This window comes from Morus notabilis, unplaced genomic scaffold (genome assembly GCF_000414095.1).
Source record: "Morus notabilis unplaced genomic scaffold, ASM41409v2 Scaffold897, whole genome shotgun sequence".
Classification (NCBI taxonomy): domain Eukaryota; kingdom Viridiplantae; phylum Streptophyta; class Magnoliopsida; order Rosales; family Moraceae; genus Morus; species Morus notabilis.
The window spans coordinates 157560-300113 of NW_010357386.1; the positions used below are offsets into that span (position 1 = coordinate 157560).

Here is a 142554-nt window from a genome sequence, read left to right on the forward strand (position 1 = left end):
TTTGTACATGATTATTGACAAGTGTACTTGATGCAATATTTATTAGAAACCGTGACAATAAAAAAATAAAAAAACGTAATCCTAATTTCTAGCTACATAAATTACATATATGTAATCAAACATACATTTTATCAAGATACTGTCATACTTGCACTATTTATCAACAAAAAGTTTCAATTTTCAGCAAGATGTACAAGCTATGAAATTTTTTTCTTATTAATAAAAAAAAAAAAAAAAGATGTATAATTTTTTTTTTTTTTTTTTTTTTTTTGTAATGTATATATAGTGAAACCAGCTAGCTAGCTTGCAAAGTTTGGACATGCCCTAAACCCCCAATATCTCAGAAATAATTATACATACATGAATAAATAGAATATATATATATATATATAGACATGTCTACGTTTTATTTTTCCTCTGATCCAATGGATTTTAGGTATCGAATACCGTAATACGTACAAGTCCTAATAATCTATACTGTCTACGCAATTAATATGGCTACTTGCCGACGGAAATTCTTGCCAAAAAAAAAAAGGCTCTAGTCTTAATAGAGGACTTACATAACCAGGCCCACCAAGGGTACAGTTCAGTGTGCAAGTTTCCTTGTCCTCATGAGAAAAGATGTATTTCGTGTTATCACAGTTCCGAGAGTGAATTCCATCCCCCCCAAAAAAAAAAACAAACGAACAAACAAATAAATTTAATTATAAATAATAAACAACAAAAGAGTACTACGTTGCCTTGTCCCTTTCTCCATCCAATTAGTAGCATATTGGAACAGTACGATTTCATCATATGCTTTTTATGCAAAAGAAGGAAAAAAAAAAAAGAAAAAAAAAGGAAACGTTTTAGGCCAAACAAAAGAGAGAGGAAAAGAGAGAGAGAAGAAAAAAGGGAAAACTTCTAGCTCGTGTACAAAAGTAGAGGGAGAAAATTTATTTGGATTTTAATAGTTGAGTTATATTATTATGTTTTGAAGTCACATTTTGCAAAGCATTTCAACAGCACCGACAGAAATGGCATTAATTCGTGTCAGGCCTCGTGTGGACAAAATACTACCAGAGAGACAGATATTCTGGTCCGCTTTTGAATGACTCATATTACCGTTTTGCGCTTTTTTTTTTTTTTTTAAATCATCCGTTAAAAAACGAAAACAGAAATTCGAAACTATTGTCAGTTTAGAATTTCAAAAATAGTATGTAATTAGTAGAGAGTTACGAGTTTAGAATTTAAATTTTTTTATAGTAAAAAATTCTCATAAATAATCATATTTAATTTTTTTTATTACAGTAAAAAACTCTCACATAAAGTCACATCTCAACTTAAATTTTAAACTCGAATAAGCGAAGTGAACGGGGTCTTAGTGAACATTTGATTCACGAATTTAAAATTATAATTCAGAATTATTTTTAATTTATGTGTATTTTTATAAAAAAAATATTATAATGAGTCACGAATTATAATTTAAATCATGACACGAATTTTCATATTAAATACCTTTTAATTACTGAATTTGTTTTGTGAATTATGACTCAATTTACAATCATAGCGCAGGTCTCACTCATAGGGTAAGACCACCCTTGTATTAATTAGAGTCATGTACTTACGACCATGGGTGTACACTTTTCGTGTGAATGTAATTCAAACTCTAAAAAATAAAGATTTTTTTGGGTGCGTTAATATTACGGCCTCTTAATGGTAATAAGACTTCATTTATTTTATCGATTTGAGTTTTTAATTTTAAATTTTTACAGTTAAAAATTCTTAAAAAATATCACATCTAACTTTTTCAGTTACAGTGAAAAATTCTCAAAAAATATCACATTTTAACTCGAATTGAAAACTCGAATCTGCAAAATAAATGAGAGCTAAAACTATATGCTTTGCATTTGCCAAGAGGGGTTGCTATATTACCTGTTCTCTTAAGCCAATCTCACGAGTGCTTCTCACATTATTATGCTAATTGAATTGAGTGAATCCGACCTCGTTGATCACTGTATATATATATATATTTGAACTCGTGCTAGCAGCACTCTTGATCTTTTCTTTTATTTTTATTTTCTAGCACTCTTTGGTACTTTTGCTCAAACAACTTGGGAGAATTATGTGTTATATACCATTTAAGAAAAAAAATCATTAGCAATAGATATATATATATATATATATATGTGTGGTTCTTAACGTAGTATTTAAAAGTGAAAAACGCGATGTGACACTAAAAATTTTTATTCATTCAGAATCAATATTGTGTTTAACAACTGTCGTATCACGTTTTAGTAGGATAGAGAAAGCCCTACACTCTGCAAGATAGCCTGCATTTTGCATTGACGATCCATTTCACATCATGGAGTCGCCACCACCACATGCTAAGCATCTAGGCAAAGCTGTTATCCAACACCAGAGCTGTCCATTGCACCTTTGTCACAAAGATAGGGATACAGGGAAGCGTGGTTCCTGGACAGTTAAGCGCGTATATTGCATTGATTTTGGGCTTATAACATTGATGTGAAGATAAGGAAGAAGATATATATATATATATATATATGTATGTATATGTTGTTGGTGTGTTGATTTGAGTGACTCCGTACAGGAAGCAGTAGGTCCTATGAAGTTAATGTTAAATATTGACTCGTGAGAGAGGAAAAGAAGGCCAAACCCTGTTCCCCAATGGTGCTATACAGCTTGCTTAGCTGCAAAAGTGAAATGGAAATTTCTTGTCTTCATGGACCCTTGGTTGGGCCCATTGCTCCAGAGTGATTCGGTCAACTGGCGAAATATAACTCTGTTTATTTTACTATTTTATTTCAATTCAATTTAGTTTGAATAGTTAATACAGTTTAAACTGATAATTAGTAAGTATGTAGTTTAAATTATATTTTATGTTTGAATTAAGTTAAACAGTTAAATTTAGAGTTTAATTTTCTCTCAAGTTTAACCGTTTAAATAATTTTAAACAGTGAAAAGTGCTCATTCTCTCTGCTTTTCACACCTACTAAATAGAAATTCAAGAGACGTTTAGTTCATAGATTAGAATCATTTTTTATTTACGTGTATTTTTTGTGAGAAAAAATACTGTAGCGAACCATGAACAATGATTCGAATCAGGGTACGAATTCTCTTACTAAACGTCACAATTTTTCTGTTTAAATTAAAACTTTAACTACAATCAAAACGTCAATTCAAACTATAATTTAAATCATACAGTTTAAATTTTTCTGTTTAAATTAAAAAGTTTAAACTAATAAAATTTTAATTAGCAAACCAAACGAGTACATAATCTTAGAAAGCTAATAATCCAATATATCATTATTATTATTATTTAAAAAGTTGAGCTTGTTTATCCATAAAAATAAGTTCAGTAAATTAAACTAAAAGTGGTATTGACTCTGGTTTACACGATAATATCTTATCTAGTGTGGAATGTGGATTTTGTTTTGGTGTCGCAAACTTGAGATTTTGATTTGACAGCACATACAGGCCCATGCTAGGTATGGGGCCTACTGTAGCCGATAATTTACGGAGAGATGTATAAGTGTAAAATTTTACCTTTTTATTTTTTATTAATATTCTTTTAGTTTAATAATTATATTAGTAAAAACATATTAATTAAAAAATGGTAAAATTTAAGAAGACGTTTGGTTTATGGATTAGAATCGTGAGATTAAAATAATTTTTGATTTACGTGTATTTTTTATGAGAGAAAACACTATAGCGAACTATAAACCATAATTCAAATCAAGATACGAATCCCCAACCAAACAACCCCTAAGTCTCATACATCAATAATTCTCTCATAATCCAATGCTAGAAATTCACATGTTTGTGTTTTTGTTGTGCCTAGTCTTCGGCTTGGAGTTCATGTTTGGTCGACTATAAATGAACATCGTATTGTACGTTAACATACTATTAAAATCTTTAGTACATTGTGTTAGTATTTTAAAAATTTTACTGTATTTAAACTCTATTATTTAAATTTTACTATATATGTACAGAGTCCTAGAATATGTATCAGATCCAAGGTCAGGACGAATGTTTTGAGTCAGGGTCAGGACTTGGGCCTGTGTTGGATTAATCAGACCTGGGCCTGGATCGGGCCTTGTTGAGTCCGAACTTTTATTTATTCTCTGGATAAATATTTTTTATTAATGTAATTATTTAACTAAAAATGTTATGAATTAAAAATAAATGGTAAAAATTTTAACACATGTACTTTTAAAAAGTACTTATCAAGATTACCTTTTAAATTAAAAAAAATTTTTAAGAATGCCAACATTATTTTATCTAAAACAAAACTAACATTTGGTTCATGGATTCATAACTATTTTCATTTTACGTGTGTTTTTTATGAGAGAAAATACTGTAACAAGTCACGAACCATGATTCGAATCATGGCATAAATCCCTCTTCTAAACATCCCATAAGAATTCATCCAACGTTGACATACAAAGGTTGAATTTACAGCTAGGTTGGTTTTTTATGTTTTTATTTTTTTTATTTTTTAAATAACCTATCTGAGTTAGGACTCATTCTACACATGGGCAAGTGATAGTAAGACTTTTAAGAGCATTCCACCAATGCCTATTTCAAGAGCTCCCAAGGACAAACTCTTCTCTCTTGTGGAAGACCCAGTTAGGCTTTTGAAATTAGCAGCTGACAATAAAAACCTGAAAGTTGGGAAACAAATCCATGCCCATGTCGTAGTTACAGATAAAGTCTCCAGTCATAGCAATTTGGTCCAAACAAATTCCCTTATAAATCTCTACGAGAAATGTGGTCGACTTTCGGTTGCTCGCCAACTGTTTGATAGTATGCGCCTGAGAAATGTCGTTTCTTGGAGCTCCTTGATGGCCGGGTATTTGCATGAAGGGCTTGCCTTGGAAGTTCTTGGCTTGTTCAAGAGTATGGTTTCGGCGGACTATAATCGTCCGAATGAGTTTGTGTTGACCACTGTTCTTTCGTCATGTTCTGATAGTGTGAGAGTTGAGGAGGGCAAGCAGTGTCATGGCTATGTGTTGAAGTCTGGATTGGTGTTTCATCAGCATGTGAAGAATGCCCTTGTTCACATGTATTTGAGGTGTTCGGATGTGAAAGGCGCTATGCGGGTTTTTAGTACAGTTCCGGGTTATGATGTTTTCTCTTATAATTCTGTATTAGATGGGCTATTAGAAGAAGGGCATCTAAAGGAAGCAACAGAAGTTTTAAGGTTGATTATGAGGGAGGATGTGGTGTGGGATAGTGTTACTTATGTTACCGTTTTTGGCCTTAGTTCTAGTCTTAGAATTTTGAGATTAGGTTTGCAAGTTCACTGCCGGATGTTGAAGACCGACATTGAGTCTGATGCCTTTGTTAACAGTGCGATCATGGATATGTATGGGAAATGTGGAAAGCTTGTAAATGCGGTGAATATTTTTGAGCACTTGCGAAATCGTACTGTTGTCTCCTGGACGACAATCATGGCTGCCTATTTCCAAAACGGGTACTTTGAGGAAGCATTCAACCTTTTCGTGAAAATGAAACTTGAAGATGTTAGTCCAAATGAGTATACTTTTGCTGTGTTGTTGAACTCGAGCGCTTCTTTGTCCGCGCTGAGACGTGGAGCGCTGTTACATGCCTGTGCCGATAAGTCGGGTTTCAAGGATCATGTCATTGTTGGAAATGCACTGATCAATATGTATGCCAAGAGTGGCAACATTGAAGCAGCAAATGAAGTGTTCTCAGACATACAATATCGAAACGCCGTGACATGGAATGTGATGATCTCGGGGTATTCCCATCATGGGCTTGGAAAGAAAGCTCTACATGTGTTCCAAGACATGCTGACTGCTGGAGATCATCCTAACTACATAACTTTTGTAGCCGTTCTCTCTGCTTGTGCCCATCTGGGTCTTGTCCAACAAGGGTTCGATTATCTGAATCGAGTAATGAAACAATTTGGAATTGAACCTGGAGTGGAGCACTATACATGCATTGTTGGGCTTTTGAGCAGGGCTGGACTGCTTGATGAAGCCAAGAACTACATGAGCTCTGTATCGGTCAAGTGGGACGTTATTGCCTGGCGCACTTTACTCGATGCTTGTTTTCTGCATCGAAATTATGGTTTAGGCAAGCGAGTTGCCGAAATTGTTGTGCAGATGGACCCTAATGATGTGGGAACATATCTACTTTTGTCGAATATGTATGCTAAAGCGAGGAGATGGGACGGAGTTGTGAAGATTCGAAAACTTATGAGGGAAAGGAACATCGAGAAGGAGCCTGGAGTGAGCTGGGCTGGGTGGAGATAAAAGACACTGCCCATGTCTTTGTTTCAGAGGATAACTCCCACCCCGAGTCTAGACAAATTTACAAGAAAGTAGCGGAGCTGTTGGCCAAGATTAAACTATTGGGGTATGTACCAGATATTACTGCGGTATTGCATGATGTAGAGGATGAGCAGAAAGAAGATTTTCTCAGTTATCACAGTGAAAAGTTGGCCATAGCATATGGCCTAATGAAAACGCCTTCTGAAGCGCCCATCCGTGTTATTAAGAACCTTAGGATGTGTGATGACTGCCATACTGCAGTGAAACTGATTTCGAAACTCACTAATAGAGTAATTATTGTTAGAGATGCGAATCGTTTCCACCACTTCAAAGATGGGCACTGTTCTTGTGCAGATTACTGGTGATAATTTGAATTTTTAAGTTATAGCAGCAAAATTGCACATCATAGAGTTAGCCTTCATGTCAGAGTCACCAAGACTCTTGACTATCATGCAGTCTTTCTACAGTTTTTGAGTTTCTTACAACCCAACTGCATTTTCTTGTGGGTTAGAAAGATTGTCAAGTTTTTTGTCTTTCAGATTGTGGAACTATGGCACAGGGTTTACTTGAGTCACCACGGCGAGACTAGAGCTGAAGTTTTAGAAAACAAGTGCCCTGCTGGATTGCCCTTTTAAGCAGGCCAAAATTTCTTGATTCCAGCAGCTTGGACATGCGCGTTTAGAAATCGTTTCAAAATTATTTTGTTTTTTGTATAAAAATGAAAATGAAAACGTTTTCAATCTCAGATAGAAATCATTTTTAAAAATGTATTTGGTAGTTTTATCAAGAGATTATTTTCAATATAAAAAAACTCCTTAATGTCTTTCTCTCTCTCTCTCTCTCATCGAGAGAGGAGAAAACAAAAATGAAAAATGAAAAACGACTAAAAATCGTTTTTCATTTTCCCCCATTTTACACTAAACCAAAAAATCGTTTTCATTTTCGTTTTTTGTCTTTAATTGTGCCAAATGCCGTTTTAGAATCATTTTCATTTTTTTCTCGGAAAACATGAAAAATAAAAACAATAATAATTCCAAACATGGCAATTAGCTTCTTTTGCAGATTTTACTTTTAGTCCTATCAAAATTCTCCGAGTTTGTGAGAATTGCAAATTTTTTATTTTCCCTCTTTTGGTATTAATGATAAAGACCATAGCTAAGCGAAAAACTGTATAATCTTATTCGTTAATTAGTGTCAAAAGAAAAATAGGGATATTACTTGCTTTTGTATAGTAAATTCTTTGTTGCAATACATTATTTTGTATTTCTTGACCATGCTATTTTATTTTTATGCTGAAAAGTGAAACAGGCTCATCTGCGTTCTTAATGCCCTATATACAAAAGGTATGTTCCATGTGGAACCTTTTTAGGCAGTTACTGGAAAAGAATGAACAATTTCTGCAAGAATTATTGCAACAAACATCTCATAGTTTCAAATATAATATTTTTACTAGATATTGGGGAAAAAAAACAAAAAACAGAGTAAAAAAAGAATAAATTCAGCAAAAAGTGGTCTCCATAAATTTCACAAATTCATTGAAATCTATCTTTCCATCTCTGTTTATGTCAAAGTTCCTGATCATCTTCTTGCAGTCTTCAAGCTCTGATCCTTCCTTCAAGCCCAATATGCACAAAACTCCCTGCAACTCCTTTGCATCAATGAAACCGTCTCTATTCTTATCAAACACATCAAAAGCTTCCTTGACCTCCTCCAAACTCGGCTCACTCTCGTCAAACAGCGATGAAAGCTCATCGGAACCGAAAGACTCGCGCAGTTCCTCGCTATCCCGGCTGCAAAAAATTCCAAACTTCCCCATCACCATCTCCACATCTTCTCTTCTCATCCTCCCATCTTCATGATCATCACCATCTCTCTTGTTGACATGAGAAACTGCCTTGTGGATCAACTCGGTATCCAAGCCTTTCTTAACCCGAATATTCGAGTTGGCATAAACCAAGTCGGACTGGACATAAGACTTGAAGAAGCTTGGGAAAAACTTTTCTATGATGTGAACCAAGCTTGGAAATATCATGAAAAATAGTTGTAACAAAAGCAGCAATATTGCGATAAGTGGCGTGCTATTATCTGATTGAGTCTTCTCCATAGAAATAAAGTTGTACATGTTATTGAACATGGCTGTTTCTTTATACCTGTATCAAAACAAAAGTACTACCTGAGAAGTGGGAACTAAACACAATTCCTCTAGTGCCTGAAGCGTTTAAGGAAATAAAAAGTGTTTTTGGTTAGTAGTTGTAATAGAGGAAGGCTTACATTGATTGCTTGTGAGGAAAATGAAGAGGAGGGAAATGGGTTTTATAGACCAAAATATTTGGTCACATAATTGAAGTTTGCAGACATCAAATTTGGTCAGCCTTGAAGACTGGGGAAAAGGAAAGGAAGTTAAGGGAAGGTGCTTGTGTGTTGCCCAACAACGGGTCGTGAAGGAAGGTGGTAGAGAAAAAATAATAACAATAAAAAAAAAGGAGGATGAAAATATGGGTATTTTTTCAAATATTTTGTGGCTGCTTTTCCTTGTCTTATACTCTTGTCCATTTTGGATTTATAGTTTTTGAAAAATAAAATAAAATAAAATAAGAGGAAGAAATGGTCACCGCCAAAACAATATAAGGGAAATTTCTAGTTTTTTCAGGAAAAAGATTATATAATATATTTGAGGGCCTGCTTTTTCTTTAGATTTATGTTGGATTTTCCAGGAATATGCATGTTTTCCGATTTGACCACTTGAGCTATTTTAAAGAAAATATCATAATCAATTAAAAGAAAATATCATAATCCACATAGTGGGCGGCCCACTATTGCCCTGACTTTCCACGAACCTTATTTTTCATGCACTTGAAGTTTCCATGAAAGTGGGATTGTTGATTTTTTTTTTTTTTTTTTGAGTAAGTGGGATTGTTGATTTGTCTACTTGATTTATTATATTTTCATTTGTTTTCCTTTTGAGGTGGTCTATTTAAACAACCTTTTGATCCAGTGAAGGAACAACACCAAATATGTGAAAGTCAATTGGGGTCACCTTATGAGAAAATTCTTAGCAAATTGTGATTTGAGTCCAAAGGACATTGGGCTTTCTTTTTCGACTCTCTGATTTTTGTAGTTCCACTTCCACACACGTTTTTTCTAATTTTCTAACGTCTGAGAAGGGAAGGTCAAAGTTAACTTTTTTTTAACTAACTTTTTTTTTAAGTAACTATGATTATCAAGTTTTTTTTTTTTTTTTTTTTTTTTGTGAGAAGGAAATTCTTATCCAAATTACACTCTTCAACATTCATATGATAATAGTATATAAACCTCAGTTGATGCTAATTTTTATAACAACGCAGCCAAAAACAAATTGACCTTTAAAAATAAATAAATAAATACTTAAAGCAGTGAATACTGAATAGCCAATAGAATCACCTGGTGATGAGGAGCTCTTATTAGATTAAACTTCACACTGGTGGGTCCCTGCTAAAAGTACTCCTTAACTAAGAGAGAAAGAGAGTAGTCAAGAGTGATATTGATGATAAACATGTATAATTCTTGTAAACTCTACTTTCGATTTGGCCAAAGAATTAGGAAAGTTTAATTTGTTTCGTAATTCTCACATGGAAAGAACTCGTAAAAGAGTAGAATTACAATTTACAGCTCAACTATGACTCCTTTCAGTGCCTTCCTCTTCCAATTAGGCTTCCAATTGGCCAAAGCATCACATGAATTTTTTTTTTTAAGCAATCTTGAGAAATACCTCTTAAAGATGCATAAATCTTAATTTTTACTTCTTATTTTTTATTAATATTATTTTTAGTTAAATAACTATATTAATAAAAAGGTACAAATCAATAGTAAAAATCCAACTTACGTATTTAAGTAACAAAAGTGTATTGAATTGATTAGCAAAAAACAAAAAACAAAAAAGGAGAATGGAGCAAATAACAAAATTGATGAATCAGTACAAAATGAGCAATTTTAATAAATATCCCTTAAAATTATATAGGTCAAAATTTTTACTATTTACTCTTGATTCATAATTTTTATAGTCAAATAATTATACTAATAAAAAAATAAAATATAAAAATATAAACTCATACACTTAAATAAATTTTTTATTTTTTCAAAGTGCGTGTGGTGTATTGATGAATCAGTTTGGGCTTATTGGCCCTTCAACAAAAGAGATAAGCCTCACAAGATTTTTACAATTACCTCTCAAAATGGATCACTAAACAATTATTAACCCTCAAATGTTAATCTTTTTTTTTCTATTCCTTTAGACTAAGACTAATAAAAGACCTAATATATAGATTACTAAAATACCCTCAAAAGTATTTACAAGATGTTGGCTCTTTTCGATCGCCAACTAGCAGCGGAGCTCTGGCTGCCGGCGACGAAACTCCGACAGTCGTCCTGGGTGTCTTCGACAGCCGGTAGCGAGGTCTCTGGTGACTAGAGGCAGAACTCCAGTAGTCGTCCAGCGTGTCTCTGGCGGCTCACCGACCATAGTCTGCCAGACTATGACCCATAGTCTGATAGGTTATGTCTGTCATGCTATGACTCATAGTCAGTCAGGTTACGACTCATGCCAAGCTATGACCCAGTCTTATAGGTTACACCTGTCGGCGGGCTTCCAATAGCCGGCACTGGACATAATTTGTCAGATTATGATCCATAGTCTGTCAAACTATGATTCATAATATGATCTATAATCTGTCAAACTATTAAGTGCCTTTAGGACAACACTGCATCAGTATTTCATTAATATGAAGAATTCCATTTTGGTCTGGTTGCGCCAAACATACTGGTGTTTGTTTTTGTTTAACCATTAGTGTAAGCATCATAAATACACACACAGAAAAAGACAATGTCCCATGACTTACAAATCAAAGACTTGATCGGCAAGAGTTCATTAATAGAATTTATGATTCCCTTGATGTTACCTTTAGCACTATATGAACAATCTCTTTTCCATTCGCTAGAAAAACGGAAATTCTATCAAGATCTCTTTTCAGTCTCTTAAATGCATAGTGCTAATAGTCTAGAAGATGATTCAAAAAAGAAAGAAAGAAAGGAAAAAATACGTAGTAGTAATAGATCTTAACATCAAGGGCTTTCTCTCTCATTAACATCAACACATATGGTACTCCGAAAAGGGCTTTCTCATATATTAACATCAACACTTATATTACTAATAGTCCGAGCATGCAAATTCACTTACAGATGATTCAAAAAAGAAAGAAACAAAGAAACGAAAAAACCGATGCACGAAAATTGAAGAATAACATAAACTAAGAAACAAAATTTTTTAAAAAATGGCAAATCAAACTAGACTTAGTTTGAATATGAAAAAAGATTTGACAAACCTGTAAATCTCAACTGAAACAAAAAGTATTATCTCGTATCAGACGGAGAATCATTAGACCAGTTCATAACAAATAGAAAATCACTAAACATGATATTTTTCACAAAGCTCTATCCGACGAAGAAAAGTGCACAAATAAAAAACTGTGCATTTGAATGTTACTAATAAGTCATATCTATGGATTTGAATGTTAACAAGAGCACAAACAAATATCAAAAAACAGATCATCAACACCAACTTTTTGTATTTACACATAAATGTCATTTAGAAACTACAACAAATTACCAAAAAAAAAAAAAACACTAAAAACAACAAAACTCAAATATCAATAGTGAAAACGATATTACCCATTTGGTAGAGGTTCAGGCTCTCAGGTATGCAAATTTTCCGACGATGTAGCTTCTTGCTGATAGAAAATTATTTATATTTATATATATATATATATATATATATACAATCTAAATGTTGATGGCCCGGGAACACTTATTACAACCAAAATCAATTGTACAACCAACCCTTTGCAGGTTGTGCAGCAGTTTGGAATTCCTCATCTGTTTGATCTTCCCATTAGACCAACTGTAACTCCCATCCCATGACAGGTTTCTTACCGGTTACTCACATTCATGTCATGAGAAATCTCTTTAATAATTCCTTTACATTGTTTTTGGGCTCGTTAATTTTTTTACAATTCTATAGTGTTGAATAATATGACATGTTGCTAGCCAGATTAAACCTAATTTGATCAACTTCACATATACAATTTTTGTTTTCTTTTTTAGCTATCTGCTTCTGGAGATAGTGGAATGCCTGAAGTGGTGGCTGATCCTCAAGGTGAAGTTGCGACGACATTTCAAGACCTTGGTGTATGCATTGTGCAGTAGTGTGCCAAGATTCGCCAACAAGGTATTCTTATTGTGCTCTGTGTTCTTCAGAAAAAAAAAGTGTTCCTTTAGAAATAGAATTGAAGGGCTACATTTTAAACACACACGTCATTTTTTAACCAACTCAAGTATAACCGGTGTGCAAAATTTCAAAAGGGCCCAAAGATTTTTACTAGAAATTTTTGGGAAAATAAATGTTACATGTAATGCAAGATTTTCACACTAAAATGAAGCATTGGGAAGCTTGTAATTTTGCTAAGATTCAGAATGAAGCTTGCAAACTCTTTTAAGCAATTTTTAGTGCTTTCTTTACTTATTTGAGACCGAATTATTAGTACATCACTTTTGATGACTAATTGAGAAATTTAACTTTCATTAATAGCATTCATTTTTTTTCCCATCTAAAACCAGAAAATTACAGCTGAGTGCAAAATCAGAACGAAATCCAAGCTCAAGAAAAGAGAAAAAATAAAAAATAAAAAAGCTTGGGAGATTCGTCTCGATGGCGTGGAGAGAGAGAGAGGCGCGCGGGGTAGGAGAGAGAGAGCGGCGCCTGAGTAGGGGAGAGAGTGAATCGGAGCAGGTGAGAGAGAGCGGCGAAGAGAGAAGGAGGCGCAGAGAGGGGAGAGAGAGACGTGAGATGAGAAGAGCAGATAGAAGAGAGAGAGAAATCTGGGAAGAAAAAGATGCTCCGGCGAGATTCGGCTATGCCCGGGCGAGTTTGGGCTGGGGCCGCCAGTCGCGAACGCAGAGAGAGGGGAGAGAAGAGGAAGAGGCGACAAATAGAGAGAGAAACGAGGTTGAGGAGAGAGAGAGGGAGGAGAGAGAATGAGATAGAAATAAATACCGTGTATATTTTACTGATATAAGTTTTTAATTTTAATTTTATTATAGTTAAAAATTCTCATAAAAATTCACATTTTGTGGACGTTTGGTTCATATATTTAGAATTATAATTCTGAATTATTTTCATTTTACGTGTATTTTTTATGAGAGAAAAATACTATAAAAAATTATGAATCATGATTTAAAATCATAAACAAATATAAAAAATATACATTTCTTTAATTTTTTATTATAATAAAAAATTTTCACATAAAATTACATCTTAATTTAAATTAATAAACTGAATAAAACCTCAAATAAATTAAGCTTTGGGGGGGTGTTTTTATCATTTAAAATAGAGTCAAAATGTTTGACTGAAGTTAAAAAGAGATAAGAGTTTTTTTAAAGGATATATAATTAATAAGCCTGTGACTTACGGTGGTAAATTATATAATTTACACTTCCTTAATTTTCTCCAATTTTCTGATCTCCATGACCCTCAAAATTGCGTTGCTCACTTTAAAAATAAAAATAAAAAATAAAAAAAAAATAAAAAATAAAAAATTTGCTTTGCTCATTCCACTTATGAAATCTAATTATTACTCGAATGTAAATTAAGTTTAAATTTTTTTTTCTAAAAACGGTATATTTCACTATCAACTTTCTAAAGATAGTATTCTTCTCTTAAACATTAGTGAAAGTCTAATTATTCACTTGTATCACTCATGTATAAATTAATGTTCTGTTCATTTTACCGATTTAAATTTAAAATTTAAATTTTATTATAGTAAAAAATTCTCAGAAACAGTCACATTTAACTTTTTTCCTACAGTAAAAGGTTCTCATATAAAGTCACATCTCAACTCGAATTAAAAATTTGAATCAGCGAACTAAACGGACTCTAAGTTCAAATCTTTTTGTGGACTATATTCAAATATTAATTCTCTAAAATTAATATTCCTCTAATTCACCCATGTTTATTGGGAGAAGTGGGCACATATCCTACTTGTTGGAGGAATAAAAAGAAATGGTCGTAGAAGAAATTAATAATCTAATTCACACCCAAACTTCCATAAATAACACCAAACCTCCTCTTCCTCCTCTTATCCCTGCGCATCCCTATATATCTTTAGTCCTCGCCATCACTCAAAGGCCCTTTTTCGTCACTCGCGATCTTCATGCTGATTTTGATATTTATCTTCTTTAGGAGCTCAGGTGGTATGATCAATTATTCTATTAAAGGAAAAATGTTTCCTTTATCCCTTATATTTTACCAATCATTTCAAAATCATCCCATCTTATCAAAATCAGTTCACTAATACCTAAAAAATTTTCTAAATTGTGAAAACACCCCCTTTGTCATTGTCACAGCGTTAATATAAGGTGATTTAAGAGCATCTCTAAGGAAATTCTCTATTTTTTAGTTAAATTCAAGATAAAATAGTTAGAAAGTTATTTTAACTATAAACTTTTTAGTGAGTCACTCAAATCATATTATTTATTTTAACTAAGCATAAATTATTTTAGCATTTATTAAATTTAATTATAAATAACTTTATTTAATTTAAAAAAGAGCCTTTGTATTTATTAGGTATGAAACAATAAAATAATACAAAAAACTAAATTCTAACTAAATTATTAACTATTTTAATTAAAAACATAAAATAATTAACAAGATTGGAGTTGCTCTATCAATAAGATTAAAATACCATATTGCAAACTACTAACACACACATGCAGAATAACTGCGCTCTTGTTATAGCTCAATGGAAAAAAAATCATCTAGGAATTACATTTCCTCTTTCTCATATACTTTTTTCCAGGAGTTTGGTGAAGATTCATGAAAATTGAAAACGCCTTCACGTTCTACAAGGCGAATTGATTGCTTACGATGAAGTTATTTTCCCTTTTGGAACCAAAAGGAAGATAAAAAGTAAATGCAGTAGTAGTTGGGAAAATCTGTATCTGGTACAGAGCTTTCATACTTTGCGGTTGATAACCTCGAGAAATCCAGTGGAACACTAGAAGTTCTTGTGTAGTTAGTTAGATGGACCTCTTTTTTGGTTCTTGCCCATTATAAATCATTTATCTTCACGTTCTACAAGGCGAATTGATTGCTTACGATGAAGTTATTTTCCCTTTTGGAACCAAAAGAAAGATAAAAAGTAAATGCAGTAGTAGTTGGGAAAATCTGTATCTGGTACAGAGCTTTCAACTTTGCGGTTGATAACCTCGAGAAATCCAGTGGAACACTAGAAGTTCTTGTGGTGTTAGTTAGATGGACCTCTTTTTTGGTTCTTGCCCATTATAAATCATTTAAAACGCAACTACCTTATCCCAATACTAAAGAAGCCAAGGATTGTCACTGATCTCTTGTTCAGTCTTATCCATATATATTTTACAGCATCTAAGTAGACGTTTGATTGATGGATTTAGAATTATGATTTAGAATCATTCTCAATTTATGTGTGTTTTTTATGAGAAAAAATACTGTAACAAATCACGAACCATAATTTGAATCGTGGCATGAATCTCATAACCAAACACTCTCAAGTTTTCACGTTAAATGAAGTACATTCTATACCTACGATGAATACATAATATTGGTTTATAATTAGAAAAACTGGAATGGGCTAATCCCCTTTTAGCTCTTAAAATTGGGGAATCGTACAAGCGTCAATTAATGAGATAACTTACAAGTCTCATTAGTAAAAAAAAATCCAAGAATTCTAACTATCAAGAAGTTAGGATATTTATTTGTATAGCTTATTTAAAAATAATATTTTATCGTTGATAATTATGAGGTCAAATTACATGAAATAAAATCAAGAAGGGTGCGAATTCCATCTTATATTGTAACTGCAGCCTTAAATAGTCCTCTTTTGGTTATTTCTTATCCTTAAAACTGTTTTCAATCTTAGATAAAAATTATTTTTAAAAATATGTTTGGTAGTTTATTAAGAGATTATTTTTAGTATAAAAAAATCCATTGTCTTTCTCTCTCTCTACTCAAGAGAGGAGAAAACGAAAACAAAAAATGAAAAATAACTAAAATTTATTTTTCATATCTCTCTCATTTTACACTAAACTAAAAAATTATTTTCATTTCTATTTTTTATTTTTAATTGTGTCAAATGTCGTTTCTCTCCCGTTTTCATTTTTTTCCTTGAAAAATGTAAAAAAATAAAAACAAAAACAACTCCAAACACAGCCAAAATGTACATCCCAACAGAAGAGACAAAAACTTGTTTTTCATGCATATGGTCTCTTAATCATGAACCTGAAATTAAGTGCCTTTGAACGCACGTAAAAGCATGTTCAAACCTTCAAGGCGTCATTAAAGAGCTACATATCCTCGATAATGGCAGTAATCAAAATCTACACTAAGCCCCTAATATTTTTAGGTGCTACAAACTAAGCTGTGCAGTTTTAGAGGCACTGATAATTAATATTAGCTAAGTAAAATACTTTAAATTAATTTATACACAAGTCCCCAAATCTAAGAATATTAAGGCGCGTTTGAAACTCGTTCTAAAATGATTTTATTTTTATATGAAAATGAAAATGAAAATATTTTTAATGTCAGACATAAATTATTTTTAAAAATGCGTTTAGTAGTTTTATCAAAATATTATTTTTAGTGTAAAAAACTCATTAATGTCTCTTTTTTTCTCTCTCTGCTCGAGAGAAGAGAAAATAAAAATAAAAAATAAAAAATTACTAAAAGTCATTTTTCATTTCTCTATCATTTCACACTAAATTAAAAAATTATTTTTATTTTCATTTTTTGTCTTTATTGCGTTAAACCTCATTTTCAAAACGCTTTCATTTTTATATTTTTGAAAAACGTAGAAAATAAAAATAGGATCAATTCCAAACACAGCCTTAATATTTCATATCTTTCTACTATCCATTGATTAGTTCCCCAATAAAACATTAAGTATTTTAAACCATATTAATCAAGAAGACCATAAATTTCATAAGAAAGTTCAAGAGATCCTTTTCACCTGTATATCCAAACTGATATATATCTATATATTAGCAAAAACAACATATTTCACAAGATAGCCAACAGAGAAAATATTAAAGAAAATAAGCAAGGATAAAAACAACTTCAAGTACAGGATCATACTTATTTAATTACACTTAAAAAAAAGAGAGAGGAAATTAAGTTATAATGAAACAAACTCTTGAGCTTCTTTAACAAAATAAAACTACATGACCATGAACAGAAAGCAAAAGTAAGCCATTAATTTTCATGACTTGATTTTCTTTGCGGAGATTGTACGGTCTTGATCACGTTGGTGGAGGGCTGACGTTAATACCTCTCTCGTTTTTGTTTGGGTGTGGTCCTTCATAATCCATAACTTCAATAATCTCTCTAGAATTACCACCAACTTCCTGGGTAATAAAAAATAAAAAAATAGAAAAAAAAGAAGAAGAAGAAAAATGACAAATTAAAAGAAAATGTTGAAATTAATTTGAAAGAGTAAGAACGTAAGGATTAAGGAATTAATATGATTGAGAACCAAACAAACCTTTACTTCGACAGAAGAATCTTCGTCTTGGATGGTACTCTTCAGGGTTCTCCCGAATCCTTAAAATTAATCAACAAGAAAAGTGATTGATCGTCAGATAAAACTAATCGAATCATAGAAAAGTAGAACTAGTGAAAAAAAAGAAAGAAAGAAAGAACTGAGACAAAATTAGTAACATATATATATATATATGTATAGTTGAGTACCATGAGAGAAAAGGAGGAACATAAAGAAGGAAACAAGAAGAGCAGTAGTGAGAAAACAAGGCCGACCCATGATTTCTTCTAGGCTTCTGCGAAATGGGTTGCTCTCAGAAGTCAGAATTCTGAAATGAAATATCGTCTCTGGTTTTATAGGATCTGGGAAGTATGTCTAATAAAAAAAAGTAGATTTTTAATAATGCGTAGGAAACCGCTTTTGAGTTTTCAGATCCAATGAAGCGCTTTTATAGCGCAATTAATGCAATATGTGCCGCAGAAGAAAGGTTTTTTTTTTTTTTATTTTAAACAATTTATATACATATATAAGGTTTATGTACTTTTATTCTTCTCTTAATTTTGATGTTCTTCTAATAATATTATTTTATACTTTAAAACGTCATGTAACATATTTTATTCTAATTACATTTTAATTCACATTGCATGTTTTTATTTTTTATAGCATTTTAATTGACAAAACATAATATTTTGAAATGACTTAAAGAAAAAGGAACATAGAGAAGGAGATATAGGAGTCGAAACAGTATCTAATCCCGAAAATTGTTGTTGGGATTGAAGCACTTTTGTTTTTTACCCCAGCTATATTAAACCTCCTGATCTGTGATGTCAATGGGAGAATCTAATAAGGATCTAAAATTAATTGTTCTTAGGTCCAATTCTGGGTGCTAATCTTTTTCTATGTTATTCTTTGTTGACCTTAATTTTTTTCCCTTTTTTTTCACTTCTTTTATAGTGCATCCTAAAATTGTGACCCACTAATAGAGCAAGCATATTTACTGTTAAATTAATTTTGAGTTTTTAGCTCATTTGCCTCTTAAACTTGTTGTAGTTTAGTAAATAACCCTTAAATTTTTAATTTTGGTAAGTTACTCCCTCAACTTGTAAAGTTGTTACAATATGCCTCATTTTGACGATGATTGTGTTAAATTAATATAAAAAAAGCACGTTCAGTCAAAAATTTCAACATTCAAATTCAAATGTAAAATAAATCATTCAATATCTCAAATTTTAATCCCTTAAATCTAATAAAATGTTTGAGCAAATTTCGTTAAATGAGGTACATTGCAATAAATTTATAAATTCAACAAGAACTTGCTAAAATTAAAAGTTTAGAGAGCTATGTGCTAAACCACGACAAGTTCGGTGGGGGAGAGACCAAAAACTCATTAATTTTACAATGGTTAGATCTGCAAGAGGAGCGCGCTATAAATTTCAAATACGGACATGCACATATATGATCATTAAAAATTTAATCTAAAAGCAAAAACACTTACTCTACCGGTGGATCATAAATAGAAGATGCACCGTAAAGAGTGCAGAAAGAATGATAACGGACCGACATAATGTAGTATATTAATCTCTCATTTGTTATTATTAATGCCGGCGTTTATCTTTTCTGTACTGGTGTTTTGCTACTTGTGTTTTTAATATCGACACAATCTAGTTTTGATTTGATACAAATTAAAAACGTACACTTGAATTAGTGAATTGGTCCAAGTCTTGTTCCTTTCATATTACAGACATATATTTTACAGGAAAAAAGTATTGTAGACATTTCTACAACTCTTTTGATCCATTTGTAGAAAAATATTAGGATAATTGATGAGGTATGATTAAAATACCTTACAATAAAAAAATACCTCACTATAATACAATTCTAAACCATTACACTACACAAAAAATATATGTATGTGTGTGTGTATAGATATATGTATTATAGTTCTTATTTAATATTTGTTTAGGATTTATGTGTGAGTCAACTTTTGAGTTGTTCGTTTCAAAAATAAAAACTTGTAAGTTACTAAAAATCCCTAAATGTTTTGACAGTCAACTTAACCACAATTAATGGACGCACGAATGCAATTCTTTTCGTGTTTTTTTTTTCCTTTTTCCAAATAATAATTATTTTCTTTTTTCGATAACATTGCTTAATGTATTACAAAAATATATATAATACACTTGTCATGATTGGTGTAGTGCTCATCCATAGTTGTGCTATTTTAAAGTCAATGTTTAACGAGAGAAAATGTCTGGTCAACTTGAGTTTTTAAAACTTCAATCAGTTTGGTTCTGATGCTTCTGAAGACATTTTTTATATATCACTATTAAATTTGTTATCTTATATTATATATATATATATAGTAGTCATGGTCTTTTTATATGTGAATATGCAAGTATGAACAATTATTATGATTTCATGTAAAACTTTTGCAAAGCAGTTTCCTATGTATTGCTTCTAGGAGAAGAAAATGCTATTGCCACAAATTTAAACAATACAAAACCAGAAATTAATGCTCAACATATTACCATATTTCTCTGTAAAAGTAGAATTCTTTTTAAAAAAAAATAAAAATAAAAATAGAACAGTGGTTCGAACTCAGACTTCAATATTAGAGGCAGAAATGTAGATTTACCGCTGGATAACATCTGGAGCCATCATAAAAACAGAGTTAAAAGGGAACAGAAACATCCATTTCGGGTTGGCTTCCTATTACCTTTTTGTAGCCAACTAGTAGTTCTATGATCACATACTTGAACAGAGTAAGGACCATACTAGAAACCAAATAAAAAAAAAATGTGTATTTGTATTTCTTAAAGAAGGATCACTCTTAAGTCTTAACTCATTCTTCATTGACAATCATTGCATGAAAGGCATATCACTTTTTTTTTTTTTTTTTGACACTAATATATAGAGGTTTTTAATTAAATTTAATCGGGAAAGTATTGAAATTTGAATCATTGGACCAAACTTGGGGACGTTTAGAAAGAGAATTCGTGTTATGATTCGAATCATGATTCGTGGTTCGCTACAGTATTTTCTCTCACAAAAAATACACGTAAAATGAGAATGATTTTGAATCATGATTCTAAATCCATGAACCAAACATCCTTAATTTTATATTAGTTCATTCTTATCAGTAATGCAACGGTGTGATTGCATGTGGGTTATGGGCATAATACTCAGTTTAATATTCATACGCGTTGAAGAAAGCCTGAAACTTGGAAATGAAAACCCAAGAATCCTATCCACGTGCGCGTCCCTAAATCTTTAACACCAATAAATAAAAGTTTCTTGTTAATTCCTTTTACCCTTTACTTTTATTTATTTATTTATTTTTGTTTAATGGGATTTTCCGCTTGTTTGGATCTTAACTTTGCTTAAACAAATGGGGTTAAGGATTCAGGCTCTGAAATACAAGGATTAATCTTGCATTTTCGGGAATTACAAAATAACCTCTCGCAGTGTCTCTTAAAAATTTTATGATAATGTATTTACACAAAATTTGAAGGGCATGTTCTTTTTTTCAAAAAACTCAAAAAAATACAACTCAAGTTTCAACTTTATTCAAGTTCACGTTCTTTCAAGTTTCAACTTTATTCAATTTTACTCAACTTTATTCAAGTTCTAACTTCAACTCAAGTTATAATTCAAATTCAACTTAAAAACTACACTTAAATTATATTTCAAAAGAACAACCCCTAAATATAATACATGCTCTCTCTCTAGTTTCTTTTTTGCTCATCATTTGTCCTATTTCCTGTGATGGGGGAGCACTTATTAGAAAGGGAACATGCATGGACAATTTTTCCTTTTGGCCAAATGATGTGTTTTTTGTAGCCTTCGCCACTGGCAAGAAGTACTCATGATTTATCTCATTCTTGTGGTGATAAACAAAGTTTTATATGTGGGCCATCCAACCAAATGTATGAAGATAAGAGGAAACTTGAGGAATTTTCTCTTCTTAAGAATAATTAATGGCAGAGTCATCTGGCATTGCCAACAGTTGGACTTTGACTCTTACCTTAATGACTTGGAAAGAATCATAGTTATATGTTATGAGTGGATAAATTGACATTTAAGTCCCTAATTCTAATGGTTATGTGCAAATTGTAAAGAGGGTAAGGACGTGTTTAGTTCGCTGATTTGAGTTTTTAATTTGGGTTGAGATGTGATTTTATATGAGAACTTTTTACTATAGTAAAAAAATTAAATATGACTGTTTCTGAGAGTTTTTAACTGAGGTAAAATTTGAATTTTAAATTTGAATTGGTGAAACAAACAGGGCCTAATTTTCAAAATTGCGGCCAAAGCCACTGAATATATATATGTATTGTATGTATATATGTATATATGCATGCACTAAAGCATAGTAACATGTTTAGTATAATTCCAGATAACAAGCAGGCATGAACTTTTGAATTTTGTGGGTTTCTTCTTAGAATTGCTCTTTGCTTGATCTCTTTAACTAAATAGAAGTAATCACTACTTTTCAAACACTCAAATTTCAAATATGACCATGGATGGTATTGCTTCAAACTAAAAATATAATCATCCAAAAGAAAAGTGGCAAAGAAAAGAAGAAAAGAAAAGGAGGTCATAATCCTTACAGTCTAATGACATATTGGAGTCATCTTCAACTTTGGGAAAGGCATATTCTAGGCTAAGTTCTTCTAATCAAGGAACAAGAATATAATTATATGTGGTTTTGGTGTACATATCTAGCTGGGATCATATTGCAAGTTACATTATCAAGTCCTTTTTGGCAGTGGGAAAACAACAGAACAGATGCCGAGGAGATAAAAGATATGGGGTGTTGCTATACTTGCCAGTGTGTGTACATATATACATATGTATATATGTGTGTATATATGAATGTATATATGCATCAGATTAAGATGTGAGTATAAAAGAACCACCGGACTGGGAGGTGAAATCTTGGCTGGTATATGTCTACTACGGATTTTTCTAAATTTGGATGTGTACCCTAAACTTGCAGAGTTCAAAATCATGAGAGGCTAGTACTAAAAGTAACTTTTGAAAAACTCAAGCGGTTAAATTTGGAGAAAAATATAATATAGTAGGTACAGATTTTCCTTTTGTGCGTTGTGCAAAAAGAGAGAGAGAGAGTCAAAAGGAAGAAAGGGAGCAAAGAGGTTTAATGGTATCACATGAATGGGGTCCCAAAAACAGCTCATGGCACACAAAAAGGTCGGCAGAGGTTGTCAATTATAGCAGAAAATATCCTGTGTTTTTACTGCTATAACGGTTAAAAGGACAGATACCATAAAAATTATGATGGCAGGCAAAATTTTACACCTTTGGTCTAGTACTACACTTGTTTATGGGTTAAAATTCTCAAATATGTTCTACATTTCATGTCTTAATGTCATTTCTAAGATGTCATTTTTTAAGTTGAATCTTTTTATTTGTTCCATTCACAGAATTTGGCTCCACTATAAGGGAATATGGATTCATGAAAGGAGGAGAAGATAAAGAGGAAAGGGAAAGCAAGCAACTAGAAATGAAGACAGGAAAACTTTATAATCAGTTTTTGCCTCTTGTGGTTGTAGTTGTTTGGATTCTTTGTCATAGAAAGGGAAAGAAGATGGACCTTTTTTGTGAACCAGTTTTTGCCACTTGCACATTACTTCATGCTGATCTCTGTGTATGATGTCATCTAATTTGGCTTGATTCTATTGGATCTGATCTGTGTTTCTTGTACATATTTTCATAACTGGACAAAGAAAAGAACAGAACTTTGATTCAACTTCTAGTATTGTTACAAATTTAATTTCCAATTCTTAAAACTACAAGTTCAGAGAAATTTTTGTGTCAACTGTAAAGGGTCAGAACAAAAAAAATGAAATACAACTGCAACCAATAACACAAAAAGGCTTTGTTTGAATCCCTATTATTTGAGTACATCTGGGGTTTGAGTACGCAAAACTCAAATCTCTTCTAGCTCTCACTATTACATATAAAAATATATACATGAATTCAGCAAACCAATCTAAGAAAAAAAAAAGAAAAAAAAAAAAAAAAAGGCGTTCTCTTTTGCTAGCACTCAGGTAGACGAAGAAAAAATTTCAGTGGCAAGTGGCAACTTAAGTTTAAACTAAGATGAAGCCTTCTCCTAAGAGGAACGAGAGGATAATCTTCCAACGCATGTTTTCAACGAGGCTAGATTTAACAAATGATTCTTGCTTGTGGGACTGTTGAATCCATACAATTCAGTTGCAGAGATCGTTTCTTCAACTTCTGTCCTACCGGTTGAGCGTCAAAGTTCTGTCAGCACTGCTATGAACCAACTGCCTCATAAGCTACTAAATTATGAGCTCTCTTGAAAGCTTAGTGACCTAGATAATGCAGCCGGATTTGCTTGCAAGACTTTTGAGTTTTCTGCTACGTGATTCCTTTCATCATCCTTTGTTCGGAAGGCCTTAAAGAGTCCTCCCCCACTAATCGAATCAGCTTTATCGTTTTTGATCCCCAGTGTTGCCCATATAGAGCTCCTAGCCGCTTCACCTGGGTCATCGATCCTCAATGTCTTTGGAATCCAAAGGCATCTCTCCGAATTGCTTTCTTTTGGTGGCTCTTCTTCAACAGAGGAGTTGGGTTTTAGTGGATTTTCATCCCTCGAGTGTTTTCCCAATGTCGGAGAGTTTGGACCGGAACTTGGGGCAGTGACATTTGGAGATGATGGCTGGGGAATCCAAGGGATGTTCCAAGTGCCTGGTACACTACAACCCCAATAAGCCGCTGCAGGGTAGAATGGCATCGGAAATCCAGGAGGGCAGAAAGCAGGAAGTGGCACTGGAGGGCTCCACTGAGCAGAATTCCAGGGGTAAGGCCAAGGAGCGCCAGGAAAGCATGGCATTTGAGGTGGGAAGCTCTGGCAATTTTGTATGACTTGCTCTTGTGAGCCATATTTGCTGGTCTCATCCTTCGAATTTGATGTTGTAATTGAAGATCCATTGGCACTATTATCTCCATATTCTCCACCTCCATAAGAAACAGGAATCCTTAATTCTTCGGGTTTATGAAATCCATTTTGTGTGCAATTATGCATTGTTTTATCAGCAAGATTCAGCACAGAAGCCATTGATTCACAGAGGGGTGCGTCTGAGCCAAATGTTAGGACGGTGCCATTAGATTTTAGTGAAGGATGGTGAGCATGAACAGCAGTTGGAACATCACTTCGGGCATTCTGAAGAGCTTCTGAAACATTTATGTGACGGTAGTGAGAAGCTGAGTTCTTGTTCTTGCGACGTCCAGCTCCCACGGGGACATTCCTCATGGTTCCGCCAGCTGTCCAATATCTTTGGCAGTTCTTGCAGAAGTGTCGGGGTTGGTTAACATTGTAATTGTTGTAGTAACAGAACTTGGTGTCCATGCTATTACAGCGTGGGCATGGAAGTATCTTGTCTGGTTTCTTCAGGGTCTTTTCCTGCAAATTACTTGCCTCGCTGGTCTTCTCTTGCGAATTACTTGTCTCACTCTGTTCTTCTTCAGTCTTTGAAGCTTTCGGTGTACCACTCTCCTTCTCAACAGAAGGTGTTTTAGGGTTCTCGGAAACTCCAGAAGTTGCATCTGAATTCCTTTGCTCTTCTGAAGACACTGGTTGTGCTCCATCTACTTCTTTAGTATCAGAAGGCTTTTCTCCGGTGGTTTCCTGAATACACAGAAATATTCACTAAGAATGGTTTCAAGACTGTATCTTCAAAATAATCTCTCCAGAAAAATTTTAATAAGATGTCAAGAATAAAAAGCAAAGTGAAAATGACTTGGTTCATATTCAACTTCATGCTTTGATTTGCCGTAAACTAAATCCACAAATCACACCAGTTATCGTGACGAATCAACAAAAACCAGACTAGTAAGAAAATCAGATTACTTTCTTATGTAGAAAGAGCTAATGTTCATGCAAGTCAACGGCAAAGAAAAGGATGCTGCAGCGATAGCTCGCCTCCCCTTAGCACTTATTTTGCAATTGTTTATCTTTTATCTCATTTCTTTTTACTCTGTACTATTTGGAACAATCGATTTCACTGTGATCTATCCCCGAACAGCGCCATATCACTAAATTTGAGATAGATGACATTCAAAAAACGATAAAGATATCAAGTAGTCCTTAATCCTAAGTTTCTAACTCTGATTAATCATAAGTTCTTAACTCTCATCCTGGAACAGGTTAAGATTGTACTGCTTCTCAAAAAATCAGAAACATATATCATCGAATCACGTCTACAACCACATAACCCAATCAAAATAGTTGAAGACAAGTAGAATCACTGAACACTTCCACAGCCTAAAATACTACAGATGATTTTGATCCCACTATATCAACATCGGAGACAAGACCCAAGGATTTCAGTTTCGAACAACATTCCCTCAAAAGTTGACAAAATAACTCACAAGAATCTGTATATCATTAAAGCACTATCAACAAAACGAAGGTTTGTAGTTTCAGGAATAACATATGCCAAGAATGTGATGAGAAAAGAAATTCATGGGATTCAGGGAAACAAACTAAAAAAGAGTACTGAGAAACACAAAAGAAACCAATATCCCAAAACAGCAAAATTCCAAGTATTGTTAAGCAATAAATGGCAAAAATACTTGCTTTGATAAGAAATTTCAAGTATTGTCACATATGGATAGAACCCAGAAATCTCCAAATTAATCAAAAACTGTAACCAAACTAGCTCAGCCAAATTAACCCTTTTCAAGAAAAGCTCTTTCTCAAAAAGCGAAAAAAAAAAAAAAAAACCATCTAATAGCTCAGGAGAAATAAATCAAAAGCTGGCAAATATCCCACAAAAGGACATAAAAAACTAACTTTCCATCTTAAGATTACAACCAAAATCCCATAAAAGAAACTCGAAATTCAAAACCAAATCCCAACCTCCCAAAAAAAAGTCAACAAAAAAAATGATACCTTCTTATCATTATCGCCGTCTTGCTCTTCTTCTCCGTCCTTGACGGTATTGCCCTCCACAAAAGAAGAATTCGCGACAGAATTAGCTCGCTTCTGATCCATATCCATAATATTATCATCATTAATGTTAGTATTTTTAATAATGACATAATCCTCCTCCTCAACCTCATCAGCAGCAGTACTAGAAGAAGCTTCTGGAGAGCCGCCGCCGCAGCAGAGGACCGGAACTTCCGCCACCGGAATCGTCTTTCCGAAGAGCTTGATCGCCGGGTCTTTCGCGTCCGACATTTCCGCTCCGTTTTGCTTTCGCTTTTTTTTTTTCCCTTTGCAGACAAACACAGAATTTGAAAAGCGATAGAATTCCAGAGAAAAAAGTTAGAGAGAGAAAGAGAAGGAGAGAGAGAGAGATCTGACACGTTGTTGTTGTTGTGTGTGCTTCAGCACAAAAGTGAGTGTCGTCGTTCGTCGTTGGTTTGTTAATCCGTCTAAGCAGGTTGGGGGTGCCACGTCAGCACAGTGGGGAGAATTCTCAGCCACAAGTTCTCTTTGTGGCCTGGATCTCTCTATCCTTTTCCCTTTTTAATTCTCTCTTTTCTTTTGCCTTTTTATTTAGGTCCGTTAATTTTAAAAGATAATTTAAAATTATTTTTAATTTATATATGTTTTTTATGAGAAAAAATATTATAACGAGTCACGAATTATGTTTTAAATTATAGCACGGATCCTTATTTTAAAAGTACTCTTATTAATTTAAATTTTATTATAATAAAAAAATTTCAATATTTACATAAAATTACATCTAAATTCAAATTAAAAATTTAAATAACTAACGGCCTTTAAGGGCTGTTCTTTTACTGTTTTTGAGTTAGGTGACTTAGTATAGATTTTGCGTTGAGTTTGAGTTATAACTTGAATTGAAGTTGTAACTTAAGTTTGTGTTTGGTTGTGTATATTTGAGTTATGGTTTGAGATAAGAATTTTTTTGAGTTTGTGTTTGAGTGAGTCAAAACTTGAATTTGTATTTAGATAGTATTTTAATAAAAACTCAATGCTGATGAAAATTTTAATAAAGTATATGGGGGGGGTTTTATTCGTCTTTTCGTTGTTAACGCATAGAAAAAAAATCATCTCAATCAGAATTAAAACGAAAAAGTCATAGTATTTTTAAGAATAAAAAAATACTATTCATTAATTTGAGTTTAAGTTTATAAACTCGAGTTTAAGGAAAAATTTAAATTCGAGTTTTAATCTCAAACTTAAATTCAAACTTAAAAAAATATGAATTTAAATAAAATTATAATTAAAAAATTTTTTTTTTTAAATTTTTGACTAAAAAAAGCTGCCGAACACCTCATAGTTTCTCTTTAATTTTTTGGATCCCATCCTTCTCTCTGTCCTATACTCAGCTTTTTCTTTTCTATTTTTTTGCCTTTTTTTGCCTTTTTTGGCCTTTTTTTTTCTCAGACATCGTCAATTCCTCGGCTGCTTGCCTAACCTAATATTCCACTTTTGAAATTAAAAAAAGTAATAATTAATTTTTAGTTTTTGTGGATGAGAACGAAATGTGGCCCATTTGTTTTACTTTGTGACTTTTGTGTTGCTTTCAAATCTTTTTTTTTTTTGCACTGTAGATGTGGAATTGCCATTATCTGGTTCCCATTGACGATTGCCCAATTTTAAAGTTACCTTCTTTTTCAATAGTTGTTTGAGAGTTTTTTTTTTAAATTTATCTTTATCGATAGTTAAATTTAATTAAAATTATATTAAAGTAAAAAAATATTAAATTTTAATATAAATTTAATAACTAAAAAATAAGGTCTCATTTATTTTATCATTTTGAGTTTAAAATTCAAGTTTTGTTACAGTAAAAAGCTCTTAGAAACAGTCACATTTAATTTTTTTGTTACAGTAAAAAATTCTCACATAAAGTCACATCTTAATTCGAATTAGTAAACTAAATGAGTCCTAAGAGACTACATATAGTCATTTTTACATTGATTATGAGAGAAAGTCCCTATTATTTTCTAAATTATTTGTTGTAGAAAAATCTGTGTTTTGTTACCTTGTTAAATATTTTTCTTTTATGAAAGGGCTCTTTTTTTTTTCCTCTGTCTCATTTTGTGTAGCCTCACATTTAATACACCCCACATTTCTATTTTAATTTTAATATTAATTACTTGACGAGACTGCTATAAAAATTTATAAAAAAAGTTTACATTACTTATCTTGAATTTATGATGGTAGTTATATGATTGACAAGACAACTCGATTTATCATCTATACTTTTTATGATGAGGGGAAAAAACGTATCCTTTATAGTTTATCAAAGGAAAATAGTAGAAAATAGGTTAATATAAAAAAATTTAAAAAATATATAGATTAATTTTTAGTTATAGAAATTAATAAGTCATAATTTGTTAAGTTATGGTTCATAATCAGATAAATTATGAATAAAATTATTAAGTTATTATTCATAACCAGATAAGTTATGGACAATTATAGACAATAACTTATCAAGTTATGGTTCATAACCAGACAAATTATGAATAAAAATAGTAATTTAGCCTATTTATTAACTTATGTAAACTATTAATTTATTAATTTTAATTCATCTCAAATCTTAACATATTTCTCTCTTTCCCCCTTATCCAAAATCCAGGAAATGTCCTTAAAAAAATAAAATAAAATAGCCCATTTGCATTATCAAAACGGTCCCCATTTTTTTTCGAGTAATTCATCAATTTAGGCGGATAAACCCAAGGTCAGAATAGGTAATTAAGCCCTTAGAAATCTACGTCAGCATCTCGTCCAAAAAACATAGCACGTGGGATAGGGCCACCAAGATAGCACGTGTGCGACCTGGAATGAGTAGCCCAACATGTGCCATGTCAGCACCATATTTTAAGTTAAGTAGGCCCCGCCCACGAGAAAAAGTAAAGTGAAAAGGTTACCTTTTTTGAATATAGTGAAAAAGTCACCTTAAGCACATCAGCGCCACGATTTTTTCAATTTCTTTTATATTTAATGAGAATTGGGAGTAATTACGTAAATATGCTTTTTAGTTTCTTTTTTTTTTTAAATTCATCAAAACTCCTTAAACTTTCTTTTATTTTTATAATTAATTAGTCTCTGTATTAAAAATTATACCAACTTAAATCTTAAATTCTTTGAATGTCTCAAATTTAATTTCTCGAACTATATTCCATCAAATATTAGATGGAAAAAGCTAATATATTTGTAGTTTTTTTTTTAATGGTACATTGGTAATGTATTAATAGTTAAGTTATAATTAATTAGACCTCGTTCATTTCACATATTCATATTTTCAATTTGAGTTGAGATGTGATATTTTCTTAGAGCTTTTAACTGTAGCAGAAAGAGTTAGATGTGACATTTTTAAGTACTTTTAACTATAAAAACCTAAAATTAAAAACTCGAATCGATGCAATGAATGAAATCTTAGTAAATACCCTTTTCTCACCATTTATTCTAAAAAGGTACATTAAAAGTCCATCAATTCATAAATAAACTTCATACATCTGAATTCATTAATAATAAACAAAACTAAATGAATCTGTCCAATATTTTTTTTCCCTGAAAAACAAAAAGATTTATTTCTGGCAAAAAAAAATCCCAACTTTCCCCCAATATATTTCGTTTTAACTCATATGTATTATAAGTATATATATTTACAATATGTATAGATAATGCATGTATAAAGATATTATATGTTTATATGTACATGGTAAATTTTTGAACGTGTTAATGTGTATTGATTTAAGAAAATCATATTTGATATCTTAAAAACAATGGGATTTTAAGCAAATAAAATACTTCTATGGAACATAATTTTATCAAACTAAATTATTCACGTTATTCCTTTTCCAACACCAAACAAGGGAATAAGCAGGAAAGAGAGATCATAATTGAGAAGGAATTGAGGTGTAATTTAGACAGGTTGTTTTGTTTTTTGTTTTTTTAAATGAATTGGACTTTTATTGTACCTTTTTGCAATTAATGGTAGGAAATAGTATTTACTTATTTGTTTATGACTTAACTACCAATATATTAACTTTTCAATCCAAAATTTAACATAAAATATTAATTGAGGGATTAAATTTAAGACATTCAAAGAATTCAAGTTTAAGTTAATATAATTTTTAGTACAGAGACTAATTGTAGAAAGAGAAAAAAGTTTAGGGACTTATGATGAATTTAACTTTTTATTTTTATCAATTTATACTCTGGTCTTTAAAAATCATTTAAAATATAAAAAAAGTTATGAGAAAATTGTTGAACTTATCTTTAAAAGTGTACGGGCCTGAATTTTTTAACCCTTACTCTTAATTAGTACCATTTTGTAAATATAGTTATATAAAAATTAAAATTTATACACTTTTAATGAGTATTTGTCAAAATTTCTCATTATATTTTCATTCCATCACTCTGTACGAAATAAAAACTGAGAAAGTGATTAGAAGTAATTAGGAGTTGGCTGTGCATGACTATTGTGAAGATATTTACTGGTGATGAAAAACTGAAAGGTGTAATGCAATGGAAAAGTATATGAGAAAAATGAAATTCACAACGGAAACTTTCTAACCATGCATTTGTTATATAGGACATTATTTTCTCTCACAAAATTTAATTTTCTGCTTAAATTCATGAATCAAACGGGTCGAAAAACTGTTCTTGTGGAATACCGGAACTTAAAGACATCAATGTCTCGCTGATTCTATTAAGAGTGCCGAGAACAATTTGAATAAATTAAAATTGAATATATTATGACCTTGTTCATTTCACCGATTCGAGTTTTACTATAGTAAAAAGCTCTCAGAAACAGTCATATTTAATTTTTTTACTACAGTAAAAAGCTCTCACATAAAATCACATCTCAACTCGAATCAACGAAGTAAACGGACCCATATGAATAAACTATAACGTGTTCTTATATTGATATAAATTTACATATACATAAAACATATACTCAGCTCCACGCTTCAGAACCAATAAAAGAAGATTACTGCCTCGTTCATTTCACCAATTCGAGTTTTCAGTTTTAAGTTTCTACAGTTAAAAGCTCTCAGAAAATGTCACATCTAACTTTTTTTTGTTACAGTGAAAAACTCTCAGAAAATGTCACATCTTACCCCTAATATGCTTTGTTGGTGAATTCTTCATTTGCGTACATGCATTTGGAATTCCTCGTACTTCAGGCAAGAAGGCTTACGAATCTATCAACTCACATTTTCGGACATCTCTTTTAGTTTACATCAATATTTTATTTCGAAAAAAAGTAATAAACATTGGATTCTGTATGATACGTTAAAATCTTAATTTGTTTAAAAAAAGGTGGTACAAAAGAAACATATCCTGTAAATAAAATTTGGGAGATCTTTTTCCCTCATTTTATATCAACAGCATCAAAGGGGAAAGCCTCCTCACAATTAGGGTGACACTTCCTTATACCACACAACTTGAAAACGACACGTAAAAAGTAATTTTATATGATACGTTAACATATGAGCTTCAAGTCAACACGGTTAATTCAAAAGTGACGACACACTTAAATATATGTGTTTGTTATGGAATTTGAAAAATTAAATATTTTTGACTTAGCTCTAATTAGTTGTGAATTTATGTTAGCTTTAAAAAAAATGGATCAATCTTTACTAATTAGGTTAATTAGGTCTTAAATGGGTCATTTGTGTTAAAATGTCACGACTCATTTATTAAATGCGTTCACGTGTCATGCCATGTTACTCGTATAAAAAAAACATATCATGTTTGGTTTTAAGTTACATGTTTATTAATCGTGTCGTGTTCGTATCAAGGCCTGATCGCGTCCTGTCAAATTTGTGTTGATGCGAACACAACCCACAGACACCAGTTCCCCCCCCCTACGGCAGCTTCCACTCTCACATCTGCATACTACGGTCTACACGAATGTCGTCAGAGACAACAATCACTCAACGTCAAACCCCTTCTCTTGAAGCTCTGAAACTACCTCATTCCTCATTCTCAGCCAGAGTTTCAGAGCTTCCTGCTGCAACTTCTTGTCTTGCAGCTCCTGGTGATAGTTATAAGCATCTTTATCCAACTCAGGAATCCCTTTGGGGCCAATCGCTGTGCCGATCATGCCGCCCTTGCCAATGAACTCTTCCATGGCTTCTTTGTCTCCCGGGTATGGAAATTCTCTTCGCTCATACAAATGTGCCAACTCTTTCTCTTCCTTGGGCTTAGGCTTTAGTGTCCACCAACCGAGTGGCGATGTCTCGTTGTACCACCAACAAGCACCGATAAGCACGTAAGCAGATAGTAGACCCTTCCCAATTTGTTTCCAGAACGGGTAGTCTCTTTTGCCAAGTCCTACTCTTGACAAGTATTTGTCGTAATCCATGGACTTGAGCAATTCAAACCCTGAGATTGTATTTAATAACATTAAAAACAAAAGACTTGATGATGAATGAAACGTTCAGAAAAAGTCTTGGCGGGAAAGTCCCGCAAGTTTCAAGAGAAACATGAAACACAAGCATTTCATCGAACATATGGGATGCAATGCATTGAAATGAGGTTTTTTCAAAGACAGACATGGTTTTGTTTTACAGTAATTACTATTAAGAGATCATGGACTTTACCCGTTTTGGCTGGTTGGTAGCGCTTTCGGACCATCTTGATCTGATACGATCAGGTTGATTCGGTTCCACCAGAATAGGGGAATACGACCTAAAACTGGAAAATGACAATGGAAATGAAGCATTCATCTTTAATTTTAAAAAACAAAATTCTTTCAAAACATGTTTTTGTTTCGACACATCTGATATTTTGTTTCTCCACCCAAGAACTCTAACCAAACAACCAACACAACCAACTATTTCAATACAACTACAAACGCATGTCAGAAGAAATGAGCGAGTGCCCATGAGACATTTAACAGCTCATAATCGAAATTTATTTATCCTTAAGAAATCAAATATCAAAACTCGTTAAGTCATGAAATCAAAGTGTTAATGAGTTTGCTCAACCAGAATACAAAGTACAAATCTTGATTCTAGTTCTATCACTTTCCCACTTATTAAGGCTCTTCTCCTCCCCACTTGCAGCCTATCATTATATATCAAGATTCCAAATTCAGAATCAACAAGACAATTATATTAACATGAAATCAATACATAATTATAGTAATTTTCATTGAAAATAAAGAAAAAGCGAGAGGTAGAGCTTAAAAAAAAAAGAAAAAAAAAAGTATTATACCGATTTCAAACAGAACCCAAGGTTGGGGGTAAAGAATTGGAGAGAAAGCATGAGAATGAGCTTCTTAGCAACCGGAAGAATTGACCTCTCAGACCTGGGAATAAGGTTTTCTTAACAAGCGCAATTGCACCACACAGTATTGATAACAAATGCAATTAGGCAACGTAAAGAAACTATAAGCAATGTAAGAATGCAAAAAGAAAACATACATTTGCAGACATAAAAGCGTATTATTTTACTTATCTTTGAGGAAAATGCAAAGGTGGCTAGTAGGGCACATTGTTGTGCCTCATCAAATATCAATTAACACGTTTTATTAGCCGTTTGATTAAATTTTAATGGTGTGATATATGATGTCTAACTGTAAATAATACCCAGCACGATATAAAAGTACTCTTACTCATAAATCAGACCGTTAAAACTAATATAACCACTATAAAAACTTGTTCTATCATTAGGGCAATACAACGTGTCTTAGTTAACAATTTTCTATCTTAAAAGCATGTTTATGAAGACTTGCATGACCTATGAAGTTCTTAAATAAAGGAATACGATCATTACAATTACATTATACAATACTACTATAGGAGGTTGAAGATGTTGATGTTATTGGAGGCAAGTACAACAAAGGTTCATCATCGTTGAAAGTTCATAAAATGACCGTGTCGACAAAAGCACCTCGATTACGAAACTGTATAACAAATTTTTAGGTTTGTAATTTTTATGTTTTGCTAGAATGTGTACTTCATTCAAACATGACTACTTACCACCATAGCAAAGAATAGTGTCAATTTTTTCAAAAAGAAAAAAAAAATCCCAATTTATTTTCTCCTGTTTTCCTTCTGTCTTATCAAACACATATAAAAATTCAAAGTTTGGTGTGTGTCATTTTGGGCAACCAAATATGTGAGAGATGATTTCACTTAATACTATTGATAAATCTGACAGTAAAATAAGAAAGAATAAAAATAAAGATAAAATGGATATATATATATATATATATATTTTACATGAAAAATCCTTAAAAGAGAAGGGGTAAAATCACGGGATAAGAATATAAAAATTTCACTATGAAAAATATGGATTACAACATTCTCTCCACTCTCTCATGTAAATAGGAGAAATATCTCACAAAAAAAGAAAAAATTAAAAAAATTAAATTTGTCTCACACACTACGAGAATTCTCTTTGAAGAGTGAGAATGAGATGTTTAATCCCTTTCTCTAAATTCCCTTATATAACTTTTAAGAATGAACTGTGACCACGAAATACTTGTGGTTAAGAATTAGTTAGGTCCCGTTTATTTTACTCATTCAAGTTTAGAATATAAAACAGTTATATTTAATTTTTTTATTACAGTAAAAAATTCTCATATAAAATTATATTTTAATTCTAATTAATAAACTAAAGGAGCTCTTAATTTGTGGCCATTCATTTTACGTCACCGTTTAGTCACTTAACTAAATTTAATCCACACAATTTTGTGACTTGAATCATGGGTATTGAGTTTTGCTAATTTTGAGCTTTTTTAAGTCTAAACCTAATCCAATAAATACGAGACAAATCTACAAACCAGAACTACGATCCCATCACCATCAGAAAACAAACAGGAAAATGTGTGTGAGAGAGAGAGAGAAATTTAGGTGAGAGAGACACAAACCTGTTGCAAAGGAAGAAAAAAGAAAAGCACGCTGCACCGAGGAAATCAGTGCTGAAACCAGAGTCTGATGATGACTGGCCTCCCAAGATATTTGAGTTCTACAACTTGAAAGAAAAGCGTATTAGAGATGAGACAATGAGAGATAGAGAGAAGAGGGATGGTTTCTTTAAAAAAAACAAAAAAAAACAAAAAAAAAACAAAAAATCTATTTCTTTACGACAATGAAAGATCTTTTTATCTATATATATTTATGCACTTCAGTCTTGTGTACCTTTTACCACTCGTTATTTATTAGTTCTCTTTATTTACGTTAAAATAAAAACGGTTTAATTTGTATTTTTATATATTTTATAATTTGTATTTATTTGTTACCTACTCATTTTATTTGCTCAGAGTTTAAAAAAAAATTAGTTCAATCTTTACTTTCATTCATGTCCTTCATATTTTATACAATGTATGTCTTTTTGTTCTTTGCAGTTTTTTATGTGTTTACATTTATGTCCTTTATTTTTTGTACTTTTTACCTACATGTTATATATCGTTTTCTCTTATTAAAGGCTTTTTCAAATTAAATAACATTTGCATTACATTCTGAAGGTGGCTTCCAAACTCACATAAATCGTCCCAATAAAATAAGTGATACTATCTATATGTTAAAAAATATAATATTACGTGAGATATTGTCAATGTATTTACTGTTTTCTATTACTTAAAATTAAAAGAAAAAAGTGGTTTAAAATGTCATCTCTATCCGCATAAGGATGACATTTTCTTCCCATACGATGACTCGCTCCAAACAAGACGTAAACGGGATTGCTAATATGATTTGGTTGGGATGGGGATAGATAAAATATTTTGTCTTCCAGTCGGGTCGAGGTGGGGATGGGAGATTGATTGGTTTTTGACAACAATTTTAAAAAAGCAAGATTTTTTCGGTATGCCTGACGTATCGATAGGTCAAGTTTTTTTAATTGTTAAATTTACATTTTTTTTTATTTTTACGTGATTTTATACAGATTTAACGGTTATAAAAATATGATCTATCGGTACGCCAGACGTACCAGAGAGTCACTCTTAAAAAAATTATACTTCTTAAAAGCGTGTCTCCACTTTAATAATTCCGAGTGAAAAGGTTGAAAAAATTGACTCAAGACCTTCCCTCTCCCCATTTATTAATTAATTGGCCTACACACCCTAATAATTAGTTAGTCCAGTTTAATATTGTAGATGGTGAAATCTACAATTAAATTTGTTAGAGGCCAATGGTTGAATTCGGATGATTAAAGTGTTAGTATCGTGATGACATAAAAAATAAATTGACAGGAAAAACAAAGAGAGCATTGGACTATGAATATTGGTTCCCGTAATTATTTAGGGTATGTCTACTATGGAGTGTTTGGATATTTCACTATGAATATTGATGAAGAATACAATGGTGATCTTCATAAATGTTAGGAGAAAACTGTAGAGAATACTGAAAAGCACGTAAAAAGTGGTGGAAAAGCTACGAAGAATGCTTGAGAATGGTGTAGGCGTGCTCTAGGGTGTGACCATGTGTCTCTCTCATTCCTTGGACGTGTATTCCTCCATTTATAGGCCTTGATTGTTGAATTAATGATTTAAGGTAAGATTTTCATTTGACTTTTGATTGGAAATCTTTTCCTTATAGAGAAATTGCTTAGGGAGCAAGTTTAGGTGAAGATTGGCTTTTCCTTTTACTATTTGAGGCAAGATTTCATGGAATATGACTACTGTAATGGTGGAATTAATGTTAAAATTCAGATGCTGAGCTGGAAACCTTGCAGTTAGACTTGTCGTTCGGGTAGTGAACTATTGGACTGATCGTTCAGATAGTCGATCCTGCTGACGATTAACAAATTGTTTTCAACAGCCAATTTCATAATTCAATTGAGGAAGCTCCAAGGACTTTTCAAAGTGTTTGCAATTTACATCATATAATCATATAAAATTAAAGGGGGTTCCTTACGCAACGTGGAGGGTTGAGAAGTTTCATTGGAAAGAGCTTTTAGGTAAAATCAATACATAATGGGTTTAACCGCAAATAAAAAAAACTTGGAAAGATAAAAGAAAGTGACTTCCAAGTTCCACCCATAATCACTTTCCATTCTCAATTTCATTTTTCTTTTTGAACAAAAAGAACGGGAAAGAAAAAGAAAAGCAATTCTTACAGAGTGAATGAAATGAAGTGGTACGTAACCACTTTCCTTCCAAGTGTAATTTCATCCCCACTAGTCTAACTCAGAATGGATGTTGTCATGATTGAGCCATAGGAAACTTCTCTCATAATTGTGTTTGCGTGTGTATGTGGTTTTTTTATTTTTTTTATTTTTTTATTTTTTATTTTTATTTTTTAACTCTGTCCTTGATCACATTTTGACAAACGGCTACAATAAGCCAGATCATAGTCCCAAATCAATTTTCCAGATTGTAAGAAAAACAATTTATACGAAGTTATGAGAATTCTAGGCAAAGAACAAAAAAAAAAAAAAAAAAAAAAAAAAAAAACCATCAAGAGAAATTTTTTTTTAGAAAAAAGGTAATTACCAGCACCTTATTTATTTGCGACAAGACTAACAGGAAGAACTAAGTTGATGAAACTGAATAAAATATTCCACGTGCTAGAATACCAATTAGGCTAATTAATGAGTTCTTTTTTTTGTGTGTGTGAAAAAGAAAACCTAATTAATGAGTTTAATCTATATGAGAACTATTTGGTTCTTTCTATAGTGGTAATTTCAAGTCTACAATGATCCTGGCAAAGATGATGGAGTAGAAACTTTTTTTTCCATGTTGAGTGGTTGACTAATGTAATGACTTTTGAGAATGTGAAGCCTCAGCAAGAAGACTTCTGGTATGGTAGTATGGCCTTGCTTAATGTGTGATTGAATAATGTGCTACCACCTTTCTTTATGCTTATGATAGTTGAAGTTTTGGCATTTTCATTTGACCGATTTTCCTTTAGCCAAATCGGCCAAACCTGCCCATCAATTATGTTGGGATATTTTTTTTGGTCAAATTTTTGGCCGTTTGTTTTTCTTTTATTATAGACAAATTAGTTTGGCATAAAACAATGTTTGGTCCAAGCAAAATATCTTATATGAATTTAATTGTTGCATTTCATCCCTTAAAGAAATTGTTCATTTTGAGATGAATGAGGACGATATATATATATATATATATGTGTGTGTGTGTGTGTGTGTGTGTGTGTTAAAAAAAGAGATTTTTTAGTATGCCTAACATATTAGTAGATTATATTTTTTTAACTGTTAGATATGCGTACTTTTTTATTTTTATGTGATTTTATACAGAACTGACAGATAAAAAACTTGACCTACCATTATGTTGGCGTATCAGAGAAGATCCCTTAAAAAAAAACTTGAATTCAATCTATAAAAGAGGTGTTAACGTTTCAAATTGCATTTTTTAAGGAAAGTGTTACAAAGCATTAGACCGATCACATGCCGTTATAGTTACATAACAATAAACTATTTTTTACATATGATAACTCGTTCAAAATCATCCCACAACAATATTATTTTTATCATCCCTCCAAAAAAAAAAAATTTTTACCAAACTAACCATTATAAATGTAACATTCCCTAAAAAAAATATAACGAAGTAAAGTATCATAGCTTGCATGCGTTACCAACCACAGCATTTGATTAATGTCATAATTTCCTTTCCTCATACTATTGACAAATTAGTCTCATCTAAAATAATCTTCCCCTTTTACATGAAAAAAAGTAACTCGCTTGATAAAAAAAGCATCTCAAGTGGCGCTGCTATAATTCTCACAGGATTAGGGCTCAAAATTGTTAGTATACCTACACATCCAAGCTATAAAGCTATAGTATATTTGTACAAGTAATACTGCTTATAAATTGATCTTGTTATATTAAACCACTCTTTTTTTTTTTCAAAAGAAAAATATATATCAAACGAGTATAGTAACAGCCGATAATTCTTTGATCAGCAAAAAAAAAAAAAAAAAAAAAAAAAAACCTATGCATCAAAATTTGATTGAAAACTAACTTCAGGGAAAAAAGGGGTAGGGCAAATATTATTATTAGAAATATCAGGTTATTTACTAATTTTTTAGTACCAAATAACACAATAAATAAGTTATTAAAATTTGATAATATTTTTATAAATAAATAAAGAATGTTCTTTCTTTGAAAAATATTCTTATAGCGAGGGATAGAATATATCCCTTTATTTCTTTCTTTATTTATTTTCTAAATGAAATTAAATATGACACAATTTTAAAACAATATATTGGAGGCATAAAACTTAAAAGAGAGAGAGAGTTAAATGGACATGTGTTTTTTTTTAAAGCAAATTAGGAAATTATAGTATATGGCGTACTACAATATCATCGAGGATGGAGTGCATTCTTGCGTAATATATGAATAAGTTAATATATTCTGACCATCGTAATAAGACTGATTCAATCAATTATCTTAGAACGATTAATTTACCATTTTATATTAGTCTCTGACGCCGCTATAAATTTGATTAAGTTTTGTATTATTTTTTTAAAATAATTCTACGCTATACAAGCTAATTCATAATGGGAGAAAGTGATTGAAAAATTAGGTTTTAAGAAAGACATAAATACAATATATTCATGTTGATTTCCCTTAATAAATTTCTCAATTTTTGTTTTCCATTTAAAGGAAGAACAATAAAAAGGTTCATTTGAGGGAAGGTGATCAAAACCCATAAGAGTTGCCCCCACCAAATCATCATTGCCACATCATTCAGACTGGTTTTCCGATGTCCAAATTGAAGCCCATAAACACCCCCCACGTAATAACACTTTTTTTACTTATTAACACCCAACATTTTACAAACAACGCGCACAATAACGTGTCGTTTCCTATTTTCCTTAGCGTGTGCGCGAGTTCGCGAGAGAGAAAGTCCACTCTTACGAACGCAAACAAAACCCAACCAACCATTTTTTATTTTGCACCACTCCCAATTACCCAAATCAACCGCAATACAAAAACCCATTTTTTCTTCTTCTCTTCTTCTTCTTCTTATTTCTCTTCTCTACTCCTACTCACGATTAAGAAAACGACTATTTCTTGTTCTATGATTTCTCTGCCGGCCTTACCCAGTACGCTTTGGATCTGATTCTCGATTCGGAATTCTCATCATTTTATTCCGATTTCAATTCAATTCCAGTTGGGTTGATCTGATTTCTAGTTTTCGTTAATTTTGATCGGATCAATCATTTTTTTTTTTTGGATTCTGTTTCTCTGAAATGGTCTATCATCTGCCGAGCTCAATATCGGTCTGCAAGTCCGTTGACCAAACCCCCTCTCCCATGGCGAGCTTATCATCACCGTCCGATCCACCATCAGGTCCCACCAAGTCAAATAATCATCATTTGAACAAATCCAGAAAGATTCATCAAAACTCGACCCCAAATCCATGCTCTACAACTTGCTGCGATCGATCCCGATCGGGCGCCATCGACGTCGTGATCTTCATCGCCGTGATCGTCGCCCTCGGCTTCCTAATCTTCCCTTCCCTCAAATTCCTCTTCTCCCAATCCCTCCAAATCCTTGGAACCGTCAAGGACATCCTTAGGGATGAAGTTTCGCAGGCTCCGCTGGTGTACGGATCCGTGGGGCTCAGCGCTTGCTCGGCGGTTTTGGCCGCCTGGGGAGTTATTGCCTGCACCACCAGGAAATGCGGGAATCCAAACTGCAAGGGCCTCCGAAAGGCGGCCGAGTTCGACATCCAGCTCGAGACCGAGGACTGCCTCAAGAATCATAATAATAGTAATAACAATAACAATCACCACAACAACAATAATAATCTGTTGGCTTCGACGGAGAAAAAGGGATTGTTCGAATTGCCCCGCGATCACCACCGTGAACTGGAGGCCGAGCTGAAGAAGATGGCGCCACCGAACGGCAGGGCCGTCCTGGTTTTCCGGGCTAGGTGCGGCTGTTCTCTCGGCAGGTTGGAAGTTCCTGGGCCCAAGAAGCATCGAAAGATCAAGAAGTAGGATATATATATATATATATATAAATAGATATAGAAGATGAATACAGGAGGGGTTTAGTGTTAATCTTCTGGGATAATAAAAAGGTTGGTTACATTAGCTAATGGGGGAATAATACTAATAATAAGTTGTAAGGAGCATGGATGGACCGTGATATACAGTTTGTTTATTTATAGTTGGGGAATACAAACAACTTTTTCTTATTTAATTTGGTTATGATTGTTGGTTTTTTTTTTAAGCGCTTTTTGTAGATTCTAAATTTCTCTTTTTGCAATCATTCAGTTTGTTGATTTCTCCTTTTTCTTATTTTTTACTATTCTTAAATTTTAAATTTTCTGTTAGGATAGATTAAAGTAATCCTGGCTTTAAAATGTTTCTTGTGCTGTTTTTCTTGCAGAGATCCAACTGTTCTGTCACGAGGTTGGATTAGAGACTGAAATACTATTTTATTTTATTGTTTTGTAAGTTAAAGAGAAAAATACAAGATTTAGATGATTCATTACTTTGTAATCAAAGTTCTGATTGCAGAGACCAATGGTCTAACTTCAGTGGGATCTGATGGATGTCAACACCAGCAGAAACTCTACATTCCATTGGAGTGCTTGTGGTATGATGAATTTTGTCTGCTCATATTCGCACTTTTGTTCATTGTTTTATATCTTGCAAGATGCAAAATCAAGTTATCATCTCTCAAACTGCTTTTATAAAATCCGGGATTTTTTAGTTCTTTCGTTATGCACTGGAAGATTTGATGTTATGCGAGTTTCATACTTTGATCTTCAAAAGGATTTATTCTTGTAGTAGACATATGCACGGATGAATTTTTTTAGTAGTTATATGGGCCTATGGCCAGTTCGGACATTTAAGTGACAGTTTGAGATTTCTTTTGGGGTCCTCAATAGCTTTTCGACTTCTGCTTCTACTAGAAGTAAAAGTTGCCTTCTTTCAGAAGCGTGACAATCTCAAATTGAAGTCCTTAGTTAAGAGGTATAGATTTTCAGTAGACGATTGTCGATGCTAAAGGTTGTGCTTACCCAATTATTGTCGTTTATTTTGCTCCCCGGTAAAATTTTAAAAAATAGCCAAGCGATGATCGATCAAGCAAATGCATTATAGATCTATAAAATCTATCACATAATCTGAACCTGTTCTAAGTGAGATTTTTCTCAGTTCATTTCAAAGATGAAAAGTAAATGTTACAGCAGACTAGCAGAGTGCCTCCCTAGTTAGCACGCATAAAGAAAGCCTGACATTTTCTTTAGCAATAACCTGTTGCATCCAATACGACACTTCTGTATCCCCTAAGGCATCAGACGTTTACTCAATGCTTGTTTATATATGCAAATCAGTCCTCTCATCATTTTATTGCTCTGAAGCGACATGATAGTTCAATTTTTTTTTTCTTGCATAATGGCTATCTCTCCTTTCATTATATGTTTGTAATAAAGAATCAGCATGGCTCTTGTATTAGTAAGAGTACTGACTACTGAGTACCTTCTAGTCCATTGTGATAGCGGGGATGAATCGGGTAGATAATACTCTGTTTGTTGAATTTACCATTGTTTGATCACAAAATCCATACAGAATTGCTGTCACAGAGACAAGTCATTCCGTGGTTTTTGAGTTCTCTTGGCCACATGCTGAGAGTTTGTCTCAGTTTGGTCACTCCGACAATCTGTGCTGTTTTGAAAGTCCTTTTTAATGTGAATTTAGGGTTTGTCAGGCGTAATTACTTTCATTTAGGTCAAATTGGCCTCATATGGAACTAGAAGTAGTCTCTAGCTCTTCTAATGATGGTATATTGCATGAGAAGTGGTGTTATTTATCTCAATGCCTTGTTCTACAAATGTGTTTGTACGCAAGTGCATAATCTCCACTACTAGAACGGATAAAACCGTGAGACCGTTTGGTTCATGGATTAAAATTATGTGATTAGAACCATTTTCGATTTACGTGTATTTTTTGTGAGAGAAAACATTGTAACGAATCATAAACCATAATTCAAATCATGGTTTGAATCTTCAAACCAAACATAAGTAAAGTGATGTGACAGTAGTGAATATGTACTAAACTTTATACAATGTCCAGATATGCTCTACAACCTAACAAGCTCGGAGTATTTTATGTAGAGAATTTAGTAATCTACAAAAAAATAATAATAATAATAATAATAAATAAAATTGAGAGAGCTACTAATGAAAACGGTCAAATATTTGCCTCCATTAGTCAGGTCAAATATTTGCCTCCGGTGATAGGCTTTGGGCAATCCATACGTTGTATAGCATATAGAGGTCATTTGAAAATGTGTTAAATTTAACCTAAGTGAGCAAACAGTGTTTCTGATATTATAGTAAATGTATTATTCATATATAAATTTTTTATTATCGGCATAATTTCAATATGCTTTTATTTTTACTGTTGTCAATAATAGTATTAGTACTACTTACACCTTGTTCGTTTCGTAGATTTGAGTTTTTAATTCGAGCTGAGATGTGACATTTTCTGAGAGCTTTTAACTGTAACTAAAGAAGTTAGATGTTAGATGTGACATTTTCTGAGAGTTTTTAACTGTAAAAATTTAAAACTGAAAACATAAATCGGTAAAATGAATGAGGTTTAATAATAATACTATGTTTATAATGCCCTAAAAAATGATAACAAACTCGTTCTTTTGATATTTATGTCAATTTTGAAACTTTTATCTTTTTACACAGGCAACAAATAATAATTTTTTATACCATGTGGGATTGAATTTGTGTTCTCAAATCACACCTCACCTTTAGTTTATTTTTGATCAACTGGTTATTGGCAATAAATAAAATATTTTAGTATTTGACTTTTGGAGAATTTTTTATTATATTGTTTAAACTTACTTAGGGATCGTTCAATTTATTTATTTGAATTTTTAATTTGAGTTAAGATGTAATTTTATGTAAGAGTTTTTTACTGTAATAGAAAAGGTTAGACATGTCATTTTCTAAGAACTCTTAACTGTAAAAATTTAAAACTGAAAACTCGAATCGGTGAAATGAATAAGGCTTAAATAATAATACTATGTTTATAATGCCCTAAAAAAATGATAACAAACTCGTTCTTTTGATATTTATGTCAATTTTGAAACTTTTATCTTTGTACACAGGCAACAAATAATAATTTTTTAATACCATGTGGGATTGAATTTGCGTTCTCAAATCACACCTCACCTTTAGTTTATTTTGATCAACTGGTTATTGGCAATAAATAAAAGATTTTAGTATTTGACTTTTGGAGAATTCTTTATTATATTGTTTAAACTTACTTAGGGGTCGTTCAGTTTGTTTATTTGAATTTTTAATTTAAATTAAGACGTAATTTTATGTGAAAATTTTTTACTGTAACAGAAAAAGTTAGATATGACTTTTTATGAGAGCTTTTAAATTTAGTAAAATTGAAATTAAAAATTTGAATCGGTAAAATGAACAAAATCTTATTTCTTTTGGCTTTGATACGATCCCTGTCTAACCGTCCGATCAAGACTCTAGAGTTTAGAATTGACAATTTCATCCGACTATTATTTTTTTCACCTTATTATAAACTCATGACATTAAGGTTGCGTTTAATATGAGGGTTTTAGAATCAAAACCATGATTCTGGTTCAAACCTTTATTTGTAAAAAGTAAAAAATAATTTTTAAAAATCAGTGTTTAGTTTAGATGGTTCTGGTTTAAGATTTGAATCTTGATACAATGTTTTAAACCAGAACCACTAAAAAATTAAAACCACATCACCCCTTAATTTTGAATGGTTCAAATCTCTGATTCTGATTTCAGTTTCAAAACTATAATTTAAACTCTAAATTTAAACCATAAATTATAATTCTAATTCTAAAATTAAAACCATCTCCATTTAAACTCTCATATTAAACGCAATAAAAAATTAAGGCTTTTCTGCAATTCCACGAAGACCTTTTAGTGGAATGCCATTCAACATTTGGTTAAGTGCACGCGCGTGCACAGTGGAAATAATAACCGGCTGCTGTCGGTTTCCAAATAAAAGAGTTAGCACTTTCAAGAATTTCGAGATGGAGCCATATGGGTTTTAATAATTTGAAGGAGGATTGTTTGGTCTTTTTGTAATGACATAGATGTAATTCAGGGGCAACAAAGTAATTGAGCAGGTTAGTAGGACGGTTAAAAAGAAAATACACGATTCAAAATAATATTATAATGGACATGACATTGTAACCAAGTATGAGATCGTTGTAACCCGTTAGTTGTAGAATGTAACCGATTACTTGTGTCGGAAGAGGTGAATTTTTGCACAGTTTGACGCTGGAATCATGCTTTATGGTGCATGATGTCATTTTACATTCGATTTGTAAGGAGGCGTTTAGTTCATGGATTAAAATCATGAGATTTATGTGTATTTTTTATGAGAAAAAATAATGTAACGAACTACAAATTATAATTTGAATCAGGCTATGAATCCTCCAACCAAACAATCCCTAGGGATTCTATAGTTTTTCAATTGTGTAGACTCAAGTTTCTTTTTTTTTTCCCTTTAGATGTTGTATTTTTAATTTTTATTAGCAATTTTCCATAGAATAATTTTGATTAGCAATTTTAATAGGAGTAAGTACTAATTTGTGGTATGAAAGCAACGAATATATTATGTTAAAACGGTGATTAAATGAATATCTAAGTAATGGAGATACTTATGCTTTTGTACATAATTAAGCCTCCAAATTATTAAGGTTCTTACAAAACATAGTATATATATATATATTAATAAAGTATAATGCATTTGTTTCATGCATCAATGTGTACTCTATTTATTATATCCTATTTACTTTCATATTATTGATTGTTTGTAAAGCAAACTAATGCATCAAGACCTTTGGCCGTGGCTCTCTCTCTAAACGATCGATTCTATAGATAGTACTGAGCTGGATAAGACCTTCTTGTTCCCTGTTTGGCAGCATCCGTGAATATACCCTCCAACCGGACAAGGCGAACACTCATACATGCACCACCAAACAAAGCTATACGGTGGTTCCACACTGTGTGGGCCATAGTTGGAACACGATAATTTCCACCATTAAGCAAATACGGTACGGACGCCATTGTTTTACAACACCTGTCATGTTGCCTAATGGAGTCGTACATCCCGCATACGTGGGTCCTCAGTGGGTTATAGATAAAATCCAAATCTAACGGCAAACAATAAATACTCCAGGGTCATTTATTAAAGTAAGGACAATTTCTCCACCAAACTCCAAATATTCCATTTATTGCTCCCTATCAGCCTAACAAACTTGAGCGCTAGAGTTCCTTTAGCCGGCACCACACCGGTGTTCCCTTCACTGCAGAGCAATCTCTTATTCTCATGCAGGACAGAGTCCACGGACTCGAGTAATAATCAGAGCACTGACCAGGAAGCGGCGGAAATATGAGTTTGAATACCATGCTCCCTAACACATTGGTGTTGAATCAGCTCAGACATCAACAAAGACTATTAATATTTATATTAAATCATGAATTTTACATATATAGGGTTTATAAGCATCTATGTATGATTGCAAGATGAATGTCTAAATATATAGGGTCCGTTCATTTCGCTGATTTGAGTTTGTAATTCGAGTTGAGATGTGATTTTATGTGAGAGCTTTTTACTGTAGCAAAAAAATTAGATGTGACTGTTTCTGAGAACTTTTTACTGTAGCAAAACTCAAATTCTAAACTCAAATCGGTGAAGTGAACGGGGCAAAGAATAATGCATGTGTTTCATGCATCAATGTGTACTCTATTTATTATATCCTATTTACTTTCATATTATTGATTGTTTGTAAAGCAAACTAATGCATCAAGACCTTTGGCCGTGGCTCTCTCTCTAAACGATCGATTCTATAGATAGTACTGAGCTGGATAAGACCTTCTTGTTCCCTGTTTGGCAGCATCCGTGAATATACCCTCCAACCGGACAAGGCGAACACTCATACATGCACCACCAAACAAAGCTATACGGTGGTTCCACACTGTGTGGGCCATAGTTGGAACACGATAATTTCCACCATTAAGCAAATACGGTACGGACGCCATTGTTTTACAACACCTGTCATGTTGCCTAATGGAGTCGTACATCCCGCATACGTGGGTCCTCAGTGGGTTATAGATAAAATCCAAATCTAACGGCAAACAATAAATACTCCAGGGTCATTTATTAAAGTAAGGACAATTTCTCCACCAAACTCCAAATATTCCATTTATTGCTCCCTATCAGCCTAACAAACTTGAGCGCTAGAGTTCCTTTAGCCGGCACCACACCGGTGTTCCCTTCACTGCAGAGCAATCTCTTATTCTCATGCAGGACAGAGTCCACGGACTCGAGTAATAATCAGAGCACTGACCAGGAAGCGGCGGAAATATGAGTTTGAATACCATGCTCCCTAACACATTGGTGTTGAATCAGCTCAGACATCAACAAAGACTATTAATATTTATATTAAATCATGAATTTTACATATATAGGGTTTATAAGCATCTATGTATGATTGCAAGATGAATGTCTAAATATATAGGGTCCGTTCATTTCGCTGATTTGAGTTTGTAATTCGAGTTGAGATGTGTTTTTTTGTGAGAGCTTTTTACTGTAGCAAAAAAATTAGATGTGACTGTTTCTGAGAACTTTTTACTGTAGCAAAACTCAAATTCTAAACTCAAATCGGTGAAGTGAACGGGACATAGTTTGTAACTTGTGGAATAAAGATGGACATTTTGATAAGATTATTATGGGGCCCTACTTCTAATTGGGAGATAATTTATCTTGATTAGCCAAGTGGGTACTTTAAGATAAGGCTATTTTGTACAGACACCTGCTGAACTTTTCGAATTTGGTAATTTAGTCTCTATTTTTTTTTTTCTAGCAATTGGCATTTTCAACTTGAAAATATTACAATTAAGGACTAATTGAAAACGACATATGTTTTTCTGACGACTTAGATCACGTGATGTGCATGTGAGTGTCTATTAAGGACAAAAGACCATTTCTCGCCTTATTGATTTGGTTAAATTAATGTCAGAGTCATCTAATATATCTGAACATAATCAATTACGAGAAACAACTCTTAGTTTTTAAGGGTTAATTGCCCTTAAAAGATGCTCTAAGAGTGAGACATGACCTTAATGTCATCAACAGACTCACGTACGCGTCACCTTATTGTAAATATTTTTCAAGTTGAAGAGGTCATATCGGACTAGACCTAAAGTGTAATAAATTCTACAAAGGGATAGTTTGCAACAATCCTTATAATAGAGCTTTAAATTTGGTTCGGCCTGAAGTCCGACATTATTGGCCTTATACCGACCCGATTACCCAAACTCCTCAACCAAGTTTGGGCCAAAGTTTCGAGCCTGAAATCTTATTTAGGCCCGTCGGGTTTGGCCGGGCTAACCTTTCTTGATCTATAAAATATTAAACGAAAAAACTCCTATCGTTATGTTTTTTTCACATAAATGACACAATACCACACAAATAGTGAGGATCATTAGCAATTGTCCATTGTTAGCTTATCTTAGTGCAGTCAAACAAAGTGAATAATGAAATTAATATTTTTCATAAAATTTATTTTATTTTATTTTCCTTAACAATGTGTATTTTTAAATTATATTCTTTTAAGTCTAAATTAGCTTTAACCATAATTGAGATACTAAAATAACTACATCTTAATTATATACAAAATTTCCATTAAATTATAATAAAAGGAGATTTTTGTTAATGTTTATAACGGGAAATGCATGTTATGTTTTAGAGGTTTAGGGCGCACTATTATAAGGATTATAATTGAGAGGAAATTTTTGTAATTAATCATTTATGTTATATTGCTTTTGTTAACCTCAAAGGTAGAATTAAACAGCTTAATTAAAAGCCAATCAACTATGGTAAATCACGCCTTTCCATCACCTGACAAAGGGTTGAATAGTACCTCTTTTACTTCAACAGGAGCCATGTGTAGCCTTTTCCATACGTTACTCTATTTGGTTTTAATTTTAATTTTTTTAATTTCAAGTCTCAACCGGTTGCCAAAAAAAGAATAATACAATGTTCTTGGATGCCCTTGTCAAATGCTCACCGTTGGATGTTATTTAAATGATATTAATATGCGACACCATACAGATCCCGTCCAGATACGTTTTGGGGAATTTGTAGAAGACAGGCCGTTGAAATTAACCAATGTGATTTAGATAATGGGAGAAAGAGATAAATAGGTTAATATTTGAGATGAATTAAAATTAATAGGTTAATAGTTTACATAAGTTAATAAATAAGTTAAATTACTGTTTTTGTTCATAATTTAACAAGTTATTGTCCATAATTCACGGTTTTTGTCCATAACTTATCTGGTTATGAACCATAACTTGATAAGTTTGTCCATAACTTATCTGATTATAAACCATAACTTGACAAGTTATGGCCTATTAATTTTTATAACTAAAAATTAACATATATACTTTCTTAAGCTTTTCATATTGCCCTATTTTCTACTATTTCCGTTGGATAATCAAAGTGATGAAATCCAATCTTCATTGGATTAAAAAATTAACAGTTCAATTGGATTATATGGGCTTCAGTTTTTGAGTATCAACGTATTAAAATACTTCGGTTACCAATCCAATCAAATTCAGAGCATGTTTAGTTCGCTGATTCAAATTATTAATTCGAGTTAATATGTGACTTTATGTGAGAACTTTTTACTGTAGTAAAAAAAAAAAAAGAAGAAGAAGAAAAAATATGACTGTTTCTGAGTGTTTTTTATTGTAACAAAACTCAAATCGGTAAAATGAACGGGGTCTCAATGTATGTACTAAAAAAAAATCCTATATGTTATTAAAAAAATATAAAATTTTAAGTGTTTCAAATGTTATACCCACACTCATATTAAATCAATTTCACGTTGAAAATCCTAGACTCTAATAACTTTAGTTTTTACATTTTTTTTTGCCTCCACGCCTTTTCTTATTAGTAGTTTTTTTTTTTTTTTTTTTTTTTTTTTTTTTTTTTTTTTTCTTTTCCCCACGTGCCGATCCGTAACACATGAACAGCTTATTAAAAATACAATTTTTAATGTTTTTTTTTTAAGTTTATTTTTTAAAAAAGAATATATGTAAAAATAACCTTTAAAATGATAGAAATTACACACAAAAAGGTAGGAATACATTTAAAGAAAATTATTTTAATCATTTGTAAAAAATAAAATAAGAACACATGTAAGAGAATTATTTTTATAGGAGTAAAGTGAAAAAATATATATTTTTAAAAAACATATAAAAAATTAAAATACAAAAAAATTAAAAAATAAAAGCAATTAAAAATAAAAAATATAGATAAAAAAGTAAAAAAGGAAAAAAAAAAGAAGAAGGAGGCAAAAGGAGATGATGTAGAAAAGAACTTTGACTTTTTTATGTTTTGTTAAATTACATTAGATTTAAAAAAGGCTATTATTATTTTGATTATATTTAACGGTTAGAAATTAAGTCTAACAATAAAGAGACCCCAATACGAAAAAATCTTAAAAAAGGAAAATACAACAAAATGCAAAATAAATATTCACAAAAAAAGAAAAAAGAAAAAAGGAGCATTAAAAATGCTCTTTTTTATTTGACTATATCTAACGGCTAGATATTGATCCTAACGATAAAGTGATACTACTAGAGAAAGTCCTAAAAAAAAAAACACAACAAGAAAGTCAAATAAAGATAAAAAAAAAAAAAAACTAAGAAGCAAAAAGAAAAAGATGAGTAATAAAAAGAGTAAAAGGCCCTCTTCTCGGTTGCCGCTATGTGACAATATGAGAGAGGTGAATTTTTGTTTTGTTTTGTTTGTTAGATTAGACTAGGTTAGATAGAAAAAGCTTTTTTTTATTTTAATTTGATCATATCCAATGTTTAGATGATAAAGATGTCTTATGAGAGAAAGTCTTAAAAAAGTAAAACAAAAAAGAAAGTTAAATAAAAATTAGAAAAAGAAAAAAAGTACTAAAAAGACTCTTTTATTCTGACTATATTTAACAGTTAGAAACTGACCTAACGATAAAAAGGTCTTATAAAAAAAAGTAAAAAAAAGAAGACTAAATAAAAAAAATAAAAAGAAAAAAAAGAGAAGATAACCTTTAGCTCTTTTTTAATATGTATTAATATAGATATAGATGCAGATATATATGTTGGTTGGTTCTTAGATGTACGAGACTTATATGTGTTAGCATGTAATTGGTTGGATTAGATATAACATGTCAAATTTCAATATAAGCATGAGAAAATTGGAAATTTTTTTTTTTCTAAAAGTGCATAAATCATAATTTTTACTCTTTATTTTTAGTAAATATTTTTTTATTAGCGTAATTATTTAACAAACAGTTATAAATTAAGAGTAAATAATAAAAATTTTAACCCATATATTTTTAAAAAATATTTGTTAAGATTACTCATATAACATTGGATTGAATCGGTACAAAAAAGTATTAGATTGAATTGAATTGGATACTCACCCAACTTTCAAGAAAATATCTTTCTAAAATAGGAATAAGAAAAAATATATATAAACTGCCAAGAAACGACATTCTGTCTGCATATATGACCAGTGACGCCCTTTTCCATCAACGCGCGCAATCCGTATGCATATATGACCAGTAACTCAGGCGGATCTCCCAATGCTGATCCTCTCTTCTTCACTGACCAACCCAAGATGAACAACAACAATAACAATAGCCGCAACAATAATAATAATAATAATATTTCCCCTGGATTTCTCTCATCAGCAGTCCTCGAACTTTCCGAACCCGATCGAGATCTCATCCTCCCCTGCTTCTCTTCTGTCCCAAGGCTCGAACACATCTTCTCTTCGCTTTCCGTTTCTCTTCCTGTTTTCTTCAGCCATGGAAGTTCCTCTCTCGCGGTTCCAAAGCTTAGCATCTGATGAAACCCTTAGTTGTAGCAATAGCTGGGGTTTCCCATTTTCTCTCCCCGATTCTGGGCTTTTTAAGGGAAGAAAACGGAGGAATCCGTTTTCTCGCATACGGTGTTCGTCGGCCATGGAGCAGGGGCTAAAGCCACGCCCGAAGCTGAAACGCCTGGGAATCGATGTTGGCGAGAGGAAAGACGCGGTTTTGGAGGAGACCCAGATGAGGAAACCGAACCCCGGGATTTGTAATCAGATTGAGAAGTTGGTTCTGTACAAAAGGTACCGAGAGGCGCTTGAGTTGTTTGAGATTTTGGAGTTTGGTGTTGTTGGCGGTGGTTTTGAAGTAGGTGGTAGTACTTTTGATGCTTTGGTGAGCGCTTGCATTGGGTTGAAATCGATTAGAGGAGTTAAGAGGGTTTGTAATTACATGGCTAAGAATGGGTTTGAGCTTGATTTGTATATGAGGAACAGGATACTGCTGATGCATGTTAGATGTGGGATGATGCTCGATGCCCGCAAGATGTTCGACGGAATGCCCGAGAGGAATTTGGTTTCATGGAACACGATTATAGCAGGGCTCGTGGATTGCGGAGAGTTTGTGGAGGCGTTCAGGCTGTTTCTGATTATGTGGGAGGAGTTTTCTGATGGCGGGTCTCGCATATTTGCTACGATGATACGGGCATCTGCGGGGCTGGGACTCGTGTTTCCCGGAAGGCAGATTCATTCTTGTGCTTTGAAGATGGGTGTGGACCAAGACGTTTTTGTGTCTTGTGCGCTGATTGATATGTATGGTAAGTGTGGACGCTTAGAAGACGCTCAATTTGTTTTTGATGAGTTGCCGGAGAAGACCACGGTGGGATGGAATACCATAATAGCGGGTTATGCGCTCCACGGTTATAGTGAGGAGGCTCTGAGCTTGTATTGTGAGATGAGAGACTCTGGTGTCAAAATGGATCACTTTACGTTTTCTATAATCATAAGAATTTGTGCAAGATTAGCTTCATTGGAACATGCTAAGCAAGCTCATGCGGGTTTGGTTCGTCATGGATATGGTCTAGATATAGTGGCCAACACCGCACTCGTGGACTTCTATAGCAAATGGGGAAGAATAGAAGATGCTCGTCATGTTTTTGACAAAATGGCCAGCAAGAACATTTTATCGTGGAATGCATTGATTGCTGGATATGGTAATCACGGTAGGGGCAATGAGGCCATTGAAATGTTTGAGAAGATGCTTAAGGAAGGCATGAATCCCAACCATGTGACTTTTCTTGCCGTATTATCCGCTTGTAGCTACTCTGGATTATCGGAACGTGGATGGAACATTTTCGAGTCAATGGGAAGGGATCACAAGATTAAGCCTCGTGCAATGCATTATGCGTGCATGATTGAATTACTTGGTCGAGAGGGGCTTTTGGATGAAGCATATTCCCTAATAAGGGCAGCACCCTTCAAGCCTACAGCCAACATGTGGGCTGCATTGCTGACAGCTTGTCGGATCCACGAGGATTTAGAGATTGGCAAGCTTGCAGCTGAAAAACTCTACGGAATGGAGCCCGAGAAGCTGAGTAACTACATTGTGCTCTTGAACATCTACAACAGTTCTGGCAAGTTGAAGGAAGCTGCTGGTGTTGTTCAGACTTTGAGAAGAAAGGGCCTGCGAATGCTCCCAGTCTGTAGTTGGATTGAAGTCAAGAAACGGGCTCGTGTTTTCTATTCAGGAGACAAGACTCACACCGAAACAGAAGAAATCTACCGGAAAGTGGATGAGTTGATGGCGGAGATCTCTAAACACGGTTACATTCCCAAGCAGAAGTCGCTGCTTCCTGATGTGGATGAACATGAAGAGCGTATACTGACGTACCACAGTGAGAAACTGGCGGTGGCATACGGGCTGATTAGTACTTCAGATGGAACGTCACTGCAAATTGTGCAGAGCCATCGAGTATGTGCCGCCTGCCATTCCGCGATTAAGTTGATCACTATGGTTTCTGGAAGGGAAATTGTCTTGAGGGATGGCAGCAGATTCCACCATTTCAAGGACGGTAGTTGTTCTTGTGGGGATTATTGGTGATGGCAAACTTAATTTCATTAGATTGGATGACTTTGTTAACTGATATCTTGTACGGTTTTTCTGCTCCTAGAGATTAAGAATGTAAAGCATAAAAAGTTTCTCTAGTAAATTCTTTTTGACTATATTGAAACCAGAGTCCCTTTTCCAAGTGTCTGCAATTTTTTTTTTTGGTTTTTTTTTCGTACTGCGAGAATTAGTTGTTGTTGTTGTTTTTTTTTTTTTTTGTTTTTTTTTGTTTTTTTTAAGTTTTATCGTCAATGGAAATCAACGCTCTCTGGCACATACCTCTTTGCTAATTTTCCAGCAAAAAGTAGTAATGAATTAAAGATTCTCACGTCTTATAACTCATGGTAACTGAACATCCTGCTTGTGCCAAAATAAACTATCCAAATTATAAAACTAACCAAAGTATAAACTTAAAAGTTTGTGTTTAGAACTGTTTTTGAAAACAGTTTTCACGTATTTTGAGAAGTAAAAAATGAAAATGAAAACGAAACGACGTTTGTTTAGCAAATGTTTTGAAAATGAAAATAAAAATAAAAACAGTGAGAATAATTTTTATGTAGGAATTAAAAAACAGTTAAAAATTGTTTTCACTTTTTTGTTTATATTTTTTAATATTTATCAATAATATTATAATATATTAATTAATAAACATGATTTTACTTTTTTGTTATACTTAAAATAATTTCTTAAAAAAACTAATCAAACGTAATTTCAGAATTAGTCTCAACATGATTTTTAAAATAATCTCATTTTTACTTTTTATTGAAAATAAAATCATTTTAAAACTAATTCTAAACGCACTCAAAATATTCTTGATACTCTTTTACTAAAAAAATTAAGGTGAAAATGCAAATAAAAGTTCAAAATAATAGAATAAAAAGGGAAAAAACCTGATAATAGATAATAAATAGATAATATAGACAACATCTAACAATGATTTTCACAATCTTAAATATCTTATCTATCAAAATTAAGATTAATAGCATTTGTTGGACGGGTAGGGCGGGCAACTTGATAAAAAAAAAGCCGAAAAAATAATTAAAGAAACAAAAAAAAAGAGAAATAAAACAAATAAAAAAAAATTGTCGGCTGGATCCATTTGCAGCTCGAACGGTTTCAATTTTCAAAAAGAAAAAAGAAAAAAAGTATCGGTATAAGCTTCCCTCTAAATTCTACACCATCCAGGCATCCACTACCCGAGGCCCCACAAACCGGTCCATCCTGAACCGCCAACGCAAGAAAACCTGACCCAATTTTGGCTGTACTAAGATCTCGTTAAGTTTACATATTTAAATTTTTAATTTAAATTTACATATAATTTTATGTAAAAAATTTTTCTGTAAAAAAATTAAATATAATTTTTTCCTAAGACTAGAGATCCAATTTTCTCCGCTCTATATATAACTATACACACATATAGGTCTCGTTCTTTATTTGAGTTTTGTTATAATAAAAAATTTTAAAAAATAATCACATTTAATTTTTTTATTACAGTAAAAAATTCTCATACAATATTATATCTCAACTCAAATTAGCAAATCGAACGAACCCATAATATATATATATGACTATTTAATTTATTAATTTAAATTTTTAATTATATGAGAGTTTTTTATTATAATAAAAAAATTAAATATAATTATTTTTAAGAGTTTTTTTATTATAACAAAATTTAAATTTGGGTAATAAAGGAAGCATATGGTATAGATTCTCATTTATCAAAAAGGAAAAATTATATATATCTCGCAATCACCGTCTGTCTCTCTGTCTCTCTTGCTGCGTTTATGATACAGTTCTCTCAACGGACGCTGGCAAGAGAGAGAAACCAAAAAAGACGAACTCTTTCTCTCTCTAGGGTTTGGTGTCTTCCCCAATCGCCTGCAATCGCAGCTCGGTGAGAGCTCCATGGATTATCTGCCAAGGTCCAGCTGTTTCGATATATGCGAGGTTTATCGGCGGTACTGCGGTAATTTCTCTTCCTATTTCGTGTCTTCTCTGTTCGTCCTCGGTTTATCGGCTCGTATGGTTGTTGATTAGAATTCGATGTTGAATTTCTTCCTTCAAGATTCGGTTTTTAGCGTTATCGTAGTTTTAGGGACTTTTTGGCAGTGAAAATTTGTGCTTTGGTTTTCCTTTTGCTTTTAGATAGGCTATTTTCTTGGTCGATAGGTATAACTGAGAAAACTTGGTAAAGCGTGGAAATTTAGGGATTTTTTTTGGCACATCTTGTTGGCAGTTGGGGTTTTAGGTTTGAATGCTGTGAATCGAGTTATTGATTGTACCGATTGAGATTTATAGCTTCCGATGTTATCCAATCTTGAGCCATACTTACTGATGTAATACGAGTTTGGACTTTCTGCAAATGTTAAAGAAAATGGAAAAGAAAAGGAAGAAACCGCTTACATGATTCCAGATGTAGTGGTTATTTCATTTTAGTTATTTTGTGAATTCAACTTGCAGATATCAGGTCAGGAAATCTGCATTTTCAAGGGGAAGAAGGTTATAGAAAAAGTGATGAATCACAAATGGCTCAATGTTCGAGGGAGGCATTCGCTCAGCTTTCGCAACTGGTAGAGTCAAGTCTGCATGCAGATGCTAGGTATGCTTCATCCGTCAGCCATTTTAGAACTTGGAGTGCCTTCAGGGTGGCTATTTAATTGGTCATCCTATTCATTTTTGTGTTTTTAGGACGTACTGGTCTTTAAGACAACCATTAATAGAATATTCTTTAACTTGACAGGATATCTATTTTTGATGAAATTTGCAAGCTCATGTCACGACTTAACTTGATGGTAAGATTTGTGTTTTGTTTAGATAGACTGTCACTGCTAAGCTCTTCAATGAGTGAGCTCTATACTTTTGACTGCTTTGTTTGTCCCCTTCACTTGTGATCAGCATATTGTTTCTCTCTCTCTTGGAGTCTTGATGATAATTGATAAGCATAATTTAGTAAAAGGGTTCCTTTTCTCGTTTGCAGATAGATTTTTCTGAATTCTCGCGCTTCTACGATTTTGTTTTCTTTGTGTGCCGTGAAAATGGTCAAAAAAACATTAGTAAGTTTTTCTCCCTTTCTTTGATAGAATTCTTCCTCAAAATAAAATCAATCTTTTTTCTTTTTTTATTGTTCATTATGATATCTATACAGGACACAGTGTTTCATGGATATTCTAGTTGACCTCCTTTTTTTTCCATTGTTATTATTTCCAGCTGTAAAAAGGGCTGTTGGTGCGTGGAGATTAGTTTTGGCTGGGAGGTTTCGATTGCTTAATCAATGGTGTGATTTTGTTGAGGTATGATGATGTTATGAATGCTTAATGCTTTCTGTGTTTTTTTTTTTTCATCAGTGCAGAAATCATTTGGCCCCAAAAATAATGGGGGTATTATTATAGCCGTGGGGTTCTAGATCTTTTTTTTTTCTCCTTTCTTAAAGGTGAAAGTCGATGATGCATTGGTGGAGACTTGGAGTGACTTCATTTGAAATGTTTGATATTTAAAACGTTCTGAATACCAGATTGGCTTATCTTGCGATTTGCTAATTGTATAAATTATATGGCATCGTTTGAATTATTACTGTTGTTGTTGTTATTATTATTATTATTTTTGTGGTAAAATGTTTATGCAACTGTGTGCTTGCTTTTTTTAGAAAACTTATTTCTTAGATCCTTGTAGAAAAATCAGCGGCATAATATCTCTGAGGACACATGGAGACAAGTGTTAGCTTTCAGCCGGTGTGTACATGAAAATTTGGAAGGTTATGATCCAGCAGGTATTAATTCCTCTCTGCCTTTTACTATGACTGACTAAGTTATCTTTTCTATTTATTCATTTTTTATTTCTTTTAATCTCCTGTTTGGTGCTGGGATGTTTTGTATAGCTTCGGTAGTTCAGAATACTATCGTGTTTAGTCAAGTAGGACGTCTGAAATAGAAAAAGATGCCTTAGAGACTAAATGAAGAATATTCTAAATTGTATGTTCTGATGGACGTGTTTTATCTTTCTTATTGTTGAATTTGGCTTTGATTGAGTCGTTTTCTTTTATTCATTGCTACAGGAGCCTGGCCTGTTCTAATAGATGACTTCGTTGAGCACATGTACAGGTTTGATATATTATTTCCACAGTATATTCTGTTACGGTATTCCTTTTTTCGGAACATGTTTCCTTTATTCACTTGTGCTTAAGATAAGTGCCCGTAGTTGGAACTCTGACTGTCACCCTTTGTTTTGCATCTGAGATTTTAATTATCCAATCCATCTTTCATCCTGCAGGATCTCCGGATCTAATGAAAATCCCAACTGTTTCTGTAATTGCGGAGAGCCGGAATCCCAGTCGTGCGCATATGATGACTCACTTCCAGGTATGTAACTTTTTGCAAAACATCCACGCGATAATTGCTACATTGACTGACAAGTTTAGTTTCTGTGTATTAAAAATCCATCCTGATGATACTGAGAATTTGAGGTTTTGTTGCAGGATTGAAAAGCTTACCTGGGTTGAAGAGAAAGTCCCTCGAGGACCTTGATAAAGATGACTTGGGATCCTTAATCACCATTTTCCCAGACAGTACCAACCTAAATCCTTTAGTGAGCTTAAAGAGAAATAGGTTGATGCCGTACAAAACGGCAAACTGGGAGGATGAGAAGATGGAAAACGACAACGTGGAGAACAGTAAATGTATTAGTCCTTTGAATGCTTCCAAATCTCCTTGTGCAATTGAAGGTTGTTTCTCAAAGGGCCTTGCAGGGCTCTTTCCAACGCGCTCATGTTTGCAGTTTAAAAGGGAGAGGCGAGTTTCCTTTGCACAGAGACAGAGACCCTCCAATGCTGAAAAAATATTGCATGCATAGGGTGATCTAATTTTTATCTTTTTTGTTTTATATGTATTTTTTTTTTTTTTTTTTTTGGTAACCATTAATTATTTTAATATGTAATCTTGTTTTGTACGTTTGTTATTGTTTGTTCTTTTCCTTTTGTCATTCTTGGAATTGTCTATTACGGGTGTGAATATCTTCAATGGCCATTTGATGATAAATAATAAAATTTGGTTATGCGTTTTTGGGCACTGGACGGTAAATATCCATTATATATCTTCTTTTTAGGATGATTCTGGACCTCGTCGTTTTTCCCAGAATCTTGTCGCGTTTAGGACGTTTTTCTACTTTATAACTTTTAGAATCACGACGCGTTTTGTATGATGTACTACGAACGATATTGTCGTTTCGTGAACGAAGTTCGCTTAATAGCATCTTGCCGTTTTAGAGAATTCGGTCGTTTCTGTGTCGTTTTGTAAACGAGTCTTTGTTTCGGAGATGATGTTGTCGTCCCTCGACATGGCCTTTCAGAAATTGTATTTATAGTTTTCTGGACAATGTCGTTTACTGATACTTTTTCCCAAGGCGATGACGTTTTCTAAATAACGTCGTTTGCTGAATGACGATCTTTGCTGTTTTGACCTTTTTTCCCTTGTGGTTGTTCTAGAGGGGGTACGATTTTTATTATGATATAAATTGCCTTTCTGTAAGCTAAAGAGGTTTTGTTTTCGAAAGGAAGTCGTTTTGCGATTGTGTTTGTTTCTAGAATGATTTCTTAATCCATATACAGCGGCTTCGAAATATTCTGGCTGCTTCGAAATGTGTTGGTTTGAATTTTTCTAGTTTGAACAAAAAAATCTGAACAGTGTGGTATAAATAGTAGTTTAAATTAACGTTTAAATGTGTATTTAAAATTTTAATTTGAACATAAACTATAATCTGAATTAGCGTTTAGATGACTCCTTAAATTGTAGTTTCAACTGAAAAAATAATAATATAATGCATAAGAAATAATATAACACCTACAAATTTATAATAATTAAAAAAAAATTTGTAGGCGTTTTTATTGGGCAGCAATTTTTAAGAATAAAAAAAGTAAGACAATGTATAAGAAATAAGAATTGTCTCTGGTACTTGAAATTGTGCCTAACCGGTCAGAACAATGAAAATTGACCATTGGATATGAATTTTACGTCCCAGATTCAACGAGAAAATTGTCTCTGTTAGTTGGCAAGGGCAGGGGTAAGCTAACTCTGTAGTCCGACAAAAGTAATAATAAAAAAATGCCAGAAAAAGACGTGTAAATATTGAATACTAGACAATTAAAAACAATTAAATTGAGGAAAGGGAAACGCACGTCGTTTTGCTTCCTGTAGACAGGTATTTGTTCATAGCTCTTAAGATGACTAGTATGCATCTGGATTTCACTCCCCGTCTCTCCGCCGAAGATGACTTTCCGGTGGGACTGCCTTTGAACTTGACTTCAGAATTAGCAATTCGTCTGACTGATCATTGAATGATGTCGGTGAAGCAGATGGGGTTTGGGAGGTTATTAAAGATGGCTGGTCGTCGTTTCCTATGACATACACTTTTATTTTGTTCATTTGCTTTAACTTTGTCATGCCTTTTGTTACGAAACTAATCTTTTGACATTCTTACACATATAATTATCTAAACATTTATTTACATTCGTTTCACCGTTACACCTTTTTTTTTATTGCACAAATTGAAATCTATAACTCAATTTAATGGTTTACTGTGTAAACATCTATGCCTGCAGGTTATTGTTCAAGATAGCACTATCATCTAATGTTAAAACATTTTCCTACTCCTAGTTATTTTATTTTATTTTATTTTATTTACACTGCTCTATGTGTTATATTTATTTCCTTGAACAACGGCAACCTCTAATTGCATTTCATAATTTGTTGTCTTTTTCATATGCATGCAGGCATTGATGGCAGAGCGCAATATCGTGCATTAGCTTCATCCAAATGTACTTTCTGGCTTATGATGTAGTCGGCTTAATCAAAAGCTTCACAAATCGGATTCTGTTATTTGGACTTCTTGCCTATTTTGCCTTTTTGGGAGTTTCTAAAATTTTTAATATATTTGTTGTACTGCACGTGAGATGATGCACTTTCTGGCTTATGACACACGTGGAAAATAATTTATATGTTAAGTTTTAATTACCGTGTTATTATTAAGACTATCACATTTGAATATAAAATCCCAAAAAAGAACTAAAATGAAAAAGTTTAAAGTTTTAGGGCAAGAAGTTAAAAAAAGGTGAAAAATTGACTAAAAAGAAAAAATAAATAAGTTTTAGGATAAAAGGGACCAAAACAGAGGAAAAATAAAGTTTTGAGGTAAATTAAAAAGGCATAAAAAAAGACCAAAATAAAAAAAAAACAAATAAGTTTTAGGACAAAAGGGATTAAAACCGGAAGAAATTAAAAAAAAGGGTAAAAAAAGACCAAAATAAAGAAATAAATAAGTTTTAGAGCTAAGGAAACAAAAAAAAGAAATAAAATTTCAAGACAAAAATTAAAGAAAAGAGGAAAAAGGATTAAAATTAAGAAATAAATAAGTTTTAGGTAAAAGGAATCAAGACGGAAAAAAAAGAAAAATTTCAGGAAAAAATTAAAAAATAAAGGGTTAAAAAATGACCAAAATGGGAAAAAAAAAGTTTTAGGGCAAAAGGAATCAAAAGGGGAAAAAAAAAGTTTTAGGACAAAAAATAAAAAAAAAGGTGTAAAAAATGACTAAAAAGAAGAAATAAATAAGTTTTAGACAAAAGGAACTAAGGTGAAAAAAGTAAAGTTTCAAGAAAAAAGAATAAAAGGGGTGAAAAAAGGACCAATACGAAGAAATAAATAAGTTTTAGGCAAAAGATATCGAAACGAAAGAAAAAGTAAAGTTTCAGGGTAAAAATAGAAAAAAAGGGGTTGAAAAAGGACCAATATGAAAAAATAAATAAATTTTAAGGCAAAAGAAACTAAAATGAGAAGAAAATAAAGTTTCAAGACAAAAGTATAAAAAGCTAAAAAATGATTAAAATGAATAAATAAATAAGTTTTAGGCAAAAGGAGCCAAGATAAAAAATAAGTACAGTTTCAAGAAAAAAATAAAAGGGGTAAAAAAAAAACCAATATAAAGAGATAAATAAGTTTTAGACAAAAGATATCAAAACGAAAGAAAAAGTACAGTTTCAAGATGAAAGTAAAAAAAAAGGTTAAAAAAGGACCAATATGAAAAAATAAATAAATTTTAGAACAAAAGAAATTAAAACGGGAAGAAAATGAAGTTTCAGGATAAAAATATAAAAAGATAAAAAAAGGATTAAAATGAATAAATAAATAATTTTTAAGGTAAAAAGTGAAATAAAAATAAAAGGTACGACTTGAAAGAAAAGGGGAGGAATTTTCGATCAAAACAGCACCGTTTTGGTCGAAAACGCTAAGTGCGATTGCGCTTTCTATATATTGTATAGACTATATACTTCTTCTAGTGTAGGTAGTAGTGTTGTTCACCCATCCTATTCTCTTGTGTTCCCTTCTAAGTTTTATTCAACATAGCAACTACTATTTAAATATGATATATATTATATGCATTTAAAGTTTACGTTAAAACTATTATTCACTCTTATTATACCAAACGATAATACATTTCAATGCTAGCACAATTACGAGAGTGTTTGTTTTACAATTCAAGTTAAAAACTTGAGTTGTCTTTTAATTTGATTTATGTTTATGAGAAAAAAATACTGTAATAAAAAAATAAAATTTAAATTTTTATAAAACAAATACTATAATAATAAAACTTATGTTGTGACTTGAGTCGTGAAAAGAACTAAACATACAATTCTAATAAGGGAAATAGTAGAAAATATGCCAATATGAAAAGCTTAAGAAAGTATATAGACCAATTTTTAGTTATAGAAATTAATAGGCCATAATTTGTCAAGTTATAGTTCATAACCAGATAAGTTATAGACAAACTTGTCAAGTTATGATTCATAACCAGACAAGTTATGGATAAAAATCGTAAATTATAGATAAGTTATGGTTCATAACCAGACAAGTTATAGATAAAAATAGTAATTTAACATATTTATTAATTTATATAAACTATTAACCTATTAATTTTAATTCATCTCAAATCTTAGCATATTTTCCTCTTTCTCCATTCTAATAATGTATACATATAAATACGTCATTTGTTCACTTATTCAAGTAATTGATACATGTTTAGAAAATAAATATACATTGTCGTTAGAGTTACGCGTTTTCTTTGATAGTAGTACGTATTCATATTATTTTAAAGATGCTTTATTACTTTATTACCATTCACCGAATAAAATACACATATCCCATTTGCCACCTTTCTGCCATCACTCCAGCTGTAAGAAACACAGAAAACCCATGCCTCTCTGATACAACCTTTGCTTAACACATGCAGTACCAAATTCATTAAACAATAAAACTATTAATAGACTAAGGCCGTTTAGTTTAAAAATTTGAGTTAAAGATATAATTTTATATGAAAATTTTTTATTATAATAAAAAAATTAAATATAATTATTTTTGAAATTTTTTTATTATAATAAAATTTAAAATTTAAATTTAAATTAGTGAAATGAATATGACTTATATAATTAAGGCTTTAATTCGGTACGGGACACTTTCCCAAAAGAAATAATCCAGCACCTAAAAATTTATTAAGAAAATTATTTATTTTATAATTAAGCCTGTGTGTAGGCATTTTTTTAATTCGGTAGCAAATTTATTTATTTATTTATTTATTTTTAACTTTTGTTACTAATGCCAATTAAAATTTTGGAACACTCATTAGTAACGGACAAAATCAGCAACGACCATTCATTACCCACAAACAGGGGCCATTTATTACTCAATGAAGCAAGTCTCTTTGCATAGCGAGAACCTTCTTGCTCTTCTCAATGTTGGCCTGAAGCGTCTCCTCCGACGATTCTTCATCATTGTCCGCCTCTTCTAAGTCCTTACGATCGCTCTCACAGCCTTACTATATATATATATATATATATATATGTTGGCCATCTAAAATTTTTTCAAAACTCAAATACGGGTAAAAAAATAATTGTTTAATAGAATTGCAGCAGATTTTCATCAAGTTTTGTTAAGTTGTTATACTTTCAGATGATATGAAAAAATCGTTTAATTATTGTTTGAAAACAGTTCAAACACCGCAGGAATAATTCTATTGGCTACTAGCTAGTAGTGAAATTCCAACATACATAACGCTCCTTAAACCGAATCTCCAAAAAATCGTCCCGTCTATTTTTCTCTCACAGTGCGAATGATGCCCTGCATGCGCTTACGTATGGCCATGGTTCACTGGAGTCTTAAGACATTGTAACCAGTGTAAAAAAATGAAATACTACTGTAATAAGTAAAAGAATACTTTAAGACCTCGTTCGTTTCGTTAGTTTGAATCACAGCTCAAATTATTTTTGCTTCGGTGTTTATTCTCATAAAAATTTAAATTCAACTTTGTATTACAGTATTTTTTCTTATATAAATTCACTTTTTAATTTCACTTAAAAACTCGAACGAGCAAAATTAACAGAGCCTATTAATTTTGATTAATGTGTAGCATCAATAAAATGATATGGTTACGGAGCACTTTATATAGACACGCACAAAAGTAGAAGCAAAAATAGATGGAAAGTAATAAATCTGATCAGCCTCTACTAGAAGTGTCCACACGTAAATCGAATATAATAAAAAGTATTTTGGATCATGAAGACTTATAAGTGTTAGCCCATGATCAAGGTTCTAAGAAGGTGATTGATTACTGATCGTGTTTCCTTACTGTCAAAAGACTCAAAACATAAATAACAACCGATCAAAAACGGAAATCACAAGTTTACTTTTACATAAATAACAGTAAAAACATCTTTACTGTTACATAAATAACAGTAATCACGGATTATTTTTACGTAAACTGAATAACAAGAGAAATCAGAGAGCCATTATATTTTGGTACAATCGGCTCAGGACTTGCGCGTCACATTGAAGTGGTATTCCACACTTAGTGTCAAAGCGATCACCCAACTCAATCAACGAGCTGCAGAAGTCTCCTAATTCTCATCAAAAAAGTAGAGAGTTCGCGGAATAGGCGGTAAATCCACCTCGGCAATACCTTGAAGCATTTGAACTACTTGACTCATTGTTGGCCTATCCGCTTCTTCATCTTGGATACACCAACAAGCAACTTTACAGACGTTTTCAAGTTCTTGTACATCAGCATTACCCTCCAGCCTTGGGTCTAAAATGCTAAGGACATCACCACCTTCGACTACTACGCTAGTGGCCAAACTTGGAAAGTACTTCGGAACTTTACCTTCTGAATCTGATTGCTTTGAGTTTCTCCTTCCGGATACAAGCTCGAAAAGCATCATTCCGTAGCTGTAAACATCCACTTTTGATGTTATCGCCAATCCTTCAATCCACTCTGGTGCCAGATAACCTCTTGTCCCTCTCATTGTTGTCAGTACGTGACTGAATTCTCTCCCAACAAGTTTCGCCAACCCGAAATTTGCCACTTTCGGACAAAATTCTACATCTAAAAGAATGTTTTCAGGCTTGATGTCGCAGTGAATAATGCAGTTTCTGCACATTTCGTGTAAATACACCAGCCCTGTAGCTGTCCCTAAAGCAATTTGGTATCTTGCTTTCCAGTCCAAAACGTTTGATTTCTTTTCATGGAAAAGGTGAGAAGCTAACGAGCCATTTTGCATGTAATCATAGACTAGCAACCTTTTAGTACCTTCAGAGCAAAACCCACGAAGCCGAACAACGTTAACATGTTGGATTGTTCCGATTGTACTAACTTCTGCCCGAAATTGCTTCTCTCCTTGGCTGACACTTTCAAGCTTCTTCACTGCTACCATAGAAGAATGGGGCAAAGTCCCCTTGAAGACTGAACCAAAGCCTCCAACACCTAATTTCTCCGAGAAGTTCTTTGTGGCATTCTGTAGTTCTTTGTAGGTAAACACCGTCAAGGAGTTCTGAACTGCTTTTTGTCGTTTTCTGATTTTCTTGTTTCTCTGTCTCATAACAGAAAATAGAATAAGGCCTAGGAGAACTACTACACTTGAGCCCACCACAACACCTATAATCAGTGCCTTATTACTAGCACTTCGAATCAGTCTCTTACTCTTCATAGCATCCCAATAGTTGGAGGCTGCTAGTCGAAGGTAGAGAGTTGTTCCATTGTTGTCTCCAGCTTTGAGTTGCTCCAGATCTAAGAGATCGTTTGTCCAAATTGAACAACCATGCTTGTTGTCATTAGCATAAGCCACGCAAGAGCAGTTATTTAAGCATGTCGATTCACATGCTGTAATATCCCCTACTTTAACAAATTGCTCACTTTCATGCAAAAGCATGTCAGGAAGTTCAAGGAATTTGTCCTTCTCACCACTTGATAGATTGTAGTTCTCGCACTGAAGTTTGGTCTTTCTAATGCATCCTCCAGAGTAGTCCTTCAAATCCCAATCACTCGGCGATTTTTGCTTGAATCCTGTCAAACAACTACACACATTAGCGCTATCTGTGCAGCTTCCATATGGCCCGCAAAAGGCATGAACTTTACATTGCTGTCTCGGGAAAGACCAAATCGTTCTCCACCCTTCAGGAGGCATCCACAATGGTTGCTGCAGCTGGCCAGAAATACCCATAACAAGTCGAGATATAGTCTTGGTAGTGTTTTCAACAAAGTATATGAAATAGCTCTCCTTGTCATTTGAAACATAGCTAAAATTGTAGAGACTATGAATGTTCACCCCAGGCACAAGGTTAAAAATCTCCCCGTTCCAAGTTCCAGTGTTCCAGAAGCCTCTAGACATATTCCACTCTATGACAAAGGAGTTATCCCTTGCGAATGGCTCCATTGAATAGCGACCAGGGGCAGGATCGTCTAGATTCTTCCATGCCGTGAGAACTATCTTTCTTTTGGTCTTTTTGTTGAATCCAAATTTGCAACCAGGTAGCAAACTATCAGTTGGATGATGAAAACTCTCCCATATCGGTTTCATCTGTTTCCCGACGTGTTTTAAGATGAGGTTGCCGTTATCCAGAAGAACGGCTTCCACAGAAGCCGACCTTGTGGAATTCACGTTTGTGGACCAAATTGGGATTTTGGACCCGTTGAAAATAACTAAATTGCCATTTGAGATTTTCATCTCCGAAGAAAATCTATCTAAAACTGGTTTCTCTCTATTTGCAACCCAAACTACAGTCTTCACCGTAACTTTCTTCCACCACATGCCTATATAATAGTTTGGAGACTTACCCGGCTTAAAGAATCCGAGCTCAAAGACCCCACCAGCAGATACAATGGTTTGGTGACCAGAGAGAGACTGGTTTGCAGAGATGGTATCAACTCCTAGGGATAGATTCATCTCGAGAAACAAACACACGAAGAGAAGAACAGACATGAATCTTGGATTGGTCTTCATGTTCATTTTAGCAAATATTTTTGCTCATAAGCTGGATTCTTGTAGGTCAAGTAATTTTTATTTTATTTTAGTGAAATAGAGAGAGAGAGAGAAAGAAGAAGAAGAACTTATAATAGACTTGAGTAAAACTCGTTAACTAATATTTTCATGAAGTAGAGATTCTGTTGCGTCCCATGATAACTAAGATATCTACCAACCTTATTGAACTCGCTATAACGCCCTTGGAAAGTAGTTATTTTTTATTTTTGTTTCAAATTATCGTACTCTCTGTTTAGAGAGAAATCACACTATGCTTTACATGCTTGGTGCGGCTTTATCATATTAATGGATTATTGCTCGGTTTAGACTGTCTCAATTATTGGACAATTTTACAGTTAGAAAGAAACCAAAAATGAAGCTTTCACTTTATTTTCTTCCTCTTTCAGTTCGTTCACACATTTGCGCGTCTACCGGTCATTGCGAAACAACGTCGAGACGACTCGAGGCCATTTATTACTCGGACAGTGTCAACGGCAAAAATCAGCAACAACCATTCATTGTACACAAACAGGGCCATTTATTACTCAGAGAGTGTCGACGGCAAAAATCAAACATGTTGGCCCAGTCAAAAAAAAGAAAAAAAAAAAGAAAAAGGGAATTGTGGAGTGGTTTATTGTAGAGGTGGTTTGAAAAGTTGAATTGATGGAGGGGTTTAAACTCTTTAGTTCAACCGCCAATTTAATTCATATTTAATGCCTCACCAAAAACTTATTTAGATTTAATTCACCTCCGTTTGTCCTCCGTTTCCGTTTGTTCTACTCGTTTAGTTCAGTTCAATTCAATTTAAACAGTGAGTACAGTTTGAATTGGTGTTTGCTAAACATGCCTTTTAAATTATATTCTCCGTTTGAACTGAGTTGAACGGTCTAACTTAGAGTTTAGCTCCCCTCAAGTTCAACTGTTTAAATTATTTTTAAACAGTAAAAAAGTGTCCACTCTCTTTACTTTTCACACCTATCAAACACAAATTTAAATTTTATTTCCTGTTTAAATTAAAATTTTAATTACTAATCCAAACGTCAATTCAAACTTCAATTTAAATCATATAGTTTAAATTTTTTTATTTAAATTAAAAAGCTTAAATCAATAAAATTTAAATTAACGAACCATACCATAGGAGACCTTCGTTTGTTTTGAAACATTGTTCTTTCCGTTAATTTTTTTTTTCTTTTATTTTCCAAAATTGCTTCTTTTTCTTTTTCACCGCTTCCTGTTTTCTTAACACGTTCTTGTAGAGTAAATGTTGTCGTTTTTCAAGATTATTTCGTTTTTGCTAATACTCTCTCTCTCTCAGGTTATTTTAATTTTATTTATTATTATTATTATTATTTTGAATAACTCTCTCATGTTATTCACATTGCATCAGCAAGGACAACTAAATCCCACTGAAACTGCGGAATCTCATGTGCAGTTGCAGAAGAGACGCAGACATCGCACTTTGGATTCAGAGAATAGCATGGAAGAAGCACAGCGTCAAAGTTCATAGACTTCGTCAAAGTAGAGGTTGAAGCTGAAAGTGAGGAACGAATTCGTAGACAACAAATTTGAATTGCCATTTTAAAATTATTTTTTCCCCTGATTTTACTTCCTCGGGGAAAAAAATTCACATTTTTTCATTCTTTATCTTTAGAAAGTTGAAGATTTTGACTGCAAACAAATAGGAATGTAATCAAAAGTACAGGTTCGAGGTGAATATCGCCATGGATGTATACAAGAATCATATTCCAACAAGGTTTAAAAAAAAAAATTCCATCCCATTCTTCTTTTTTTTTGATAAAAGGAAATTTTATTATCAAAAAGAATGAAATACATACGTGTGACAAATGACTCCGAATATAATAGAATTCGACCCCAACAAAAGAATCCACTAGTAAAAACAATTATAGCACAAGGACAAATATTAATACTGATATCTAAAGGAGAAAAGCCTGATCAACACATAAAAATCTAGTATAGTCGAAGCTTGTTGAAAGAGACCAAATAATATAGTCGACCGAGACCAAACCCCTCATATAAGGGACATCTATGAGGCCTAAAATTAATTAGACTAAACAACCCACACCGACAATGATCGACTCGACCAGATGAGGGACATCATGAACACTAGGAGGTGTTGAAACCGCCACTTCCTTTATTATCAATACACCATAAACAAAAACAAACACATAACATAAAAACAAGACTAAACACAAGTCCAGAGCGCCGCCTCCACCGCGAACCATGTATTTGAGATCCCTCGACGCCATTCACTGCGAAGTCTCAGCCATCCAACTCCATCCACCTACCCATTGGAGAGCATCCGAGGCCCCAACTTGGCCAACCCCACGGCGAGACCAACAGTATCGTTGGCCACCCTCACTCGGCGGCACGAACCCAACCACAACCACGGTTGGGTCCCTCAACATCGACATTAGGCGGGCGGCGACCAAACCCTCCCAACTAGCAACAAATCCAAGCAGCCCAAAACATTCCATCCACCCTTTGACCTAGCTTGATCTTAGAGGAGATCCAAGTCTCCCACGACCACCTCGGATGACAATGCCTCCTCCATCGATGGTCCCGTCACCAGATCGGCGGCGAATAACCCTCTCCCACGACTGATCTCTAATCCGAGCCAGGCCCCACTCCCCTGGCGGCGCGAACCCCGGCACAGTGTAGATACACCGGCGACCACTCTCTAGACAAAGAACGAAAGCCTGCAGACCGGCGACACGTCGGCCTACCTGCCTTTCCGCACTCTCCCTCTCTGCCTTTCTCTTGCTCGTTCTCTCTCTTTTTTTGCTACCTGGTTTGGGAAATCTTTTTCAATCCATCCCATTTCAAATTATCGGGTTATTGCTTACATTTGTTAGATGCTGTCGTTCTTACAAAATTTGTCGTCTTTTAAAGGTGCTCTCGCTTTTATGATAAGATGGTTCGTTTCTCAATTTCCTGGTTGGAAACAAGTGAAACAAGAAAAAAAATCATTCCATCCAAATTTCCTGGTTGGCTACACTTGAAATGCTCTAGTACGTTTGTCAACACTAGAAAAGTATTTGTCTACTTGTCTTTCTAGATTGGTGTTACATGAAAATGAAAGAGTGCAAAACATGTAAAAACACTATCTGCCCAAAAATTGCTTCACTTAGCATAACTTAGTACAAGAGCATGCCTGAGCCGCACATAGAGCTATTCATGGGTTGAATTGGTGAGGGGTAGGACTTTTTTTTTCCCTATCTTAAAGGGTGCGAGTTGCACATATTTAACCCCAACGCCGTTAAAAAAATTTCACAACCTAATGATGTTTGGGTTGAGTAGGGGCGGTGTGGGGTGAGTTGGGTGATCAATTTCAATATTCAAAGAATCAAAGACTCAAAGTTCAATCTAACATTCAAAGTTCATCATCAAATAAAAATAATAACTCCAACATTCAAACAAATAGAAATTCAAAGTTCAATCCAACATCAAACATGAAGTAAAGTAGTCCATCCAACATCAAACATAAAGCAAACATAAATTAGTCAACACTCAGAAATTAGTCACATAAAGCAAACATAGAGGCTTAATTCAAACATGAAAAAACTAAAGAGTAGAAATGAGTTGCCTGCTTAGGGTTAGATATTAGAGAAAGCAAGTTAGAGTGCATGTTGGGTTGGAGTATGCGGGCATTATGCCCAATCCACACCCCGTCCCAAAACTTCGGGCCAGACATTGAATGAGCTGAAAAAAATTTAATACTATAAATTGCAGTTTTCGGGTTGGGTTGGGGTGGGCTAGGGGTTTTGCGGGTTTATGAACAGCCCTAGCCGCACATCCTCTAGGACAGTTTTGAGCTTTATGAAAACCTCATAATCAAACATAAGCAGCAAACACTCATCACCATTGGTACTTGGCAGCCACAAGGACCTCCTCATAATTCTGAGCAGCTTTATCCCAACTAAGGTCTTGCATCATTCCTCGTCTCTGGAGTCCTTCCCAACTCTTCTTGTAGTCCCGGTAAGTGTACAAGCAGTTCCCTAATGCGTGTATCAGCTTGTTTGCGTCGGCACTATCAAATGTCCAACCCAATCCCGATTCTTCAAATGGATTGAAAGGCTGCACGGTGTCTCTCAGTCCACCAACAGCATGAACCACCGGGATTGTGCCATATTTCATGGCATACAGTTGGTTTAGACCACAAGGCTCAAATCTTGATGGCATGAGTAAAATGTCTGCTCCTGCAGTTATCCTGTGGGCGGTTTTTACAGAGAAACCGACCCATCCCCTGACTTTATCATGATACTGGCTTTCGAAATTCCTGAGCATCTGTTCCAAATCTGGCCTGCCGGTTCCCAACATGATAAGTTGCACATCCTGACCCATCATCCATGGAATAGCCTCACCTATGAGATCAACACCTTTCTGCTGATCCAGTCTCCCAATGAAACCAATGACAGGAACATCGTCGCGAACAGGTAAAACCAGCTCCTTCTGCAATGCTGCCTTGCATTGAGGCTTTCCAGTCTGGAGCGTCTCTAGGGAGTAGTTTGTGTAACCATCTGTTGAAAGATGGACGTCACATTCTGGGTTCCAGTCTTTTGTATCAATTCCATTTACAATTCCTCGGAGTTTCCAGTCATTCTCATTGATGATCCCATGCAAACCCCAGCCCCCTTCAGGAGTTTTAAGCTCCCAGGCATATCCGTGGCTTACGGTAACGATGCGGTCTGCTGTCTTTAACCCAGCTGCAAAGATATTTAAGTGTTCGCCACCAACTGGATCGTACAGTTTAAAAAGGTCAATGTAATGTTCCGGCAGATCCAAGGTGACGAAATTATCTACTGGGCCCCGACCCTGGATACAATAAATTCAACTCAAGATTTTGAAACATCATTTTGTTGTGCAGAGACTTTTACGTACTATATGAATATACAATGAATACCTCTATTTTGTTTGAGAAGAAACAAAAATGACAAATACAAAGATTAATATATGGCTTATGACGTGCTGTTTTTCCAGAGGAATATGGAAATTGTGGGTCACAAACAGCCAAATCACCTCATGTTGATCCGCCAATGAGCCTATGCACTCAATGTCACAACATTTTCAAAAGACAAGTTAAGATTTATTAGTAACGTGTGCTTGTTTTCGTGAGAGGTGAGAGCTATAAGCATTTAACTTAACAACTCTAAGTAGTTTCAGCTTTGGATAAGGTATAAAATACGAGTTCACTTGTATTAATCATAATTCACTGAACAGGAACAAACCTGGTGAGCTATGTTGTGAATTACAAACGTTGATCTCGCATACTTCATTAAACCATGATCACGATAATATGCCTTTAAATACACTGGTAAAAGCGCTGTGTGCCAATCATTTGCAATAAAAGCCAAGTTTCCATCTCCATAGCAGACACCACCACACGGAACATACCAAGGGACCTGAAAGTCACCAACTCATCTTCATGGCATCTAAGCACATACAAGCGCACATAAATGATATCCTCACCACACTGAAATGAAGTTTACAACTACAATACAGAGTCATGTCTAACTAATCTGATCACAAATGATCACCTGAGTCTTCCATTCTTGCCTCCTAGATGAAACGAATTATGATCTAAATTTGAGGTGTGACGTGTGAGTAACATTAGATCAGTCTTGCCTCTCCTCTTCTGAATTTTAACAACCTCACACTTAAAATATTTTACGTGCAAAGGTGCGGCAGAATTGTTTAGTAATAACTTGGTAAAATGGGGTGTTTCTTATATTGGATCAGCTTAAATGGGCATCGAATGATGTACCTCAACAGCAGCCCTGCAAAACAACACCATGCGCTTCAAAATCTCCTGCAACATGAAACTAAACCCATGTGAGGTTCGAGTAATTATAAAAAAAAAACAGCAGTGGCCTAATGTTTTAAGGTAAAAGTTGAGAATAATTAGGCTTAAGCTATCACAATAAGAAATAATGTAAAATAAATTGAACATTTTCATAGGGGTGTGCCATCAACCCAGCCCCCAGTTCCAAACACAACCTTTCCGCCATCTACGAGCCACATAGGCTAATTTTGTCCTATGTGCAACAAAACCAAATCTTACATTACATAATTTGGCAGGCAACGCGCCAATGGCAGGCTTTCACAACAAAGGAAGAGAAGATTTTGTTGTATATAAGCTATCATAAATCATAATTAACAGATGTTAAAAAGGGATATAAGAATTTAAAAACTTGGTGGCAGTTGCGTATGATAATACCTCTATGTGACAAGACAATAGAACTTCTAATGAATATAAACATATGATCATTGCAAATTACACTTGCCACCAGATTATCTTCCAGCAGCCACAACTAACTGACAAAAAGAGCAAGAATAGATATCTCACCAATCGGTCTCCTCCGTATATATCTTTCTCTCTACTGCGAAAGAGATGATGACAGTCAATGAAAACAAAATCTACTCCATCAATATAGGCTTGGAAGTATGTAACTTCAAGATCCTGTAAAGTAAGTTGTCATTAGTCATTGCAATGGGAAAGTGCAACGAAACCTCTCAATATGATTAAAGATGATCACAGTTAATTATGCAATGATTGCACACCTGTCCATGTACTTTATATCTTTTCCGGACTCCTGCATCTTTGGCTTCAGCGTAGTCACCGTAGCGAGGTGCCACAACCTATGAGAGAAAGGAAAAGTAAGGTGGAAAAGTTAGGTGACTAATGAAAAAAGTTTAAAAAAGAAGGCAGATAACAATAAATCTTGTTTTCCAAGATCCATAGCCAAGTAAATCAGGTAGGAATTAGGAGTTAGGATCAAAGACCAACTTAAAGAAAGACACCTAAAAGTTCCGGCAGTTCCAGATATTTCATATTTCTTTTATCTTTTACATTTTACATAAATATAATGCTTACACGCTAAAAGATACTTGCAAGGGGAACAACTAGGCTGGTGGCAAAAAGGCAGGTTATTCTAAATGTAAGTTCAGCTTAACCTTAGACCTGTAGTATCAATAAATTCTATCTCTGACATTTGGAATGATATTCCCCAATTCAAATTTTGAAAAGAGGAAGACATTACCATAACCCGATGTCCACGCCGAGCTAAAGCTTTGGGTAAAGCCCCAGCAACATCTCCAAGCCCACCTACGAGATTCATATATCAGTCTCTAAATTGTGGAGACCCGCAACCATGTTCTCTTGCTTATAAACAACATGCACACCAATGATAATTTAGGATTTTTTTTCCCTCAAGCATGTGTCTACAGGAATGTAGCAAAGTGTTTTTTACCATAAAATAAAAAAGCAACAAACTTTTGATTGGTTCTAACAGCAAGAAGAAAAACTTTTTTACTAGATAAGTCGTCCTGGCTTGGGAATGTGGGTTATCAATGACGGTTTCTTTTGCAGAGGAGTTGAACCATCTTACGCTAGAACATGTTCCCAATAGATGACCTTCCTTCCGATAATATGGGCACAAAATATAGTACCTGTTTTTGACCATGGAGCACACTCTGCAGCTACTAATATGATGTTCATGACATTTGCCCCTGCCAAAGGAGGAGGTTTTTCCTCATCTCTTTCACCACCGGCTTTCTCATCATCAATGACTTGCGGACTTGGTTCTTCCAAGTCCACTTGCTTTTCATCTCTAAGAGTGGAAGCTTTAGAGATACTTGAAAGAAAAGGTGGAAGCGGATCAGACCAATTTTTCTTTACAGTAGTTTCTTTTTTAACAGCATTCAAACTAGAACGGGCAAAGGTGCCTGAGACAGTTCTGCCCTTGTCCGAAGGAGGTTTGGAGGGTTTTATTTCATTCTCAGGAGTGTCTTTCTGATCATTAACCACCTCTTGACTTGGTTCTTCCAAATCTATTCGCTTCTCAACTTTAAGAGTAGAAGCTTCGGGCATACTTGAAAGAAAAGATGGAAGCGGATCAGACCAATCATTTTCTTTCGATAGATCTTTACCATAATTACTCTCGCTTTCACCAATTCTGTTAGCAGTGGATGGTAAGGTTTCTGGCTTCTGTTCTGCAGTAGACTGGGCATAGGTGCTTGAAAAAGCAGTAACGTTTTTATTCTGGTTTTCAACAGTTTCTTTATCGTCAACGATTCGTGCATTTAAGATAGAGTTGTCTCCTTCCTCATAAGAAGTGTCATCTTCTGCTAAATCAACGGTACTACTTTTTATAGAAGAAACCAATTTTCTTCTTTCTGCAATCTGAAAAAACAAAACCATGAATTTTAAGTAAACTAATAAAAAAAAGAAAAGGAAGAATAGGTACTAACTAGAAATGAAACTGAAACTGAGACTTAATACTGTCCATATCAGATTGGATTATGTTACATTCAAATATAATCTATAGAATAATGATAGTTAGTTTTAAAATATTAAAATTGTTAAATAGAACAACTTTAATTATTTTGGACAAGTCACATAGGAAATAATTATAAAAAAAAAAACATAATTTTAAAGTTGGATTGTGTTTACAAGCCTTGCAAAAGGGATATGGTGCTACCCCACAGAAATGGAATTAATTTAGGTGATTACAAGCCAAAGTTGAGGCATTTACTACATGATCAGCTTTAATATGGGAAGAAAAAACTCAGTCCCAGATAGCAATTAAAGAAAAACATTAATTAGTTCTTCTTTCTACTCCATAAACGAATAAAAAAGATACCCATATTTCTACCTACCAAAAAGCAACGACTAAAGATTAAAAAAAAAAAAAAAAAGAAAGAAAGAAAGAAAGAAGTACCTGTTGAAGCAAGTCTCTTTGTACAGCGAGAACCTTCTTGCTCTTCTCAATGTTGGCCTGAAGCGTCTCCTCCGACGATTCTTCATCATTGTCCGCCTCTTCTAAGCCCTTACCGATCGCTCTCACAGCCTTACTATTCTTTCGTAATCGCACAACTGAAGAAGAAGAAGAAGAAGAAGAAGAAGGAGAAGAAGAAGAAGAAGAAGAAGTAGAATTGAGACAAGTGTATTTGAGAGAGTTTCTCTGGAGATTCCGAAAGAAGGGGAATCTTGAGGTTTTGTTGCGGAGAAGCAAGGATTTCTCAGACTTGGTCTCCGATATAAAAGGAAGAGACCCTCCAATGGAAGAAGCCATGGCTACGAAGGAGTTTGTTTAATTATTGCTTTGGGCGGAATTGGAAATGGCAAATTGTGGTTGATTAAGAAGAAGAAGAAGAAGAAGAAGAAGAAAGCATGGGCAAAAAAAGAAAAAAAAAAGATTTAGGAATGGTGGTTGGGACGGCTGGATCCCTCAGAAAATATGAATCATATCATAGGAAAGTTTGAGGTTCAAATTAGTTGTAGATTCCTCATCAGAGGAGTCGAGCTTTTTTGTTTGGAATCTTTGGATCATCATCATCATACACTGTCACTCTCTCTCTCTCTCAAGCTAACCACCACATATTTCTCTCTCTCTCTCTCCCCCTCCCTCTCCTGTGTGCTAAACGACAACAATTCTTCTGAAACGTGAAACATTTCAATTCAAATATTATTGTGTAAAAAATTCAAGCTTAATTTTCATACTATATGATCGGTATAAATAACTAAACTTTAAAAATGGTAACATTATAATTTTTTTTTTTAAGAAAAGGAGATTAACACCTTTTAAAATGCACAAATTTAAATTTTTATCTTTTTAATTAAATAACTATATTAATTAAAAAAATAATGATAAAACTTTAAAATCATACATCTTTAAAAATAAATTTAACAATTTTCTCGTCCCTCTTCATTTTTCAAATATCAACCCTCAAAACATCATATCCCTCCAATTAACCTAATGTTACTTTTCAAAAAAAAAAAAAAAAAAACCAAGGGCATATATATTAGAAAACTATACCCTATATTTTTCATTATTGTTATGGAAACATTTTGTTTTCTTTTCTAATATATTATTATATTTTCAAAGATTAATTTTTATACATTGAAATTAATTTTTTATCATTTTATATCTTGAAGTTGATTTTAACATAAAAATGTCAGAAAAAATGTCAATAATCCTTCAAATAAAAATAAATATCGCTTTCGACGTTTTTTTTAGTATTATTGTGGTGTTCAAATATAAATACATGATATTTTCGCTTTCAAAAAAACTGATACTTTCTATTTTTTTTTATTTCTAAACAGTTAAATTAGAAGGGGAAAAAGGGGTTTCGATGTCCAAAGCTCGGTTTTTAAAAAAGTTAAAAGTATATTAAAAACAAGAATATCTTCGTAATAATTGAGAAATATTCGAGTACCAAAATGATTTCTTCCGATGAAATTAATTTTGTTCTTACGGAAATTATTTAAGACGCTCACTATTTGTTCACCTTCCCTTAATTGAAAACGCGTTCCATCAGAAAAGCGACATTCTACCCAAAAAAAAAAAAACAAGAAAAGGAAAAATGACAAGGAAGAGTTAAAACGTGTTGGCTTTACGAGTCATGAAAGGCTCGTTGATTCTGAAGGTAAAGGTGAAGATTCACCAACATTGATGAGATGTTTAGTTGAAATATTTAAATATTTAAATTATAATTTATGATTTGTTATATTATTTTTTTTATAAAAAATATACATAAATTAAAAATAATTTTAATTTTATAATTTTAATTCATAAACTAAACGTCTCCTAATTTTTATGAATTTTTCATTTTTGTGATAATTTTTTCCCCACTTCTATTTGATCACGTGAAAGGTTAGGGCCTAGGGAATATTTTCCAATCAAGAAAGATGACGATTGATCCGGCTGTTCATTAGCCTTTTTAACAAATGTGGTTCTCCATTCGCTAACAAATGTCATAAATTATAAAACCAAAAAAAAAAAAAAAGGAAAAAAGTAATTTGGAAACATTTTTAGGTTTTGTTTTGTGAAAGATGTCTTTAACTTTATGTCTTCCGTTTGTTTACTACACTAACTTCTCAGCTTATCTTGGCCAAAAAAGAGAGGCAAAAAGGCAAAAGGACCAAATTCTGAGATAAGCAAAGAAAAAAAAGGGGGAAAGCGAGGCAAAAAGTGGATTGTTAGTGAATGTTTCCAATATAGTTAAGTTTGATATCCATTTGATAAAGTGAAGCCTTTTGAGCTATATCACAATGGAATTTCAGGCAAAAAGATACATACACATACACATTCATATATATTTATATATTTATACACATACACCCATTTGAAAACTTCTGTTACACGTGACTTAATATAGGTCTAGATTTAGCTTGAGATGATTACATGAACATGGATTTCCAGACTTCATATGCATATATACATCCTAAAGCAGAGAACAACAAATTTTCTTCTTTTTTTTTTTTTTTTTTTGGCTGTTATTTTCACTTTCTCATATGAATCATTTGGCAGTTGCTTAGGGTGGGAATAAGGGATAAGTACATGCCCTCAGTAGCTTTCCATCTTTAAACTCAACATTGTCTAGCTTTTCTTGGCACCACTTGAGTTGGGATGAGGAGATCATAGACATTTGGATCACCCTTGAAACAAGCTTCATGTCTATCATTGTGAACAACATCTCTTTTCCTTGAGACTCCTCCATAGGATTCACTATCCTCTTTAACAAACACCTTTTCTTCCCTTGCAAATCTTTCAACCACAATTTGTTCTTCAAGAAAGTCAAAAACTTTCAATCAGGTTTTTTTTTTTTTGAGTTTCATTTCATATTAGGAAGATTATTGTTATTTGGGTTTACCTTTTGGAGTCTTTTGGTGAGCTCAGCTAGTAGCTCAAGATCTCTTGGGTCTTCCACAGGTGGATAAGCCCATGAAGAACTTTTAATTTTCCACCAACACTTTTTGTTGTCTGTTTTCACAAACAACCAAAAGGCTTCTATGCATTCCTCTATGGCCTTCAAAACTCCTTTCACATTTGTCCCTTGTCCCTTCATCTCTTCCTTATTCTCCTCCATGAAGCCCTTAACTATATATTACATTCTTATTTCAGGTGAATAAATAAATAATTGTGTGAACTCTTATGATAGTTTGTGAATGTATATTGGGAAAATATCAGCAATTTTTTTTTTTTTTTCAATGAAGCATAGAGGATATCATTGTTTTCAATCTCGCTTGAAATTTCTATTGTCTCTTTCATTTGAAAGCATCCACATGCCACTATTTAATTTCAAGTCTACATGAATACATCTTCTTAGCAAGATAAAACTTTTCTTTGACAAGTATGTGCCAACAATATGAGATATAATAAGGTATTAGGAACAAAAACAAAGGGTATTTAGAATTTTAACCAATAACAACACATACATTTGGAAGCATGTGAAACAAAAATATTAGAACAATAGTAGTGTGAAAACTACTCTTAGGAATTAGTGGATAAACACTAACTGATTATTTCGCTTCTTAGTAACTATCTTGACCCTTGTGAGTCTTTGGTTAATATATAGGACATAGAGTAGCTATAGAAACAACATTACTTAATTTAATCAAGAAACATCGCTTTTTCCAAATTATAATAACAATGCATAAATAAATAAATAAACCAAATTATCTTACCTGAAAACTCTGGGACCTGAAGAAGACTTTTGAGAGAGAATCTTCCCTGAACATAATTCCGTACCTTTTCCAAATTATAATAACAATGCATAAATAAATAAATAAACCAAATTATCTTACCTGAAAACTCTGGCACCTGAAGAAGACTTTTGAGAGAGAATCTTCCCTGAACATAATTCCGTACTCTTTTGCCCTCACACTGTTCATCTTCCATGAATCTCTCTAGTAGTATTTGAAACTTCTGGAATTCACCTGCAACATTGCTACAAAATATGTTATTCTGAGAGCTAGGTCTTTCGATTTCCTTCACCTTTCTGTACTGATAGTGAAGGACCTCCCAAGACAAGCATGATTGAGCCACATAAACCGTTTCAAAGTCACTCTCTATGCTTCTCAAAAGCCTTCTTTGAGTCATTTTGCTCCATGAGATCGTGTGTAGAGCGCCGGAGTTCGGATGGTCTATGATCTTGAAAGGACTGGAAATTCCCATCTGCTTGTCTTCAATTGCACCTAGAATGGCCAAGTTGAACCAACAAGGACTATGAAAAATTTTAAAAGGTACTCAAAAGAAGCATTATAGTACTACTACCATAACTAATTTCTAGCCTATAAACAGTATGCTCAGGAGACTATAAATGTTCTAAGACCCGAAATGAATATGTTACTGTATTCTAAGGCACATTTTGATGAATTAAGACCTACTCATTCCACAAGTTCTCTCGTAATTGAGTACGTCGAACCATCTCATTCTTTCATTGTACATCTCGTAAAATCCATCTGATTCTTCCTTGTCTTCTTCTCCTGCAGTCACTTCTCTTTCAATTAGTAGAAAATCGGAGGCATTACAGGCTGTGGGTGAATATTCATCCATGTAGAGATCTCCATCATCTGAGTTGGAGCTACAAGGCGGGAGAACTTCAATGTTTGGATATTCATCTGCTGTGAATGAGCTGGAACTGCCAAAAAAGTACTCGTTCCCGAGTGTAACTTCACCGCGATAGGACATAACGTCTTCCATGTTTCCATAAAGAACTGAGCCTTCTGCGTAGTCCGTCTGAATCTGAAGTGGAAATCCATTTGAATTTTCATTTGTTGCGCTTGTGAATGAGTTGGAACTGTACAACAAGTACGTAGGCCCCTCCATACAGAGAAGTGAATCTTCTGCATAATTAACTGCTTCTTCACATACATCTTCCTCAGCCTCAAGAAGTTTTATCTTGCACTGAATAGATGCATCGATTGACCGTGTATACGAATCAGCAATTGCATTCGAGTAAAATCTTGGTTGAGCATCAAAATACTGCTCAACCTCTTCTTCAACTTCACCTTTGTAAAATCTAGTGAATGAGAGAAAAAAGATGACACACTTTCTACAAAGACCAAATATGTACAAACAGAAAGCACAAGTGACTCTAAGAGGAGATACTAGTACAAATACAAGGCAGTCTTTTAGCAGTTTGAGCCAGAGGAAGATTTGACAGAAGAAAAGAATCAAGGGATGGATATAGAAGCTCAAATAAAACCACTTCCGAAATCCATCTGGGATGATTACAGTTTCAATGATAAACCAACATGTTGTTAGAAAAGCCATTCTTTTTACTTCTCTATGACTTCCTCAACTCTTTTTTTTTTTTTTTTTTTTTATATATTTATCATTATTATTATTATTATTATTTATGAAGGTTTTCTCTGCTAGAGACAGAGGGCTAGTTTTAGCTTTTAATATGGCTCTCTTTGTAGTATTTATGAGCTTGAGACGTTGTTAAAGAAACATCCGGGAAAGGAATTAAAGTGGAATTCTGATCTCCAATCACCATAGACAAATTTATGGTTCAACCCTTCAACCCGATTGAAAATTGTTTGGATTGCGAAATCTTGTGTTGGGTTTGAACTCATGATGTGACATATTAACCACCCTAAACCCAAATTCTTTTGAACTTATCGCCATTATTTTCACAATTTGAACATAAATAAACAAAACCACACAAACGCGTGAATCAAACGAGGCCTTACTTCTTACTGGTTCAGAATATTTTAGTTTTTTCTTTCCAAGTTGGAGAAACTTTTCTTATAATACGCTGTTGACTAACTTTTTTGTCACTATCCTAACAATTATGTTACTTGGTTGCTTACTTGGATCCTATCCGGAAACAGTGTTCAGCTAGATTCCCAAATCACTGTCTCTGCTTGAATGCCTCATTTTTCCATATTGGTGACTAAAAGAATTGCAGTATGATGTAATTTAGCGGTAAGAAAAAAAAAGAGGAAAAAGTCATCTAAGCCAATTCTTATCATTGGCTGTTAGATGAATGTTGGGACAGCATATGTGACCCTTTTTTTTTTTTATTCAAATCATTTTTAGTACCAAAATATAAAACTGAAAACATATCTGTTTGTCACAGGACAGACACCAAATCTAACATTGCGACAAAAGAATGAAAGTGAGAAGGGAATATATGTTATGGGACATGCCTAACTTACCTCACAATCCTTGTATACAAGGATGATCACAAATTTAGTCAATGGCTTTCACGAGTAACCTTCCTATTACTTAACCCTCTCATGCATGGAAATTGAGTTTAAGCAGGCATTTACTTCGTTGACTTGAAGATATATGTAATTCTAAAACAAAATTGAGTTCTAAAAAGTGAGAAATAAAAGCACAATTGTTTTGAAAAGAAAGAAAGAAGTGAGCACCTGTTCCTTTCGCTTGTTAGAACTACGATTTAAATTTTTTTATTATAATATTTTCTCTCATAAAAATTTTAATTTTTATTGAAGCCTATTAACTGAACGGACTATGAATAGAATGGTAACTTAAGTTAACAATCAAAACTTTACTTTTTTTTTTTTTTTTTTTCTCTTTTTGTGGTATCCAATCGTCCATTCTCTTCGTCACTTTAAAAATTATAAGGCCCACTAAATAGAATGAAAAAGACTAGATCCAACTCTATTTGAAGGATGTGCCTGCTTTTCACTTATGCCACTGTATATTTAAAACCGCAGAACACGTTGCGAGGTAACTGTTCTCATGGATAAATATGCCGAAGAGATGTTGATTTTCCAATACTAGCTTTGTCTTCTTCTAAGGAACTGTCAAGATTCTGATTACTAAACTGATTGAACTTTGCAGATTCATAGAAATTACATGTAGTCGACATTTTGACAATGTAATGGGTTTCTTCCAAAAGGTTTCTCTAAGCTTTAAGTCGTCTTTGAAGTCATCACATGTGTTGGAAAATGCTACTCACTAATGATAAGGACATTTTAATTTGCCAGATTTAGTCAAGAGATTATTTGTCCATACTACTAGAGAAATCTCCCGGAAAATATCCTTCCTATTTCACTTGGTTGACCAAATTAAAGGAAAACTAAAGCGATTACGCTTGTATGTAAGTTTTGGATGATTCGTCTCATTTAAATATTTAAAAAGATGTACACGTGTATGGCAATTATTAACAAACAAAATGTTTAATTTTCCCCATAAATTGTATTTACACTACAAGAAAGGCGTCCTGGCTCTAATTAGCCTAAAACGAAAAAAAAAATAAAAAAAAAATAAAAGGTGTCCTGGCCAAAAATGCTATACAGAGTTTCATGTCTACCATATCAAAAGTTCTGGAAAACGTTTCTTAGATCCCCTTTTGACTAGTTAACATACAGATTTTAAGGCCCCGTTCATTTCGCCGATTCGAGTTTTACTACAGTAAAAAACTCTCAGAAACAGTCACATTTAACTTTTTTACTACAGTAAAAAGCTCTCGCACAAAATCACATCTCAACTCGAATTACAAATTCGAATCAGCGAAGTGAACAGAAAGCTTTTAACTTGTAAAAAGTTTGCTAATGTGGCCAAAACTGAGCTTTTAGATGAATTTAATCTCTTTTGTACTCTAAAATAATTAAACAAGAGCTGTTCTTTGTTAGTTGAATACAATATATTAAACCATAATCCATTCCATAAAATAATACGAGTAGACTTACAAACTGATTAATTTGTTTTAAACCCAAACAAAACATTATAATAAAAATTAAATTTCTTAAAACGTTCATGAAAAGAAAACTAAATCAACAACCAAGAGAAGCTATCTTCACTATTAAAGCTTCATTTAGCTTGTACAACCATTGCAAATCTCCACTGTTGTTATTGGACTAATCTTAGAGAGTCCAAATCATGGTCTAACAAAAAACTAACGAAACAAATTAAGGAATAAAAATGGCCCATGATTTTTGCAGCAATTTCATATGTGGAAGAAGAATCCCTCCCCCTGGACAAAACAAAGACGTGCCATTCTTCTCTTTTTAAATCTAGTTCTCTTTTTCAAAAGAACAAAACACATTTAGTTCTAGAATGAATTTATACATCAAAAATTGAAGAAAAAGTAAGAAAAAATAAATGTCGTTGCGTAGGAAAACGACGATAAGATTAAATGTTAATGTATTGCTTCCATTTAAGGACACGTCTGGTTTCCCTTCGAGCAAGACAATTAAGATATATACGCAATGATATGTGAAAATATATAATTTTACTTTTAAAATTTAAGATGTCATTGAACAGAAACGAGAAATCATTTTTATAATTTACAATGCTAGAAACGACATGTAGTTACACTAACATTACTTGATACTCAGGATCACTTTTCCCCTTTACGAAAAACGACAAGCCATTTTATTAATAACTGCATGCCGTTTTTAGTAAGAAAAGAGTCACGTGAGAAAAAAACGACCATAAAAACTTAAATCGTATGTTTTCTTCATCAAGAAACGACATTTGTCATTTATTTGAAAAAAAAAATTTAAAACCATCTAATAAAAGAATATGTGTCCTACTCGTCGTTCAAAAGAGGATAAGATTATTGGGCGAGATTTTCTTTTTGTCTCTTTTTTTTTTTAATATGGAAAAGACACTACACGTCGTTTATTTGCTAAAGTATAATGACTACTGGAAACATCAACATATCGTCTTATATGAACCCATAAAACGACATCATGCGTCTTACAGCAACGAAAATGCCGTTCAGATTAGAGAGAAACGACACTGAATGAATTTTACACGTTTAACTCTGTTGGAGGAGGAAGCGTGATAAAAAAAATAAATGTATGTAAAGGACATGTTGCTACTGTAAATAATCACAAAAAACAAAAAACAGATGTCGTTTTCTTGAATCATGTATGCTATGACTGTCTTTGCTTAAGGGAATATATATTGCATCGGGTATGTATGATAATGATATTGTGTGTGTGTGTGAGAGAGAGATATATATAATTGTTCCTACAGAATGATTTTATATGATTATGCCTTTAACAGACACTAAATAATAAAAACAACAAATAATTAAAACAATATTCAATAGTACACCGAGTCTCTAAAATATACAGTTAAACAAACACATATATAAATCTTCTATAAATCCACTGAGAACCCAAACCAGAAAACTACTACACAAACAAACGATAACAACTACTACAAACATCAGTAATTAATAAATTGTCCCTCTCTTTTCATGTTCTTAGGAAGCCATGCAACCAATCCCATACCTCGTAGTGGGAAACACGAGGAACAATCCACTGCAAACAATCCCAACCATCAACGGAAAGCTCTCCATGATCTCATCCATGTCCTTCTGGTGGCCGGGAAACAGACAATCCGTCACGCGGTGGTCGGAGAACGCGATCGCCACGAACACCATGACCGACATGACCGCATGGACAAAGTCCGTAAGTCCAAGCTTGTACCTCTCGTCCTTTGGAACCTCGACGTCGAGACCAGGCTTGAAGACGGCCAGACCCTTGGGGGTGACGAAGCCGTAGTAGACCTTGCCGTCGGGGCCGCGGAAGCTGTCGGTGAAGTGGAAGAAGAAGCAGGAGAGGGAGCAGAGGCCGAGGAGTACGTGGACCATGGCGGTGGTCACGGCGGAGCAGCCGCCGTTGCGGTAGATCGCGGGGAGGACCATCTCAAAGGTAAGGAGAGTGCCGGTTGGGAGGAAGTTGGCCAGCATGGAGGTCTTTGAGAGCGTCTTCTGCACGCCCTTCGCCACCACGCGTCGCTTGCGTCCCGGTTCCCGAGGCGCCGCGGCAATGGTGGAGGAGGAGGTTGGGTCGGAGGGGTAAGGCGGCGCGGCGGCGTTGGTGTCGTAGTCTTGTGGGGTTGTGGTGTAGATTTTGATGCCGATCGGGGTTCCTTCGGTTGGCTCCATGGTACTTTTCTAGTTTGATGAAGAGAAGATGGTTTCAGAAAGAAAATTAAAATGGCGTGAAGTGTTCAGGGTGGTTTTTCGGGTTATATATGTAAGTGATGGAGAAGGAGGGCTTTTGTGACATGTGATGTGAATTGGATTTTTTTTTTTTTTTTTTTGGGTGGTTATTGACGGTTATGGGAAGTATTTTTTTTTGTTTGTTTGGGATTATTATGGAAATGGGTATTGGTAACCGTTTATGTATGTCGTTACATTTTATTTTTTTTTGAGAAATTATGTAGATCGTATTCGTACTTACAAAAATGGTTCAATATATATATATATAATATATATATGGTGTCTTCATATTCAGCCAAACTAATAAAAGTAAAAAAGAACACCTATTTTTCCTATTGATCTCGTTTCTGGTTGGCGTGTTTCTCCATGTTGTTCTCTCACTTCTCAGGATTGTTTTCGGTCTTCTATGTCGTTTCTGCATTGTTAATGTCTTGATGTTTCATGTCGTTGTTGATTTTTTGTCGTTTTTACGTCCATGTCGCTTGCAAATTTATGTTGTTCATCTGCTCTTGTCCTTTGTCTAATGAAGTCGTATTATGTTGTTTATATGTGGATTCACCATTTTTCTGGATTCTTGTCGTTTATATGTAGATGCGTTTTCTGGGATTGTTGTCGTTTTTCAATTTATATTTTGTGTCCGTTTTTATTTTTGTCGTTTTCACGTGGATGTCGTTTTTTGGGTATGTCATCGTTTATACGTGGATGCCAATTTTTAGGATTTTTGCCGTTTTCAATTTTGAGCATGCCGTTTTTTATGTTGTCGTTATGACGTTTGATTTCCTTTTTCCACGTTATTTGTTTTCCAATTGGTTTTCGTTTTCTGTCGTTTCCACTGTCAGTGTCCTCTTGTTGTCGTGTTCTTATTTTGTTGGTTTGTCAATTGATGTCGTTTATAAACTTGACGTCGTTAATTATTTTGATATTGTTTTGCACTTGACGCTGCTCTATAGAAATTGCTGTCGTTTCTTTTCCATGTCGTTTTCTCGTTTTTTTTTTTTTTTTCTTTTAATATTTTTATATCCTGTGGAGAAGAAAGTGGACAACCGTTCATCCAGACCAGGAATCCGACACATTTCTTGTTCTTAACTTAATCAAAGAGTTCAAACTTCAAATCTTTGATTTCATCATATATAAAAAAAATGCCGATAAAGTTTTTTTTCCCCTTTTTTTAATGTAATGCCGATAAAGGTGGAAAGATTGATAAAGCATATAGATATTTCAGGAAAAGTTTAATAAATTGTGGTTCATTTGCAAGCTTTTGGAGCTCAAATAATACTATACAACTGCCAAACAATGTCAATTATTACGTGGCACAATTTCGTGATATATTTTTAGGACGAATGCTAATCCACAGATGGAATATACCACTTTTTTCCTTCCAAGTGTGTGGCTGAGAAAAAGACATTTCAGTTTTCACTTTTCCATAAACTTGCTCATCATACATAACTATAAAAGCTACAGACAAAGACTATTCTGGATCCTTCATGAATCAAATAGAAAGTTTGAACTTTGAGGGAACAAATAAAATCAAACTAACAAAAATGACAAAAGGAGTACTGGAAATCTCCATCGTCTCCCATATTTAAGCAACTCACTCATTCCGTCCAAACCAAATCTGATCACCAACTAACTTCTCTAACGGTAGAAACAAAAAAAAAAAAGCCCTCTTCAAGCACATTCAACTACTCATAACATAACACAAAGAAAATGTCCTTATCTCTCTCTGTTTCTCTCCCTCCAATCTGCAAGTCCGAGGACATTTCTAGAGAGAACCACCTTCCCAAAATCACAAACAAAGAAGACCCATGTCACAGAAATCCCTCAGAACTCAAACTCAGCAGAAGAAACTTGATAAACTCTACTGCTTTGGGGCTTATAGGAATAGGGCTCTCTGTTTCTAAGCCTGCAAGGGCTGAGCCAGAGAGCCCTGTTTCTTCAACCTCAAGTAGAATGTCCTACTCCAGATTCTTGCAGTACTTGGAACAAGGAGCTGTGAAGAAAGTGGACCTGTTCGAGAACGGCACCGTTGCGATCGCCGAAATCTTTAACCCGACGTTAGAGAAGATCCAGAGAGTCAAGATTCAGTTGCCTGGATTGCCAGAAGAACTGGTGAGGAAAATGAAAGAGAAGAATGTGGATTTTGCTGCTCATCCTATGGAAATCAACTATTGGCCTGCAATACTAGACTTGTTGGGAAACTTGGCTTTTCCATTGATATTGCTTGGCTCATTGATCTTAAGGAGTTCAGGTCCAAACACACCTGCAGGAGGACCCAACTTGCCTTTTGGCCTCGGAAGGTACTAATTGAACAGATTTTTCATTCATCTTTTATGACTTCTTTATTTATTTTTTCTTTTTTTAAGAGAGAACAGCATTCATTCAATAAAGAGCAATGTTAGGAGATACCGGTAGTGCTCAACATCACATATTAATAAAAGCCTGTTCCATGCTCTGGGGTCTACAAGTGGGGTCCGGTGCTCCCAAACATTTTTTTTTATAAAACAAAGAACTATGATTTTCTAGCACTATTTATGTTTTTTCACTGACATGATTCTTGTGGCATATCAGGAGCAAAGCCAAATTTCAAATGGAACCAAACACTGGGGTGACATTTGATGATGTGGCTGGAGTTGATGAAGCGAAGCAAGATTTCCAAGAGATTGTGGAGTTCTTGAAAACCCCAGAAAAGTTTGCTGCTGTTGGGGCAAGAATTCCCAAGGGTGTTCTCTTAGTGGGGCCACCTGGGACTGGAAAGACATTGCTGGCCAAGGCCATTGCAGGGGAAGCAGGGGTTCCTTTCTTCTCTCTTTCGGGGTCAGAGTTCATCGAGATGTTTGTCGGAGTAGGGGCGTCAAGGGTGCGTGACTTGTTCAACAAGGCAAAGGCGAATTCGCCGTGCTTGGTGTTCATTGATGAGATAGATGCTGTGGGGAGGCAGAGAGGGACAGGCATTGGTGGAGGAAATGATGAGAGGGAACAGACTTTGAATCAGTTGCTCACTGAAATGGATGGTTTTAGTGGAAATAGTGGAGTGATTGTCATTGCAGCTACTAATCGGCCCGAAATTCTTGATTCTGCTTTGCTTAGGCCTGGCAGATTTGACAGACAGGTAAGGTAATCGCCCCTTTAAAAAAAATGCTTTGAAAACTTAGTTTAGGACAGTAGTAAGTTTGTCTGTTTTTGTTAGGTTACTGTTGGATTACCGGATATAAAAGGAAGAGAAGAGATACTAAAGGTGCATAGCAACAACAAGAGGCTTGACAAGGATGTTTCTCTCAGCCTAATTGCCATGCGAACGCCAGGATTTAGCGGAGCGGACCTGGCGAATCTCATGAATGAAGCAGCCATTCTTGCTGGTAGGAGAGGCAAAGACAAGATCACAATTGAGGAAATCGATGACTCGATTGATCGGATTGTGGGCGGTATGGAGGGAACAAAGATGACAGATGGAAAGAACAAAACCCTGGTGGCTTACCATGAAGTCGGCCATGCCGTCTGCGCGTAAGTTCTTTCATCCTCCACAACTTCTTGCCGTACTAAATGCATTAGCCTTTGCACGTCTCACTAAAGAGGCAATGGAAGAAATAGTACAATTTAGTCACAAATTTTCATGCATTAATTCATAACATATTAGAGCACTACCTTTTGAACTATAATAAACTAATTATGCACACATTATTGTTTGATATTTTGCAGCACATTGACGCCAGGCCATGACCCAGTACAGAAAGTTACTCTTATTCCAAGAGGCCAAGCCCGTGGACTAACATGGTTCATACCGGCAGAAGATCCCACTCTCATCTCCAAGCAACAACTATTTGCTAGAATAGTCGGAGGCCTAGGGGGTCGAGCCGCTGAGGAAGTCATCTTTGGCGAACCGGAAATCACCACCGGAGCCGCAGGGGACTTGCAACAAATCACACAGATAGCAAGACAGGTATATATATTATATGCCTGTGCAATATATACTTTTCTGTTTTTTTCTACGTCAGATCACATCAGACTCATATAGTACTAACAAGTTTTCTTGTTTTGTTTCGCAGATGGTAACAATGTTTGGCATGTCGGAGATTGGTCCATGGGCCTTGATGGACCCCGTGGTTCAAAGCGGCGACATGGTGCTGAGGATGCTGGCAAGGAACTCCATCTCGGAAAAGCTTGCGGAGGACATTGACTCGGCGGTGCGACGCATAGTAGGGAATGCATATGAGATTGCAAAGAACCACATAAGGAACAACCGTGAGGCGATAGATAAACTAGTTGAGGTTCTACAAGAAAAGGAAACGCTAACGGGAGATGAATTTAGAGCAATTCTTTCTGAATTCACCGAGACGACTCCTATAAAGGTCAACAAAATCCCTGTCCGCCAAATGATTGAAGCCTAGGTCTATATATATATATATATACACACACACACACACACACATACATACATCAATAGATGCAGTCATGAAGTATAGGCATAGAACAGTCTTGTACAATATGGTTATGCACAGTTAGTTTGGCGAGAGTATAGCTTGCAGAACAGAATGTACGTAATTAGCAAGGTTTTAGTGTTCAATTATTAGAAAAGCTTGTGAATTTCTGTGTGTGCGTATTATGTTGTTGAGCAGTTGATAAAATTGGATAAACTTAAACTAAGCGAACTCAAATCTGACAAATTCAAGGGATGAATTCATATGAAATCAAGTCAAAAAAGTTTTTCTGAAGATGAAAACCTATCTATCAAGTAACACAAAGTATCCATACGTAATCACAAGTATACGGGTATAACAAGTTTAAAAAAAAAAAAAAAAAGTTTTTCTAATAAAAAAGTTTTGATGATTCTCATTAATCAATTACTCTACATTATTTTTAAGTGACCGGCTCATTGTTCAATAACTCTCGGTAAGAGTTAATTTTAGATGATTTTCATTAATTAATTACCTTAGCTCATTATTCATTAGCACAATACAGACATTTCTAAGCATGTGAGGTCTCGTATAATCACGCCCATATAAAGCAACTACAGCTGGTCGTCTTACCCTACACTGCTGTTCATAAAGAAAATTAACGGATAACTTTCACTCAAAAATTAATTAAAGGAAAAGAAGACGTGCACACGCAACAAGAGTAAGAGGAAAAAGAACAACCTTTGGCAGCCCAAAGCCCAACTGAATGGATGGTTGGGATTTCAACAAAATCTTCCCTCCAGAACTCCCCAACGGTCTCAAATTTTCTCTCCATAAACCACCATTTCCTCTCTCTTCTCAAGCTCTGCCCATCCATCAAACACCTCTCTCAGATTCACGCTCGCCTCCGTGTCTTCGGCCTTCACCGAGACCCATTTCTCCTCACAGAGCTCGTCCGCTTCTGCGCGTTATCTCCCTCAAAAGACTTGCGCTACGCCCGAACCCTTCTTGATCACTCCGATGACTCGCCGACCGCTTCGTGGAACTTCCTCATCAGAGGCTACGCCTCCGGCGAACGCTCTTCTCGAGAGGCCATCTCGGTTTTCCGCAAAATGCGGGGCCGGGGAATTAGACCCAACAATCTTACCTTCTCGTTTCTTTTTAAGGCTTGCGCTGCGGTCGCGGCGCTTAGACAAGGGAGGCAGGTGCAGGTTGACGCCTTCAAGTTTGGATTGGACGTCGATGTTTATGTTCGGAACAATTTGATCAATTTTTACGGGTGTTGCAAGAAGATTAAGGATGCGCGTCGGATGTTCGATGAAATGCCTGTGAGAACCACTGTTTCATGGAATTCGGTTATTACCGCCTGCGTTGAGAATCTGCAGTTTGGTGATGGAATTGGGTATTTTGTTAAGATGAGGAATTCCAAGTTTGAGCCCAACGAGACTACCATGGTGGTCTTGCTTTCCGCGGCTGCGGAGCTGGGAAACTTGAGCTTAGGGAGATGGATTCATTCTCAAGCAATTGTAAGAGGATTGGTTATAAATTGCCAACTTGGTACTGCTCTCGTACACATGTACGCCAAGTCCGGCGCTCTTTCTTTCGCCGAGGTACTCTTTCATAGGCTGAAAGAGAGAAACGTATGGACTTGGAGTGCAATGATATTAGGACTTGCCCAACACGGCTTTGCCAAAGAAGCTCTTGATCTTTTCTCAAAAATGATGAACTCTTCTGTACGGCCAAACTACGTCACGTTTCTCGGCGTCCTCTGTGCTTGTAGCCACACCGGTCTGGTACACGATGGTTACCGCTACTTTCACGAAATGGAGCATGTGCACGGAATTAAGCCCATGGTGATACATTATGGCGCCATGGTTGATGTCTTAGGCCGCGCTGGCCACCTCAGCGAGGCTTACGATTTCATAAAGAACATGCCCATTGAGCCTGACCCTGTTGTGTGGAGGACACTGCTGAGTGCCTGCAGTGCGAGTGGCGCCAACGATGATGAGGGCGTGGGGGATAAGGTGAGGAAGAGGTTGCTTGAGTTGGAGCCGAGGAGGTGCGGGAATCTAGTGATGGTGGCGAACATGTATGCTGGAGTTGGGAGGTGGAAGGAAGCGGCTGATGTGAGAAGAGTTATGAGAAAGGGAAGGATGAAGAAGCCGGCAGGGGAGAGTTGCATTGAGTCAGGTGGTTTAATCTGTAGGTTTTTTTCTGGTTATGATTCTAATGCTGATTATGAGTGTATTTACAAGTTATTAGATGTACTGAATTTGCACATGAAGATGATCAACCTGTAAGCTGTAACAAAGTTTGTTGGCAATTTTCCTTTTCTTGTTGCAAATGTGGGAAGTTTGGTATTCAACAAACGACATCTTTTCCACTTTGCTATTTGCTGATAATGCGTTTATGTAGAGACAGACTACTATTTGTCTGTTTCTCCCCTCCTTATCTTAAGTGAAAAAAAAAAAAAAAAAAAAAAACGAACGTTGATGATTAGAGGGACTGGGACTTTAGGCAGAATTATATGTTTTTGCTAGGAACATGCGGATAATTACAGTGAAAAGTCTTTATTTACGAACGACATTGACGTGAAGAACAAAAGCAACCACGTGAAAAATCAAACGTCAACATTGTGGAAAGTAAAAGAATGTCGAGTCAGACTTGCGAGCAATTAAACCGCGAAAAAAATTAAAATACGTTGATACACGAAACGACAACAAAAATACCAGACATAAACTTAACAGCGACATCAAGTTCAATAACAAAAAACACAAGGAACGTCAACATGAATGTTGGGATTTGTTTCCCAAATTCTGTATTGATTCTAATCATTTTATGATTGGCATTATTTTAGAAATGATTGGCTGGTTGATTATATTTGAGAATAGATGTGCAGTTGGTAAGCTCTTTATGAAAGGTTTCTGTAAGATCTAGAAACTTAATTCAGTTACTATTTTTGAAAAGTCAATTATTGATCCTAAGATGGTAAATTGTTAATTGGTGATTTGATTGATATTTGATTGAGTTTTCGTAGCTGGATGATCTTCCTCTGTCTCCTAAGAACGTGTCCAGGTTCATATATCAGTTTCGGAAAGGTTTTAGAATTAAAGCAGATTGATTCGGACTGGTTTTGAGAAAGTCGACCTAGACAGATATGTTACAGTTATTGTTGCAACAAGGATCTGCAACAGATTTGGTTCAACGAATAAATTGAAGAGGCCGTCAAGCTGTTATCATTTTTTCTTATTTATTCAAAGAGTCTTTTGTATCGCTGTACACCTTTTGATTAGTTATGCTGGGTTGTGAGAGAGGTGAGCACTTATATTCAAGAGAGATGATTTGAGTGTTTTTTGAGAGAAAAACTTAGTTGGAGGGATTCCAATGTTAACAAGTCGAGGGGATCTCGCTGTTCAAGTCCATTGGGAAATTGCAAGTTCATAGGCGTCTTCTTAGAGAGGGATTCTCGGGTAGATTAAGTCCAATTGAATTGTCAAAGAGTTCTTAGTGGATTGTTCATCATCTGGGCGTGGCCCCATGGAGTAGGTTGTGACCGAACCGCGATACCATTTCTCTCATGTTCTTTTATTTTACGTCTCTGCATTATTTATATTGTCTTACAAAGTATTAAAAGACTCAAACCGGTACTAACAATTGGTATCAGAGTGGGTCACTGACGTGTATTTTGGTGAGGTCCTGGTGTACTGGTTGATTTTGCATGAATGGATGTCATGAGAGAAGGAGGAATTGTAAACAAACCACTGTTTCTAGAAGGTGTCAATTACCCCTATTGGAAGGCTCGCATGAAAGCTTTCATTAAAGCTATTGATGAGAAGGTATGACGATCTGTCTTAACCGGATGGACTCATCCAACAACTAAAGATGATAAAGGCAATACCATTCCTAAGCCAGAAGAGGAATGGTCCAACGATGAGGACAAGCTAGCAAACAGTAATTCAAAAGCATTGAACGCCATTTTCAATGCTGTGGATGTTAATCAATTCAAATTGATTTTAACATGTGAGTCCGCTAATGAAGCGTGGGATATTCTTCGAACTGCACATGAAGGTACGGATGCTGTGAAGTCTTTAAAACTTCAAATCCTCACAACTCGTTTTGAGCGTTTGCGTATGGAGGAAGATGAGTGTATTGTCAATTTCAACTTAAAGCTTTGTAATATTGCTAACGAAGCCTTCGCCATTGGAGAAAAATATTCTGATGCCAAATTGGTGAAAAAGACCTTGAGGTCACTTCCGGCACGTTTTGCTTACAAAGTGACAGCCATCGAAGAAGTAAAAAACGTGGAGAAGATGAGACTTGATGAACTCATATGTAATCTTCAAACCTTTGAGATAAACTTTAAGGATAAAAAGAAAAGTAGAGGAATTACTCTTCAAGCTGATTATGATGATATGTCCACCAAAGATGAGACCGATGAAGATGGCGACTTGAGTGAGTCTCTTACCTTACTCACCAAAAACTTCAATAAAATGCTGAGAAAAATCAACAAGAAATGGATATTTAGAGAGAATTCAAAGAACAAAAATTCTCAAAAGAAGAATTTTAACTCTTAACAGTTTGAAGGGAAGAAAAGAAATAAGGGAATACAATGCCAAGAATGTGAAGGATTCAGACATGTTCAAGCGGAGCGTGGAAACACTCTCAAGAAGAGAAACAAGGCTGCCATGGCGTCTACATGGAGTGATGATTCGGATGAAAGTCAAGAGGAAGCATATGATCACACCAGTAATTATGTGGCCTTCACTGTAAGTAATAAATTCACAGATAAAAATTTGTTGAACACTGATAATGTTGTTGCAGAGTCTGTTGCAACAGCATCTGTAACAACTTCTGGGGGAGTTGTTGATGATATAGATTTCGAGGATGAAACTGAAGATGACAGTGGCGACGATGACCTAAGTCTTGGGAAGATTCGTGAGGCTTATAAAAAGATGTACAACAAATTGCTTGTTGTTTGCAAACGAAATAAATCGCTTGAAGATGAAGTTGTTGTCTTAACAAAGGAAAGAGATGAGTTGAAGAAAACTGCAACAAATTATGAAATCTTGGCAACAAAGCATCAAATAAAGCTTACTGAGACCAGACTCGAATTAGAGCATACCCAGAAGAATTTAAGGATGCTAAACTCGGGCACAACAAAATTGGATCACTTACTCTCACAACAAAAAACTTGTGGTGATCATTCAGGCCTTGGCTACAAGGGTCAAGAAATTTTTGGAAAGACTGTCTTTGTGAAAGGAGCCACTAGTACTATGATGCAGTCTTTTAAGAAAGCTCGGGTAAGATTAGACAAGAAGTTTGTTGCAAAGCCTGTTGTAACAAGACAAGCAACAAACAGGTTTGTTCCTATCTATCACTATTGTAATTTGCTTGGCCACATTATACCTAGATGTTACAAATACTTGAATGCTTTAAAAAGAGATATGATCATTAATCCACTAAATTTCGCATTCACCAGAAGGACACCTAAAGCAAAGATTGATGTGGAAAATAAATTTCCTAGACTTGTGTGGGTAAGAAAATCTGATTTAAGGTGTCATGGGGCTTACACTTCTTTTAAAGCATGTACTACTAACTCTGAGTATTGTGGTAATGGTCACTTCAAGCTTTTGATAGGTGATAAAAGTAATATGCATGAGAGACTATCATATTCAAAGGGAGTAAGACTCGTAGAGGATTCAGGGGGAATAAGACTCATAGAGGATTTAGGGAGAGCAATTTGTAGAAATCAATGAATTGGAACGTGATCTGGAGGAAAGTGTTGCACAGAGTGTTCCATCAGGTGTTGCAACACTTTCTGCGACATCAGTTTTATTTTGGCTTATTTTTATCAAAAAGGGGGAGTAAGTAGTCTATGATGTTTTAGTTCAGGCGGAGTTTTTCTTGGAGACAATTTGCTTCTGACTTTATGAAAGTTATTTTGTTTCAGTTTCCATTTTTAGTTTTGTCAAAACAATGCCAAATGGGGAGATTGTTGGGATTTATTTCTCAAATTCTGTATTGATTCTAATCATTTTATGATTGGCATTATTTTAGGAATGATTGGCTGGTTGATTGTGTTTGAGAATAGATGTGCAGCTGGCAAACTCTTTATGGAAGGTTTCTATAAGATCTGGAAACTTAATTCAGTTACTGTTTTTAAAAAGTCAACTATTGATCTTAAGATGGTAAATTGTTAATTGGTGATTTGATTGATATTTGATTGAGTTTTCGTAGCTAGATGGTCTTTCTCTGTCTCATAAGAACGTGTCCAGGTTTATATATCAGTTTCGAAAAGGTTTCTGAATTAAACCAGATTGATTCGGGCTGGTTTTGATAAAGTTGACCTTGACAGCTATGTTGCAGTTATTGTTGCAACAAGGATTTGCAACAGATTTGGTTCAGCGAATTAATTGAAGAGGTCGTCAAGCTGTTATCATTTTTGCTTATTTATTCAAAGAGTCTCTTGTATCTTTGTACACATTTTGATTAGTTTTGCTAGGTTGTGAGAGAGGTGAGCACTTGTATTCCAGAGAGATGATTTGAGTGTTTTTTTAGAGAAAAACTTAGTTGGAGAGATTCCAATGTTAAAAAGTCGAGGGGATCTCGCTGTTCAAGTCCATTGGAAAATTATAAGTTCATAGGCGTCTTCTTAGAGATGGATTCTCGGGTAGATTAAGTCCAATTAAATTGTAAAAGAGTTCTTAGTGGATTGTTCATTATCTAGGCGTGGCCTCGCGTAGTAAGTTGTGACCGAACCGCGATACTATTTTTCTCGTGTTCTTTTATTTTATGTCTCTGTATTATTTATATTGTCTTATAAAGTATTAAAAGAAACAATGAAGAATCGCAACAATCCTATGAAGACATGAAAAAGGGAAAAGGACGAGAACACTAAAATCAAACGACAATAAACAGAAAATCATAGCAACAGGGAATCGCAGCGATTTGAATAGGGCCAACAGCGAAAAAAGTACACCAAACGTGAGTGGGTAATCAGCGTGAAAGAGGTAGAGGGGTGGCAAGAGAATGAGATCATGAGAAAATACGACATAAAAACGACAAGAAGACGAACACCATACGAAACGACAACCACTCGGGAAACGACAAAAATATAAAACGGCATTTACTGCTTAGAAGAGTGAAGCCTCTACATTCAGTAATGCGAAAGGTGTTAAATTATAGGAAGAAAATCGCGGGACAAACTGTTTACACTCATTTTTATTTTAAAAAAAAAAAATACATTGATTAACATGAGCTACAGTTGGCGCTCACAAAATGCTAAGCATAACTTGTTCAACAACTCCCAAGCAGTGGTCAATAAAAACTATCCTAAACAAGAATCCAAAGAGGCAAATCCAATAAAAACTATCCTAAACAAAAATCCAAAGAGGCAAATCCAATGATATGCTCTCTGAACCTCCCAAAAAATATAAGTTTTTACATTTTCAGATTTCCTATTATCTCTAATACAGACGTATAGGTACCAAATACAGTAACTGCAACGCCCATTAATATAATCCCCACTAGAACCACCACTTCAAATCCAAATCTCCGGTAAACACCAGAAATCTTTAAGTAACACAAACATGGAAGTATGATTGAAGCTGCGACGCTCAAAAATGCCCCAACCAATGACATTAGGGAAGCGAAAAATGGCACGGATAGTGCTACTACGACAGAGCTGATGACCAAGGTTGTGCCAATCAATAGACTTAAGAGTCGTTTGTTAATGGGGCACGGACATCCATTTTTTACAGCGTCAATTATGGGTGTGACCATTAGAGCATATTTAGCTATGGGATTGACCAATGTTGTGTATATTGCCACTCTTGAGCTGAGCTTTGCTGTTGGGAGGTTCAAAGTGATCTGTGATTCAACCCCGGATCCGAACATTAAGTACCCGAATACTGCCATTGATGCGTAGCTAATAGTGCAGAGGAGGAAACAGAGAAGCAGGACCTGCACAAGAAAAAGAATTAGGTCCGTTCATTTCACCGATTTGAGTTTAAAATTTAAATTTTATTACGGTAAAAAATTCTTAAAAACAATCACATCTAACAAAAAAAAAATTATATTTTTTGATGGTTATCAAAATTGTGAGGTATCAATAGGGGTATTTTTTGTATCCTATCAAAAAATTGTCCTATTAAAAAAAATATGAATTCTAAAAGATAAGTACCCATTTTACTTACATTGGAGAATTGGTGTTTTTCCTTCATGGAACTGTAGAGGGTGGGGAAAACTGGGTGTGCACAATAACAAAAGGCAAACAAACTAACAGCAGTAGGGATTCCGCTCCAATTAAGCAGAGTTCCCTCTTGGCGGAATCCAATTCCGTCGAAAGCGCCGGTCCACAGAATCGATCCCAGAATGATAGCAGAGGCTAAAACCCCACTTGCTGAGAGATAAGAAAGAAGGCTCAGATTATCCAACCAAACTGATGGTAAGATAACAAGGGCAACAATCAACACAAAGCATTGTTTCCCATCAATAGCTAATCCCGAAAACTCGAGCCCGACCCCCGGAAACAGATTGCTCAAGTTGTCCCCTTCTAGAATCAGGAAGCCTGCTGAGACTAAGTAGAGCTCTGTGTACATGATGACTGATATTATAATCCTTCCTTTGTTTCCGAAAGCGCGTTCTCCAATGTCGGGGTATGTTCGAATGTTGGAATCGAAATCCATGCATCTTTTAATGAGCAAGCCAGAGTAAAAGGCTGCTAGTGCAAGAGTAAAGAATAGTATCAAGCTTAGCCACCCTCCTGAGGCCAGTGCATAAGGAACTGATAATATCCCAACTCCTGAAAAACATAAAAGGGAAATACCAAATTTAGCATTAAGCTTTAGGCCTTGTAATAGTAAAGTTTGTTACATGGTACAAGAAAAAATAAAAAAAAAAATAAAAAAAATTGACTAAGTTTTTGTCCTTGAAATTCAGCACTTGGTCTCTACAAGTACTTAATTAGGTTCTATTTAGTGTTGAAATCTAGGCTTAGTTTTTGTCCTTGAAATTCAGCACTTGGTCTCTACAAGTACTTAATTAGGTTCTATTTAGTGTTGAAATCTAGGCTTAGTTTTTGTCCTTGAAATTCAGCACTTGGTCTCTACAAGTACTTAATTAGGTTCTATTTAGTGTTGAAATCTAGGCTTAGTTTTTGTCCTTGAAATTCAGCACTTGGTCTCTACAAGTACTTAATTAGGTTCTATTTAGTGTTGAAATCTAGGCTTAGTATTGCAGAACAAGAAGTGGTAAAAGTGAAAATGGAATGTCTAGAAAGAGTAAAGACCTGATAAGGCATTTAGTCCATTGAAACAGGTTTTGAAGAAAGAGGTGGTGCTTGTGGAGGCATCATGGTGATGGTTTGACTCTACTTCCTCTAGCTTGTCACTGCTTCCCAGACCATTCTTCTTCTCTTCAAACAGAAGAGGCAAAGTCAACGGAAATCCATATGTTGGGTCGGCCTCCATTATTAGAGAGGGAGAGAGAGATTTCTAAAGTTTCAGTATGCAATGAGAACTTGCAGGGAAGAGGCCAGAAACAGAGAGAGAAAGAGCTTTCTAGTAGTTCAATGAGAAGATGTGAGAGAAGGAGGAGATATACTTTTGTATCTACTAGCTAGAGATATGATATATATACATATATGTGTGTGTGTGTATTGATTAGATATACTTTAAGGCGTCGTATTCAAACACGTTAGCCAAAAAAAGAGAGAACCATAAACGAGTCGTATCGTAATACAGTGTCTAGATATTAGACGTAACTTTGTGTATATTGTACCTTCTTCTCCGAGTAGGACAAGGACAATTCAAGAGGTACAACTAATACAACGTTTCACATGTTTACAACGTTAATTAAATAGTTAGTTGACCTAGCATAAAACATATATACATACACATATATATATATATTTTTAATTATTACTCTAATATTTATTCATACGATAAATATCTTATTTTAACCTTACGATTAATGTAATTAAATTATTATTATGTCACGTCATTAAATTGTTATATTTAATAAGTAAGAGTTGTAATAATTAAAACCTTAAATATATATATATATATATATGCAAAGTTAGTTAGCTGGGCAGTCCAATAAATATATATATATTTTTTATATTCTCTTCTCGTATAGCATTATTTCTACTTGTGTGTAACATTTTATTTGTTCAAGTTCAATACTCAATATTACAAAGAGTAAACTGCATTTTTTTTTAATATTACACTTAAATAAATTAAGTATTATATATACAAATAAAATATGATATATGAGAATATAGAAAAAAATTACACTTATTGGACTCATCTGGATACCAAATTTAAGACAATTTCGTATATACATATATAGAGAGAGGTAGCGTACTATTTATGTTCTTTCCTCAGACAAATGATGTTCCTACTCATGATGAACGTGATTCACATTCTTCAAAATGGACGAATACGGAATACATATCCCAAACAATGAGATAAAATAAAAAAATAAAAAATTATATGCAGACAAAAGATGGTTCATTTGTTTATTGCGTTTAAACTCATAATTTTAATTTTGTTACAGTGTTTTATTTTTTTTAAAAAAATTAATTTCAAATTCTAAAATTAAAAATTACTAGTTTAAAAGGATAAACCAAACGAGCTCTAAGTATATGTACATTTTTTCATAAATTGGATCAAGTATCAAGACAGAATCACATCCAAATTAATTTGGCACCCAAATTCACCTTTTAACGCATTTCAGTGCCATCAATTTCATTAAACAAGAAAAAAATTTACGAAATTCAGGAGCAATTACACAAATAAAAGAAAAAGACAAAATGGTGTGTAAAAATATAGAGCAAAATATTGGAGGGGATGGAAATCCACGTACGTAATCAATTCTTAAAATAAAAATGCCTCGTTAAACTCTTGATGTGGATAAAAACTCATAGGATTCGTTTTTCAAACTGGTCTTGAAGGGTGAGTCCTAATGAATTTGTTAAATAATTTCTTTTGTACAAAATTCATACGTGTATATCAAGGTGTATTCTTAGAAAACAGGTATGGGAAGGGTGGTCGAGCCGTAATTACCTCTTAGAACGTGATATAGAATAGATGCAAGGAATTTTCACATATTTGAGCCATATACCTCATCACAAGCTAATGAGATTGAACTCGTAGCTTGAAAATAGAAACTTAAATTTGAGACTTCTCATCTATTAAACTGCGTGGGAGTAAGGTAACGAGTGAGAATGGTGGTCCAGCATAACTATTTAGAATGTGATTTAGATGTAAGGAACTTTCACATATTTGAGCCATATACCTCATCATGAGATAATGAGATTAAACTCGTAGCTTGAAAATAGAAACTTAAATTTGAGACCTCTTATCTATTAAACTACGTGAGAGGTGGCTCAGCATAATTATTTAGAATGTGATTTAAATATAAGAAATTTTCACATATTTGAGACATATACCTCATAACGAGCTAATGAGATTGAACTCGTAGTTTGAAAATATGAACTTAAATTCGAGACCTCTTATCTATTAAATTGATTGCGTGAGAGTAAGGTAACGTATGAGAAAAGTGGTCTAGCATAACTATTTAAAACGTGATTTAAATGTAAAGAATTTTCACATATTTGAGCCATATACCACCATATCATGAACTAAAGAAATTGAACTCGTAACTTGAAAATACGAACTTAAACTCGAGACCTCTCATGTACTAAACCAGGTGGGAGTAAGGTAAACGTCAGTAGACAGCCACGTTGTGGTAGGTTTAACTAATATTTCTAGGCTCACTTGCCCGCTCATAGTACTGAAGTTAATAATGTTTACGGATCCCATCCATGTGGTTGCCATTATTATTTATATATATATAGATATTTTTTTGTTTTGTTTTAATGGATGGTCAGTAAATTAAATGAAAGGACCCACCAATTTCTGATGAAACATATAAATCTGCGCAGAGTACCACAAGGAGGAAGTAGGGAACCATGTCCGATATTGATCAACACATCAAAGCTTGAAAGTTCAAAGAGTCAAGGAATCTTATAGGTCAAAAAGGAGGCAACCATGTTCTTAACGTGGGAATTAATTAATAACAAATGACATGCTTAACAACTTTTTTGTGCATTATAATAAATTGTGCTACCTCGGTTGTTTCCAGGAAAGTGGTGGTTAAAGTAAACAGACAGCAAACGGTTATTCTATAATGGCTTGGAGAAATAAACGTTATGGGAGGTTCAAATTCCAATGAAACAAACATGTCATCATGCTTAAAATATTATCAGAGAATATTAGAGCTTTTTACTTCAGTTGATTTTACTATAATAAAACTTAAATCAATGAAATTAATATACAACAACAAATAAGCCTGAGATCAAACTTTGAGAAGACTTTGGCTTCTTTCAGGTGAGTGAACATGGAACTGGTTCTAAGAAGAAGGAACTTATCATCCTTCAGGAACATGTTCAAAGGCTTATAGTCAATTATGAGCCTTTTCTTTTCACGGACCTGTTCTGATCTTTTCTCTATATAGAAGGCCTAGCAAGCCTAGTCTGATTTTGTGGGCTCGATCAATCCTTGCTTGAGAAGATTGGCACATTCTTCTCGGGCTAAGGCCAGATTTGATGGAGTCATTCTTGGATGAGTGGCCTTGGTTGGATTGATGTCTTCGTTCTTTTTGAAAGGCAGCTGAATAATCCCAACTTAATTGGGGTCGGTTATATGGATTTTACTTTTTCACACGGCTCTGTTCGAAATTAAACTTTCCTGAAGGCCTATATCTAGAATGTCTTTCCTAACGGCTTCGGTCCACGTAATTCTTGGTCTACCCCTCCCTCTCCTAGTATTAGGTATAAGAATGTCCTCCCAAGCACGAACTGGTGCTTCTAGCAGTCTACGTTAGACATGCCCGAACCACCTCAAGTGGCCTTCGTGCATCTTATCTTCTATTGGTGTTACGCCTACTTTACTACGAATAACTTGATTCTTTATGCGATCCATTCTCGTATGGCACTCGTCCATCTTAACATACACATTTCTGTCATACTTATCTTAGATATATGTTGTCTCTTAATGGCCCAACATTCACTACCATATAACATAGCTGGGCGGATTACAGTCCTATAGAACTTTCTTTTTAACTTAATAGGCATCTTGTCATCACATAAAACTCTCGTAGCATTCTTTCACTTAACCCACCATGCCTTAATCCTATGTTGAATATCCTCTTCTATATCTCCTTCGTACTGCACTATAGACCCATGGTACCTAAACTTCCTAGAAGTCCCAATCTCCACACTATCTAAATAAATTCTATCACTCTGATTACTTGAGTTACTAAACCTACAATGCATGTATTCAGTTTTCGTCATACTTAACTTAAATTCATTCGTCTCGAGAGTCTGTCTCCACAGTTCTAACTTACGGTTAACTCCTTCCCTATGTTCATCAACTAAAATTATATCATCCGCAAAAAGTATACACAAAGGAACTCTATCTTGGATTTCTCTTGTCAGCTCATCTATCACAATGGTGAAAAGATAATGACTAAGAGCAGATCCTTGATGAAGGCCGATCCGAATGGGGAACTCTGCCGTGTAGCCTCCAACAGTTCTCACACTCGTGACCACCTCATCGTACATGTCCTTAATTACCTTAATATGCCTCACATGCACTCCTCTCTTTTCTAGCACCCGCCATAAAACTTCCCTCGGCACCCTATCAGATACCTTTTCTAAATCTATAAAGACCATATGTAGGTCCGTCTTGGCTTCTCTATACCTTTCCATCAACATCCTAAGAAGAAAAATGGCTTCCGTGGTTGATCTGCATGGCATGAAGCCAAATTGATTACCTGAGATGGTAGTTGTGGCCCTAATCTCATTTCGATAACTTTCTCCTAAAGTTTCATAGTGTGGCTCATTAACTGTATGCCCATATAATTGTTACAATTCAGCACATCTCCTTTATTCTTGAAGATTCTTGAAGATGGGGACAAGAATACTTTTCCTCCATACATCAGGCATATACTTCTTCTTTAGTATCTCATTAAAAAGCTTAGTGAGCCACACAATTCCAGCATCTCTTAACGCCATCCAAACTTCTATTGGAATATCATCCAGCCCACATGTCTTTCCCTTTTTCATCTTCCGTATTATAATTTTAATTTCTGAGACTCTGATTCCTCTTGTATACATCACGAAATCTGTAGTCTTATGGAATTAATGAGCCAAAGTGAATATGAAGGAGAATAAGGATAAGAATTGCAGGCAACGAGCACCACACAAGTCCTCTGATCAGCGAAGATTTTCCAGTCACTAGCTATAGATTTCCTCAACTTCTATCCAGTCAGATCAGGAGATATACATACAAAGTGTACATATAATTGATTATGACATTTTCCAGCTGTACAAAATTTAATTATATTTTGACATGTTCAAAGTATGTATTTATTGTTATTGTTTTACAAGTCACGGGTTCAGCTCATACTTCACATTTTTTCTATTCTCCTCGTCGCGTGTTAATTAAAATATTTTAAACGATATATTTTTAAATTAGCGTAATGTGGTATTTTAATTGATACGGTATTTTAATGACGTATCATGATATTATTAAAACATGATATTATTAAAACAGAAAAGGATACATGAATGAAAGGGATATATACCAGAGTTCAATCTATAAGTCACATAATGTACAAGACAACGACGCACACAAGAAAGGTGGGCAGCCATTAGTTCATAATGTTTTTCTTTGCATTCCACAGAAACAAACAATATGATCAGGCATCAGAAGACAAAGAACTCATAAGTACTGCACACATAACTTTGTGTCTGCATAATGACAAAAGGCAAGAGACGCGTTTGAATAAAGGGTTGAAAGATGAACCCACAGGGGTTGTGATTGAGCGCTGATACGTATATTAGTAGAGGGTATATATGTTCTAATCAAATTCTTGAAAACGATTGTTTTAAAGTCTTAATACTTTCCATGTCAGCTTGCACAAAGTTAGGTAACGATGCTCCATCATGTCTAATCTATCTCCTTAAATCTACATTTTCAAATTGATCATGATTCAGCGATAATGTTTTGTATTCTATTAGTTAATACAATTTGGTTACGGCAGATGTATATATATATATGTGTGTATGTGTGAGAGAGAGACACTGATTTTACTAGAAGAAGAAGACAAAAATAAAGAATTAAGTGCGCAAGGACAAGCGATCAAATAGACAGCTAAAGTTGCAGCGACCAAAAAAAAAAAAAAAAAAGACAGAACTTAACAAGTGGAGAACACAAAAACAAGTGCGCATATATTATAGGTCGGTCAAAATTGGATCACTGTAAATTGCAGCATGTAAACCCGGCCAAGAGTTAAATGACACACATTTACACGGCCTATTTTAATTATAGCTATTCATAAACAAATCAAAGGCTTTTCTATATTTATGGTCTCAAAGTTTAGTGTTACTAATACTCCGTTCAAAATATACTAGTACTTAGTAATAACATATCCAGGTCACATCTAATCAAACACGTGCGTATATAATGTGTATATATATATATATATATTTCTACCAAAATAAATATAGAGATATATATTGAAATAGATACTGGGATCCCTTCCAAATCTCACAAATCATGGTTTTAGGCGCAAGTCATTAGAGGTTGGAGCTAGTTTAGTTTATTTGCAAACGGACCCCAGTTGATAAATGATGGAGGAGATGTTAAATTAAAGGATTAATGCAATTCTTGACCTAATCGTCAAATCGAAGCTATCCTGGTGATCTCGACGCAATCTTTTATTTTTAATTCTGGCCTAATTAATTCCCGTTGAATTGTTGAAAAAACATTAATTTCTTCGATTGTTAGCTGGTATTAGTAATACTTCTCTCCTGGATATGTGCAATTTCCCAATATGTAGTACTGATAGCTCTACAGACAAGGAAACACTTAATTCCAGGACAAAATTAGTTTAACAATATAACATTCAAAGGAGATGCACTACAAAAACCCTAGATCAATTCGTGTTTGGTACGAGGATTCGTGTCATGATTTAAATCATGATTCGTGGCTCGCTACAGTGTTTTCTCTCATAAAAAATACATGTAAACCGAGAATAATTCTGAATCATGATTTTAAAACTATGAATCAAAAGTCCACCAAAAAGATAAAAATAAAAATAAAAATTATAATCACAATCATCATCATCATTCATATTAATTATAGTTATAAAAAAAAAGGGTGTTTACGGGATATATTAAATAATAGAGAAGCGTCTTATATTAAAAAAAGAAAAACTGAAAATTTGTTAATGCTCTTCATATAACAAGATAATAACATAACAAAACAGAAAAGATAAAAGAGCCTATAAGAAAAAAAGAGAGAATTACCGGATAAAACATTGAGTCCATTGAAACAAGTGGTGAAAACGGAGGTGTTGCCTGCGCAGGCTTGGAGATGATCGCTGGAATCCGTCTTTACATCTTCCAACTCATCAACGAGGAGAGGCGTGGCCTGCGAAAATCGGCGGTGTCTCTCATCAACTTCATGATCATCAGCCTCAATCATCGTCGCCACAAGCCCAAATTAGAGCTTTGTCCATAGATCAAAGCATTAGTATATACGAATTTTCCTAACAATATTTTTGCTCACCTTTCAGTTAATGTGTTTTGGTTTGTGTTTTTCATGTTTGTGAGTGCCTTAACATCTTTGGCATAAGTGTCAAATTCTCGTACGCCAAAAGAAATAGAGAATGAGTCTTTCTCAACCAAATATGTACCTTTTCTTAGGAACTAAAAACCCACAGAGACGGCCACATTTTATATAAGACGTACTTATAACCCTAGTGTTGTTACACCCAGCCGCATTAGAATTTTTTGAATGACCCTTCTATCTCTTTTGATATGTTTGTTATTTTCGTTTTAAGAGTTTTTTTTTTTTTTTTCCTTTTCATTTGGCGATCCCTCCTCATCTTGATCTAATATACTATATAATATGTACACACATATAATAATAATAATAATAATAATAATAATAATAATAATAATAATAATAATAATAATTTTGAATAAATTATGTTTTGGAAAAAAAAAAGATAAATTCTGGATAATTAACTCTTGTAACATCTTTTATCAGGGTCTCCACAAGGATTTTGTTTTTTTGTTTTTTTGTTTTTTTAAATATTATTAAAAGAGTTTTGAAGCTTGTCCATCCCTAATTTTCTTCCCCTTTTCATTCTTTAATAAGAAATTGTATAGAATCCTGAAAAGGGAATTAGCAGTATTGGATCATCGCCATATCTTATTAATTTTCCTTTATACCAATTTAGTACGAGAGTCTCAATGATGAAAGACTTGTTTTTAGAAAAGACAGAATATCACTTGTATATTGTAAGGATGATATAACCCTTGTTCTTAAAAATAAATATAATAAAATTTATTATTATTTATTAAATTTTCCGAACAAAATTGTTCTTGCGTTTTCCTTCTGCATACGTCAGCAAAAAAATAAAAATAAAAATTAAAAAAATGGACAATCAATTTGAAGAACTTTAGATCAGCAAAAAATAAAATAAAATAAAATAAACAAGAACTTTCTTGCGTTTTATCAATCATTTTATAGCTTAATGGACCTTCAACAAGTGCCATAAATAAATTTAACAAAACGAGGAAAAATATACACGAGTACAGCTCTGAATAAACGGAGATCAGTCCAGCTTTTAGGATTTTACAGTTGTAGATCTATAGAATTCCTTTTTTTTTTTTTTTAATAATTTCCAGAATTCCTGTTACTTCTACAAGACGTGTATCGCAGATCATACGCCAACAAATCAATATTATGTTATGCCTATTGCCCACTAAAATCACCATTTCAAAGCCAAATCTCTGGGGAAAACCAGCTTTTTTAAAAAAAAAAATTAATGTGGCACAAATTATGCATGTGGTTATAATACAAATGAACCTATGACTCTAATAAATGCCCCCGCAAGGCGACATGATGACAGATTAGATCCACACAAAAAAAAAAATGGAACAACGAGGACCATGCTACGTGCGTACAATAGTACTGCTGAATGCTGATCCAAAGTGGTGCCAATTTTTCCTAAGTTTTGCGGCACTTAGACCAAATTACAAGCTCTAGGCTTTATATATATATATATATATATATTTATATTTATATATAAGTGTGGTTTTAATAGTTATTTTAATATTTAATTATTAATAAGTATTATTGTGTGGTTTATTATTATTTTAATTATAAAATATTAATCTAATGGTTGTAATAAATTTAATAGTTGATAAAAAAAATTAATGACAATTTAAATATGAAAATTCTAGGCAATAAATAAGTACACTTAAAAGTCAAATGTGGTCAACAAGAACTTTTATGTACAGCTTTGTTTACACGCAACTTAATTCCTCCCGCTTATAATTATTTCTAGGGCTGTTCATGAGTATGGTTAGTGTGGGGTACGATTTTTTCTTCTCACTCTCTAAAAGGTACGGGTTGCATATATTTAGCCCCAATGATGTTAAAAAAATTTCACAACTCAATAATGTTTGGGTTGGGTTGGGGCGGTGCAGGGTGGGTTGGGTGGTCGGTTTTAACATTTAAAAAATCAAAGACTCAAAGTTCAATCCAACATTCAAAGTTCATCATCAAATAGAAATAATAACTCCAACATTCAAACAGATAAAAATTCAAAGTTCAATCTAACATCAAACATAAAGCAAAGTAGTCCATCCAACATCAAACATAAAGGAAACATAAATTAGTCTACACTCATAAATTAGTCTTAACATAAAGCAAACATAGAGACTTAATTCAAACATAAAGAAACTAGAGAGTAGAAATGAGTTGTTTACCTAGAGTAAGATATTAGAGGAGCCAAGTTAGAGCGCGAATTGGGTTGGGGTGTGCGGGCCATTATAGGCCCAACACACACCCCGCTCCAAAATTTCGGGCCAGACATTGAATGAGCCGAAAAAAAAATTTAACACTAAAAATTACATTTTTCAGATTGGGTTGGGGTGGGGTGGATTGGGTCTGCGGGTTTTACGGGTTTATGAACAGCCCTAATTATTTCCTTCTCACAAATCCTTCTGCCAATAGTTTCTTTCCTTCCAGTTTCATCTTTACCGAACAAAGCATTGGTACTGTTTTTTGAACTTTTTTTCCACTAACACCAGCTCTTCTCTATTCTTATAACTTTAACCCCTTAAACTTTTATTCGTTGTCTACTCATAAAAATACAAAATCTTTGCTCATGTGCCTTTTTTCAACATTTCTAAAATACCCTGTAAAGTTAAACTCTCAAAATATGAAACCCTAGTATCTTGAAGAAAAAGACAATCTTTTTTTTTTCATTCTCTTCAATAAATATTAGGATTTAATTTTTCATTCTCTGTAAAGTTAAACTGTCAAAATATGAAACCCTAGTATCTGAAATTCTTAACTCGTTTGAAATCATTTAATGCCATGACATGTCTTATTGCATGCTAAAAAACTGCACTTTTTAAATTTCTTTTGTACAATATTATACTATCAGAACTTATTTATCTTTCTTGCAATCTATACTAGTGCACAATGTATATATTTCTTTTTTGATAAATGATACTTAACTAACACACGCATTAATAATAATATAGAATACAAAATATTCTTGAAACACAACTAATTACAAAATTAATCTCATCACTAACTTATGATTGCAGGTTGTCTATTATTTCTACTACAGACGTGCAAGTACCCAATACGGCAATTGCAAAACCCATCATCATTATGCTCACTAAACTTATCATTTCACATCCAAATCTCTTGTAAGTGCCAGAAATCTTTAAGTAGCACAAACACGGTAAAATAATCGAAGCGGTGATGCTCAAAAATGCCCCAACCAGTGACATGAGAGATACAAAAAAGGGTACGAGTAGAGCTACTATGGCGCTGCTGATTAAGATGGTCGTACCAATTAACATGTCAACGAATCTGCTTTTGATGTAACAGCTTGGAAAACGACTTTTTATTGCATCCAAAATTGGCGTGACCATTAGAGCATATTTGGCTACGGGACTGATCAAGGTGGTGTATATTGCCACTTTTGAGCTGAGTTTTTCAGTCGGGAGATTCAAAGTAATCTGTGATTGAATTTCTGATCCGAACATTGAGTACCCAAGAACTGCTATTGATGCATAAGTCATCGTGCAGATAATGAAACATATAAATAACACCTGTAAGTAGATCATATCATATAAATAACAACTATAAGTAGATCATATCATAAGTAATCCGAAATCTTCTTAAACCCGTTTTTTTGAATTTTTATAAAATTACCAATAAATTGTCAACTTATAAAAATACTTAACAGAAATATATAAATAACACCGGTAAGTAGATCATAGATTGTAAATTGATTAACCATATTGCTTTGGCTTGCCCATTAATTTAGAGTAAACGTTATTATAAGTACTCAAATAGTCTTTTGAATATATATATATATATATATATATTTGGATATGGTTTCGTATCTTATTTACTTGATTGGAACAAATGTGGTTCTTAGTTGTTGACTTCTTATGTACGATTTGGACACCTCAAAAAAATATTTCCACATTCGAAGCATGTATAGTATATAATTGTAAGTCACATGACAAGCGTGAAAATTAAAATATACAAAGCCACACTATTCTGGGAAAACTTCAATATATATATATATATATATATATTGACCGCCCCAAAAAAAAAAAGCGTTACTTACATTGGTGAACTGACTTTTGTTTTTCATTGAAGTGTAGAGGGTAGGGAACACCGGGTGTGCACAATAACAGAAGGCATACAAGCTAACAGCTGTAGGAATTCCACTCCAATTAAGCATTTTTCTCTGATCATGGTTTTGATCATATTGATGAAATCCAATGCCATCAAAAGCACCAGTCCACACAATGGAGCCAAGTATAACGGCAGAGGCTAATACCCCAGTAGCTGAGACATAAGAAAGAAGGCTGAGACTATTTAACAAAACTGATGGTAAGATAATTTAGGCGATGATCAACACAAAGCATTGTTTTCCATCGATACTAAATCCCGCCGTTTCAAGTCGAAAACCGGGAAAGAGATTGTGCAAGTTATCGCCTTCTAGAATCAAGAATCCAGTGGCAACTAAGTAGAGCTCCATGTACATGAGAATAGATACGACTGTTCTTCCCATTCTTCCAAATGCGCGGAAGCCTATGTCCGGGTAGGTTGTGATATTTGTGTCTAATTCCATGCATCTTTTTATGAGCAAGCCTGTGTAGAAAGACACAAGTGCAATTATAAAGAGAAGTATCAAGCTTAACCATCCTCCTGTTGATAGTGCATAAGGCACTGAAAGTATTCCCAATCCTGCAACCAGAAGAAGAAGAAGAAGATGATGATGAATTAAAGCTAATTATTTGAATTGTCAAACTTGCAAATGTGTATGTACGGAAGTTAGTAGAAAAAACCTGATAAAGCATTTAAGCCATTGAAACAGGTTTTAATGAAAGAGGTAGTGCTAATTGTTTGGTGATGATGATGAATCTTGTCCTCGTCGTGTTTGCCGCTTGTTGATCCATAGTCATGATGATCATCCACCATTAGGGGCAAAGTCAAAATTATTCCATCTCCTGGTTTGACCTCCATGAGAGAGAGAGAGAGAGAGAGAGAGAGAGAGAGAGAGAGAGAGAGAAGGAAATTCGCTAGAGTACTTTCAATGATATTAGAAGTTCGACCAGAGAGGCATGAATTTATCCAAGAGATAGCAAGATTATATTGTGCTCGCTTGTGGCTAGCTATATATATACAATATTTGTAAGTACACCAGAAGATTTTAGTTGGATTTCATGATTTAGTAAAATATATGTGAATAGCATCTTTCCGCAATTTTACGGTGAGAAGGTCAATAAATCACGTGGAACGCATCACCTTCGGGATATTATTAAAGTTTTATTAATTATGTGGATCAACATTACTATTTGTTTAAGCAAAAAAGGAATTGTCTTTATAAACGGATCTAATCCAAAGTAAAAGTAAAAGGCAACATTGTGTTATAATGGGTATTTTGCATATTTGTCACATCAATTTTAAGGTTTTGCCTCATTTTGCTGTGGCTTTATTAAATTTGAGGTAAAAAGTTACGTTTGATCATAAATTCCAGCATCCCAATTCTATCTCAATCCTTAAATCTTTTAAAAAAAAAAAAAAAAAAAAAAAAAAAAAAAGCAAATTGAGATTGGAAGGCAAATTACCAAAACCCTAAAAGATCAGGGAGAAGGGGCCAAAAACTCTATTGCAATTGTTGAAGGAATAAAGGTATCTTTAAGAATATATTGTCAAAAAATGAATTCTTAGCAACGATAGAACAACAATATGTTAGATAGAGCAAACAATTATTAATCTAACAGCTACAGCCTGGCCATCACAGAGCAATTTGAGATATATTTTATATTGGGATATATTTTATATTATTCCCTCTTTTGTTAATTACATAGCAAATTGAGATTGGAAGGCAAATTACCAAAACCCTAAAAGATCAGGGAGAAGGGGCCAAAAACTCTATTGCAATTGTTGAAGGAATAAAGGTATCTTTAAGAATATATTGTCAAAAAATGAATTCTTAGCAACGATAGAACAACAATATGTTAGATAGAGCAAACAATTATTAATCTAACAGCTACAGCCTGGCCATCACAGAGCAATTTGAGATATATTTTATATTGGGATATATTTTATATTATTCCCTCTTTTTTTATTTTTGGTATGCTTGCTGGGAAACTTTTTTTTCTCTGAAGTTGACATTAATCAATGTTAAGGGTTACTTTGTTATTCGTATTTTTTGCTCTTTTTTAAAAAAAAAAAATTTAAAAATATCTTTGGTCTTTTCATTTATTCATGTACAAGGGCGACCCCATAAGTGCCTTTAGAAGACAGTGGTCAGTGGTCACATATCTTTGATTGTGGTCCTTATAATGATTCCTTTCGTTTTATTGCTTCTTCCTTACTCGACATACATGTTCCTGTGTTTTCTCTTTAGTCTTCGGGCCGTTTAGGAGAAGTAACTTGTTCTTGTGTTTTTAAATAGTAGAAGAAGATAAATATAAGTTAGGATTTTTTAATATAGTCTCTGAAAAAATATTTTTATATTTAAGAAGAGTTTTTGAACTTATTTGGGTAAAAAAGTCAAAAGGACTTCTTGTTATAAAAAGTAAGAAATTTCTCTAGTGTTCTCTCTTTTTTGAGAATATTAGTGTTCCCTGTATATCAGCTGTCTGATTTGTATTACTTTTCAATCCGATAATATTGACTTTTGATCAAATTTAATACATATCCGACGACTGACAAACAGAGAACACCGGTGTTCCCAAAAAATTGAGAGAAAACACTAAAAAAATCCCTAAAAGGTAATGTAATAAAAGGATATGAATGAGATATTTAATTTGTTGTTCACAAATAAAAAATTAAAAATGTAAATAAAAAAAACTTTTTATGAGCATTTTTTCATAAATATTAAGGATATGGCTTGTTCGAAAAGTATTTAAAAAAATCAAAAACATTTTCAAGTTAGTCATCTAAATAAATTCAAAAGCAATTTTTAATAAGTTAAAAACAACTTTATTAAACCAATCTAATAAAGGGAGCATTTATAAATATAGAAATATATCTTTGACGCTTTATTTATATCTACATTTATATCTATATCTATATTTATATTTATATCTATATCTATATCTATATTTATATTTATACGTACTTAAAAGAATCAAATAGAGCCAAATAAAGTTCTCTTTCTTCCTCCTTTCATTATGTATCAGCCTCCTATTTTTTTGCTTTTTACTTTTAATTTTTCTATATAATTTTTTTTCTTGCTTTTTTGTTTTTTACATTCTTCTTCCGCCATATGTCAGCTCCTATTTTTCACTTTTTACTTCTATTTTTTCTTTCTAATTTCTTTTTTTCTTTTTTTACGTCCTTTTGGCATATCAGTGTTTTTTTTTTTTGGCTTTTTTACTTCTTAATTTAATATATTTTTTTGTTTTTTTTGTTTTAATTTTTACTTTTTATTTTTCCCTTTTTTGTCAAATGTTGCTTTGGTTCAATTTTTTTTATCTACGAAGTACTTTAAAATATTTTCTTTCCTCGCTTTGTTCGCGTTAAAGTAAGGGAATTTTTGAAGTAATCTATTGGTGAGTACTAGTGTTTTAACCGATATTAAGGGCCAATTTTGTAGTGTTATATATTTTAAAAAAATTGTTGTTAGTAGTACTGAAGAAAAAAACAATTATTATAATAAAAAGTAGATGAGTGCTTGATAAGGTTGAGAATTTTAAATTTTACCAAGAGTATTATAGATATTATGAAAGTTTCATTAATTGTACTTTATGTTGATTTCCGCACAATTTAAAAGTTAAAATTGCATTTTGACTGCTTCTGATTTTCGCTCGGGTTATGTGTATTGCGTCGTAGGCGTGAATGCGCAGAGGGGGCTCTTCAAAATTGCGGCTGAGAGGCTTTGGCCTCGTTCACTTCGCGGATTCGAGTTGAGATGTGACATTTTTTAAAAGTTTTTCACTGTAGCAAAAAAAGTTATATGCGACATTTTCTTAAAGTTTTTTACTGTAGAAACCTAAAATTGAAAATTCAAATCGGTGAAATAAACGAAACCTTTATATAAACCCTCCAAAGTCCCTCACGTCAGCACCAAGAAAAAGAGAGCTTAAAGAATGCTTAGGGGCACAACTGGTATTAAATATTATTACTCATAAAAGGTGAGTCATATTTATGGATCTTATTTTATGGACTCATTTTTTATTAGTGGGCGGTGTTAATTGTTAAATACTTAAAGATCTTATGGCTCTGAGTAAAAGCATGACAGGTGGTGCGTTTTGGTTGGCTTTTGGGGAGTGCTTGGCTGACGTGTGTGGCTGTGTTTGTAGGAGGCTCTGCAACGGTTTTTGTTATTTTCTTTCCTTTTTCAGCTCATTAACCTCAAGACATGAGAGGGAACAAATAAATATTAGGGGGGAAAATTAAATAAAATCAAAACAAAATAAGCTAAAATAAAATAAAACTAAACAAAATAAAATAGAGTGAAACTAAACTAAAAATAAAATAAAATAATAAAAATCTTTGAGAACAAAGCTATTTTAGACACAAATAGGGAGCGAAAATGACTATTTTATAGTCATCAAAAGCATATTGCGGAATCACTTTAAATCATATCTTCGTCTCTTCTATCTTTTGTTTTCTTATGTATAATTAATTTCAAGTTAAATATGAGAAACTACACCTCATTTATTTCATCGATTCTAATTTTTAATTTCAATTTTGTTATAATTAAAAACTCTCATAAAAAGTCATATATTTTTTTACTACAGTTAAAAGCTCTCATATAAAGTCACATTTCAACTCAAATTGAAAACTCAAATCAACGAACTAAACGAGGTACGTTGTTCTTGTCACTATTGCTAAATAACACGTAACCTCATAAATACAAGACATGATTTAATATGAGAAATTATATCTCGTTTATTTTACTGATTCAAGTTTTTAATTTTAATTTTATTACAATTAAAAATTCTCATAAAAAATCAAATCTATTTTTATTACAGTTAAAAATTATTATATAAAGTTACATTTCAATTTGAATTGAAACCCAAATTAATGAATTCAACGAGGTACGTTGTTCTTATCATTATTGCTAAATAACACGCAACCTCACAAATACAAGACATACTTTAATGTCTGGATTGGCTGATTTGTTTCCCTTGATGATAGCTAGGGCCTAGGAATTTTCACTAGCAATCAGATTGCGCCAACTGGTTCACTTTATCATATTAAATTAAGAGAATTATTGAACTTACTCTTAACGTGTATGAATCTTAATATTTATTTTTTATTCTTAATTAATTTTTTTAACTAATATAATTATTCAATTAAAATGATATTAATAAAGAGTAAGAGATAAAAATCTACAACTCCTACACTCTAAAATATATTTTTCTCCTTCCTTCTATGTAATTTGCGTTTGATTATTTGTGTAGCAGTGTAGGCCTTCGAAAGAGCTGGCTAATTGGATTTTGGTGATCAGCTAATTGTATTTTTAGTTTATTCAAAAATCATACTTTTAATTTTTAATCTCATTAAATGTATATTTTCAAATTAAATTTAATACTCAAATTTATACATTTTCAAAGTCAACTCTCAATTTTAAGCATAAAATACCCTTAAATAAAAGTGGAAAAAGAAAAAAAAACTAAAAAAAAATTTAAACTTACAGTTTTAACATTAAAAAAATCCAAAATACCATTGAAATGGGTTTTTTTGTGCTTTTAATTTTTATTTTTTGTAGTGTTAGAAAGTTTTAGTTTTATTTTCTCTTTTTTTTTTCTTAAAGATAGTTTGGTCATTTTAAAGGTCAAAATCAATTATTGATTGAGATAAGGGATAGATTTGTATATTAAATTAAATTTGAATGTATAAATTTGGTGAGATTAAAAACTGAAGGCATAAATTTTGAATAAACTTAAAATATAGGGTATAAAAATGTAAATATCTCTTTCTTTAATTTGCTAATACATACTTGGCAGCTATAATGCACGTATGTTATCTTTTATATATAAAGCACGAGTTTTTAATAGTGGAATAAGCAAGTTAATGTGAATAAGTTAAATAACAAGTAAGACCTGTGAATCTCTGACCATATCACTTTCTGATCGACTTAGGCTGACCAGATCAAACTGGATCTTTTTGCTCTACCCATCTAACATTTCTACACCAATTACATGTGTACTTAATATATCTCCAAAGTTAGGAACGAGTGAATTGGGTGGAAAAAGGATGTCCCAAATACGCACGCGGAGAAGGAATTTAAAATTAATCAAGAGACAGAAAAAAGTTTATGTTATATATATATATATGTATACCGATATCTTACTTGTATATATGATTTCATTATCATAGTTACCAACCAAAAGATATACAATAATTAATTGCTAAAAAGAAACATATCATGTCATGTACATTATTGGACGTTATCATCAGCCTATGCGACTTCATGATCATGGGATGTCAGTGTTTGAATGCATGTCTAGAGTTTTTATGACATTTAATTTGGAGAGTTGTTTTACTGGTTTTTATGACATTGATCGACAATTGCATATGCCTGCGCAAAAAGAGATGAAAATTGTATTTCGAGCTCTTGGGAAAAATTAGCAGATGTTGGTATTTTGAGTAAGAAATTAAACAAAATCCAAAAAAGAAAAACTCACTCACCAACTTAGAGCTTGTAATAAAAAGACTTTTAGAGCTCATTTGTTTCATATACTCAGACTCAAGTCATTAAATTCTGCTACAATGTTTTCCTTTTATAAAAAATTTAAATTTTTAAATAACAAAATCAAGAATCATGATTTGAGTATACCTTCCAAACGGGCCCTTAAAATATGAAAACCTTAAGTTTTCAACCTATATATGTGGCTTAATTTATATTTTATTGATTGGTTTTGTTTTTCTTTATTATTCTTAGGCTAGTCTTATTAGACCTTTTCTCTTTTCTTTTTAATAAAGTTTTTGTTTATTGGAAAAATAATATCGTAAATGTAAAGTATAAAGAAACTAGCAGGTTTATGTCACAACTGATTAGATTAATCAATACCGCGTAGTTTGATGATTCTGGATCCTTTATTAGATTAGACAAATCTAACAATCCACACAAGATAATATATTGTAACCTCAATTTAGTTCCTAGTGCTTAAAAAAATGTGTGAGATTGCACAGTGTGATCCGTAGTAACGTGGTACGATCTATTTAAGTCCTCCTTTCCAAATCTGATTGAAGCATACAAAGAAAGACATCCGATAATTAAAAAATGGATGGAAAATTAGAATCTACAACAACTAAGCATATAAACTTGACAGTCCTTGATCAGAGTGACTACTCACAAAATGATCATCATGATCATACCTCATCATCATCTCCTTTTTGGGTTCTATATTACAGAGAGCAATATCAATCTGGTTTTCTCAGAAAGGTGCATATCCAAATACTAGTATATATTAATGATTGTCACATATCCAAATACTAGTATACATTAATGATTGTCTTATAATATATTAATGATTGCCTTATAATTTCTTCAATGTGAATCTATGACAGGTATTTGCTGAAATCATAGGGACGTCCTTGTTGGTATTTGTGACGTGTGGTGCAGCCGCTATTAATGCGAGCGATGAACGGAGAGTCTCGCAACTGGGAGCGTCGGTTGCCGGTGGCCTCATCGTGACGGTGATGATCTACGCGGTTGGCCATATCTCTGGTGCTCACATGAACCCTGCGGTTACACTCGCTTTCGCCACCGTTAGGCATTTTCCCTGGAAACAAGTACTTTTCTTTCTTTTCTTTTCTTTTTTTTTTTTTTTGAAACTTCTGTAGATAATAGATAATTAGTGAAGAATTTGGTCACTACGAACCAATAGGGTTCCGAACTAGTGATTAAAGCCTTGCACGCACCATTTGTTAATTAATAATATTATCTTTTGATCAAGGAAAAAGATAACCACGATTAATTTCAGGATTAATTCTGAAACACATATTATGGATTATTGTAATTATGCATCATTAACTTGTATAAATAGTTAATTGTATTTCTCTTGTACTAGGTACCGTTATATGCAGCAGCTCAATTTACAGGAGCTATTATGGGTGCATTTACCCTACGGGAAGTGCTTTATCCCATACAACATTTGGGCACAACGACACCTTCTGGAACAGATGTTCAGGCTTTAGTAATGGAAATTGTTGTGACGTTTATCATGATGTTTGTCACCTCCGCTGTTGCAACTGATACCAAAGCTGTAAAAATCTACACTTACCATGGCATCTAGTTCAATTAATCCTTCTTAATTGACATATATATATATATATATATATGTATATAAATGTAATATTTCGTTTCTTAATTTTTCTTGTACCAACACTTACGTGAATTTACTGCTTATATGTACAGGTAGGAGAGCTAGCTGGTATAGCAGTCGGTTCGGCAGTATGCATAACATCAATCTTTGCCGGGTATGCAAAAAGTGTTCCTAATATAAGATTATTTTTACATTCTACTAAAATCTCCTTTGCATATATTTTGCTTAGTTTTTTTTTTTCAAGTACAAAAATTGTAATAAATAGTAAAATTAAATTAAGTAAATAGTATATTTTAAAATTATTTGTAGTAAATACCAGTTAATCGCATAAATTTTCATTTACGGCTTGTAAAAAAAAATAATTTACGTAATAAAAATCTTTATTTATATAGAAAAAAAAAATTTAGCTGTCGTAAAAAGAATATTTATATGAAAAAAATCTTCACTAGTAGTAAATGAAGTATTTATACGATAAATTATTATTTATTTTAAATAGTTTTAAAAGTCTTTTATTTACCAAATTTAGTTTCATAAATTTGTTATTTTCATAAAGTTTTTACCATATTTTTTTATAATTATTGTTCATGTAATTGGGCTCGCCAATGAGAGCCTAGTCCAAGTTGGGCCGATCTTCGTGAACATCACTAATCGATGTTTTTGCAGGCCTATATCCGGTGGATCGATGAATCCCGTAAGAACATTAGGCCCAGCAATTGCAAGTGGATGCTATAAAGGGCTTTGGGTGTACATAGTAGGTCCAGTTATCGGTACACTGTTGGGCTCATTGTCGTACAGAATCATTCGAGTGGATGATAAGGCCATACACCCAATATCTCCGTCGTATTCATTTAAATTTCCTCGAAAGGTGAGCAACGACAACAGCGTTGACACCAAATTAGACCCTTCCAACGTCGTCTGAGATATGTTCGAGTGTTTTTGAGTATGTTTCTTTTAGAGTGTGATTTGAATATAATTTTTAAATTCAATTTGAGTTATAATTTGAGATAAAGGTATAATTTGAGTTTGTATTTAGTTGTGTACATTTGAGTTGTGTTTTGAGATGAAAATTTTTTTGAGTTTGTGTTTAGGTGTATAATAAAACTTGAGTTGTGAGGATAGAAAAAATATATTTTTCTTTTATTTGATTTTCTTTGATTTAATGCTACAAACAACATGTCGTTTTACGTTTCTCCTCTAAAAACGACAACAAACTTTTTAATTACAACCATTCAGTAAAAAATAATAATAATAACAATAAATAAATAAAAAATTGGAACCAGGAGGAGGTAGCTGAGCCTCCATCCCCAAGCATATATACCTTCTCTACTTTCTGAAAAAACTGATCCCCCTCTCTCTCTCCTCTTTCTCTCTCTACAACGCATTTCAAGTTGTACCTTTGAACAAAAACAAAAGAAGCCCCTTAAATCCACAAAATGACAAACAACCCAAATCCTTTTCCTCTTCCTCATATTCGATCTCTCCGATCCGGGTCCGAAATGACGACTCGACGATGTTTCTCTTCGATTGGTTCTACAGCGTCCTCGCTTCTCTCGGGCGGTGGCAGAAGCCAAGATCACATGGGTGAGGAATCTCTCAAGGCGATGTTTTTTCAGGAATATGCATTGTAGAAGTGCAGAGAGGTAAACTCGAGTAGCAGAGGAGGATGAACTCGAGAAAGGGGTAGGTAACTCGAATTTAATTTTGAGTTTGGTTTCGAGTATACCGGCTCCGAACGCGAACTTGGCCCAAGTTCATCACTTGAGTGAGCCTTTCTCGAGTAAATCTACCCAACCAAACAACCCCTTTTGTTTTATTTACGTCGTGGAGGTTTCTATTGGCCTGGCCTTTCCTGTACTTAAATAAACTTCTCTTTTTGTAGTGTTGTAGAAGTTGTGTTTTGCTTGAACATATACTAGACAATGAAGTGTTTTTTTTTTTTTTTCAAAGGATATGGAACTTAAGCCATCTCAATAAACTGAGCATCCATTAAAACTATCATTCACACAAAGCCCGCTCTATTTATTAGATAAAAGTTACAAAATAATATAAGAGAAATGAGATAAATATCACTTAAAAATGTATAAGTTAAGATTTTTAATTAAATAATTATATTAATAAAAGAGTATTAATTATAAATAAGAGATAAAAATCTAAAATTATACACTTAATGGTAAATTTTGTAATTTTCTCAATAAAAAATTATATAAAAAAAAAGGAAGAAGGAGAAGATCTAGTTTTAGGGAAACACAAAATAAATAGGGTCAAGATGCTTAATTAACTGGTTGAAACTTCTGAGATAGATCAATATATTCTTCCACTCAAAATAATCAAAAGATGCTTATTATTAGAATCCCGCACATGCAAAATCCAATAGAGAAAATCCAAACGAGGGGAAAAAGTGTATGATTGCACATGCGTTCTTCTTTTTAGAATTATACCGTCCCACCATTAACGAATCCGGAAGCACCTCAAATAAAACAACATCAATAAAAGCCCGTGCATAGAATCCAAATTCTTGATCTATTGTCGTCTTATCGAATATACATTTTAAGTGGGATTCTAATTCCAGAACTAATTTTTGAAGAATTTTAGGATGTAAAATGTTCTAACCCAAGGAAATATATAGATTATGTTTGAAGACTGGAGATCGATATTTTCATCAGATTAAAAAAGTAGTCTCAATTACTATCTAAAGGATGAGTAATAAGAGACCACAAACTACGTACAATCGTTGCAAAATAGTGTACAGAAAGGAAAATTTTTGGACAAACACAGAGGCCAACAGATCACAATAATGTATTATACCCGAATGGAGCTCTTGTTGCCTTGTGACTGTCCTCATGTCCGCTTTTTATATTGCAAAAGGAGGACCACCCACTCCATGATTATTTACCTGCTCAATTTACAACGTGTTCAACCCCCTTTTTTTTTTTTTTTTTTTTTTAATGAGAAGATCTGGTTGTACTTTACCCCTGATGGCTTTAATATCATCAAAATGGTATTTATTTTTTCTTATAGAATACATGTTATAAAATAACGATAATAGAAAACAGAACAAGAACACGTAGATTTACGTGGAAAAATATGAACGGGAAAAACCACGGGCATAGGAGAAAAAAAAAATCCACTGTATCAAAGATGGGTACAGAAGGAGAATGTTTTAGGGCAAAAGCACAAAATAACCCTCATGAAAACCCTAAAATACATCATATATGTAAGTGCGCGAGCGTAATTAACAAAACAAGTTTGGGGGCTCCGTCCCCATAACCCCAACCACACTAATCCAATAATATATATATATATATATCATAATTACAGTATCACCACATGTCGCACCGTGAGTTTTTTAGATTGGGCCAAACAGAATTTGAGTCACCGTACTCTAACAATACATGTCCTCCCAAATTGAAGTCTCATCCCGCCCTATAACTCATACCGGTTTACCTTATGATTATCAATTAAAAAAGTCTTCAACTTCTTGTGTATGATTATTGATTATTTAAAACTCCAAGTACATTTCACTTATCACTATCCATGCTACTGCCCAAAGTTCAATTAATGGAGTTGATTGTTTGGAATGCGATGAGAGTTGAACTCCATGGTTTGAGCTTCTAAAAGAAAGTTAAAAGGGAAAAAACAAAATGATAAAGGACATGACTAGATAGCAAAGCAAGATGCAGTAAAACAAGAGGGGAAATATTTTAAGAAAGGGATAAAAAAAAAATAATAAAAAAAAAACTAGAAATGAATATTTAGTAAAACAAAAGTTGAATAATTTTCTCAAAAGGGTCCGAGAAAAGTCACTTAAATTCTTATGATAGATGCAAGTTCAAATACAATATTAAGCGGCAATATACCTATGCCTTTCTAGAGCAGATCAAGAGCAATATTTGGTAGTGTAAGTTGAGGTTACTGTCTTCTAAATTTCAAGCAAAACACTCTATCATATAAATTAAAGAATGAGGTTAATTTGCTAACCTTTTTTTTAAAAAAAGGGAAAATTGAACAAGTGAACCACCGTGAACCGACCAATACGTATAACTTGTTAAAAGAAAAATTATCATAATCAACAAGCTGGAAGAAAGCAACAAAGTAGTTTGTTAACTAATTTTTTCTGCTAATGAAGTAGGTTGTTGTTATAATAAACATATAAAAATTTCACCATCTACTTTGTTAAATCTATATTCAATATTCTTTTCATCTTTGGAATTCCGATGCTTGTGGCAGAACTTAGCACAAAAGTTCTACGGCGGTTCATAAAAGATATTTCTTAGCGTGCTCAGTGCTTATATATTATATGCCAACTATTAATAAAAGCAAAGGAATTTAGATCCAATAGGAAATAGATGCATAGTAGTACTATAATTAGAGATAATATTTTTTAGAGATCTTGTTATTTTATATGATTAGGTAGCTGATCTATTTAAACCGTTGCTCCAAACATCATTGATGCACCAAAACCTACTATAATTAATTAGCTAGGTTATACTAAGTAGTAGCATTAGCAATACTCTGTTCTCTCCGGCACTCTCTCTATATATATGAACCTCTTACTGCCAATCTAATTAGCAAACTCGTAGGAGCTTTAATTAAATTTGTAATAGAGAAAAAAAAAAAAAAATATATATATATATATACACACACACACACACACATAATCATGGACAGAATAGAACCAGCCGTGGCAAGCTTGAGTGAGAACGCGAACGCATTGGTGGTCCCAGTTAATGAGAGTCCTAAACCACAAAATCAGACCCCCCCATCCCCTCTTTGGGTAATGTATAAGGAGCAATATGAATCTGGTTTATATAAAAAGGTAGTCTAAACTTAGTTGCGATATGCACTATTTATTTATTTTTTATTTTTTATTTTAGAGGATCACTAATTTCTTTTTATATGTCAGTTATCCTATTCCTCTCTATATCATTTATAAAAAATATTTTGTTCAAAAACTCGACTCCGCTATACCACTAGTTAATGCATTGGAAAACATGTTATTTTTTCGCAATGTTTATTTAGGATCACATAATGGTAGTTCTATAGTACTTTTTTTTTTTTTTTTTCTAGACTAGTACTACTTGACTTGATCATATGGTAGGTGCTAGCGGAGGTGATAGCGACCTACCTGCTGGTGTTTGCTACTTGCGGCGCGGGGGCAATCAGCGCAAACGATCCACGGAGGGTGTCGCAGCTGGGAGCCTCGGTGGCGGGTGGCCTTATTGTGACAGTGATGATCTACGCTGTTGGCCACATCTCCGGTGCCCACATGAATCCTGCCGTTACTCTCGCTTTTGCTGCCGTTCGACATTTTCCTTGGAAGCAGGTAATCAGCAGAATATTATTAGATAAATATTGTGTTACATATTTATATATTATGTATGTTTATACATATACATATATATATATATATATATTGAACTTCAACATGTACTTATTATATTAGTGCATAAGCAGACTTCTTTGTATATACATGTACACACATACGTATCTAAGAACTTTTGTATCTTTTCCAAGTTGCGAGATTTTGTAGAAAAATGATTGCTATGAAAGAAAAGGAAATATAGAATTTGTATGTTTGTGTAATATAAATTTTTTATTTGTTAATGTAGGTCCCGCTGTATGCAGCGGCTCAACTCACAGGAGCTATTTCGGCTGCATTTACCCTAAGAGAAATTCTTGACCCCATTAAGCGTATTGGCACAACATCACCTTCTGGAACAGATTCGCAAGCTTTGGCAATGGAGATTGTCGTCACATTTACCATGATGTTTGTCACCTCAGCTGTGGCAACTGATACTAAAGCTGTAGGAATCCTAATTTATTTTGAATCTCACATTTCTACTATTTCGCCTGTTATTTTCTTTTTCTTTTTCTTTCTCTCTTTTTTTTTTTTTTTTTCCTTTTATGCATTGACACAACTTTACTGCGACTACAGATAGGGGAGCTAGCAGGGATAGCAGTTGGTTCATCAGTGTGCATAACATCAATCTTAGCTGGGTAAGCAAGCAAAACTGCCCCTACATTAAAAAAAAATAAAAAATAAAAAATAAAAATAAAAACTGCATCTCAGGGCGTAACTCTAATTACAATGATTGTTCCAAAATTATTATACTAATAATTTCAATTCTTCCATTTTGTAACAATAATTATATCCATGATTCCACTCAGTGATTACATTCTCATTAAATTTTTGAATTTACTTTCTGACACCTCCACTAAAACAAATCATGAGACACGAAGTCCATAGCTACATGCCACGGAATAAAAGACATTCAAGTAGGACTTTAATTTTTTTTTTTTTATATAAGACGAGATTGAACCCGCAACTTTCCACTCAAATCTCACTTCACTTAAGAGTGATAATTCGTGTTAGTGAGTCGTGTTTGTATCAACTCATTTATTAATCGTGTCAGAAAATATCAAGTTAAACACGACATGTTTATTAAATGTGTCAAAAATGTCAATCCAAACACGATTCATTTATTAATCGTGTTAATTGTCTCAATCCATATAATCCGTTTAAATTAATATATTGAATAAATAACTGATATAATAATGACTTATTTAACACGGTCAAGACATGTTTAACATGTTTTTTAGTCAATTTATCTTTTTCTTTAAGAAAAATAAATGAATTTTACTTACAAATATTAAAATTCACATTATTTGTATTTAATATGTCATATAAACTTTCATGGTATATCACATATCATTAGATTACAGATGACACATATAGTTAATCGTGTCAATTCGTGTTATGAGGTCAACCATAACCCAATCCATTTATTAATCGTGTTAATCATCTCAACACAATCATGATCCAAACCTATTTATTGAAAACCTAAACCCATTAACTTCTTACGAGTTTCGAATCATATCATCGTATCGCTACCCAGATTACCAACCCTAACTCTACTCACCCTAACTTTCCAGTGCCACTAGACCAAGAGGTCTTAGGCACATGTTTATTATTTAAGAAAAAGATTAAAATAAAAATAATAATAAAACTTGATGAGTTAGGGTACTGAATATATACTGAAAATATTCCAGGCCAGTATCGGGAGGATCGATGAACCCGGCAAGAACAATAGGGCCAGCAATTGCTAGTAAGTACTACAAAGGGATTTGGGTGTACATGGTGGGCCCATTTATTGGAACACTCCTGGGCTCCTTGACTTACAAAGTGATTCGGGTCAGTGACAAGCCGGCCCACGCTATGACTCCGTCGTTTTCCTTTAAACTCCCTCGAAGGAAGAGTGGCAGCGGCCACGGCCATGGCCACGGGCAAGTTTGAGAAGAAGTAACACGCTAGGTTTGAAACTAATGTCTTTTCTTTGTCTTCTTTTCTAAGAGGTGTTCAGATGTTCCGAGTGGAATATGATCATGTTCAAAACTTTAGTTAGACTAGGTTTCTATATGTTTTCAGACAAATTATATGCAACTATGTATAGTATATTTCTGTAGAAGTTATTGTGACAAATAGATAAATTTTCCAATGTCATTAATGTATGTGCTAGTTTAGTCCTAGTTAGCTACTTCATATATATATATATATATATACATATATATATTTGCTGGAATTTGATTCTCTAAAAGAACAAGCTAGTAAAAGGCCAACAAATAAATAGCTAATAGTTCCCGAACCAAGACAAAATCTCTATTAATGGTCACCAAAGAACCTATTGGGTTGTAATTTCTATGAAGTGTTTTTCCTGAAGTGATGTACATAGTAGTTATGTGTGTTAAAGAATTAGACGCTCTAACTCTATATGTTAAAGAAAGTAATAAAATCATAGATAAAAATTAAAATACAAAAAGAGATAAAATTTATAGAAGCTCGCCTTAATATGAAATTACGTCACACACATCATAATTGTTATATTTTCTCGAACCTTTGTGTAAGATAATAATCGACAAAGCCAACAATTAAGCTCCACAGTACTTAACATATTATACAGTAATGGAATACCCAGATCTCTTGGATCAGCCCTCATTTAAAATACCTCCACCAACAGTAACCACCTTTTACCTTTTTAAGCTATATATGATCAAGTGGTCTTATAATTTGGATATGTTACTTGTAAGTAATATGAGTTCTATAATATGTCCGTCTTGTCACATACACAAGGCAAAATAGAAAGAGAGAAAAGGAAGGTTAGAGTTTCTTATTATTGTAATTACAAGAAAAAATATAATATTAAATGAACCTTTTAGGTCCTCTACTTAGAATGGGTTATTTCTGGAAGATTCATTTTTCCTGTCGTTTCCTTGTCATTTGTCGTTTTTGCGGTGGTTTGTCTTATTTCCGTCGTTTTCGTGGTTCAGAGTCATCTTCAATCTGTTGTCGTTTTTCATCTTTTTATTCTTTAGTTTAATTTTATTTATTTAGGTTCTTATCTGGTTTCAAGTTCAATGTTCCTTCGTTGTATTCGTTTGGTATATTTTTTATTGTCGTCGAATTCATATTAGGTAGTTTCCTTCATGTCGTTTTCTTTGTTTAGTGTCGTATTCAAATCTCGTGTCATTTTCCTTCCGGTTTTGTATTTTTTTTTTTTTTTTACATTGTGGTTTTCAGTCGGGTGTGTTTATCCAATTCTGTCTCTTTCTTAGCTAGTGTCGCTTTTGTATTATTGTCGTTTTACCAGGTATATTTTATTGTTCTGCCGTTTTATTATTCTAACGTCGTTTCTTACATTAATTGTTATTGTTTTCCTCGGGTGTTACCTTTTCCTTTCTGTCTTTCCGTGTTGATGTCGTTTTTTTACGCCTAAAAAAACAAAAAACAAAACACACACACACACACACTCTAGTCTCTAGTGAATGAGTTTCTTCAACAACTCAAAATATCAGTTCGTATAGGCAGCACTCAAGTAAAGGAAATTATTAATTAAATAAATTCAAACAAAGTAAAGAATATAAAGTAAGTGCGGCAAACAGAGCCACTTTAAAATGACGAAATTTCTGAGGCTTGCCAATCTTAAAATAGCACGGATCACATTTAGTGCGTTTGACTTAGGTACCCAACTCTAAAAACCGCGCAAATGACACTTTTCTGATCTGCCTAACATTTTGCCCAGGAAGCCAAACATTTATACCAATATTTTATGGGTCCGTTTAGTTCGTTGATTTAAATTTATAATTCGAGTTGAGATGTGATTTTATGTGAGAACTTTTTACTGTAATAAAAAAATTTAATGTGATTGTTTCTGAGAGCTTTTTACTGTAACAAAACTCGAATTTTAAACTTAAATCGGTGAAATGAACGGATCCTAAATTACGCGCAACAATTTATGTAACGAGAAAAGAGGCACATCATTCAGAATTGATGATCTCTACTCTCTCTAAAAAGATAAGACTAACAAAAAGTTCTCAGCGGATAGTTTTATTTTTATTTTTTTATTTTTATTTTTTTATTTTTTTATTTATCCCCTAAAATGTGTTCAGCTAAATTGGCAGTCCAGTACTGATCATCTTCCGAACATGTAATGTCGGTCTTCAACTTTCCGAAGAAAACAAAATTTGGTTTGGATTTTGTCATCTTTTCCATATTGAAAGAAGGCCAAGATAAGGCTACCAATTTCGCACTCAAATCTGCCAAGAAACACATTACACATGGCAGAAATTTATATATGCCTTCCTTAAAGCAAAGTGAACCCTTTTTTTTTTTTTTCTAATTACTAGGTGGGGAATTAATTTGCAAGTTTAACCTGCATATACAGTAGTCATTGCGGGGTTGACCGGATCAAAACCTGTACACAACATTTCGCTAATATAATTGGTACCTCTTAAATTATTGAATTCTTTTCTCTTTCTTTCTTTCTTTTCTTTTATTTTTTGTTTTTTGTTTTTGTTTTTTTTTGTTTTTTTTTTTTGGCTGAATAACTTAAAATATTGACTTCAATTTGGCAGAATAGAGGTATCCGATGTGGGTTAAGAGGAAAAATTAATTAAAGAAATTAAGAGGAAAAAAAAAATCATTGAATCGTAATCAACCAACCAATGAGTTGTTAAAGAAACATATCTTGCACAAACAAAGAAATAAAATAATATAGACCACGTCATGATTAGACATTTTTATATAATAACCCCCTTCGTTAACGTTATTTCCCTAAACCCCTTTATATCATGTACTACACGTCTCAAAGTCTACGTTGGGATATTTGTTATTAAGTCTTCTAAATCATACACGTAGACATATATATATATATATATATATATATATTATTATACTTGTGAGGCATGAAAAGCATAGCTAGCTACCGCTTAAGCTTCTCATTATGGAGACAAATTTATATTAATTGATCTCTCCATCTAACTCCATGTTCCAAACACCATTGATGCGTCAAAAACTCTCCTCTTGCCATTTCGCTACCTAAAATTCTGCCCTTTTCTCCCCCTTCCACAGAAACACAATAGTATTATAAATGGACGGGATAGAACAAGCAATAGTGCCCAGAGAATCGACTCATAATGACTTGAATGAATTTGTGTCCGTTCAGAATCCAAAATCCCAGATTCAGTCCCGTATTTGGCAACTCTATAAAGACAATTACCAACCCGGTCTTCTTAAAAAGGTACCCAAAAAAATAAATTGATAGTACTATGTAGCTGATCGTATATAAATATAGATATATATATTGAATTGAATTGAATATTTATAAATAAATAAATAAATAAGAATTGAATTGAACATTTATAATGGTTACAATTACTACAGGTATTGGCAGAGACGGTAGCAACATTTATGTTGGTGTTTGTGACATGCGCGGCAGCAGCAATCAGCAACAGTGACAACCGCAGAATCTCGCAGTTGGGAGCATCAATCGCTGGAGGACTCATAGTGACAGTCATGATCTACTCCGTCGGTCACATCTCCGGTGCACACATGAATCCCGCTGTCACTATCGGTTTCGCAACTTTTCTACGTTTTCCATGGAAACAGGTACTTGTCCGCATCCCCTTGATTACGAAATCTCTCTGCATTCTAATTATCATCATGAAACTCTTTTTTACCTAAAGTGCACTATATATATATAATATATGCAGTCCTCTGAAGAAAAAACTTACATATCTTTTTCTTGGCTTGAAAGTGCTGTTAAAAACCTATTAATTAATTAAGTTCAATTATTAGGACGTTCTCAATCATATCTATTCAAAGATAATTAGCTCTTACTTTTTGGTTTGTTCGCACAGAAACTTAGGCGGAAAACATATGGTTAGTTAAGGCGGAGATTCCAATATATCCTCAACATATACAAGAAATGTCACGACCCTAAACATAGAACCGTGATTATTATGGTTTAATTTAAAATTTAATTTAATTTAACTTGACTTTTTAATAAAAATCACAAAAATAAATACATAAATATTAATATAGTTTGCTCCGGAGATTTTTTTTACTAATAATATTTAAAACAGTCCATAAAGTCCAAGAAAAATAGTACAATTATGGGACAATATCGACCAATACAGTTTATATATAGAAATACAGTACATCTCAGAATTAAAACTGTAAATCCGAAACAAACGTACCGTTTCGAATCTCGCACCTTCAATCCATTGACATCCACTTGTCACGTTGTAAATATAAACCGCTAACTCTAAAGGAAGGATTTACAACATTGAAAACATAATAAAAGTGAGTAGAATGCTCAGTATGATATAATTTTATAAAACATTATAAATAAATGTATTCACGGTCTGAAGACATACACCCGGAACCGATTATCATTTTTTAGAAAAAGAAATTACTCACGTAGTAGTAATAAAATATTTATATAATAAAAATATACATAGCCATAACACCACTAAGTAAGAAGTTGACTGTACAGGTTTCAGAATCTGCCCCAATGATATGATTTTCATATCCCGATCTCTGTGGCCACCATGCGTTTTATCATTTCTTAAAATATTTCATTTCAAGAAATAATACTCTTTAAAATCTCATTTTTAAAATCATTGAAAATTTAATAGCATTATTCATACTATTGCCTTTAAAACCATTTTTCTTTTAACATGTTTTGTTCTAAAGCATTTTAATGGGCCAAAATCATTTAAAGTAAGGCTAACAAGGATATGGACAAGAATATCCTACATTTTGACAATTTAATTTATGGATAACTTTACGCTGTCTAACCGTCTATTCTTAAAGCTCTACGGCTCGCTCTGAACCTCAACTCGATTCGCCTCAATCTGCATGCACAGTTGTGTAGACTTTTCAACGAAGTCGAATTAGCACAAACGGAGATCACTGTTGCGTTCAGCACGTCAAAACGAGTTAGGATATGGTCTCAGATCTTCGATCGGACGTCAGAAACCTCAAGAACTGAGACTCGCCGGAATCTGGCGGCATCGGCAGGGGCGGCGGAGTTGCCGGAGCACATTTCCGCGGCGGACTTGTCTCCTACCCCACCTAAATCGACCATCCTAAGTTCAATGGTGCAGTCAATTTCACCAAATTCGGCCTCTATCCACTCCGATCAAACTCAAAAACGTAAGCAAAATCCGGCGACTTGGTTCCCGATTCTCCGGCAAAGGAACCTCAAAATAGGCCAAGGGCTTCTGTTACCCACTTCCTTCTGAGTGTTTTGACGACAAAATCATGACGATCCAACGGTTGGATCATCGGAACCACCCCATATCTCATCGGACGGCGGCGGCGGCGGCTCCGTTTTCCGGAAAACGGTGGCGGGACCATCAAATTGTCATAGGGGTTTTGCTCAGCGTTCTTCTCTGAGTCCATTGACACTGGCGGTGTCGAAAACGGCTGCCGGAAAGGAGGTGAACGGCGGCAGCGGTGGCGGGAACTCCGACCACCATGGACGGTGGTGCTCCGGCCAGAATCAAGCTGTGGAAAAGAATGGAGTTTCTTCGTCTCTTCGAGCTGAGTCCATAGGGACCGAAATCACTCCGATCGGAGGTCGGACGACAAAGTTACGACGGCGAGCAGTTTCGGTAGTTTTTGGACATTTCGCCGGCGATTGCGGCTGTTTTCGGCGGAGATGGAGGTCGTGCGGCATGTCAACGAGTCCAGCTCGTCGAGAGATTTCCGATGGTGTGGGCGGTGTCGCGTAACGACACCGGAATCTCATCCGTGGTAGGTGGCCGGCGTGGAGAGAGAGAGTGTGTGTACGTGCGAGGGTGAGAGGAGAGAAAAAGGAGAAAGAAAAAAGAAAAAGGAAAAAAAAAGGAAAATAGGCTTGACTTTTTGTACAAATTTAATAATTAGACTTCAAAACTAAATTTGAATAGTGTATAAAATGATTTCTTATTTTTATTTTGAAAAATTGACTATCGATATTTAAAACTGTTCGAGAGAGTAGTATTAATTTTAAAAAAATCATTTTTGAAAAAAAAATATCTTTTATATGATAATTATAATTGAGAATCTTTTACTAATTTTAAATTAATTAACACTAATTATTAAATTTAATTAATTAATCATAATTAATTTAATCGGATGTTACAAGAAACCTGAATAATTATTCTCGTGAATAACAATAAGCAATGAATTTATGGTTACAGATATAATCTTAAGGGCAATTTCACAACCAATTCCACCATAAAGTGTAAAATTCAAAAATCACACCTCAAATTCAAATAATAATAATAAAAAAAGAAGCAATGAGTATTCCCTTGCGAAAAAAAAAAACAATATATATATATATATATATTAATTTCACTAGAGAGTAGAGATATTTAAACGAAGACATGAAACTACGAAGACTCAAACTATAAAAATAAATATATAAATGAAAGATAAAAATATGGTCTCGTTTGGCATTAGTTTAATTCATATATATATATATATATATATCGATTTGCTTATAGAAAATCTTTAAAATAAATCGAAAAAAGAAATAAACATATTGAGAAATTATTCAACACACATTTCACTTTCCGGCAATTACAATTACTTGTTACCGATGAATATTAGGACCATTGGCCCAGATATATACGCCAAGAGCTCCTTGATCTCATGGATATATATCCACTCTTTTTTTTTTTTTTTTTTCCTGCTAGAACATCCAATGTTCTTGGTGATAACCAAATTCAAGTATATGTACCCTCCTGGTGGGGCAGTATTAGTAGTTCCCGTTGGTTACTTGTCCAAGGGGGCTCAATAGTGTGTTCTGCATTCAAAACAAAAACAGCCCCTTTCAACTTTTTATTTTTTTGTTTCTTGTTTTAAATGTTTCAACTTCATAATTATATGGAACCAAACTAAATAAAATATATATAAACCTAAAGCACTTCAATTAATAGAAAGTGGACTTGTATCCCAACTATATGAAACCTACTCCCAATTAGTAAGCTGAGTATCTCTAGTACCTCTTAGCATTGTTCGTTAGCTTAAGATCCTTTTTCTAATTTAGGGCCACATAGTTTGATTAGCTTCACACGTCCTTGGCACTCTGCATTTAATTAATATTCAATAATTTTTTTAAGGTAATGTTTTTTTTTTTCTTTTGAATGGCAATGAAATATTTTCATTAAAGAGCCATTAAATTAGGAAAAGATATAAGGCAACATGAAAGTCAAAGAAACGTGTATCACTTACATAACTAGACAATACAAACACACATCTATCACAAAAACAATGTTAAAGTATAAAATTATTGTTGGCTCACCTCTTAACAGCTTAAGCTTTTAGGATGGATTGGTAAACTAACATGGTATCAGAGCGGGAGGTCCTGAGTTCAAACCCCCGTAATTGCACTCTTTATCCCCATTTAAAAATTATCATGTGTTGGGTCTTTAATATATCTCGGGCTTAAATATTCACGTGTTGGGCTTTCTAATTAATTTACCCACACGATTGCTCATTGTTCAGCCCACACGTGAGGGGGAGTGTTAAAGTATAAAATTATTGTTGACTCACCTCCTAACAGCTTAAACTTTTGGGATAGATTGGTAAACTAACAAACAGAAAGAACTCCTTTACAAAATGACACTAGAACAAGATTCAACAACGTAAAAATGACTCAAAATAAGCCACATCCTAATCCAATATTAGACCGAAATGATAAAAATAAAAATGATATGTGAGCTGGTACTGTTGCTTCACATTATTAGGCAAAGTGTCTTTAAAATGATGAAAACAAAAACAAAATAAACCGGTCAACGAGATCGGTCACCGGACATTGAACTTGTTTTTATGCACCCATCTTTCACTATCCGACAAATGCTTTAATTGTGGCTAAAACAAGGGGGTTTTCTTTTTGGGTGGGGGGAGGTACACGTGCAACATCAAATTACAAGCGAGATTAACAATAAAATTATAAGGCGCAATATTATATTTTAGATATGTACAAGAGACTGAAAGTTACATACTACGTAAACCTTGGATTTTTCATTACGGGACAAATGTGTACTTTCTGTCTTTAGTCATTTCGTTTTATAGCAAAGAAGAATATTAAAATGGTTGAGATATTTTTTCTAGTATGTTATCTTAAAGAGGATATTAAATAAGTTTAAAATTAATTTATACTTCAACTTGATAAAGCTCGTTGACCTTGAGGCTTCAGATCGTATAAAACAGGAATGATCAACTAACTTTTTGAAAATACGAATATTCTCATTCACAATGTATTCAAGGAAAGTTAGGATCTCATTCACAGAAGACAAACGGCCGAAATATAATTATTAAATTAATAAAAGATGTGCTATAAACTATATTTGGTATGGGATACTGCGGGACCTTTCAACGTGCATATAGTTTCATCATTGATTGGATGAACCGTACTTAATTAAATATTCAAATTATATGTTGAAATAATTTCTCTAGACAATATCACATGTATTGTATATGATCAGTTTGTCAAGTTGTGTAAAAATTTGTTTAATTCAGCTTGACCAATTATTATAGAAAACTGAAATTAAAAATAGATTCCTCGGAGGTTTAATATATAATAATAAATTAAAAGGCTTCTTTTTTTTTTGTTTTTTTTTTTTTCCTTGTGTTGCAGGTACCGTTCTATGCGTTAGCTCAATTCACAGGAGCAATTTGTGCCGCATTAACACTTCGTGAACTGCTAGACCCAATTGAGCGTATTGGCACCACAACACCTTCTGGGACAGATGTTAAAGCTTTAGCTATGGAGATTGTTGTCACTTTTAACATGATGTTTATCACCTCTGCTGTAGCCACTGATGCTAAAGCGGTAAAAAAAAAAAAAAAAAAAAAACCCATTCTGCATGCTAACTTTGAAATCACAAAATTCCTTTTTTTTTTTTTTTTTTCAAGTAGTTTATAACCAATAGTATATATTGTTTAGTTAAAATATTATTAATTTTTATCCTTTCAGCTTACTATACAAATGCCTGAAATATTATCTATTGTGTTCTTTCAAAATACACGTTTATCCATCGTGTTTTTTTTTTTAAAGTAGTGTAAAAGTAACCCCTGCACATTAAATAATAATAGTAATAATAATTAACAAAAATAACCCCTGACCTCAAATTAACTAGTCAAATTATTGAAAATATATATCTAAACTACACTCCAATAACCCGTTTTAATAAAAATTCCTAGAACAATATTCGATGGATACCACGATTTTTTTTTTTTTTGAAAATCCTATTATATAAATTACTGGACTAATGAGTAATTTATTTGCGGTTGCAGGTAGGAGAGCTTGCAGGTTTGGCGGTCGGTTCAGCCGTGTGTATAACATCAATCGTAGCTGGGTATTTAATTAAGCAAAAATAATTAATAGCTATAGAATTAAATTCATCTGACGAAACAAAAAAAAAAATGTCTCATATAATCAAATAGGGAAATTTATCAAAAAATAAAAAAGGGGGGGTAGGATGTCAACAAGGCCACCGAACAAACAACGCATGCAAGAGTATTTCTATTAATTAAGAATTTGACATTATTCACACGACAATGCCATCAATAACATCTAAACAATATATTTGGACCTAATTAATTATGTGTAGGATTAGTCCATTATCGTATGAACAGTAATTTCATGGTCACACCATTATTTTCAATAAACAATTAGCTCTAATTCCACTTTAATTGGAATATATAGTTTTTCTGATATCACATATTTATTTACAGGAAAAAAAAAACAAATTTTAAATCTTTAGTAACAAACGTTGTTGCAAGGAGACAGAAATAAAAACAAGAATTAGGGGTATTTGTTTTAAAAATTACAAAAATAAAAGCTTTGATCGTATGCAGGCCAGTATCAGGTGGATCAATGAATCCAGCGAGAACACTGGGCCCGGCAATTGCCAGTGCAGAGTACAAAGGTCTTTGGGTGTATTTTGCGGGACCAGTCACCGGAACATTGCTGGGCTCATGGTTTTATAAGATCATTCAGTTGAGTGAGCGCAAACCCATCATCAATCCTTCAATATCACTTAAACTCCGTCGATTGATGACCAACAATGTTCAGGTTGATGACAACAAAGAGCCCGCCGTCAGTTCTGCAGTTTGATATTATTAGTTATATACAATATTGCAATATTTTTGTGTCATATATGCATTAGTGTACTTTTTATGGAACCTTAATTTCTAGGTTTAGTGCTACTTGTTATTTGTTAGTGAGAATAATCACGTAGGCCAACTTCTAGAATGTACTAGTTTTAACTTGTATCATGTCAATGTTCTATGTAATGTGTAAGATATATAGTTACATTAGTAAAATAAGAACCTCATTGTAAAAATTGTCTCAGGTGAATTAATTTTGTATTCACTATTTAAAAAAAAAAAGGACTTTTCTCTCGACGAGATTTTAGTTTTTCTAAAACTCATTTATTATAACTTTAAAGAAATAAAAATTACCATTGCTTCTATGATCAAAGGCTTGATTAAATATTGCTTTTGCTTTTATTTTTAGACAGTAGAAGAAAAATAAAAGTTGTGACTTTTCAATTAGTATTTAGAATAACATGTACTTTTTTAATATAGATGTGGAAGATTGATAGTAAAGAAACTTAATATAGATGGGCCTGTTTAATTCGTTAATTCGAATTGAGATGTGACTCTATGTGAAAGTTTTTTACTGTAGTAAAAAAATTAGATGTAACTGTTTCTGAGAGCTTTTTATTGCAGTAAAACTCAAATTCTAAACTCAAATCGGTGAAATAAACGGGACTTAGCATATCCTAATTATAGTCACTAAGCAAGTCTTTCTATATTAGACAACTACTCTAATTCTTTAATAAAAAAGACAAAATAAGAAATAAAAAAATAAAAAGTTCAAAATTAATTCAATTACAAGGGCTAACAAAACAAGAAAATAAGACAGACAACAAGAAAAACCTAGCAAAATGAAAAAAAAAAAAAAAAAAAAAAAAGGGGGGCATGCTGCGATCCTTTTTTTTTTTTTTTAATTGTGCAACTTGAAACTCCCCGTGCTTTGAACACAAAAGCATAGGCGTTGTTTGAAACTTTTAAAAGAGCTTAATGAACTAAAAATAGCATTTAAATATTCAAATAAACAATAAATATGTTATAAAAAATTTTAGTCTTACTTGAACTCACAAGTTTAAAAGTCTTATTAGAAGAGTTTTTTAGAAGCTGCAAAATATGGCTTTTACTGAAAGGTTTCTGAAACGTCAAGGCTTTAATTATAAAAAGATACGCAAACAGACCTCAAGATTAGATTCTCATACTTTTGTTCTCATGTGGGTAGTTTATTTCTAATTTCGTTGTCATGTACAGGAGTATTGTTTCGTTTTTCTTTTGTTGTATATGGCTATATTAGAATCTCATATTGACATGAGATATTAGTATGATTCACTTAATAAGGTGAGTGCAATCTTTCCTTAATAATTCAGTTTTGTTAAGTTGAGTTAGGTCTAATATTCTTTGATTTTTGTAAAATGGTATCAGAGCATGCTCAATTTTATAATGTTGGATCCCCCAATATCGACTTATTTGCAGTGGTTGTCCACGCTATGCGTGAGGAGCGTATTAGAATCTCACATTGACTGGAGATATTGGCATGATCCACTTAAGAATGTGAGGATAATCTCTCCCTAACAAATTAGTTTTATTAGGTTGAGTTAGGTTCAATATCCTTTAATTTCTGTAAAATAATTAGACAGGTAATAGTGTGAGTTCTTTTATCTTAGTTTAATATATTGAGTTGGAGGTTTGGCGTGGAGTAGAGGCCTAGTGGGTGCTAGTTTGGCGTGGATTAGAGGCCTAGTGGGTGCTAATCTAAAACTTGGTATGCGTTAAAGAGTTTGCTTTCTCTCTTTTCTGTCCATACATACATATATATACATACATATATATATATATATATAAACAAAAGAATTAGAGTAAAAACCGGAAAAATGTTTGTTTTTCAAAAAAAAAAAATAGAAAAATGTGTTTTTAAAATAAATGGCGAGAGAAGACAAGTGATATCAGATCTTACTTTTTTTCTTTTACGAATCGGAGCGATATAGAGCAAAATATGAATGACATTCCAACAACCTCCTAATCGGGGCATAACACTGATAGAAAATGTTTGTACATTCCAACGTATTATATCAAACTATACATATTTTGATTTACTCGAGATAGAAAATTTGTAGATAACAGATTATATATAAGAGTTGGGATGCGCCATAGTGTTATTATCCTATAAAGAATGAATGACTTGTGTTAGAAGATAAGAACAACCTCCTAATCTGACAACATAATAAGAAACAATATTTTAGTAGAAACAAAGAACAGCACATGAGTCTTATAGGGCCGACTTCCGTAACAAAGAATATAAAATTAGCTTACCTCCTTATTTTTCCGTTAAACAAAAAAACATATATTAATATTTTCTCCTGGGGCTTGAAGGGTTTCTGAGATTGACAATTTCAACTTAGAATACTAAATATTAATACGTTCAAAAATATATCTAAAACCCTATATGTGGTTCTTAGAAGGTCAAATTAGAAATAACCAAAATTGTTCTACTATTTATATTTATTATACAACAACTTGTGAAATCAAAATCACTATTATGCCTCGAGATTTGAGAAGCTGCACGACATAAACGGAATCACATTCAAACCACAAATCAGTCCATCCATGATTAAAAGCATAATCAATTGCCGTAATCACACCCAATAGCTCTGCTTCATAAGCAAAAGCCACTCCCAAAGGAACCACAAAATCTAATGGTTTTCAGTATATTACCGCAGTACGATGCCACGAGTTGAATACGCTAGAATTAAATGCTGAAAATTAAGAAGCATACATGTATATACGTGCCATATTTGTAAAACTAAAAATTATTGAATGAGAGATGCATAATTAACCTTTTGTGAGAAACCGGTGTTAATTTGTGGAAAAACTAAAATTATTGAATAAGAGATGTATAACAATAAGCCAAGTTGGGATCTGAATCTATTCCCTGACACTGGTTGAACCATTTCTCATGTGTTTATCTAAAAAAGAATGAGATATATAACAATCTAACACCATCTCCAACAAAAATATTAATGTTAATAGTATATTTGACATGTTATTTTTATTTATACTCCAATATTTATATAATGTTATTTCAAACGATAAATCTACTTTTTACCATAATCATTAAATTTTAAAAGTTGTAAAAACAAACTTTTAATTTTAAAATAATTTAAAAATTTAAACGTTATGATTACTGACTAAATAAAAAACAAAATATATCAACCAAAAACAACCAAGTACCTAATTTTCATATACTAAGTGGCAAATTTGCAACAACACATACTATATGACAAATTTGACACAACAAATTTCTGCATTGAAGAGTGTTTTTTACATTCAAATGTTAAATTTACTATTGACATATCAGTTACAACATTGCATGGTATCCCAAATATTGAAATTCAAGAAATCTTTTACCAACTCCCACAGGGACCCACACACAAAATAATAGGATATCATAACATGAGGGATTCAGTATGCTGCTCAACACTCAAAAGAGTCAAACACATAAACGTTTTTTTTTTTTTTTTTGAGCAAAAATACGTGGAAGTTGACAACAAGAAAACTAGTAATCAAGACCTCGTTCATTTCACCGATTCGAGTTTATAATTCTAGTTTTGCTACAATAAAAAGCTATCAGAAATAGTCACATCTAACTTTTTTTACTATAATAAAAAAATTCTCACATAAAGTCACATCTCAACTCGAATTAAAAACTAAAATCAACGAACTAAACAGACCCTTGAATAATTTAACACCGATTCATAGATATATATTTTGTTTAGAAAATGAGTGATGTTAAGATATTATCGAGTTTTGATTTTCTTATTCCAACAAGTCCCCATCAGTAAGTATCATTCTATTATTTTAATTAATTGACATGTTTTTATCTATCAAATAATATTCCTATTTTTAAATTGATATGATTATTTTCTTTGCTTAACGATTATTGGACTGACGATTCCTACGACATTAAACTATAGCAGCCTCCTATATATATTATAATCAATTTGGAGCCAATTATAAGTAAAAACAAAGAACAAAAAGAAAAAACAATGGTTAAGGAATTGCTAAAGTCACACCTTGCTCTTGCGTACGTAATTTCACCAGAAGTTAACAATGAGGTCTTACCTAGTACATTGATTTTTAAAGGGAGAAACTTGATAACTACATAAAGGCGCACAAAGAAATGGAATTAATTAGTTATTTAAAGTTTGGAATAAATTGGCATATTCGCATAAAGTTGTGATCCTTGATACCAGAGAGAAAAATGACTGATGTTTGTGTTCGAAGTAGGAGTTTCAATTTGTGTAAATAAAACTGGGTAATTAGCTCATGTCATATTCTGATTGTTTACGTTGATCTTTTCAGTATGTTTGTTTTCTTATTAATAAAATTGACCGGAGGATTTACTTCTCTGTCCATTAATATTTATTTTGAAAAGAACAAATTAGTAAAAACTTAGTTTTTATCTACCATCATAACTATCTTATTACAAAATTTAACTCGTTATCGAAAAAAAAAAAAAAAAAAACAGTAGATCAAAGTAAAACCATTAGAAAAAACAAATTTAGACGGTACATGTTCAACCAATGATAATGTTTGCAAACAAGTGCATGCTATACATGTACACGTACTCTTCCATATGAATCATACATTTCCCATTTCAATTTTTGGTTGCAAATCCTGAAATTTACGGTTTTAACTTCTTTTTTTTTTTTTTTGAAATGTTTACTTTTAACTAAAGAAAGTTCATATTAGCAGCAAAATATTTCCAAACATGTAATGCTCTTCATTTTTCTCAAAATTAACCCAAATAAAAGTTGTTTGGGTTTATACTCTATTATATCATGTTATATATATCTTGTGAAGAGAAGATATACGTGGCTGCCAAAAATAAGTTGTCACAGTACTATATATGCCTTCCCATATGAAGCAGAAAGCTATATATGTCTTTTGCTAGT

At 33.6% G+C, this 142554-nt stretch overlaps 16 protein-coding genes and 2 pseudogenes across 17 annotated transcripts; 8 read left to right on the forward strand and 10 right to left on the reverse strand.

Annotated features, from left to right (window-relative positions):
* Positions 1-4548: 4548 nt before the first annotated feature.
* Positions 4549-6776, forward strand: LOC21396753 (pentatricopeptide repeat-containing protein At5g39680). The gene is given in 2 exon segments (XM_024169587.1): positions 4549-6272; positions 6275-6776. Coding segments are annotated over 2 exon segments (2088 nt in total). The 5' UTR covers positions 4549-4574; the 3' UTR covers positions 6665-6776.
* A 757-nt stretch (positions 6777-7533) lies between these two features.
* Positions 7534-8672, reverse strand: LOC21396754 (probable calcium-binding protein CML45). Its single transcript, XM_010089837.2, has one exon. It carries the CDS (start codon positions 8431-8433, stop codon positions 7798-7800), a length of 636 nt encoding a protein of 211 aa, XP_010088139.2. The 5' UTR covers positions 8434-8672; the 3' UTR covers positions 7534-7797.
* Positions 8673-17517: 8845 nt separating this feature from the next.
* LOC21396756 lies at positions 17518-18274 on the reverse strand. Its single transcript, XM_010089839.2, has 3 exons — positions 18106-18274; positions 17900-17958; positions 17518-17762 (listed from the first exon to the last, which is right to left on the reverse strand). Exons 1-3 carry the CDS (start codon positions 18173-18175, stop codon positions 17658-17660), a joined length of 234 nt encoding a protein of 77 aa, XP_010088141.1. The 5' UTR covers positions 18176-18274; the 3' UTR covers positions 17518-17657.
* Positions 18275-23923: 5649 nt separating this feature from the next.
* On the reverse strand, positions 23924-27193 carry LOC21396757 (cyclic dof factor 2). The gene is made up of 2 exons (XM_010089840.2): positions 26838-27193; positions 23924-25571 (listed from the first exon to the last, which is right to left on the reverse strand). The coding sequence occupies exons 1-2, from the start codon at positions 27123-27125 to the stop codon at positions 24228-24230; spliced, it is 1632 nt and encodes a 543-aa protein (XP_010088142.1). The 5' UTR covers positions 27126-27193; the 3' UTR covers positions 23924-24227.
* A 5359-nt stretch (positions 27194-32552) lies between these two features.
* LOC21396758 lies at positions 32553-35909 on the reverse strand. 2 transcript variants are annotated; one of them, XM_024169650.1, is made up of 4 exons: positions 35752-35909; positions 34092-34185; positions 33476-33569; positions 32553-33257 (listed from the first exon to the last, which is right to left on the reverse strand). In XM_024169650.1, the coding sequence occupies exons 3-4, from the start codon at positions 33507-33509 to the stop codon at positions 32803-32805; spliced, it is 489 nt and encodes a 162-aa protein (XP_024025418.1). In that variant the 5' UTR covers positions 33510-33569; positions 34092-34185; positions 35752-35909; the 3' UTR covers positions 32553-32802. The 2 variants fall into 2 exon arrangements, with proteins under 2 accessions (XP_024025418.1, XP_010088143.1); XM_010089841.2 differs by lacking the exon at positions 34092-34185.
* A 4749-nt stretch (positions 35910-40658) lies between these two features.
* On the forward strand, positions 40659-42004 carry LOC21396759 (uncharacterized protein At5g19025). The gene has a single exon (XM_010089842.2). The coding sequence runs from the start codon at positions 41039-41041 to the stop codon at positions 41789-41791; it is 753 nt and encodes a 250-aa protein (XP_010088144.1). The 5' UTR covers positions 40659-41038; the 3' UTR covers positions 41792-42004.
* Positions 42005-52409: 10405 nt separating this feature from the next.
* LOC21396760 (pentatricopeptide repeat-containing protein At5g50390, chloroplastic) lies at positions 52410-54924 on the forward strand. The gene has a single exon (XM_010089843.2). The coding sequence runs from the start codon at positions 52695-52697 to the stop codon at positions 54792-54794; it is 2100 nt and encodes a 699-aa protein (XP_010088145.1). The 5' UTR covers positions 52410-52694; the 3' UTR covers positions 54795-54924.
* Positions 54925-56535: 1611 nt separating this feature from the next.
* On the forward strand, positions 56536-59714 carry LOC21396761 (DCN1-like protein 3). Its single transcript, XM_024169599.1, has 9 exons — positions 56536-56766; positions 57261-57399; positions 57541-57592; positions 57778-57853; positions 58008-58090; positions 58470-58566; positions 58852-58897; positions 59067-59155; positions 59272-59714. The coding sequence occupies exons 1-9, from the start codon at positions 56706-56708 to the stop codon at positions 59643-59645; spliced, it is 1017 nt and encodes a 338-aa protein (XP_024025367.1). The 5' UTR covers positions 56536-56705; the 3' UTR covers positions 59646-59714.
* Positions 59715-65648: 5934 nt separating this feature from the next.
* LOC112092718 (G-type lectin S-receptor-like serine/threonine-protein kinase At2g19130) lies at positions 65649-68212 on the reverse strand. The gene has a single exon (XM_024169586.1). The coding sequence runs from the start codon at positions 68113-68115 to the stop codon at positions 65731-65733; it is 2385 nt and encodes a 794-aa protein (XP_024025354.1). The 5' UTR covers positions 68116-68212; the 3' UTR covers positions 65649-65730.
* A 3498-nt stretch (positions 68213-71710) lies between these two features.
* On the reverse strand, positions 71711-77488 carry LOC21396764 (starch synthase 2, chloroplastic/amyloplastic). The gene is made up of 8 exons (XM_024169472.1): positions 76866-77488; positions 75595-76327; positions 75186-75250; positions 74707-74784; positions 74492-74605; positions 73910-73954; positions 73374-73547; positions 71711-72960 (listed from the first exon to the last, which is right to left on the reverse strand). Exons 1-8 carry the CDS (start codon positions 77217-77219, stop codon positions 72004-72006), a joined length of 2520 nt encoding a protein of 839 aa, XP_024025240.1. The 5' UTR covers positions 77220-77488; the 3' UTR covers positions 71711-72003.
* Positions 77489-86124: 8636 nt separating this feature from the next.
* LOC21396766 (protein DMP8) lies at positions 86125-86811 on the reverse strand. Its single transcript, XM_010089849.1, has one exon. It carries the CDS (start codon positions 86809-86811, stop codon positions 86125-86127), a length of 687 nt encoding a protein of 228 aa, XP_010088151.1.
* A 1763-nt stretch (positions 86812-88574) lies between these two features.
* Positions 88575-93622, forward strand: LOC21396767 (ATP-dependent zinc metalloprotease FTSH 6, chloroplastic). Its single transcript, XM_010089850.2, has 6 exons — positions 88575-89165; positions 89437-89977; positions 90056-90369; positions 90565-90805; positions 90912-91230; positions 92106-93622. Exons 1-6 carry the CDS (start codon positions 88576-88578, stop codon positions 93557-93559), a joined length of 3459 nt encoding a protein of 1152 aa, XP_010088152.2. The 5' UTR covers position 88575; the 3' UTR covers positions 93560-93622.
* Positions 93623-98457: 4835 nt separating this feature from the next.
* On the reverse strand, positions 98458-100850 carry LOC21396768 (amino acid transporter AVT1I). The gene is made up of 3 exons (XM_010089851.2): positions 100549-100850; positions 99455-100062; positions 98458-99221 (listed from the first exon to the last, which is right to left on the reverse strand). The coding sequence occupies exons 1-3, from the start codon at positions 100727-100729 to the stop codon at positions 98700-98702; spliced, it is 1311 nt and encodes a 436-aa protein (XP_010088153.1). The 5' UTR covers positions 100730-100850; the 3' UTR covers positions 98458-98699.
* A 3580-nt stretch (positions 100851-104430) lies between these two features.
* LOC112092728 lies at positions 104431-107815 on the reverse strand (annotated as a pseudogene).
* A 3134-nt stretch (positions 107816-110949) lies between these two features.
* On the reverse strand, positions 110950-112906 carry LOC21396769 (annotated as a pseudogene).
* A 6223-nt stretch (positions 112907-119129) lies between these two features.
* Positions 119130-121093, forward strand: LOC21396770 (aquaporin NIP2-1). The gene is made up of 5 exons (XM_010089853.1): positions 119130-119291; positions 119417-119641; positions 119920-120114; positions 120267-120328; positions 120838-121093. The coding sequence occupies exons 1-5, from the start codon at positions 119130-119132 to the stop codon at positions 121091-121093; spliced, it is 900 nt and encodes a 299-aa protein (XP_010088155.1).
* A 3741-nt stretch (positions 121094-124834) lies between these two features.
* On the forward strand, positions 124835-127802 carry LOC21396772 (aquaporin NIP2-2). The gene is made up of 6 exons (XM_010089855.2): positions 124835-124990; positions 125273-125497; positions 125784-125978; positions 126110-126171; positions 127225-127430; positions 127777-127802. Exons 1-6 carry the CDS (start codon positions 124835-124837, stop codon positions 127800-127802), a joined length of 870 nt encoding a protein of 289 aa, XP_010088157.2.
* Positions 127803-130582: 2780 nt separating this feature from the next.
* On the forward strand, positions 130583-137745 carry LOC21396773 (aquaporin NIP2-1). The gene is made up of 5 exons (XM_010089856.2): positions 130583-130748; positions 130892-131116; positions 136143-136337; positions 136802-136863; positions 137366-137745. Exons 1-5 carry the CDS (start codon positions 130599-130601, stop codon positions 137622-137624), a joined length of 891 nt encoding a protein of 296 aa, XP_010088158.1. The 5' UTR covers positions 130583-130598; the 3' UTR covers positions 137625-137745.
* Positions 137746-142554: the final 4809 nt, after the last annotated feature.

What these genes read in the sequence shown, in the direction of transcription:
- LOC21396754 (XM_010089837.2), bottom strand. Translation starts at nt 8,433, where the DNA reads ATGTTCAATAACATGTACAACTTTATTTCTATGGAGAAGACTCAATCA.
- LOC21396756 (XM_010089839.2), bottom strand. Translation starts at nt 18,175, where the DNA reads ATGGGTCGGCCTTGTTTTCTCACTACTGCTCTTCTTGTTTCCTTCTTT. An exon ending in GTTCCTCCTTTTCTCTCATG is followed by an intron (nt 17,959 to 18,105) that starts GTACTCAACTAT and finishes ATTAATTTTAAG; the next exon opens with GATTCGGGAGAACCCTGAAG. An exon ending in ATTCTTCTGTCGAAGTAAAG is followed by an intron (nt 17,763 to 17,899) that starts GTTTGTTTGGTT and finishes TTTATTACCCAG; the next exon opens with GAAGTTGGTGGTAATTCTAG.
- LOC21396757 (XM_010089840.2), bottom strand. Translation starts at nt 27,125, where the DNA reads ATGTCGGACGCGAAAGACCCGGCGATCAAGCTCTTCGGAAAGACGATT. An exon ending in ACGGCGATAATGATAAGAAG is followed by an intron (nt 25,572 to 26,837) that starts GTATCATTTTTT and finishes CTGTGTATTCAG; the next exon opens with GAAACCACCGGAGAAAAGCC.
- LOC21396758 (XM_010089841.2), bottom strand. Translation starts at nt 33,509, where the DNA reads ATGGTCCGAAAGCGCTACCAACCAGCCAAAACGG. An exon ending in CTACCAACCAGCCAAAACGG is followed by an intron (nt 33,258 to 33,475) that starts GTAAAGTCCATG and finishes ATACAATCTCAG; the next exon opens with GGTTTGAATTGCTCAAGTCC.
- LOC21396759 (XM_010089842.2), top strand. Translation starts at nt 41,039, where the DNA reads ATGGTCTATCATCTGCCGAGCTCAATATCGGTCTGCAAGTCCGTTGAC.
- LOC21396760 (XM_010089843.2), top strand. Translation starts at nt 52,695, where the DNA reads ATGGAAGTTCCTCTCTCGCGGTTCCAAAGCTTAGCATCTGATGAAACC.
- LOC21396761 (XM_024169599.1), top strand. Translation starts at nt 56,706, where the DNA reads ATGGATTATCTGCCAAGGTCCAGCTGTTTCGATATATGCGAGGTTTAT. An exon ending in AGTCTGCATGCAGATGCTAG is followed by an intron (nt 57,400 to 57,540) that starts GTATGCTTCATC and finishes TTAACTTGACAG; the next exon opens with GATATCTATTTTTGATGAAA. An exon ending in AATGGTGTGATTTTGTTGAG is followed by an intron (nt 58,091 to 58,469) that starts GTATGATGATGT and finishes AGATCCTTGTAG; the next exon opens with AAAAATCAGCGGCATAATAT.
- LOC112092718 (XM_024169586.1), bottom strand. Translation starts at nt 68,115, where the DNA reads ATGAACATGAAGACCAATCCAAGATTCATGTCTGTTCTTCTCTTCGTG.
- LOC21396764 (XM_024169472.1), bottom strand. Translation starts at nt 77,219, where the DNA reads ATGGCTTCTTCCATTGGAGGGTCTCTTCCTTTTATATCGGAGACCAAG. An exon ending in AAAGAGACTTGCTTCAACAG is followed by an intron (nt 76,328 to 76,865) that starts GTACTTCTTTCT and finishes TTGTTTTTTCAG; the next exon opens with ATTGCAGAAAGAAGAAAATT. An exon ending in TTTGCAGGGCTGCTGTTGAG is followed by an intron (nt 73,548 to 73,909) that starts GTACATCATTCG and finishes GGTGACTTTCAG; the next exon opens with GTCCCTTGGTATGTTCCGTG.
- LOC21396766 (XM_010089849.1), bottom strand. Translation starts at nt 86,811, where the DNA reads ATGGAGCCAACCGAAGGAACCCCGATCGGCATCAAAATCTACACCACA.
- LOC21396767 (XM_010089850.2), top strand. Translation starts at nt 88,576, where the DNA reads ATGTCCTTATCTCTCTCTGTTTCTCTCCCTCCAATCTGCAAGTCCGAG. An exon ending in TCACACAGATAGCAAGACAG is followed by an intron (nt 90,806 to 90,911) that starts GTATATATATTA and finishes TTTGTTTCGCAG; the next exon opens with ATGGTAACAATGTTTGGCAT. An exon ending in AAAGGTCAACAAAATCCCTG is followed by an intron (nt 91,231 to 92,105) that starts TCCGCCAAATGA and finishes TAAACCACCATT; the next exon opens with TCCTCTCTCTTCTCAAGCTC.
- LOC21396768 (XM_010089851.2), bottom strand. Translation starts at nt 100,729, where the DNA reads ATGGAGGCCGACCCAACATATGGATTTCCGTTGACTTTGCCTCTTCTG. An exon ending in TGGACTAAATGCCTTATCAG is followed by an intron (nt 100,063 to 100,548) that starts GTCTTTACTCTT and finishes TATGTTTTTCAG; the next exon opens with GAGTTGGGATATTATCAGTT. An exon ending in AAAAACACCAATTCTCCAAT is followed by an intron (nt 99,222 to 99,454) that starts GTAAGTAAAATG and finishes TTTCTTGTGCAG; the next exon opens with GTCCTGCTTCTCTGTTTCCT.
- LOC21396770 (XM_010089853.1), top strand. Translation starts at nt 119,130, where the DNA reads ATGGATGGAAAATTAGAATCTACAACAACTAAGCATATAAACTTGACA. An exon ending in AATCTGGTTTTCTCAGAAAG is followed by an intron (nt 119,292 to 119,416) that starts GTGCATATCCAA and finishes AATCTATGACAG; the next exon opens with GTATTTGCTGAAATCATAGG. An exon ending in GGCATTTTCCCTGGAAACAA is followed by an intron (nt 119,642 to 119,919) that starts GTACTTTTCTTT and finishes CTCTTGTACTAG; the next exon opens with GTACCGTTATATGCAGCAGC.
- LOC21396772 (XM_010089855.2), top strand. Translation starts at nt 124,835, where the DNA reads ATGGACAGAATAGAACCAGCCGTGGCAAGCTTGAGTGAGAACGCGAAC. An exon ending in GACATTTTCCTTGGAAGCAG is followed by an intron (nt 125,498 to 125,783) that starts GTAATCAGCAGA and finishes TTGTTAATGTAG; the next exon opens with GTCCCGCTGTATGCAGCGGC. An exon ending in TAAACTCCCTCGAAGGAAGA is followed by an intron (nt 127,431 to 127,776) that starts GTGGCAGCGGCC and finishes TAAAAGAACAAG; the next exon opens with CTAGTAAAAGGCCAACAAAT.
- LOC21396773 (XM_010089856.2), top strand. Translation starts at nt 130,599, where the DNA reads ATGGACGGGATAGAACAAGCAATAGTGCCCAGAGAATCGACTCATAAT. An exon ending in TACGTTTTCCATGGAAACAG is followed by an intron (nt 131,117 to 136,142) that starts GTACTTGTCCGC and finishes CTTGTGTTGCAG; the next exon opens with GTACCGTTCTATGCGTTAGC. An exon ending in ATAACATCAATCGTAGCTGG is followed by an intron (nt 136,864 to 137,365) that starts GTATTTAATTAA and finishes GATCGTATGCAG; the next exon opens with GCCAGTATCAGGTGGATCAA.